This window comes from Lepidochelys kempii, chromosome 11 (genome assembly GCF_965140265.1).
Source record: "Lepidochelys kempii isolate rLepKem1 chromosome 11, rLepKem1.hap2, whole genome shotgun sequence".
NCBI lineage: Eukaryota > Metazoa > Chordata > Testudines > Cheloniidae > Lepidochelys > Lepidochelys kempii.
The window spans coordinates 51,315,709-51,437,604 of NC_133266.1; the positions used below are offsets into that span (position 1 = coordinate 51,315,709).

A 121,896-nucleotide genomic window follows, 5' to 3' on the forward strand; every position below is an offset into this window, starting at 1 on the left:
AGCTGAGCCTGGGACCAGCTAGTTGACCTGTAGCTGAACTTCCTGAGTGGCTGTGAGGTGTTACCAGGACTGCTCTTAAACCCAGACGCATCACTAGGCCAGTGGCTGCTCAATGCCTACAGCCACAACCATGTTTGCTCCTGTGCCTCCCTTGTCCCAGGTCTTTCTCACACTTTGCTCCACCCCCAACTCTGCTTTGCCCTGTCCTGCTCCCTTGTCTGGTTCCTGACTCCAGCTCTGATTCTTGGCTCTGACTCCTGGTTCCTGCCTGCCACTACTCCAACCACTAGACCTGATCACTTATGCCCCAGTTCCTGAACACAGGTGGAACTGAAAGCTGCATCTGGATTTACATGCTTTAAAGAGCTTTTTAAATATCAAGTTTATTCTCCCACTTCAGGATACCTTTGACTTGACTGATAGTTGCTCATACCCAAATATCTCCCTGCAGGGTATCTTGACTCTGTGTCTTACAATGTTATAGGACTGACCTATGGAATTAAGTCTTTCCACAACCTGCAGGGACCCTGCTGATGTGCACTAAAAGTTCCCTAGTGCGTGTTAATGTCATTCTGTTTCAAACAGTATGACGTTAACCATGCACAAGAGAATTTTTAGTGTGTGCCAGCAGGGTCCACAAGGGCCAGTTATTGTGCAATATACTAGTGCACATTAGAATTTAAACCTCTCTAGTGCAGACTAACATGCCGTGGATGTGAGCCCTTAGTGACTACCAGCCCAAACCATGTAGGAGACCATGATTCATTCTCAGATTCTGCTCAATAACAAATAAACATTTTTCTGATCTTGATTTTATAAATCCATGGTGGTTTTTTAATTCATTTACACATTCTTGAAAACATCATGTCTATTGATTGGATTCCTATTTTAATCATAGCATTTATGATTCAGATATTCAAGTATTCTTTGCTAGATATGACCCTTATTTAGCTCCATAAGTCTTTATCTTTGCATTATATGCAGGTTATTCCAGGCATTCATAGTTCAATATTATAGAAAAGATTCCAGGTTCAGATGTAGAATAGGTGACTAACACTAGTCCGTTAGCTTTTTAAATCTGTGTGGTTTCACTCCATCCTCCATAGAAATGTAGGGCTAGAAGGTAATTTAGTCTGGCTCCCCTGTGCTGAGGCAGAAGCAAGTAAGCTTACACCATCCCTCACAGGTGGTTGTCTAACCTGTTCTTAAAAACCTTCAAACATAGGGATTCCACAACCTGTCTTGGAAGACTATTCCAGAGTTCAACTACCCTTAATATTAAAAGGATTTTCCTTGTATCTAATCTAAATCTCCCTTGCTACAGATTAAATTGATTACTTCTAGTCCTACCACCAGTGGACATGGAGAACAATTAATCACAGTCCTCTTTATAATAGCACTTAACTTATTTGGCGACTGATATCAGGTCTCCCCTCAGTGTTCTTTTCTCAAGATTAAGCATGACCAGTTATTTTACCTTTTCCTCATAAAACAGATTTTCTAAACCTTTTATCATTTTTCTTGCTCTCCTCTGGACTCTCCAATTTGCTAAAGTGTGATGCCCACAACTGGACACAGTACTCCAGCTAAGGCCTAACCTGAGCTGAGTAGAGCGGGACAGTTAACTCCCATGTCTTATATATGACCCTCCTGTTAATACCCCCACAGAATTATATTAGCCTTTCTTGCAACTGTATCTTATTTTGACTCATTCCATTTTTAATCCAGTATAACTCCCAGATCCTTCTCAGCAGTAATCTTTATAGTCAGTTATTCTCTATTTTGTATTTGTGCATTTGATTTTTTCCTTCCTAAGTGTACTACTTTGCACTTGTCTTTATTGAATTTCATCTTATCGATTTCAGACCAATTCTCTAATTTGTTAAGGTTGTTTTGAATTCTAAACCTGTCGTCCAAAGTGGGAGCAACTCTTCCCAGTTTGGTGTCATCCACAAATTGTATAGGCATACTCACCACTCTGTTATCCAAATCATTAATGAAAATATTGAATAGCACCAGACCCTTGACTAACACTTATTGGAGCCCCCCTACATATGTGCTCCCCATGGTGATAGTCAAACATTAATAACTACTCTTAGAGTATGGTCTTTCAACCAATGGTGCACCCACTTTATGGTAATTTCATCTAAATTCTGTTTCCCTAGTTTACTTATGAGAATACACTGTGGGATTGTGTAAAAAGCCTTACTAAAATCAAGATATGTCACGTCTACAGCTTTAATCTTATCCATGAGGCAGTAACCCTGTCAAAGAAGGAAATTAGGTTGGTTTGGCATGATTTGTTCTTGACAAATCCATTTTGGCTATTCCTTATAACCCTATTATTCTCTAGGTGCTTACAAATTGATTTTTAATCATTTATTCCAGAATCTTTCCTGATATCAACACTAGGCTGACTGGTCTATAATCCCCCAGGTCCTCTTCATTCTCTTTTTTAAAGATAGGTACTGTTTACCCTTCTCCACTCCTCTGACTCATGACTTGTCCTCCATAAATTCTCCAAGATAATTGCTAACAGTTCTGAGACTGCTTCCTCTACTTCCTTAAGTACCCTAGGATAAATTTTATCCAGCCCTGATGATTTCTAACTTATCTAAACATTTTTAACATCTTTTTTTTGCCTGTGTTCCTTCCAGCTTGTTGTTAATATTGTTGAGTATCTGATCACATTTTACCTTTTTATGAAGACTAAAGCAAATGAGGCATTGAACATCTCTGCCCTCTTACTGTTATTGGTTCTCCTTCCCTGCAAAGTAGAGAACCTACACTTTCCTTCATCTTTCTCTTGCTCCTAGTGCATTTAAAGAACCACTTCTTTATGTCTCTTACTAGGCCTTTCTGATTTTTGTCCCTAAATGCTTCTGCTATTTTTGTTTGTACTTCTCCTTAGCCATTTGCCCATATTTTCATTTTTTGTATCATTTCTTTTGGATTTTCTGGTCATTAAAGAGCTCCAGATGGAGCCATATCAGCATCTTACTATTCTTCCAGTGTTACCTTTGCATCAAGATAGTTGCTGTTCTGTCTTTAATATTATCTCTTGAGAAACTGCCAGATCCCCTGAACTCCTTTTTCCCTTAGATTTTCTTCCCGTGGGGCTTTAACTACGAATTCTCTGAGTCTGTCTGTTTTTGAAGTCCATTTTCCTTATTCTGCTGCTCTCACTCCTTCTTTGAATCATGAAAATCTATCATTTCATCACTTTCACCCAAATTGCCTTCAACCTTCAGCTTCACAACCAATTCCTCCCTGTTAGTCAGAATCAAATCTAAAATGGCTGCTCCCCTCCCCCCAATTACTTCCTTCACCTTCTGAAACAGACAGTTATCCCCAATGCATTCCAATAATGTACTAGACAGTTTGTGCTACCCTGACCTCCCCTGCATATTTTACCTTTCCTTACCTTATCTCAGGTATATGCCTCCTCCCTGCCTCCTTTTGGGTGGTTTGAACCACCAGGAGCACTTAAAGGGTGTGATCTCTGCTTTTGGGAGAACGCAGCTACTGAAGTTGTGAGTGGACTGTATATTGAAGATGCAGAATGTGGAGGAAGCAATCTTGTCTCCTCTCCCACTTTGCCCCCAGCAAAAGTCAATAATTATCCTAGCAATGGAAGAGGGTACCAATGGCTCACTACCTACACTTCCTGTAGTGAACTTGGCCCTATCTCTATTTTTGCATGTTTAGTACATAAACGCTTCAGATAAAATTTCCAAAGTCCTAAGTTACAAGGGATACTAAGTCATTCAGCTGGATTGAAAAGTCCAGCTAAGAAACTACACCATCTGAGAATCTGAGCCTGTATGTTTTTAATAACAGTGTATTCTTGCTAAGTGTTTTCTAAGGCCATGCTGAAACACTCCTCTTCTGTGTGCCACTTGATGTTGACAGTAGACATCCCCCAGTGCCTGTGTAACAAGGAGAAAACACAGTAGCCCGGAAGCAATGATTTAAAGGGTTTACATTAAAATAGACAAACGGGAAGGAAAAGGGAAGGTTAGAAAGCCCCATTGATATAAAAAATGCCTTTTCGCTGGGGTTTCCCCACAAAAATCTCACACTTCTTTTCCTCTGCTTCTATACTGTAGTAGTTTGTCACTCTACCCTTTCCCTGCCTGTTAAGTAGAATGAAATTTCTAGGACTTCCTGGTTCTTCCAGAGCTGGAAATAAGAAAAGAATAGCAGGCTGGATGCTGGTTTTGACAAGTGGATCTACATAGTTTGCAGAACCAACTAACCACACCCTTGTCTTTCTTTTGGCCTGCCTCACCCCTCACTTCATACTGCCGTGGAACACAGGTCCAGAGCATGAGGGAAAGCAGAGTGCCCTGGGAGGCCTCTCAGTCTCGCCACACACACACACACACAGTGCTATAGAGCTGTGGTTGTTCTACTTCGTTTAGAGTCTTGCACATCCGCCAGGTTCAGATGCAAATTTCATGGCTCACCCTTAGCTCTATAATGGATTGAATCGAGAACCAAACACTCCTGAGTTTTGCAGAGGGAGAGTCTAACATTCAGATCCAGGCCTGAATTTTGTTACTCAGGCCCATGACTACTTTTACTTCTCATTTGCTGCATCTTTTATTGCTTTTTAGCAACATAGAGTGAATGTTGAGGAGGTATGGGGGAGTGGTTGGAGCAGCCAAACATAACCATCAAAACTGTGCTCTGCTTTTTTCAACTCTTAACGGTTATCGTGGCTGGAGGATGACAGGTCTACTTGGCTTAATGTAAAAAACATATTTTTATAAAACAGAGAGTTGTGCTTTGGCAACCTGAGTCTCTACAACCAGTAGGACAAAGGAGAGTGAGACAGTAGCATAAACATTCCAGGAGGTTAGCAGACAACCTGTACTGCTCCAGGAAGGGATCATTGCTATGGTGGTGCACATTGGTTGGGAGCCTGATTTGTGATTTAAAGCCAACCTCCCAAGGAAATACTCATGAACAAGGAGGACATGTAAACTCTGAATACTGTACCCAAGAGGTGAATCTCAACTCAGACACAAAGTAGCTCTTGCTGGTTCAGAGTGGGTGCAATAACACCTTTGCTGTTTGTGAGGACATAGTACACATTGCATGTTGTTATATGGAAGACTACCAAGAATCTGTGAAAATGTCTGAATCCCAAAAGCTTCATGAGCTCTGGCAAATATTGAGCTTGAACCAGGAATTAATTCAAGGAAGTCCCACGCTATGCACAAGGTCAGACTAGATTATCACAATGGTCCCTTCTGGCCTTAAAACCTGTGAATAAATGATTCATCCAAACATGCATACCAGAAATGTGTTATGCCTCTGTCACTTTGAAACTTTTTCAACAGGAAAATAAGTCATTTAATGAGGAAGCAGAAACAATACCGTCACCTAGATGACACACAACAAATAGGAAATACTGACAGTGAACAGTTTGCAAACAACTCATCCTCTGAAATGTGTATGGGTAAAGTAGGATAGGTTTACAAATTACCGTGGCTTCTTTTTCTTATTAGGGAAAGTATGACTTTGGCCCTATTCCTCACTTCGTATACGTGGGCATAGCTGAGGATCTGGCCTTATGTTATTTTTTTAGAAGCATTAGCAGTCTTGTTATACTTTTTTTTTTAAAAATGACCTGGGTTTCATTATAGCGAGTACTAAATTATTATTCTCGTGACTCTACATTATGATGTGTTGTTTTATGCCAATGGACAGTGAACTTAGTGGTTTGTATGAACATTGCAGAAGAAAAATTGATTTGTTGTTTAAAACTTTCTATAAAAATCTTTATTGGGCCATTAATCATACTGAAATCTTGTATGTTTGTCTTCCTCATAGCTGAGCATTTACTTAAATACAGCACAAAGGCATGTCTGTGTGAACATTTAGTTCATGGCAAACTGGGATGTAAACACTAACACTCACCTGCCGCACACTAGCTGTCCATGTGGACCCTGCTGATGCACACTAACAGTTCATTAGTATGCTTTAACTTACTCCTGTTTCAAATTGTCAGCAGGGTCTATGCGGATAGTTAGTGCATGGAGGGGTAGATTCGCCCCTCAACTTGCTGCAAACTAAATGTAGACAAACCCTAGATTGACATATTACCCGGATCTCTGCTAATATCATCAAATATTGTAGACTTGTAAGTAAACTTTCCAAGTGGATTTACTGCTTTGTTGATAATACAGGAAGGAGCAGTAAGACTAGAATTTGTTCCTGGATTCAGATTACATAGATGAAGACTAGATACAGAAATATCCTTAATTAGTTGAAGTTCATTTTCTCCTTCCAAAATCTTTTGATTCTGAATCTGAGTTTATTTCAGTGTGTGTGCAGTGATTTTAATATTTTAGTAGTATGTACAAGCATAGGGCAACGCCATCAGTCTCATATCATAATATATCAAGGGAAATGTATGAGTCACTGGAAAAAAAACTTTCTGAGGGCCGAGTGTCAAAGTTTTATGTTCCAAACTTTAATAGACTCTCAGATGAATAAGTCAAACCAGATGTTGGTTAGACACAAACTCCTTTTATTCATCACAGAACCTGAAGAGGGATGTATTTGCATGGACTCTTATATGCACACTCCTATTGGTGTCAAGGGGACTCCATGCACAAGCAAAGATCTAAGGGTGAGCATAAGGCTCCATAGAAGCCATGGGAGCGATGCAGAATTACGGATTCCATCATTTTTCTAGAGAGACAGATTTAAGATGGCTGTTGGCATCCTGTAACTTTACATTAGACTGTTTAATCATTCAGCTGCAGACAGTTCACAATCCCAGCACATGGCAGTGGGCTGGCTAGTTCACTCATTTCTCAGTGCTAGAGACCTGGCCTCAAATCAGATATCAGGTCATGGGTGAAAATGAGTTTATTGGTTTCCATCTGTTTGTAGTCCTCACAGAGTTTAGTGCAGCGCTGCATGATTCCTAGTTTCCTCTTACAAGAGGTCTAGCACTCCAGTAACAGTGTGTGGCTTAGCCAGGCTGAGACAGAGCTGCGCTGGCAGAGCTACATGGGGAAAGTTGCACATCACTTAATCTTTCTATAGTGTATCTGGCATGAAGCAATGCTATTGGGTTCTCATTTTCATGAGCGCTCAATTCACTCATATATTGTACACTTTATAAAAAAGGTACTTCCTACCCAGACTGGATCTTTATTTAGTCCAGTATTTACTATATGAGAAGTAATATGTGCTAGTTATTCCACAATGTCATTATTCCTAAAGTAGATAACTTATATCTTTGTAAATATTTTTGCCTCCTGTTTTCTTATTACTCTCTTCTGTATTGCTCTCTTCATGCCTGATCCTACACTTACACACATAAATGTTTGAAGAGGAGAGGAGCCCATGAAGAGTTTACATTTCTCTTACCCCTTCTTCTTTGGCTCTGTCTGTCATCATTACTGCTTTTCTCTTCAGGTTTTCCCCTCCTTTAAAATCTCTCTTTCTCTCTCAATATGGAGAAGATCTGTTCTGAGGCTAATACTTCCAAAATAAAAGAATAAATATCAGACTTTGCCTGCACTAAGTTACAGCATGGATTCTTTATCCTGGATAAAAGGGTCAGCAGGGGAAGGCAGACTTCAGACAGTCATTCTTCTAAAATGAGAGGAAACAAGGAGGGTGAGGTGATATCTTTTATTGGACCGACTCCTATTGGTGACAGAGACAAACTTTTGAGCTTACACAGAGCTCTTCTTCAGGTGTGGGAAACATATTGAGAGTATCACAGCCTAATACAAAATGGAACAGCTTGTTTAGCTAAAGTAGTTAACGAATATTTCAAGGGACCATTCAAGGTAAAGTGACCCGTTAACACCCCTCCAGTAATAGGGAGGAAATGAAAGTGGGGAGAAAGGCCGCATGGGGTGGTTGTTAGTGGGTTATAGATGGTTAAAATAAGCCATAAATCCAGTGTCTCAATTCAGTCTGATTTTTAGTGTCTATCAGAGTTATTAATTAAAGCTCCCAGGCTCATCTTTTGAAAGTGTTGTACAGCTCAAAAGCTTGTCTCTCTCACCAACAGACGCTGGTCCAACAAAAGACATTCCTCACTCACCTTGTCTCTCTAATATCTTGGGGCTGACACAGCTACAGCCACACTGCATCCTTACAAAATGACCGGCTTCTCCCTTTCATTTTACTGTTAGTGGGCCTGACCCTGAGAGAGGCTAAGCGCCCTCATTTTAACAAATACAAAGTAGCTCTTGAGATCAGACCAAATATTCTTTCCTTCAGCACAGATAGTTCAGCTGCTTAAACTAAGCCTGGGAACAGGTTTTTTTACAGCCCAAGCTGAGAGAACTAGTCAGTTCTTAACACTGAATGCGCAAAGAAAGAGGGAGGTGCTTAATTTTCTGAACTGCATTAGTTTTATTTACTCACGTTGGCATTCTCAAAGCATCTTGAATACTGTGAAATAGACAGGCATACAGATTCTTTGATTGTAAATATCTTTAAATCATTTTATAGGTGTTACCGAATCTATAGCTATATCTTATGTCTGCAAAGCGAGTGAGGACAAAGTTTTTGTAGCGTGGAAATGTAAGGCTTCTTCAAGGAATAGGCCTCTGGATTGATTATAAGTGGGTAGAAGTGAAAATCTGCAAAACCTGCGTTTAACTGAGGGGCTGGGAATTTTTAGTATTTTTTCCAAAAATGTATGGTGGCTGCTTTAAGGTAATTAGCCTGCATATTTTTGCCTATTTTTTATTGTCTTTTCTATAATTTCCTCACTGCATTATATGGATTTTCCACTCATCATCCTTTTGGTTTCAGCTTCTCTCTTAAGTAAATTCACCCTTTGGAGTTTGTTCCAAAAATTTGGGGCACTATTTTCTGTTGACCTGCATAGTTTCCTAAGAATTATCGTATGCTCTGGTTGGTTGATGACAGTAAATATGCCTATGCTTGAGTTCACAGAATTCTTGCAAACATGTAGTGTCTTGTGTGAAGGTTTTTGAAACAGTGCAAAATGTCGTCAGTGTTGGGCTGATATGATTGCCAAGTCTGGATTTCTGTGAAAATTGCAAGGTAGCATTTCACGTATATTTCCAATTTTTAGTTTTGAGCTGGGATCTTTGAGGTCTTGGAAGCCACGCGACATTTATTCCGGTCCCCTAATTGGTTGATCCAATGTGCTCGGGAGTCATTTCCTCAGAGAGTGTCTCTGTTCTCTGTGTGATGTTTGTGAACTGCTCTGGCAAAATAAATAAATAAAAATTCCAGGGATTTGAGCATTGGTGTTTCCCTCACAGACACTATCATGGGTTTCTACAGAATGTCTCCATCTCACATCCCTGGCAGCTGATTCATGCTCCACCAGCACTTCTCACTACTGCAGTGCAGTTAGGAGATCGGCTTCCCCTTTAAGGCCATACTGGAATGGGGTCCCTCCATATTGCTCAAAGACCCAAGTGCTCACTAGGCACTTCACTAGTGAAGCAAGCCTAACATCCACCAAGATTAGTCATCTTCCTCTATCACCATTTGCATCATTCATTGGTCTTCCTGCCCTACCCCTGCAAGAAGACAGAACCAGATCAGAGTACGGGAGAGGGGTGATTACAGGGCCTGTGAAGGGAACGTGATTTATAAAGGGAAAGAAGGTTGAGGAAGCTGAAGACGATTTTGCCAGGTTTGAATATTTCACCCACACCTTAGGAAGTTAATCTAAGCTCAGGTCTTAACCTGCTGCATTTCCTTCCCATTGCAATGAGTTTCATTATGATGGGGCTGGTTTACTCGTATACATACTGTAGCATGGTGAAGGTGGGATTTCCTTTTACTGTATTCACTTAAGCCAGTGGAATCTTTGTGCTCCCCCCCCGCACATGGCCTGCAAGAACAATGAGAGCACAATGTGGATGGGCACAAATTGGCCTTATGTCAGTACATGGAACAAACTCTTAAGGGGGCTTCAGGAATACCTGCTCCAAATTCTTTCTTAAAGTCTTTAAGAAATAACTTGGAGCTGCTGTATCACTGCAAAGCCAAACAAACCCCACAAAAGACTCCCGTGAACCTTGCACCTGCTTTCATTTGGAAAATGCCGGTCCCTACAGCATGCCTTTAAGCACCACTAGCTCTTTGCCTTTTCAATATGTTCCTAGTAAGCAGAAGGCTGGGAGAAAGGATCGATTCCGGGTTCTGCCACTGATTGGCTGTGTTGCCTTAGGCCAGACACTTAAATTTCCCTGAGCCTGTTTTCCCATCTGTAAAATGGGATAGTAGAGCTGTTGAGATTTTGCTCATTCATGTTTGTGAAGCACTTTGAGATCCTAAAGTAGAAGACACCATAGAAAGGCAAAGTATGACCGTTCTGAGAGGTCTGAGCTCTCAGAATTAGTCTTGTTTTTTACAGCATAAAGGACTGAAGATATTACGCAGATTTTTTAATTACATTATTGAATAAAATGGTTTGCTGTTGATGTATTTTTATTTGTTTCCTGACTTTTCAATGGATGGAAGTTGTGTGAAGGGAGTTACAATGGGGGAAAAAAGGTTACAGGCCAATATCTTGTTGGACAACTACCATCTTGATTACTAGAACGTCCCATTTCTAATAAAAAGACTTACAGTTCTGTTTCAACAAGCCCATAATGGGCTCATAGCTTTTCCATCATACATATCATGGTTTTATTCAGTGAAAAAATACAGACTTCTCTGGTTTTGGCCACAGCTTTTTCCCTGGCTCAGCTACTGCAAAGCTGAATGATAATATAGGACACACAACTTCCTGGATACAGCTCCCACAGAACTGCAGCTCACAACTTTGATAACCCTATCCCAATGACTGCAGAGCCAGAATGTATGGAAGGTACCCATACAGATTAAACTGAGTTGATTTAATAGAGTGTGGTCACAGGAAACAGAGCAGTAATATGTACAGAGAGGGGATGGCTCTCAGAAGAGAACATCACTCTTATAGATGACTGATCTTTAAGTGGACTCCTTGCTGGCCTCTGCTAACAGCAATCTGATGTTTACAAAACACATTTCCAATAAACCTTGGAGTATGAGCACAAGAAAGATGACTTGCCTACTGCATTCTAATTTTTTACTCCTACACCCTCATCACTAATCCTTGGTCAGAGCAAACCAGATGTAAATTAATCTTAATGTTTATCCTTTGCCGCAACTTTTTTGCAAAGCTTACAAGTACTTAACCAACTGAGACACATTATTTTATTCCATTAACAAAAAAAAACTTTAAAAAACCATACACCACTTTATGCGTTATCCTTCACTGAGTTACCATATTATTGTACTGGTAGTTGCCCCTTTACTTCTTCCCGCAATGTCCTCCTTACTCTATTATTATCCTCTCAATATAGTTTGTCTAATACAGGCTTGTAAGCTCTTTGAGGCCAGGGTCATGTTCTTTCGTCTGTTTTAGGAGGCGCTTAACAAACATTTTGAGTGCCATGATAGAAAATAAATAATGGTAATGTCAAAGGATACTTTTTACTGCTTAGATTATGTCCTTACATCTTATTGCTTATTGTCTGTAAGAACAACTGTTGCATGGGCTCAGCTAGATTCCTTTCTTGATAAGCCATTTTATATACCAACATATTGCCTGGCAAGGAATTGCATGCATAAGCAAGCAATCCGTTCCCATGGGCCAAGGTATTTTCATCAGACACATTATGTCACAGGCATTTTTTTCTCAAAATGTTTAATCATAGACATTTCATCATGCCAGTGGTTTGATTCATTGTTACAAATACAATTTGGTTTCTTACACAAACTGTACATATTTTAATGAAAACTAGCTAACTACACTCAAGAAAATCTAACTAGAGTGGCACAATGATGGTAGAGTCTCACGTCGATATCAACAAACAAGGATTCAGCAGTATAGTGTCATCAGCAGGCTAGGTGGAAATCCAAAAAGTAGGCTATCGAGACCATGATCTAAAAAAGCACTTAAGCATGTGGGTTGTCCCATCAACTCCAATGGGATAACTCATGTTTAAAGTTAAGCATGTGCTTAATGCTTTTCTGGCTTGAATGGGGAAAAAAAAATACCTTTCTTCTTGCTTTTATAGACTTAAAGACACTATGTAACAAAACTAAATCAAGAAATTATGTAAATACACTTAACTATATTTTAAATAAATATGCATGAACTTTGAAACTATATATGAAAATAATATTCTTACAGAAACTAACCTCAAACAAAATTTACTCAACTATATGTAAATATTTGTAAAAGGATAGGAATAAGAAAAATAGAAAAGGGGTGGTGGAGTATAAGATGTAGGTAAATGTGGGAGGAATAAAAAGAACTTTAGAGTTTTATTTAGATCAGCAGAATTTTCCCAATCACTTATATATTAACAGAACACTGTGATCTCCCATTCAAAAGTGAAGGGCAGGTTTAAATTCATCTGAGAAGTTCTGGTATTGTGGGCTCCTGAAGGGCATAACTATATTACATATATTTTTGAATGTCTTGATTGATTAAACATTGACAGTGTAATTTCTTCTATGCTGAAGCATGCTTTTGACTCTGCTTCACAATTAGGGCCCAAGACTGTAAGGTGCTAAACACCATCACACTCATGGAGCCAGCAACTCTAAAACAAATGAGAACTGAGGGCACTCATGCATCATAAACACCAGGCCCTTACTATTTCTGTATTGGAGAGTAAATTTGAACAACTTTTCACTCCTATGAATTAGTTCCATTGAAGACTTAAAAGTGGAAGTCTGGCAATATGCTGTCCTTCTCTTTCCAGTTTAGCTAGTATGTTTCCTCCACTAAATTACTTTTCCAGGACCTATACATCTTTTATTTACAATCTCAGATGGCAAGGTTCAGAGTTCTGCAATGCATCAGACTCCCACAGCATCATCTTTTTATCTGAGACGTATATAACTGTCTATCTTATTCTTCAGTTTCTATAACAACGAGGCTGGTTTTCTTAATTTATCATGAGTAATCTCGGTTTCAGAGGCTAGCGCACTGGCTCATGTAAACAACTGTGTAGCTTTGTCATTCTTGGGAGAACAAACAATCACAATGCTGATACTCATCATTCTTAGACATTTTATATGTAGGTTTAAAATCCCATGGATAAGCAGACACCTGAGCCTGCTATCCACTCACGTATTTGGAAGCACTTACACTTAGTGAACTTGTTTTCCATTTCCATCTGCCAGATGTAGAATGATGTTGTTATCTATGGCAAAGATGACTGCCTAGTGACCTTTGGGTGTGTTTTTGCAGCCTGTGGTGATCCCACCCTTCCGTAAAACCTGTACTTTAGACTCTGTTGCATCAGCGCTATGCATTGCTGTCAAGGTTCCTTCCCCACTCTGAACTCTAGGGTACAGATGGGGGGATCTGCATGAAAACCTCCTAAGCTTACTTTTACCAGCTTAGGTTAAAACTTCCCCAAGGTACAAATTAATTTTACCCTTTGCCCTTGGATTTCCACTGCCGCCACCAAACTTTATCTGGGTTCCTGAAAAAACAGAGTTTGGACACGTCTTTCCCCCAAAATCCTCCTAACCCTTGCACCCCACTTCCTGGGGAAGGTTTGGTAAAAATCCTCACCAATTTCCATAGGTGACCACAGACCCAAACCCTTGGATCTTAGAACAATGAAAAAGCATTCAGTTTCCTTACAAGAAGACTTTTAATAGAAGTAAAAAAGAATCACCTCTGTAAAATCAGGATGGTGAATACCTTACAGGGTAATTAGATTCAAAACATAGAGAATCCCTCTAGGCAAAACCTTAAGCTACAAAAAAGACACACAGACAGGAATATTCATTCTATTCAGCACAGCTATTTTCTCAGCCATTTAAAGAAATCATAATCTAACACATACCTAGCTAGATTACTTACTAAGTTCTAAGACTCCATTCCTGTTCTGTCCCCGGCAAAAGCATCATACAGACAGACACAGACCCTTTGTTTTTCTCCCTCCTCCCAGCTTTTAAAAGTATCTTGTCTCCTCATTGGTCATTTTGGTCAGGTGCCAGCGAGGTTACCTTTAGCTTCTTAACCCTTTACAGGTGAGAGGATTTTTCCTCTGGCCAGGAGGGATTTTAAAGGGGTTTACCCTTCCCTTTATAGTTATGACAATTGCTATAACACTCCTCTGCAAGTGGAGTGCTGTGGCATATAGTGGAGTCTGGAATGCAGAAGTAGGATGGAATATAGGAGACTGGGATTTGAAATGCCTTTATCCGATCGTGAACTCAGTACTTCAAAGTGGAGGTGCATACCTATTTGACTTGACTACTTAGAACATAGACACAGGACCTAATCCAAAACCCATTAAGTCATCGGGGTCTTTCCACTTTTCAGTGGGCTGATGTCAGTTGAGCTATGCTCATTTACATTAGCTGAGGATCTGGCCCAGAATTAGGTCCCAAGTATAAATTCTGAGGTACAGAGGGAATGACAGGAAGGAACTGCAAAGAAAAGTCAGGAAACTGGAATATGTAGCAGGCAACTCCAGTTACAAGCCCACTGAGCCTCTATTAGCTTCTAAAACTGGCCTTCCTTTTTAGTCCCATAACCCTCTTCAACCCCTCACTGTACTGAAAGCCTCCATGAACAAAACAAGGAAAGGGCAGTTTTAATCCACTGATGGGAATAATAGAAAATGAGCGGGTGCTAACATACTTGTCCTTGATCGTTTGACACTCATAGATCCTCTTGAAAAAAACATTTAAAAAAACATGAAAGGCGGTAAGTATATTAACGCTCAGTGGTGCAGCTCTGGAGCTGTCTGAGCTCCTCTGCCTCTCCTTTCTCAAAATAAATCCAGCAAGATAAGAAACACAAATTAGAAGAGTGGTTGCCCTTAAATTTATTCCAGGTACCCTAGTAATTTCAGTATTTGCAATTATACAACCGCAGTATCTGTAGTATCCAAGATATTTCCAATAAGGACCTTAGTAGGAATAGAAGTAGTAAAAAGGAATTGTACAGATAGAACTTGAACCAATGCCTATTAAAGCTTTGGGTCAAGCCCCAAGTAAAGAAGCCATATCTATTTATCTTAGCTAAAACTGGATATGCTTTTTAAAGCTATCATTCAATTGCCTTCCACATGCTGTAATTCAAAATCTGGAAAGTTTGGTGCATTACAATATATTTTTATATTCCTTTTAGGTTTTTTTCTTTTGAAATAATGTATCTTATAACTGTCAGTTGTCCTCATACTTTATCAGCAAGAACAAACCACAAGTTGTGAGATGATACTATATTTTGTTTTCTAGAATTATTGTTTGATGCCTTGATGTCTTCCGACTCTGTCAGGTGATCCCTTTTCAGACCAATTATTTTTGACCACTGTAACCAAAAGAGCTGACTCTTGCATGAAAAAATATTCTTCTTTTACCAGTATTCTAGTGGTAATTGTCTATAATTACAGGTCATGCTCACTGTCAAGGTTCCTCCCCCACTCTGAACTCTAGGGTACAGATGTGGGGACCTGCATGAAAAACCTCCTAAGCTTATCTTTACCAGCTTAGGTCAAAACTTCCCCAAGGTACAAAATATTACCCCCGTTATCCTTGGAATGGCCGCTACCACCACCAAACTAATACTGGTTACTGGGGAAGAGCTGTTTGGACGCGTCCTTCCCCCCAAAATACTTCCCAAAACCTTGCACCCCACTTCCTGGACAAGGTTTGGTAAAAAGCCTCACCAATTTGCCTAGGTGACTACAGACCCAGACCCTTGGATCTTAAGAACAATGAACAATCCTCCCAACACTTGCACTCCCCCTTTCCTGGGAAATGTTGGATAAAAAGCCTCACCAATTTGCATAGGTGACCACAGACCCAAACCCTTGGATCTGAGAACAATGAAAAAGCATTCAGTGTTTTACAAGAAGACTTTTAATAAAAAATAGAAGTGAATAGAAATAAAGAAATCCCCCCTGTAAAATCAGGATGGTAGATATCTTACAGGGTAATTAGATTCAAAAACATAGAGAACCCCTCTAGGCAAAACCTTAAGTTACAAAAAAGATACACAGACAGAAATAGTTATTCTATTCAGCACAATTCTTTTCTCAGCCATTTAAAGAAATCATAATCTAACACATACCTAGCTAGATTACTTACTAAAACTTCTAAGACTCCATTCCTGTTCTGTCCCTGGCCAAGACGACTACAGACAGACCCTTTGTTCCTCTCCCTCCTCCCAGCTTTTGAAAGTATCTTGTCTCCTCATTGGTCATTTTGGTCAGGTGCCAGCGAGGTTACCTTTAGCTTCTTAACCCTTTACAGGTGAGAGGAGCTTTCCCCTGGCCAGGAGGGATTTCAAAGGGGTTTACCCTTCCCTTTATATTTATGACACGCCCCCCAAATCTCAGCTAGGGTGAAACACTGGCTGGGATTTCTTCCTGGAGCTCTAGGAAAAACAGAGTTAATAAGACACATGCATCTCTAAATATACTACCAAGTACATAAAGACTAACAATATTTTCCACATCTCAAGGACGATTTTAACCAGTTGATTCTGGGAAACTTTCACGGGAGAGTGCATCAGCCACTTTGTTAGAAGCTCCTGAGATGTGTTGGATGTCGAAATCAAAATCTTGGAGAGCTAAACTCCACCGAAGAAGTTTTCTGTTAGTTTCTTTGACGGTGTGAAGCCACTTTAGTGCAGCATGGTCGGTTTGCAGGTGGAAACGCCGTCCCCAAACATATGGGCGTAGCTTTTCCAGAGCGTAGACAATGGCATAACATTCTTTTTCAGTGACTGACCAGTTGCTTTCCCTCTCAGACAGTTTTTTGCTGAGAAACACTACAGGGTGGAATTCTTGATCAGGTCCTTTCTGCATTAAAACTGCTCCCACACCATGCTCGGATGCATCTGTGGTTACTAGGAACGGTTTGTCAAAGTCTGGGGCCCTTAGTACAGGGTCAGACATGAGTGTCGCTTTAAGCTTGTTAAAGGCCTTCTGACACTTTCCGGTCCACTGAACAGCATTTGGCTGTTTCTTTTTGGTTAGGTCTGTCAGTGGGGCAGCGATTTGGCTGTAGTGCGGTACAAATCGTCTGTAATAACCGGCCAAGCCTAAGAAGGATTGAACCTGTTTCTTTGACTTTGGGACAGGCCACTTTTGGATAGCATCCACTTTGGCCTGTAGGGGGCTGATAGTTCCTTGACCCACCTGGTGTCCAAGGTAAGTCACTCTGTTTAGGCCTATTTGACACTTCTTAGCCTTAACAGTTAGTCCTGCCTCCCTTATGCGCTCAAGGACTTTTTGTAGATGTTCCAGGTGGTCTGCCCAGGAATCCGAAAATATGGCCACATCGTCAAGGTAGGCGACTGCATATTCTCCTAATCCCGCTAGGAGACCATCTACAAGTCTTTGGAAAGTGGCGGGTGCATTTCGCAGCCCGAAAGGGAGTACATTAAATTCATACAGCCCGAGATGTGTGATGAAGGCTGACCTTTCCTTGGCAGATTCATCTAGCGGTACCTGCCAGTACCCCTTGGTTAAGTCCAAGGTAGAGATGAACTGGGCCCTTCCCAGTTTCTCTAATAGTTCATCTGTGCGTGGCATGGGATAGTTGTCTGGGCGAGTTACAGCATTTAGCTTACGGTAGTCCACGCAAAAACGTATTTCCCCATCTGGTTTGGGAACTAGAACCACTGGAGATGCCCATGCACTTTCAGAGGGGCGGATTACACCCATCTGTAACATATCCTGGATCTCCCGTTCTATAGCAGTTTTAGCTTGAGGAGACACCCGGTAAGGTTGGACCCTAATTGGGTGAGCATTACCTGTGTCAATGGAGTGGTATGCCCGTTCAGTCAGTCCTGGGGTGGCTGAGAACGTTGGCGCGTAGCTAGTGCACAGCTCCTGGATCTGCTGTCGCTGCATACGCCCAAGGGTCATGGAGAGGTTCACCTCTTCCACACCACCAGCACATTTCCCTTCGTAGTAGACACCTTCAGTCCACTCAGCGTCGTCTCCTCCCTGGGCTGTAAACTGACAAACCTTTAATTCTCTGGAATAAAAGGGCTTTAGAGAATTAATATGATACACCTTAGGCTTTCGGTTGGAGGTGGGGAATGCTATGAGATAATTAACAGCTCCCAGGCGCTCCTGGACCACGAATGGCCCTTCCCACGATGCTTCCATTTTATGGGCCTGGAGCGCCTTTAAGACCATGACCTGGTCTCCTACTTTGAAGGAACGCTCTCTGGCATGTTTATCATACCAGGCTTTTTGCTCTTTTTGAGCATCCTGTAAGTTTTCTCTAGCAAGGGCTAAAGAGGTTCGGAGGGTGTTTTGTAGGTTGGTTACAAAGTCCAGAATGTTAGTTCCTGGAGAAGGTGTAAATCCCTCCCATTGCTGCTTCACCAACTGCAATGGCCCCTTAACCTCACGGCCATATACAAGTTCAAATGGGGAAAACCCTAAACTGGGATGTGGTACAGCTCTGTAGGCAAAGAGCAACTGCTGCAATACTAGGTCCCAATCATTGGAGTGCTCATTTACGAATTTACTTATCATGGCCCCCAAAGTTCCATTAAACTTCTCCACCATGCCATTTGTTTGATGATGGTAAGGAGTGGCAACCAAGTGATTTACCCCATGAGCTTCCCAAAGGTTTTTCATAGTTCCTGCCAGGAAATTAGTCCCTGCATCTGTGAGGATGTCGGAGGGCCAACCTACCCTGGCAAAAATGTCTGCTAGTGCCTGGCACACACTTTTAGCCCTGGTGTTGCTTAGAGCTACTGCTTCCGGCCATCGGGTGGCAAAATCCATGAAAGTCAGTATGTACTGCTTTCCTCTGGGTGTCTTTTTCGGAAAAGGACCCAGAATATCCACAGCTACTCGCTGAAATGGAACTTCAATGATGGGGAGTGGCTGGAGAGGAGCTTTGACCTGGTCTTGGGGTTTTCCCACTCTTTGGCACACCTCACAAGACTGGACATAGGTAGAAACATCCTTGCCCATTCCCTCCCAGTGGAATGACCCCCCCAAACGGTCTTTGGTCCTGTTCACCCCAGCATGGCCACTAGGGTGATCATGGGCTAAGCTCAAGAGCTTGGCCCGGTATTTAGTTGGAACTACCAACTGTCTCTGAGGATGCCAGTCTTCCTGGTGTCCCCCAGAAAGAGTTTCCTTGTATAAAAGTCCTCTTTCTACAACAAACCTGGATCGATTAGAAGAGCTGAGAGGCGGTGGGTTGCTCCGTGCCGCCGTCCAAGCTCTCTGGAGGCTTTCATCTGCTTCCTGTTCGGTCTGGAACTGTTCCCTTGATGCTGGAGACATCAGTTCCTCATGGGATTGTGGACCTAGGCTTGGTCCCTCTGGAAGCGATATAGGGGATGGAGCTGTTTCTGTTGACTGTGAACCGCTCTCCGCTGGTGCACTATGTTGGGATTCAGGCTCCGGCTGAGCCTCTTGTGTAGGGTTATCGGCTGCTGCCAGTTCAGGTTCGGTGGGGCCCTCTGGTGTTGAGGTTGCAAGTACTGGATTCAGTGCTGACACGGGGTCTGGTGTTGGTTGTTCGGCTGGTTCCGGTTCTAGGACTGGTTCCGTCTGGGTCTCTGGGACTGGATCCACTACTGCTGTTGCAGACATTGGCCTGGGGTCCAGGTCCATCACCTCTGACTGGGTCCTGATAGAAGTTTCCGGAACAGAGCTAGGCCTCACGGCTTGTTTAGCCTGGTTGCGGGTGACCATTCCCACCCTCTTGGCCTGCTTCACATGATTGGCCAAGTCTTCCCCCAACAGCATGGGGATGGGATAATCATCATAGACTGCAAAAGTCCACATTCCTGACCAGCCCTTGTACTGGACAGGCAACTTGGCTGTAGGCAAATTGAAAGAGTTGGACTTGAAGGGTTGAATCGTCACTTGGATCTCTGGGTTGATTAAATTGGGGTCCACTAAGGAAGCATGGATAGCTGACACTTGTGCTCCGGTGTCCCTCCACGCGGTGACCTTCTTCCCACCCACACTCACAGTTTCCCTCCGCTCCAAGGGTATCTGGGAGGTATCTGGGCCTGTGGACCTCTGGTGTGATTCCGGTGCAATGAACTGTAATCTGTTGGGGTTCTTGGGGCAGTTGGCCTTTACATGCCCCAGCTCGTTACACTTAAAACATCGTCCAGCTGACGGGTCACTGGGGCGAGGAGGGTTGCTGGAGAACGGGGTGGTGGGACGATAAGGGGTCTGGAGGGTTCTTTGGGAGGTAGGTGGGGCTTTGGGCGGCCCCCGGTAATAGGGTGTGGTCTGGGGTGGTCCCTTCTGGTCTCCGCTCCAACTGCGACCAGTTTTCTTCTTCTCTGCCACCTCCACCCATCTGGCTCCAATCTCTCCTGCCTCAATTACAGTTTTGGGTTTCCCATCTAGGATGTATCTTTCTATTTCCTCAGGAACACCCTCTAAGAATTGTTCCATTTGCATTAGGAAGGGCAAATTTACTGGAGATTCAACACTTGCTCCTGATATCCAGGCATCCCAATGTTTCACAATGTGGTAGGCATGTCGGGTAAATGACATGTCTGGTTTCCACCTTAGGGCTCTGAACCTCCGACGAGACTGCTCGGGTGTTATCCCCATTCTGACTCTCGCCTTGGATTTAAACAGTTCATACTTGTTCATGTGTTCTTTAGGCATTTCAGCTGCCACCTCAGCTAAGGGTCCACTGAGCTGCGGCCTCAGCTCTACCATGTATTGGTCAGTAGAGATGTTGTACCCAAGGCAGGCCCTTTCGAAGTTTTCTAAGAAGGCCTCAGTATCATCACCTGCCTTGTAGGTGGGGAACTTTCTGGGATGGGAAGTGGTACCTGGAGAAGGATTGCTAGGGTTTGTTGGTATATTCTGCTGGGCCTTTATCCTCTCCATCTCCTCCACATGCTTCCTCTCTTTTTCCTTCTCCTCCTCCACATGCTTCCTCTCTTTTTCCCTCTCCTCCTCCACATGCTTCCTTGCCTCCATTTCCCTCTTGTGGGCAGCCTCTTGGTGTTGTTCTGCCTCCCTTGCTTGTTCCTTCTTCAGCTGCATGAGTTCTATCTGTCTTTCATGTTCCCTTTGTTTTTCCTCAGCCTGAAATTTGGCTAATTCCAGCTGTAGTCGAGCCGAGGATTTGGCCATTCTAACCTCTCTGTTTTTAACTAACTTTACACCCGAGGTTTAGAAATAAACAAACAAAACTTGGCTGTAAAATTTTGCTGTGCTGGAATAGAATACCTATTCTCTGATAGTGATTGTCAGCCTACAGAAAAAGACAATTCCCTTGTCTCTGCTCTGGGCCCAAATTAAAGCAAAAACCCTCCAACTACTTGGAAACCTGCTTACCCAGCCCAAAGAAGAAAAAAATTTCTTTTCAAACCTGTGCTCCTTGTAAAACAAAAAAAAAATCAAAATCCTAAAAAAAAACCTGCCACTTTTGTCTCCAGGCAAATGGGTAGAGCACACACCCCCTATTTACTTTTAGGAAGAAAAGAAAAAAAAAAACAAACCTCTGGGTTGGAAGACTGTGAATTTCCCTGCAGGAGTTAAGTACCCTGCCTCCAGGCAAAGAAAACCTGCAATTCACAAGATAATCCCCTTTTGTCTCTGCTTGGCCACAAAGCAGAGAGAAACCAAGCTGCTTTCAGTTTCAAAGCTGCTTCTGGACTTCCTAAAAATTCCTTTTTAAAATCTGTATTTCTAGTTCAAAAAATCTCAACTGGATCTCAAAATGATTTCAGGTTAATCCCACCACTGTGCCACCATGTCAAGGTTCCTCCCCCACTCTGAACTCTAGGGTACAGATGTGGGGACCTGCATGAAAAACCTCCTAAACTTATCTTTACCAGCTTAGGTCAAAACTTCCCCAAGGTACAAAATATTACCCCCGTTATCCTTGGAATGGCCGCTACCACCACCAAACTAATACTGGTTACTGGGGAAGAGCTGTTTGGACGCGTCCTTCCCCCCAAAATACTTCCCAAAACCTTGCACCCCACTTCCTGGACAAGGTTTGGTAAAAAGCCTCACCAATTTGCCTAGGTGACTACAGACCCAGACCCTTGGATCTTAAGAACAATGAACAATCCTCCCAACACTTGCACTCCCCCTTTCCTGGGAAATGTTGGATAAAAAGCCTCACCAATTTGCATAGGTGACCACAGACCCAAACCCTTGGATCTGAGAACAATGAAAAAGCATTCAGTGTTTTACAAGAAGACTTTTAATAAAAAATAGAAGTGAATAGAAATAAAGAAATCCCCCCTGTAAAATCAGGATGGTAGATATCTTACAGGGTAATTAGATTCAAAAACATAGAGAACCCCTCTAGGCAAAACCTTAAGTTACAAAAAAGATACACAGACAGAAATAGTTATTCTATTCAGCACAATTCTTTTCTCAGCCATTTAAAGAAATCATAATCTAACACATACCTAGCTAGATTACTTACTAAAACTTCTAAGACTCCATTCCTGTTCTGTCCCTGGCCAAGACGACTACAGACAGACCCTTTGTTCCTCTCCCTCCTCCCAGCTTATGAAAGTATCTTGTCTCCTCATTGGTCATTTTGGTCAGGTGCCAGCGAGGTTACCTTTAGCTTCTTAACCCTTTACAGGTGAGAGGAGCTTTCCCCTGGCCAGGAGGGATTTCAAAGGGGTTTACCCTTCCCTTTATATTTATGACACTCACCCTCTTTATTAAAGTTCTTAAACTTTTGTACAGTTAATCTGCATGAAAAATACAGGCTTGTTCTTTCTCTTGCAAGGCTAATTGTGTTGAGTTGATCTTCTTGTTCGTTCAAATGAGTTAGAAGGTCTTTTTATGAAAGTCAGAGTGATTGTCATTCCAGCCATGATATGATTTTGATTGATTTTAGTCCTATGCACAGTCTCTGTTGGCAGAATAGAGACCATAAAGAATGACAGTCTCAGTTGTGTTGGGAGAAGAGGAAGGGGAGTTGCTCTGCTGCTACTGGGGTCTCTGCTGCCAGATCACAGCAGGAAGGTTACACTCCTCTCTCTCCCATCGGCGGGATAATACTGCTACGTGACAGACTGCCTAGAAGTGCCAGTGGTGTGACGTATCAGATAAGGGTGACCTATGCCATGTCATGGGAGAAATAGTATTCCATTGTGAAAGGTCCAGTATTAAAATGTAGCAACTTCCCAAACCATGTATCACAAATCACTAGATGATAGAAATAAACTTAGGAGAGCCACCAACGAAGTACAATTTTAATGCAATCAACTAACTTAAAACTACTTATATCCCACACACCACATTCTGACAATCTATAGAGACATGTCACAATATTGCACACTACCTAGTCTTGTTAAATAAGACATAACTTTTAATTTAAACTTTTAAATAAAGTTTAAATTTAATTAAATTAATTAATTAAATAAAGCTTTTAAAGAAAACAAAAAGAAAAGTGTGTGTGTGTGAGCGAGAGAGACACACACACACACAAGGGGAAGGATGTGCATAAAATTTCACCATTTCTTTCACAACACTGTCATTCTTCCCTGTTAAAAATTCTGCTGACTTTAGGGATCAAATTATACCACTTCGCTGGGAAAAGCCATTGAACATTCATATAATGGCAAAATTTCACCCTTTGAATGAGTTTGGCAAAGCATTTGAGAATATAGATTCCCCACACACACACAGACACAGGAAGTTAAAATTAGGGATGGGTTACCCTGAAAAAACCTGGAGTTTGCAAGATCATTCAAAGGTTTGCATGCATATCAGAAGCTTAGTGAAACCATCCCTACCTCTTGAGTTCTCAAAATTGGTATTGAACTCTTATGAGAACAAGCTGTTTCAGAAGATTTTGGAGTCCTTTCATTTCTGTTAGCTGGAAACTGAAAGGTAAAATGACTCATAGTATTCAAACATTTCAGAATCTCAGAAAAGTGTGGCACAGGATTGATCCTCCAAATGGTGTCATTATTTTATCTGAAGTGGTTCATGGAGTCCTGCTGAAAACTGCTACACTACTTCGGAGCATTTCTGTGTAGCCCTTAATGGTCTCAAAGCATACATTTACTTAGTCTGCTAAATAATCCTTTTGTAATTAAATAATTACTTTTCGGTTGTACCACTCGTGTGCTGGATGGAATCAGACCTATCCAGCTACATCATAAGCCCTATCCCCATATTGCTGCTCATGGAAATGGAGTGAAATTTGTCTGCACAGAAACTGATCACAAATGAGTTTTACAATGGTTGTAAAGTGAGCTAAACAACAACACCCAGCAACACAGTGCATGCCAGTGGAACAAGCGGCAGTGAAAGTAGCCCAGGCAAATATGTACAATAGATTCTGATTCATCCAAGAGGGTATGAATGGAAGAAGATCAGTTTGTTGTTTCAGCTGGGTCTGAAGGCCGATTGGGCCCAGAAGGATAGTTCATAATCTTCTTCATTCTGTCTAAATGGAAAGAGCTAATGAGCGTTTGTTGCATTTGCTTTCCCTTCCAATGTCCTGGTGAAATGGTCTGCATCTGAGAATGCAGGAGTGTTCAGAGTTAGAATTCAACAGCTTGACTTTTCCACAGTAGTACATTGCAATGCCAGGATGCCCTTAAACTAATGTAGCTGTGAGGTTCCACCCACGGCTTCTGTCTCCTTAAAAATGCCCTGACGTAGTTAATTCATGAACACACTTTTCCTGTGGGCAGCTGCCAGTTGAGCTGTATATTTTCCCTTTAAACTTTGAACAAGAGTCATTCTTCCTTTCAGTGTCTGACAAGCATTGCACAGGGGACACTAGCTCCTTCTGCTTTGGTTCTCTCTATCTGGCTGTGTGGTTAAAATTGTTTAAATCATTCATGATTAAAATAAGTGGCCTAAATAACTGAGACTGGGAATACTGGATTGAGATCATAGTTACTTTTTTTAGGGGGTGAGGTTCTTGCATAATTAGCTGCTTTCCACTGTATAGTTTCCCTTCTGCCATCCTCAAGCTCTTTTGTCATTGCAACCCTCACTCTGAGGCTTGACTGTACCTCCCCTCAGAGACAATCAGCATTTACCTGAGTATTGTCTGGGCCAGGATTCAGAAGGGATGCAAGGTTCTCCTGCCATCACCTTCCACACCCTGTGCCCTGACTCATGGTGTGCAGCTTTTGCAGTACTGCCTATCCACTAAGTAATACACTTTAGACTACATGATGGAGTAGCTCTCCTTTGAATACCTATGGTGCTGTTTGCTCATTTAATTACTAACTGCTGGACCGTAATGTAACACACTGGACCTTGATGGGTGTATGCAACTGCAGTTTTAACATTCTACATTAACAATAAATAATGAGATGGGATCTGCCATAAAAGATGCATTTACCAAAACCTTGGTGCTTAAACATTTTAATACTTTATAAAGAAATAGTAACTAACAAAAAACAGCAGCCAGGGTAGGTCCAATACTATCCAGTGAAGTTCACTAAGAGTTATACAAAATGTGTATGTAATTAGCTTCTCTGGAATAAAACTGTACGAAAGCTTCAACCAAAAAATCTAGTGCTACCCACACTATCAGGAAATACATTTTCCCTTATGCAGCATCTCAGATGTACAAAGAGTGAATGTGGGCTAAGAGCCACAATCTTTTCAGAATATTTCATAATCCTTTAAATTAATGAAGGGCAACCGTAAGTTAACTACTTCTCTTGTCGGTTGTAACATACTGCAGCTATTTCAGAAAACAGTTACTGTGAACCTTTGAGTCTTGCTTTCTACAACAAAATCTTTTAAAGATGCAGAACATCCAAAGCTTGTGGCAAACAGAATTATGGCATGTTTAATTACAGACTGTTGATGACTTAGTAACCCTTCTCATAGTATTGTAAAACTTGCCACTTTGCTTGTTCAGCTCTTTGTGGCCTGCAAACCTTTGACTTCCAGCTTATGTGTAAACACTCCAATTCAGATTGAGATAGGTGCCAGACAGAGCACATCTGTAGATTTGGCCACGTCATATCTTGAACTGTAGTGGTAGACTTTGTGAATCAGAAGACAAGCAAAGGTTGAAGATATTTCCCTCTCAGAACAACTTCAAAATCCCCTTTTCTTAAATAAAAAGAAGTTTTCCATGGCACTTACAACGTTTCCAGGAAAATTATCCAAAATAAATATAAGCCAAGATTCCAGTTCTCAGAAAACCAAAAAAAACCAAACAAACAAAAAAAAAACCCTCAGACACATTTCCTTTTTGAGGCAGAACATATATGCTAAGCAAGAAACAGTAACTTTACTTCCATATTGTACTGATTTAAATGCTATATTGATGATTGTAAACCAGTGAACTAGCATAAAACTAACTTTTATGAACCAAGCATCGACTTAGAATTGTACGTGATTGGTTAAGATTATCAATGAAAGATAAACTTAATTTCATCTAACTTTAGACCATTCAAACCCAATCTTGAAAGTCATTTAATAAATCATCTTAAGGGAGTGTTTTTGCAGCATGAATCTTCTGCATTTTCTTAAGGCTGTGTTTTTAAAAGCTTGTCAGTTTGCTACATAGAAAGAAAATAAAAATAGATGCTTTAATAGACTAGACCCCATTCTCATACCAATTGTTCTCCACCTGTGGCAATTATAGTGTACTCCAGAGCTAATTATTCCAAATGGAACCATGTAAGTTGGGGGAACCATTTTAGGTCAAATAAGAATGTACTCTTCACTAAAAAGGTGAACCAAACTTTTTAGGAAGATGGAAAAAGTTTGGTTAATGAAAAAAATCAATATCATGTGCCACTGACCCAAAACTGTCTTTTCTTCCAGAACCTCATGTTCTTATCCCTGCAAATAGGGAGGGATTCTCTATCAAGATTGCCAAATGTTATGGTCCACAAACTTCTTTGGGTCACCCTACCCTTAGAAAATACCTATTCTCATGGCTCCAATAACTCCTAAATCAACAATTTATAAGTTGGACTGAAGAAAATGGGTCGTTGTCCAAACAAACACTTCACATGGCTTTCACTTGAAATTGCTACTCTCTGGAGTATAATCACATACTCATGGAAACTGGGGTTGAAAAGGATCTGTTATGTCATCCAGTTCACCCTCTGCCAGTGTCTGATTGTTCTCTACAGTATGTGTTTTAGTATTATGGCCAATCTAGCTTTCAATATCCCAAGAGATGCTACTTGTATCACTTTAGCAATTCCTGTGAACCAGTCCATTTTACATGTGCCTTCTCTTGACTTTGGCTGGTTTGTGAAAACGGGAAAGGATTTGGAAGGGTTCTTTTGAAATTCAAAACACATCCAATATCTTTGGGATAAATCATGACTCAAAAAGGCTGCTACTTGGACTATTTAAACCCTGCAAGTGTTTAACTCTGATTTGAGTGGCCTACATGAACTGGACCTTGCGTGGCTTGGTCTTAGGGCTGGTAATAGAGTAACCCTTTCAGACAAATGTAGAGGGTCTAAGAAATGTATAGACCCCTCCCTTTTCCTATCCGACAATCCCTGCCCCTCTTAACATAACTGTTCATGTATTCAGGGGGTAATAGAGGATGGGGGATGAGGGTAACACTGAGTGACAACATCTTCCCTGATTCAGAAATATTTACACCAAGGTTGATGTTTATCACTTACAAAAGATCCCCAAATTAATGAAATTCTACCCCTGAATTGAACTTGATTTAGAGTATACCCTTTACCAGTCTGATCAAATATTAGGCAATTAAGTCTCCTCGGAAGGGGCCTGAATGTATGTCACCATGATTTCATGCAGTTTCCTATTCTCCCTTCTCTGAGGAACAATCTTCCTGAACAGTAGGACATGGCTGCACTTTCTAGGTTGGATGCACACAGTCAGTCCAAATTGGGAGTCCTCGCTACCCCCTACAGTTTTTATTCAAGGTGTTTCACCACTATGTTACAGAAGATAGTCAACAGAAAGCTAAAGACCTTGCTCACTGATTTCCCTTCCAATGGAGAGGATGCCTCCTCCACCTAGTGAGTACATTGTTCTGGCAATTTGCTTCCTATTTGAGACCTTAAGAATATGGGAGGTTTCAGATATTTCCTATTTGGCCTGTTGCCTATTGATTCCCTATGGATTGCTGGGTAGAGACCGAGACTATCACAGATTGTGCAATGGAGGTTGAAGAGTGAGAAGGCCCTCACATTGAGCTGTGTCCAAAGTTTGTGTGCTTGATCAAATGGAAACAATGTCAGGATTGAATATTAAAAGCCAGGTGTTCCTTTTACTTTTTCAGGGAGTCTGAATGAGGCATGCACCTTCGGAGTGGGATACTGACAGAGAAACTTCTTCTGAAGGAAAGAGGGACTTCCCCATGTGGCTGTACATCATTCAGTGTCATAAAGAATCATTCCTTTCTTGAAGACAGAGCCTTATATAGTGAGGTAGCAGGGTGAGTAGGAAGACGTCAACATTTTGGCATGAGGAGTTCTATGGCCCTGACTCAGTATTACTCTGATGTCAGGAAAAGATAAACATGGCTAACTGTAGAAGAATAGTATGACATTATTTCCACAGTGTATAAAAATACTGTCGATAAAGGGTTCAGTCTCAAGTTTTCAGAGTGGTAATAAGATAAATTTCTTCATTTCTATTACAGCTGATAACATAGAAGATCATGCAAATATCTTTGGAATTTGCTGTTTAAAATATTTTTGTTTTAACATAGCTTATTTAACTCTCTCTGGGCTTGATTCTGGTGAGTGGTATAGCTGGTCAGGAATTTTCTGACAGAACATTTTTTGTCAGAAAATGCTGAGTCAGCAAAGCAAACTTTTTGCGGAATTTTTTTCATTTCGATGAAACTTTGGTTAGGAAAGTTACTGAGGTCCAGGATGGAACTGCTGGTCTCAGAGGGAGAGAGGCACGCATGCCAGAATCGCAAATAGTTCAGAGCACTCACCTTGGAGGTAGGAGACCCACGTTCAGGTCCCTACTGTGCCTGTTTTGGATCAGGCACTGGAAACTGAATCTCCCACCTCCCAGGTGAGTGCCCTGACCAGCTGGCTATATTGGGTGTTCTGGGATGAGTTTCTTTCCCTCTCTTTTTCTATGAAAATATTCTAAAGCTCTTGGTTCATGCCCAATGCCAAATGAAACCAATGCCATAACCTCAACATAGTTTGCAAAACAGAATTTCTGTTTTCTGCTCATCTTACTGAATGGCTTCAACCGCCACTGAACTTCCCTGTCTGTCTGTCTCCCCCACAAATAAGCTGTCCTATCAATATATGATTTATGAAAGAACAAGCTTTTAGTATATACATTTGGAAATCTTTATCTCCTGCATACATTTGTAATATATAGTTATTGGTCATTTAAATATAGAATATAATTACAAATTTAAGGGATTTGCAATAGTAAGCAGTCAGTTTCTTATTTTTTTCCCAGGCTTTTACAAATCATTCTGCTATCTAATCCAATGTCCACAAACCTGTTATGAACACAGACTGATACAAACCAAACATCCAAACCCTAATATCAGCTAACCAGAACGCTAAAGATTCAGATTTCTTTCTACACAAATCTTCTGGACCTAATTCACAGAAACACATCCATATATATCAATTTCCTTTGGACTTTGTAAATTTTACATTGTTTGATTCAGTTAAGTTTGAAATTTTGCTGGGTGAAATGGAACTTTGAAGAGTATCATGTGTGTTCAAAATTCAGGAGATTCAGAAGGTTTTTAGATACAGCAATGAAATGTGGAACAAAATGCAATGGGGGAGGAGACAAAAGACATTCTTCACTTGCTACAAGAAGAAAAGTTTATGGAAATTGCTGGGAAGTGGGAATACAAACTTTTTGATTTGTTGTGTGCCCACAATATTTTTGTAGAATTTTTGTGTTACTCTGATAGGACTTGAACATTTTGTGTGAATGCTGGAGAACACATTTGTAAAGATTCCGTAAGATTTTCTAACCATGGCCTTTAATTTCATTCGTAGAACCTAAGAAAAATAAGCGTGAAGGAGAGCTTTTTAATGGACTGCCCAGCACTTATTAGGACTTTTGGTATTTAGCAGCTTGGAGGGAGGAGATGAATAGATTGGTAGCAAAAACTTGCTGATGTCAAGTTTATTTAGTTTAGTCAAGACTGTGAGGAGCAGCTGGCTAGATAATTTGGCAAAACAATCAATGATCAGTGTTGAGAATGCCAAAATGATGCATTATGGAAAGGAACAATTTAAACTACTCGCACATGCTCATGGGGTATGAATTAGTCATATCCTTTCCAAACAAAGGGATGGACATCTTAGTGGATGGTAGGGCTCTAATAAATATTAGAAAGTAAGTAATTGTTCATCTAAGTGCCTATTTGCATATACCAACACAGATTTTGCATATACAGTGGGTGCACAAACTAAGTTTGCAGGTATAGGCAGCCAATTTAAAAATTGGTCCAGAAATCTCAGCAGATGATAGACTGACATTTTTCTAATTGAAAACTGGCATGGGATATTTCCATTTTACAAGATCAAGGAAATGGTGTGCTATCAGTAGTTTCATATAAAGTAATCAGGGGAAGCCCTGTGCTTGTGGTGTTCGAATAGGAAATGTAAAATAGGAGCATCAACGGTGTAGAAATGAAAAAGAGGGGAAAGCAGTACAGAGATGTGCTGCCTGGATTTTCACAGGATGGAAAGGACAGATGTTGGCAGGGAATAGCCAAGGAGTGCTGCCATCCAATTCTTTCTCAACTGCCTATGGCTCAACAAAGAGCGTTTGTGTGTTTGTTGATTCTCAGCTTCCCACCTTTCTTAGTATACTGTTTTTTTCTTAATTTTTCCCTTTATTTTCTTAGTTATTTTATTGCTTTATTTTCATACAATTGTTTTTAGAAGGGCAGGTCACCCACCACCCATGTGTCTCCTTCTTCAGTCCATGGAATAAACTCTGCCAGACCAGCCATAGGTCTTGTGATGGTCATTTGAGCTGTCTCCACTGCCTCGAAGAAACCCACTTCCTGTCAATGTGTAAGGTCTGTATGGGATTTAAAGGCAGGTCTCAGAAATATAGAGAGCTAGACTGAAGCTTCTTCTAATGGATCATTCACTAGCCCCAGAGGGGCCCTCCGGTACATCGTCCTCTATATCCCATGCCCCTGGGTGGCAGCAGCATCTTCACAGGCTACGACTTCTGAAAAGAAGAAGTGTCTCACCCCTTCTAGAGAGCCTAACAAGAGGAGTAGGTCACCCCTAAATCTCACTCTAAGGAGACCACATGTCCCTCAAGGGATACAGCTGAGGCTCCATTGGAGCACAGTACTGGGCCACCAGTACCACACAAGAAGTAGCAGGTGGACACGTCTTTAAGCTGACAACACAGGGAGGAGCCTACCTTGATACCAACTGACACTTCTTGGCACTGAGATGTGCTCAGGCTTTCTATGTGTGTTATGGTACTTCCTTACACCAAGGCTACAAGGTTATAGAAGATCTTCTACAAGCCTCACTGGTACCACGCTCACCATCTCAGCAACACCAGGCCCTAGTACCAACTGAGTTTTCTGGATACCAGACCTCCCCAGCATTTCTTTCCTCAGAGGACTTGTTTATACTGAAATTTAAACTATGGTCCTCTTCCAGGCCCCTTCCCAGTACCGCTCAAATGGATTGAACTCCAGTCAGATTGAACTCCAGCCTTCAGTACCAGCTACCCTCCTTCAGCCCAGGGGATGATTCTTCTTCAGACTCTGAGGTCTCAGTACAGGGCTCTCTTTTGGCACCTTACCACCACATCCTGCTGAGCCAATATTCTGAAGAAGCTCTTTTGGACCCCACCAGATGCCCTTAGATCCATGAGATATGACTATTCATGGGCACTCTTTCCCTAGTCTCCCCCTCAAAGATCCTCACAACAGAAACTGAACTTCTGGGATGGGGCCTCTCCTCCAAAGAAACACAGCCCAGGACAAGTGGTCTGTGCAAGAGATCACATTCTACATTAAAATTCTGGAGCTGAGAGCAGTTTGTTATGTTTGCCAACACTTCCTTCACAAACACAGCAACTCTATCAGGGAAATGCTGGACAACAGAACAGCAATGTATTATATCAACTGACAGGTCAGAGCAAGATCCCAGTCCTTATGCCCAGAGCCACTAAGGCTGTGGAACTGATGGGGTTCCCATCAGATAGAAATCTTCACTGTCTATTTTCCAGGCCTCCAGAATACAACTTCAGACTCCCTGAGAAGACACTTCCTTCAGGACCATGAATAGGAGCTCAGGGATTCTTTCTTCCACAGCATCTGCCAGACTTATGGCTCTGCAGGAGCAGATCTCTTTGCCTCCCCCAAAAAATGTGAAATGCTGTCTTTTCTGCTCCAAGGGAGGATATGATGTCATCATAATACCATAGCCCTGTACCCTGCTGTATGCTTATCTGCCTTTACATCTAATCCTCAAGACCTTACAGAAACAACATCAGAAAAGAGCAAGTGTTATCCTCATAGCACAATTCTGGCCAAGACAAGTGTAGTAATCGAAACTATTTCACCTCTCTGTGGCAATACCTCTCCAAGTTCCCCTCAGGCAGGATCTCTTGTCACAGATCTCTGAGTCCCTGATCCACCCCAGTCCCTCTTCGCTGAACCTGAGATCACAGTTCCTACATGGTTTTCAAGCATGGAACTGTCCTGTTCAGAGGAGGTCCAGTAAGTTCTCATATCTAGCAGGAAACCTTGTACTCGCAAAACTTACTTCCAAAGTAGACATGCAAGATTTATCCAAGAGTTGGGTCAGAGTACATTTGGTCACTATAGCTGCCTTCAACTCCCTCATCAAAGGATTCTCGGTCTTTGACCATTATAATAAAGCTAGATTCTTCAAGGGTTTATACAATTTATTTTCCCTCATACCGAACCTGGCACCCCCAGTGGGACCTCAGTTTGATTCCTAAGGCCCTGAGGATATTTCCATTTGAACCAATGGCTACCTGTCCTCTAATCCACCCTCCCTTAAGATTTTGTTCCTCATGACTGTCAGCTCAGCTAGACAAATGGGAGAGCTCAGTACTCTCAAGGCTGACCTGCCACATACTACCTTTTATAAAAACAAGGTTAGACTGTGCCCCCATCCCTGCTTCCTCCCAAAGTTCTCTTGGGAAAACCACAATAATCAAGAGATTTGCCTGCCAGTATTTGACCCAAAACCTCATGCCTCTAAAAGGAGACTAGCCTACCTACACTAGGTATCAGAAGAGCCCTCACCTTCTACCTTGACAGGACTAACACCTTCCAGGCCTCTCCTAGGTTATTCGTATCATTTGCTGGGAAGATGAAGGGTCAACCTGTTTCCACTCAAAGACTGTCAAAATGGTCTTCGAGTTGCATCTTAACCTGTTATGAATCTGCTGCAATATAGCTCCCCTCACAGAGTGACAGTACATTTCACTAGAGCTCAGTCCACATCTATAGCTCTACTGAAGGATATTACTTTGACAGAAATCTGTAGGGCTGCAACTTAATCTTCTATTCATACCCTTGCCAAGCATTACAACATCTTAACTGCTTCCAGGCATGATACTACCTTGGGTCATGCAGTCCTCTAAATTGTGTTGGACTTGCCTCCCCAGCATCCACCTCCTTGTTGAGTTACTGCTTGTGAGTTTCCTACAGTGGAGCATCCCAAGGGATATATACTCAGAAAAGAAAGAGCAGTTACTTACCTTACAGCAATATGAGTTCTTTGAGATATTTTGTCCTTGTGTATGCTCCACTTCCTGCCTCCTTCCCCTGAATTGTACAGGATCTACTTTATGGTTGAGAAGGAGCTTTGGTGGTGGTGGATCTGTACTTCCTTATATGTCCCTGTTTGGAGGTATGAGGTGCTGTTCTGCACAGAAATGGTCCCACAGACACTGCTTTGCATTCTCCAGTTGAGAGCACATGGGCATGCATGCATTCTATAGTGGAGCACCAAGAGAGACAAAATATTTCAAAGAGCTCAAGTTATTGTAAGGTAAGTAACCTCTCCTTCTAAAAACCAAATATTTCCTAAATATGTTACTGCTGAATGTCATCCACATATAAATACCACTCTGCTATAAACTATTCTCTCATTCACTTGTGCTCTTTTAAACACATTCTCTAAATCAGGTCAATGAAAATTGCATCTATTTGGCTCTGCCCAGCAATCTGAAAATACAAAATGCAAATATTTAGAGGGAGCGTGTATTCTTTAAATAATATGCAGAAGTTTAGGGAAAGATTGTATCTGACATGTATAAAAAACTTTCTATCAATCCAGTGAAATCCATTCTCTGAGCTGTGCTAGATTTTGCACTTCAGTATCTGATTTAGTTGAACAACTGTTAACAAAAGCTGACTCAGACAATTCTTTATGGACTATGCATATGCAAATACTCAGGAGTGTTAGCTATTCCAACAAGGGTGTGGAATAAATTTATGCTCAAAAATTTTGCTCTGGGTTATTCTGTTTTTGATGATAGAATACAAATAATTTGTGCTGAATCCTTAGATTTTCAGATACATTCTACTCTTGCTTTTGGAAGTTCAGTCACAAATGCAGAAGATATGTGTAACTGGTGACCCGCATTGTTTGGAGGATGGCAGAATACTAATGGATCAGCAGTTTAGCATCTCAAAAGTGTATATTATTTCACTTCTTGTCTGCATGAATGTGCAGTTCCAAAGATATTTGGAATCAAATAGGATCATGTTAGGGTTAGTTACTTTTCTGATCCTAAACATAAATCTAGCTGATTAAGCATTATCACACAGTCAGTTGAGTGGTGAAGACCAGATTGGCTGTACCTGTGCCTTCCCCAGTTATTTACCAGTAGGCAGTGTGATCCAGTGGCGATGGCACTGGACTAGTAATCAGAAGACCTGGATTCTATTTACAGCTTTCTGTGTTCTTGGCAAATATCTTCACTTCTCTGTTTCAGTTTCCCTGTCTATAAAATGTAAATGACGATACTTGCCCCCTTTGTAAAGCATTTTGAGATCTAGAGATGACATGTAATGCTCTGTCTCTTTGAATTCTCACAGTGAGGGATGAAGTGGAGAGGGCTGGGAAAATAACACCACGAAGTAGGTTTATTCACTGTGACAAAAGGCACAAAATCTTATCAGCTTGTGGGAAAAATACAGTCCACTGCAATAACAATACTGCCCTTCTGACTTTCATCATTAGGAAGTGCAATTTCTAAATCTAAAACAGCACTGAAAGCTCTGGGAATGGGAACATGGGAATCTGTTGTGCAAGAAAGCCCAAGATATCTCATAACAGTGGTCAAATCTTCAGCCCTGTCTGTGTGTTACTGTGAGTTGCATAAATTCCAGACAGCTGCACACTGCCCTGATAGATCTTGGGGGAAAGGATGAGCCAGAGCAAGAGGAGAATGCAATAGGAAATGAATGCAGATCTGCACCTATTCCATGACAACGTGTGGAGCTGCTCAAATTGTGGAGAAATGAGGTTCTGCAAATCAGAGAATTTCCCAGCCTCTTGGAATCCCTTTGCAATCCAGGTACTTCTGCCTTCGCCATTAGGACCATCGAGGTAACTTTAGACCTAAAGCTGCAGTAAACAACATAATTTCTCCACTAGGGGGAGAAAGAGACCAAGATCAGGTCTCTAATCTTAAAACAAATATAAATATTGTATGGCGTTAAAGGTGAAAGCACTGAGAGACATCATCCTCTGCTCATTATTGTATATTGGTGGGGGTGGCATGTCCTTCTCCTCCTGGCAGGCACTGGAGTCTGACTGGTCTCAACATTGTGGAGTTGTCTTGTGGAATAATCCTACTGGTCAATTCAGTCTCCCTGGCTGGGAGGCTGGGATTCTGTCTGTTTCCAAGCCCAAAATATGCTAAATTCATTCTTTGTATCAAAGCACATGGCTACCATGCTCTTTAGTGACTACAACAGAAGTTACCAATGCACATCCAAGAACAGCATTTAGCCCTGTATTTTCAATATTCTTTGGTATCGTACACCTAGCAGCATATTCACTGTGGTATCATTTTGTAAGGGGCTTTATTTTCAAATATGGATATCCAGTAATGAAAGTAGATATTTTTCTGAATTTTGCATTTGTATCGGGAATTCTGTATTGAGACGAATAAGTAGAGATATTAATTATTATGACATGAGTTATCAACTGTTAAGAAAAATTGTCAAAACATTTTTCCATAAAAAACAGGGAACATTTTTCATTAAATATTTCCTCATTTTCATGCCAGTTATAATTGTTAGGCACACAGCTAGAAGTTATCTTGTATCTTCAGAATGCAATTGCAAGGATAAACCGATCTCAAATTAGGTAGCCAAAGTTCTTGTTCTAACAAAGAACTCTCTTGTTCACAAGATAGTGTAGATCAAAGCCACTAACAAAAGTAAAACTGTAAGGAAAGAAATATGAGCTAGCTCTGGGGTGCAGAGCGAATACCAAATGGAAGATACTACCCCATCTGGAATCAAATCTTGCCTCATGTGGTTGAATTGAGTTTTGTGGGTTTTAGAGTAGCAGCACTGCAGATTAAGAATCAGGTCCACTGCAGGAGTGGTGTATGGAGGCTTGCACAATACACACATGCCCTGCTTCTTGTTTTGCTATGGGGATGCACACTAAAATGAAAAGAAACCATTAGCCTTGAAATACAGTACAGTACTAGGACATTCTATGAGAATTTCTAATCCTATTTCCTATGCCTTCACCGTGCATTGGTTATATGGTGGATGAGGTTTACATTTTGTGTAGTTGTTTTTGCTGGAACAAAATATGTTTGTGCAGCCAGTGCCACCAGAATGCATGGCAGCACCCTGAGATTTTCTCAGGGCAATAGAAATCAGTCTGTATTGCTGTTGCTGGAAAATAAAACAATGTGACAGACTGGAAATTTATATGTTGTAAATCTATTAAAATTACAGAAATATATTATAGTCTCTTGGCAAGGGTCTTGTCTGGTATAGCTCTATGGAAGGTGCAAAGAAAGAGTTTATAATAAGTGATCTGAAAGGACGATTATAGCTTAAGTGTATCAGAAGTAGAGAGCAGTGTTGCTCCAGGCTCTGCTTTGTGACAGTTTCAATCAAAATTGAAATACTGGGTTGGAAATAGTTTCAGGACGTATGTTCACACAATGTAAGTGAATTTCTAAAATTCAATATACTTCAGTAGACATTGTTGATATTTTGAACATTTTTGATGAAATTGATTTATCATTCACACATATGAAAGTCATGCATTTGGGGTGTTTTTGTAATAGGTGTTTGCTACTGAATGGAGCAGAGTGCCCTCAATTCCCAATAAAATCAGTGAGGAAAGGATGAGACCACAGAGAGCATCTAAAAGAGTAAAATGGAGCTCAGAAATCAAGAATAAGACCTAAACACTGTTGAATGCACCAGGATGATAATGCTCGATAAAAGTCTGGGGGACATTCATACTATGCTGCATTTACAGGCACCCAGATTGGAGTTTTCCCAGGTCACTGAAGCTAACACTCCAACCATGACTGCAATTAACAAGATCAGCATTTGCCAAGAGTTTCCACGTAAAAGTAACAGTTTGGAATCTGGTAATTGTATGGTGTCAGTTGGCAAATGCACCCTTTTTGTGGTGTATGTGGAACTCCTGTGAAAGTGAGGCTTATGGGGTACTACCAGTGCAGAACCAATCCGGAGGAGGTGTACCACTTCATTCTTTTCCTGGATCATGTGGCCTATGGAGACATGTTAGGGTGAGGAGTAAGGACAATTCAGAGTGAAGAGGTTGTGCACCAGCAGAAATGCCCCAGTGTGATGAAGCCCAGAGGGTCTCTTTACTGAGTCTTTCAACCGTACCAATGGCAGCAAGGGTTGCTGGGTTGATGCTGCTATTTGTTCTGGGACAATATGTGTGCCCTGTATCCCCTTTATGATTACAAATGCAATGTGTAAATCTGACACCAAGAAAGAGTTTACATTGCTGGAGAAAATATCATACCTTCCAAGTATTGGTGGCCAGTAAGAGTTAGTTCTGATGATACAATGGCCTGGTCTACACCAGGAAGTTACCTTGGTATAACTACATTGCTCAGGGCTGTGAAAAATCCACACCCTGGGGCAATGCAGTTAAACCAGCCTAATGTCCTGTGTAGACAGTGCTAGGACAATGGAAGAATTTTCCTGTCTACCTAGCTATTGCTTCTTGGCGAGGTGGATTATCTGTGCCAACAGGAGAACCTCTCCCGTCCGCATAGGGAGTGTCTTCACTGAAGACATTTCAAGTGCAGGCAAGCCCAAAGTCAGTAGCTTGATAGCCTCTTGGAGAGTCTGGATGGAGCTGGATTTTCTGTAGAAGAGGACAGAGCTGGAATGGTCTTTCACCTAGTTGGGCAATTTCAGTTGAACTCATTTTAATTAATCTCTCATTTCAATAAATTCAGTCATTTTCTCATATTTACTTCTATCCTTTGAATTAACCTTACTCTGAACAAAACACAGAATAACAATTGTATATTCTTTCTTCTCTCTCTTTCAACTATGAGTCATATCACAATTGATTCAATCTGTAGTCTATTGGTGAAATCAAACAGGAGTATTTAGTGCCTTATTAGTAGAAGTAATGTTAAGTTCCTATAAGCATTCTTGTGGAGTCCACTGAGAACCACTTTAAAAGATTTTAAATTCTCAGAGAACAGAAAAACATTAAACAATACTCTCTTAAAAGCCTGCTTTTAGCCTATGACTTTTTAGTTATAAAACTATATTAAGTAAATTTAGGGCTCATGAAAGGTGTTGGCTTGGTAGCTCTGAAGGCTAAAGTCTCCTAGTTAGGCCTCTTAGGATCAGGTCTGATATCCTTAGATGAGTTACAGCACTGGTAGCAAGTATACAAACTCAACAGATAAAAGAATCGTTTAGTCCCTGTGCCCATTTAATTTCTAGCTGCTCTACTGAGGCAGTACAAGAAAGCCAGTCCTAATGGTGTTTTGGGGGTTCTTTTTTGTTTGCTTTCACGGAATTATTTTACTGTCATGTGGCCATTACTAATTGGGCTGAGGCAACCAATTAATTACTGAACTTTCTTTTTTAGGAATCATATATTTTCCCCTGTCTCCTTTTACCCTCTGTCAAATGACACCCACATAGCCATCACAAGACTGAGAGAGCTAAAGTCTTTACAAGAAGCAACCATTCCACAAACATTCCCATATCCCTTTAATAAGCTTTTTTTTTTAATACTGGGGAAAGTAAATTACACTTCATACAGATTTGTGAGATCCTTTTATAGTGTAAAAATTTGATTCTTTTGGAAAAGCTTTCTTCCCTATGAATGGAATGAAAGTCATAACAGATCCATGGAACTATATGCAAACACATCTGGTTTGTAAGAGAGAGATCAAATAATAGAAAGCATATCTTGTAAAGCAAAGCCAACTCCTCAATTAAAGAGAAAATCATCCCCTTGTAAATATCTTCAGAAACCGTTCGGACTGGTGTTCCAAATTACCCAACTCATCATTGGCTAGCACTGTCAGTGCATGTATGTTCCAAAAACCCCCACCCAACCTACAGATCTCCAATTCCCCAGCATCAGGTACACCCAAAGTTCACTGAAGTCGTTTGGTCTGTGTCTGCAATGTTATGCAGAGAATATTCTGTGGGTGCTCTTTGCTTCACCCATGTACAGGCATTCTGTTGGCTCTGTTTTAAGAGCTGTTGCAGCTGTGTTGGACACCACAGCAAGTTCCCAACATGACTCTCATGAAACATTGCATTTAATCTTATCTACACTAGATTTTATGCAGAAGATGAAGTTTCAGTTATGGGAACCACTGAAGTTATTTGGACCTTACACAGAGTTCTTATGAGCAAGACGACACGTATCAAAAATAAATTTCCCCAATGAATAGTTATAAGTTGAACAGAAAATTGAGAGAGGAGTTGAACAATTTGATTAACTTTGGTCAGCACATTAATTCTCTAAAACTGTTCTTTAAGTGCATCACTACTGCTTGCATAGTAACAAGCTTGTAATATACCCTGTGCATGAATCATAATTGCTAATATTGTAATACATGCACCAAAATAATACTTATGTAGTGTTTTCTATTTTAAGCACTTTAGAAACACTAGGTAATTATTCAAATTGATTAAAATAAATTCAAGAAATAATTGCATGTAGACAAAATGTGTTTTTTCATAGAACCAATCATTGCTCTGGTGTTTTTCTAAACACGTTGAAGAATTTGCAGCTATTGGCACAATCCTGTGACCTTTATTTACAACGCATAGTCCTTATTCACTGAAGTCAATTAGACTTTTCACATAAATGTTGGTGTGTCATTGAACTCTATATTGTAATAAATTGTATAATAATAATTGGAATGTCAGGGAAACTGAAGAAGATTAATATTGGGGTATATGATGGAATGTTAAATAAAAATTGGAATAATTATTTTTTTTATGGCTTTTTGGTGACTACAGAACTTTAATCTGGTGGATTTAAATAGAGAATCTCCATTCTTGAAGCACAGGTCAAAAGAAGGCCAGAATGTTTTCCTTTCATCCTCAAAACTATTTTGACTGCATGACTAGAATGTATCTGTTTATCCTAAATGATAGCAATATATTGGAATAAGTTTTTTCCTCTTGTGTAGGGCCTCATGAAACTGCCACTGAAGTCAAAAGAAAGACCCATATTCCCTTTTGTGGTCATTTGATCAGGCTCATGGCACATAGAGATGTCATGGATACAACCTAACATGAGTGAGGGGTTTCGCAAAGGCAAGATGAGAAGGAGAGGGAGGAATTTTTTATCTGATGTACTTCTTACTTGCAGAAGTGATGAAATGGCTCTCAAAAAGCTTTAAGGTGCTACAGTCTCAAGAAGACAAGTGTAAAATCAAATGCCTTTGCTTTGCTGGTCTCCCACTGGAATTATGAAAATGTTCTTGGAACAACCATTATTTGGAGACTTCTGGGACATTACAGCACAGCTGACTATTATTATTATTTGCTGAGTGTCAACACACTATTTCAGTACTCTGCAGAACTTAGTGTTAGCCAGAAAATGTGTCTTATTTTAGTAAATGGGAAATATCCATAGGTAGATAGTGGTAGTGGATATTTTTCTACTTAAAAACCGAAAAAAAATAATTTAAAAAAATCCAAATGCTGGTATTGGTACATCTATATAAAAAACAGTGGATCTCATGCCAAGAAAACCTGACGCCCAACTCAAGAGGACTAGTTGAGGTGGGACTTAAGACTGGATGATTTCAGTGAGGCTACTCATGTGAATAACTGCTCACCAATGTGTGTTTGGTGGGGTGTCATACTCTGGGCCTTGATTAGTATTGTTTCATATTGTTTGGCTTGTACCCAGTTTGCCCATACTGCTTTTTGGTCAATATGAAATTCACCCCAGTGCAGAGTGCTTGAACATGACTCCATGCACTATTTAACATGCATTGAAACCTTCAACATAGGTCTTCAATAGGGCTTGAGCTGTGCATAGATCCATGTGTACCCCTCTGTACCAGGGTGAATTTCACACCTAAGCCTCCTTCTTTCAGGAGTACCATGCCATTTTGATCTATCAGTGTTGACAGGATGTAATGTATTGTAAATTGTATTTTACAGTTAGTCAAAACATTTTGGATTTTGATTTTTTTAGCTGTAAAATAAGCATAAAATTTTGAAAAATCTTCACTGTTAAAAATTTGTGCCTTATTCTAGTTTGTTTTTCTAGCTTCAGCTTCCTGCCATTGGATTTGTAAACCTTTATCTGAAGAAAATCTCTCTAATATTAGATATCTTCTCTCTATTTAGGTCCCTATAGACCATGATCTAGTTGCCTCTTATATTTCTCTTTGATCAGCCAAATAGAATGAGCTTCGTAAATCTCTATTTTAAGGCATATTTACCAGATCTGTAAGCATTCTTGTAGCTCTTTTTGAACCCTTTTTATGTATGTTTTTCTATGACTTAGTAGTTAAATTACTACTGTGTGTAGTTATTAAATTGACATAGAAAATTAAGTCCCTAGTGAGTAAAAGGATTTGTAACATTAGACATAGATCTGAGTCATCAATTCAGATGTGGAACTGAACCACACAAAGGTAAGGATGGTCTGGATCCAATATCCTGGTTCACATCAGTCTTACAGAACCAAGAATTTTGAATTTGGATCCAAGTTTACCCATAGTTCAATCTAGTAGACTGATCTAGAGCCATATCTAAAAAGGATAAGAAATATACAAAACTATAGTAATTAGTTTATATTTGTTCTGTTACACCATGTTTTCCAGCAGACAAAAATAATAGCTGACTGTATTTCACTGTATTTGCAGAGGGCTGACATTCACTCACCTAAGTTTATCCCAGCTGTGTTGTTCTTATAGCTATAACAAGTCTTGTTTCCAACTCCTTGAAGAGATCTGAATCCTTATGGGATATCAGACACTTCCATAATCTGGAACATTTATATATTTTTCCCAAGAAGAGCCAGACAAATCAGTACAGCGACTAGATGTACTGTTGTTCCGATGAAGAGCCTGTATACAATTTAGAAAGGAAAAAAAGGATCTCTTGTGCATATGGATAATACAAATATCTGAGCCATTTGCTATTACATGCTTAGAAAATTCAATGGAACAGGTGGATGTGCATGTTCTATTGTAGCTAGTTTAAATGAACAAACAAAACTTCACTTGGGTCATGATTATTATGCAATTTACAAACTGGTAATGTAACCCTCAAGCAGTATGATAACACAGTACATTCAGTGTCATTTTAATTCAGCATGGACAACTAGGAAAACTTAAGAGTACATGATTCATGCAAAAAATCAGTTATTCCTTTGAAATGTATCTACCTACCTCCACTACATACGCATTTAATGTCCAACAATTTCCTCAGTGCAACATCACATATTGTCCCTCAGAATATGCTGAAGTGATTCCACTCAGCTACATCAAAAAATTCCAGGTACTTTCATTGCTTGCTTCCACCTACATAACCCTATTTGATGTCGTCAGAGGAGGAGCTTCTGCTTTAAACGAAAATGCATTTCAGAAGCTTGCTCAGGAAATCATGACCCAACACTGTGCATGAGCTTAAGAGATAACAGCAGGCCCATTTGATTATGTTTTTATAAACAAACACAAAAGCTCTTTGTCACTTTCCCAGGTTAACTGTCTGTACCCTGACACAAATACCATATGGATATGAGTGATGATCCTGCTGCGTTGTTTAATGTCAACAGTACTTAAGAACAAATTGTGTTTGTGAATGAGTCCATATATTCCATCCTGTCCACATACACAAAATGAGGCTAACTTCATCGGTTTAAATTAATTGAGTTCCAGCAGAAATGAATTTCATAAAATCAAAGAACCATACAAATGTAGGATTGGAAGGGTCTTCAAGAAATCATCAAGTCCAGCCCCTCTGCTGTGCCAGAACCAAGTAAACCTAGACCATTCCTGACCACTCCTGTTTAAGCTGTTCTTCAAAACTTTTAATGATAGAGATTGCACAACCTCCCTTTGAAGCCTATTCCAGAGTTTAACTACCCTTATATTTAGAAAGATTTTTGTGATCTCTAACCTAAATCTCCTTTGCTGCAGATTAAGCCCATTATTCCTTGTCCTTCCTTCATGGACATGGAGAGCAATTGATCACCATCTTCTTTATAACAGCTCTTATAGTTGAAGACTGTTATCAGGTCCCCCCGATTCATCTTTTCTCAAGCCTAAACATGCCCAGTTTTTTAACCTTTCTTCATAGGTCTGGTTTTCTAAAGCTTTGATCATTTTTGTTGCTTTCCTCTGGACTCTTTCTAACTTGTTCATGTCTTTCCTAAAGCGCAGCACCCAGAATTAGACACAGTACTACAAGTGAGGCTTCACCGGTGTACAGCATACCAGTTACCTCTCATGTCTTACATCCCACAGCGATTTTAGCCTTTTGCACAACTGCATCACGTTGACTCATCTTCAATTTGTGGTACACTATAACGCCCAAATCCTTTTCAGCAGCACTACTGCTTAGCCATTTTCGAGTTGTGCATTTGATTTTTCTTTCCTAGGTGTAATACTTTGCACTTGTCTTTATTACATTTCATTTTGCTGATTTCAGACCAATTCTGCAGTTTGTCAAAGTCATCTTGAATTCAAATCCTCTCCTCCAAAGTCCTGTCCTTGCACGTCCCTCCCCATCTGCTTAGTGTCAGCCACAAATGTTATAAGCATACTCTGCACTCCATGATCCAAGTCATTAATGAAAATATTAAATAGTATCGGACTCAGGACTGACCCCCTGAGGAACCCTACTAAATGCTCCCCCCTTTTGAGGAGCAAATCATTGCTGACTATTCTTTGAATATGGACTTTCAACCAGCTGTTCACCCACTGTATAGTAATTTCATCTAGACCATGAATGAAAGAAAGAAAGAATGAAATTAATTCTGTTCAGACCATTGTTTTAACAATGATAGAGGGATTTCCTCAAGCCTTACCAGCTTTCCACACTAATATCTGCATTAATTTTGGAGTCTCCCAAATCCTAAAATGAAGTTCACTTATATAATAAATTTTCTTTGTGAAGCAAATGTCTCTCAGGATATCTGATTTTGAATGGAATATACATGCTCCAACCTTTGATTCTCCATAAAGCCTTATGTTACGGGGAATAAGAAGGAATTTGAGTTAAAAGGAAACAAATGCAACAGACTCAGGATTTTTTCTGAGATGAAGCTACATCATTGAGGGGCAGGTGTACTGAGGAAACGGGGACTGTTCTGCATTCCTTTCAGGTACTGAAATTAGGGTGAATTCATTGAAAAAGTTTTAATCTTAGGTCAGCAGTATCCATTTTTGGAATACATTGTTTTTCTCACAAAATGTTCCATGTTTCATTACTCCCTAGATCAGTACAAAACTCCAACCATGATGAGAATATGGCAGGATGGTACTATAACAGCACTGAAATTCAGCGGCCGGCATTCAGGGCCCCATTTCATTTAGTGTGACTTGTCCTCCTGAGGATGAAAAGTGCACTTTCTTTAACTTCCGGGACACCTTCATTTTCTGTGGTCTCCCATCATGAAAGAGAGCTACTATTTATTTTCATTATGAAGTTGCAGGGTTGAACTTTACTGAAGCATCAAGTATTCTACATCTTGGCTGAGTCCTAATTGACAGGGAAAAAATGCATTACCACATAGAAAGCCACTGTAACTTCTTTCCCACATCACATACATGCAGTGCAAACACATCCACACTCATTGTGCAGACATCATATAGTCTAGTACACATTTGTGTGGGTGGGTGCAGCATACACATACAAAAGCTCCAGATGTGCTATTTATCTAGTTTAGTTGGCTGTTTCTTCTATAAGGCCAAGAAAAAAATTAATAATTTCTTTTACTGTTAAGGGGATTGGTCTTCCTCTCATATTTCAGAAAGGGGCTGGAAAGTAAAGGAAGCCAAACTTTTTCCTATTTAAGGCCAAAGCAAAGGAATGCCTGTGGCTCAGTTCTGTGCAGGGCCCGGTGCTGAAAGGGCAGGGAACAATTGATGGTGCTATTTTGAATTGATTTTTCTTTCCCCCCATTTTTATTTTTGCACATAGAGTCTCATGTCTAATATTTAGACATGATGAGCTTTGTGCAAAAAGTAACTTGGCTCATTCTTGCAGTGTTTCAACCCTCAATTACTTTGGCACAACAAGATGGTGAGTAATTCAAATTTCTTATGAGTTTATTTTTTATTTTCATCAATTCATCTTAATAGCACATAAGAAAACAGTATTCCCAAGTCTCCCCAGGATACTTTTCCTTCACCCATTCAACATTATGAGATAGATAGATAAAGTTTTTTAGCTGAATACTAGAATATGTAGATTACTAACCAGAAGGTTCCTAAATGTAAGAAACGTTTTGGTTTTCCTGTGTACATTTTTTTCTATTTAAGCTGCAGTTCTTATTCTTTCTGGTGTTCATATTATAGGCTCCGGAAAGTTGTTTTTTTTTGGGGGGGGGGTGTAATGATTTTGTTTTGAATGCTAGCTCTATGTAGTCTGGAAGTTATTTGTCTCACATAATAAGCCTGTGTTTCCAGCTGTTTGCTAGATTGCTCTTCTATACCATACAGTAAGTGCTCCTTTGGCACTGTAGGAATATGCTTTAAAGATTTTAGCCTATAGAAAAAAACCTTAGAAATTGGAACCAAGGTTGCTGAAACCATTTTTGTAAAACTGCACAAGGAAATATCTGTCAGCTTGTTGAGTTTTTATTTTTCACACACAGCAAGTGGGTGAATGCATTCACTCTGCTAAAAGCTTTTCTATCACTCATCTGCAGGCTATTTCAAACTCTTAGAAGATCAATTAACAGCTAACTGATCTTCTCAGGGAGGTGTGCAATGCAACAGATCACTGACACAAAATGAATCTGGAATATAGTGAAAAATTACTCTACACTCAATTTCAACTTAAAGTGATGATAACTATGATAGTTAACAGATGAGTTTCCATGAGAACACTTGATGCTTTGGGGATCTGTACTATTCCCTAGACATTGTCATCATTATGTTTCATATCTTTTTACTCTTAAGGTGTGAAATAATACTTTTGTCTTCTAAATGTGAAAGAGATGTTCATGCATGAAAGAAGCTAATAAAATAGATAATTTGATAAATGACAGCAAATTAATATAAAATGCAGAGCAGGCAAATGCAGCCAATTTTTTTATACACACACCCAGCCCTGGTCAAAAAAAGGAAACTATTAGAAATGATTACTTTAACAAATTGATGGCCAACTTGTCTGTGAAAGCAGAGCTAGAAAGCAACCTGTGCATCAGGGTTTACTATATTTCTAACAGGATGTTTGAGCAATGGAATAATTGGAGCCTAGGATGAATGTTTCTTTTGTGAGCAAATCAGGTACTATAATCTGTAACAAAGAAGTGCCCAAATGAGTTCCAAATGTCAATAAAAAGAATATTTCAAAGCCAGAGGAAATTTATGCAGTGGGGACTCTTCTATGCTTACAGCAACAAAATAAATTAACATGTTTTTTCACTGTAGATAATGGGATCCTTAGCCACCAGCCACCCACAGTGAAAATCACCCTCAGTTTCATCTCCCTTTTCAAGAAAACCCTCCTGCATGTCATCCCCTGACAAGACCCTTCCCCTCACTTTGGTTGTCCCCAGACTTTACTGTGTTACAAAACACATTTGTTCTAGTAATGGTCAATTTTGCACATAGAAAGAAACAGTTATGTCTAAGAAATGTTTGGCACATTCAAAGTGCATGGTATGGCAACATTTCCCTACTGGGCTAGTTTCCATATGGGTTAGAGAGAGATGGTTAGTTTGATGAAGCTGGTAAAACATCAGTCAATCAATTTGTAAATGCAACTGAAATTGAATATCTCTTTTTGGTTTGCTCAGAATATAGAGTACTGTCCCTTCTCTGGAAAGTACTTTTCCACAAGGTTAAAAATCTGTTTACTTGTCTGAAATTGCTCCTATTTCTTCTCCCACCCTGCATCCCAATGGACATACTCAAAAAATGAATAATACAAAGATAATTCAGAGAGTTGACCATTAATATTGTTAATGCATGTACAGTGCATTGATGGGTTTGAGAGCTAATGTTTCCATGTCTGAAAAGAGAATTTCCAGACATGCTGAATTGCTGTCTCAAAAAGAATGTTTATATGGTTTGTATCAAAAGTAAGTCAATATAAAATTTTCCTTGGAAAATCTTGTCAGTAGACAAGCCTTGGCAAAGATATTAAGGAAGCTGCTGAGTATACAGTGTGTTCATAATAGTCAGATGTAGCTCTGGGATATGAGTTTCTTAGTTTTTCTGTAATAACCAGAAAGGGAAGTTTAAACATAGTCTAAGATTGAACCTCTGCTCAGCTCAAGTTATGTATATTATGGAATATGAAATGTTCATTTACTAACACTAATCCAGGCTATAAAATGTCTTGATAATCTAGCTAGAGTTCTTGTGAAAAAAAATATTTCGCTTGAGATGGGCTAAACTTAGATTTTCTGATCTGTGTTAAAAGTTTCATCAGTTTAAGATATCTTCACAAACCTCTTTCATAATGAAGTGCCATCTAGTGACTGGTAGTTCTGCTTCACCTGCAACAAATGAAGATTCAGAGTCAAGAAATGAATACTTAATACTCACATGTGTTACATTATTGAATCAGTGGTTTGGGAGCTATTTAATTATACAAGGCCCAATTCTGCCACCCTTACATTGGGCAACATTTACTGGCCTTTAAATAATAATAATAATAATTAATAATAAATTATCGTTATTATTTATTTTATTATTATGAAACAGAAGTGTTGCATTCTGGCCAACTCTGTCCCAAAGTTACTGTAACTTTGAAAATAATTTGTGCAGCAAATTGTTGGTGTTGACAAATCTGAGACTAAAACCTTACTCCTGTGAAAACAATTCTTCTGGTCAGGTATGTACATGTTCCTGGAAAAGAGTCAAATTATAGAAATAATATTTAAATTACACATCTCTGAAAGAATTTATATACACCCATTTAAAGGTATTTTAAAATATATGGAACATAATAGAAGTTATTCTATCCTAAAAGCCCTGCCTCAAGCCACAAATATTCACCAATATAGGGTTAACAGATAGCAACTGTGAAAAAACGGGATAGGGGGTGGGGGATAATAGACAGCTACATAAGAAAAAGTCCCAAAAAACGGGACATATGGTCACCCTAACCAATATCATAGGTGACTGAAGTTCACTGTAACACACAAACTTTGTTACTAGTACAGAAGTAGCAGGGAGTGAGACTAGTTTTCTCTGTGTTCCTATAGTGAAACCTGTTTTAAGAAAGACTGCTGCAAACATATTGGGTTACACCTATCTGAAGGCTCCTTTACACTGCCAGAGTGGTGTAAAGGGGCTTCTGTGTCTATAAGAATCGGGGCCAAGAACTGAGTACAATTCTGCTTCACTGTTATTAGACCCTGCTTTCATTCCCTTGAGTAGTTCCTTAAAATGACTTTCAAACTGTTACCCAGCCAACACTATTTCCCACCAGCCTTTGCTAGCAATAGATCATCCATACCCACAATGAGTATAAGGAGATTTTGGAGAGCTAGGGCCTGATTGTTCTCTTATTTACACCCTGTAAATTGTGAGTAACTCCACTGGAATGATCAGAACTCCACTGCTGAAAAAGGAGCATGTCAGCAGAATCAGACCCTCTGCATACTTTGCAGCCAATTCTATGCTTCACGCTTATATTAAAGTATAAATGCTGCCTCAACTGTAAAGTATAAATGCTGCCTCAACAGCAGCACACCTCTTTGTTGCGCAGGTGGACATCTCTTAAACCATTCTTTGAGAATGATGTTTGATCTTTCATATTAATACAGTATTCCAAGTGGCAGTTTTTAAAAAGTGGAATGTAGCCACCGTAAATAGGCTGCTGTAATCAATATGTTGTTGCTTCTGCACTAACTCTTCATTCTGAACATCTACATTTGATTGAATAGCTGCAAAAATAGTTTGTCTCTAATTATTTCTACAAAATAGCTCCAGTTTAAGATTATGCTTTTTTTAAACTGGAAAGTGTTAGAGCGGTAATGAAGAAATGGCATGAGTTCAGCAATACATTTGTATGGTTTCTAGAAGAATAGCAACATTTTTAGTGTTTGCCAGCATGCTACCTCTGCATTCATTGTAGATTAATCCATTGAATTAGCTGGTGAAATGGAAACACTTCAGACAGTCAGCAATGTCTTTCTATCACCAACCCAGACATCTCCTCAAGCTTGCCATAGTGAAGATAAAAGCAGGGTTAGACTGAGACATGCCTGGTACCATCAGTGCAGGGCCACGGATAACTATACTGTAGAGATAAACTGATCTATTTGGTGTTCAAATACAAGAGATCAGGTGTCTCGTACCCAAAGAAAATATACTTGGGTTTGTGCCACGTACATCTTATCCATCATTTAGCGAACATGAAGCAGATGAACACCAAAAGATAACAAAAAGGGAAGATAAGAAGGGCAGTAAGAAGCAGGTTTCTTTAGCTGAGCAAGTGAAAGGAAAGGCCAATGGTATGGTTGTAAGAAAAATTATTCCAGTGGTCTTTATTAGACAGCAATAACATGCTGCCATGTGGGACACAATCAATCTGAGCATACTGCAAAGGCCATTACCTACTCTTCGTGTTCTTTTGGATACATTGTCTAAAAAAAGTCTCATAACTTGACTGAGAATTTTCTCAAATTGATCCAGCTCCCAAAACATTGTGGATAAAGAAACTGGCACCCTGATGTAATGCAGAATGGGCCCAGGAGAACATGTGGCAGTGCACATCTGGAACCTGGATGTTTTAGTCTGTGCTTTCTGGCTACCAAATTTTAAACTAACGAATTGTTGAAACTTACGGTTTGAAATTAAAGTTCAGCAATGTGTACCTCTCTGGCAAGACTGTGTTTTGGAAGCGTGATGTGTGACTTTGATTTGGAAAAATCTGAGCCTAAACTAAAGTCGGGGGAATCCAGCCCTTCAACCAAGTGTGCATGATTGTGTTAGAATGTGATTTCTCAACACCATTTAGATCACACAGACATTAGCCTTATGGGAATGAAACCATTTGATTTCTTTCATAATTTTCCATATTTTGTTTTTGAGTTGAGACCAAGGCTAAGCAGACTGATTTTTGAAAGGGCAGTGGAATTGGAAACATCCACTGCTTTATTACAAAGAAGGGAGGAAGCAGAGGTTCAGGGTGTTGTCCAGCGGCAGTGATATTATTGTTAACAGACTCAGTATTTGAGTCAGAGCTATAATACCCACCTTCCTCACAGAGTTACAAATCACAAGCAGATCCTCTGTTCTTTTCCAGTTGTTGTGAAGTTTTGGGTCTTGAATTAGACAAATGTTACCACCTCTTGCCAAATGTTAGTTGTTGCCAGCCTTAAACTTGTTGTTGGTTGTAAACAGTTCACTTGATGGAGGAGAAAAAAGAGCAAGAATTAGCATCCTTTTTTTCCCCTGTGCCATACTGACATGGATATCTTATTCAATCTGGTGCCTGGAATGCTAACATGGGTTCAAAGCTTGTTATGGCTCACTATTTAATCACAGATATAATAAATAACTTGGGACACATCTGTTTTGATAATCTGGAGACGATGATATGCATCATGGTTGGAGGGTGATGAAAGTTGTAACTAGCATTGCTGTTTCACCTACTAACATGTGCTTGTGGACATTTAGTTCTTTCTATCTCTAACTCTGCATTTTGGTTTAACAGCTGTCTATTGAGAGAATGCAGAGGCTCAGGCTGCCACGAGTGGTATTTGATAGCGTGGTGTGTTTCTCAGGCTGGCAGGCAGCATGAACACTGTTGTTCTTGGATGTCGTCTTATGACTGAGCAGTAACCCAGTGACCCTGAGAAGAGCAACAATTGCAGCAGCCACTAAAATGATTGCATGCCCTTCCCAAAAAATCAGCTTGGTATAATGACTCTTCAAAACCTATGGCACTGGAACTAGATCAAAAGCTGTGTGCGTTAGCCATCTCATTTCCAGAGTTCTCTTTTTGTTGTGTTTGATCATGAAACAAAGGGTCTGCTACAGACTGCAAACAAAGAAAAAGAAGAAAATGGGTGACAAGAAGTTCAATGGCAAATGCCTGTTGAGGGACTTGAGGTAACTAGATTAGATTCTGAGGTCGTTGTGGAAAAGCAAAGTGACATAGTAACATAAAATTTGTCACCAGTGATACCTAGAAACTGCAGGTGCACCTTAAAGAAGCTGGAATAACATCAATGTTATTCATCCTGAAGCTTGCCCCATGGTTTCTCCATGGCCCTAACCTCATTGCCATGCAGTATCCTTCGAGTGGTGGCTTAGTAAATTATACATTATAATACTTCAGGTGGCTGAGGCTTCAACCAAGAACCTGGTCCCAGGTGAAAGGATTACTAAACATCATCCACTTCCTGCTTATCCAAAGCCTCTATGAAAGTTTATAAACCTATAATCAGACAAGCATCTCCATGGATACAACATTTAAATGAAAAATATATTTAGTTCTGTAATATTCAAAAGCACTTTAATACTATGTGGCAAAATGTTATCTTTGACAGCTACTATTTCTTATGTAGCACATTAAAAGTGCAGTTAAAGACTAATTTCTGGACTTTCTAGTTTTGATCTTTGGCAGCTACCATAATTAAGTTAACCTAGCTTAGTTTTTTTTTAAAAAATGCATGATTTTTAACCTTATTTTAACCTTAAAATAGTTGCAAGAATACTACATCAATCTATCTCTCGTCCCAGGCATTTGTCATAATAATAATATGTCCTATACAAAACATTCCTGATGATTCAATATGGAGTTGAATTCTATAGTGCATGGAATAAATCTTGAAGTCCTACTGAATAGCTATGCAAATTTTACTCAAGCAAAACTCTCATTGTCCAGTGGGTCTTTTGCTGGAATAAAGAATGAAACATTCTCTAAAGATTTCAGAATTTGTCCCATTCCCCCACCCGCTAACGTTAAGGACAATTATTCTTTGTTTGTATACAGTAGTCAGCATACTCTCTTCCACTGACACAAATGGAAGGGACTTAACATACTTGAAATCCTTCTTAGGGAGTGGGGTGAGATGCTATTTCTCTGTATTTCCTGCTATTTCCAGGGTATACTGTGCCCAGAAATACTTAGGTTGGCTCTTTGTGCAAGAGTTCTGAAGGGTTTTGTAGGCAAGGTTACTGTTAGAGGAGGTTGAACAGGGGACCACAGTTACTCTTCACAACTCCATTCCATGCTTGACGCAGGATTTTCATGCATAATTCTCACTGGAATGAACGCTACTTAAGGTAGCACTAATACCCATGGTATCATCTCTGTATTCTGATACAGAGCAGCCCCACGGTGACAGACCGCACCTCTCTTTCAGGGACCATGCTACTAGAAGGGATGGGAGCAAAGCACATGAGGCTCTGTTTCCCGGGAAACACAGTCAGGGGATCCTCACAGATTTTTCTGGCTGTCCCTTCATGTGGTCCAGGCTCAGAAGTTGCCTTGTTCGGTAGAAGGAGACTCCAGTTTTTAGACACGTTTTTAATGTTTAGGGGTTAATTTTCCTTTGTGTACGTCTCCTTAGTATCATTGGCATCATAAAAGGAATGGAAATAGTTCCCAGAGATGATGCCTTGGTCCGCCTTTCTTGGCTGCTAGATGGTGCATAGAGGGAGACTGCAGCAAGAACACAAGTTAGAGCAATCCTTAGGCTACAGTACATGAGACCAAATATTCGTTTCTCTTTTAGAACAAACAGTGTTTCATAAGAACAGCTATCTTCACTTCATAACTCTTCTCACTTAAAACAAAATCCAACCTCCCCCATGCATTCCTTTTTTTATTTCAGTACTAATCCTGCTGGCTCTAAGTTTCCAGAGCTGGAAACTGTGCCTGTTTCATGTCAGAATGACAATGGAAAACATGATATAACCAGTCAAACAACAATCGTTTGTTAAGTTTAGTTAGGGTAAACTTCAGACACTAGGACGTCTGGCTGTGTTTAGTGAAAATACATCAGAGGAGATTCTTTTCAGATTAGCTAAGAAACCACTTCCATTTTCCATAATTTTTCTCAAGTGCTGTAGTTTTATAAATGAAATATAAGAATGAAACTGAATACGACATGCACTGTAATAATACCTGCACTTTTTACGTACTTTGTTTCACACAAATGTTCTGTGAAAAGATGTTTGCCAGCGGACTGAATCACACACAAGGCATTAAACAACCTAAGAATATTTCTTTAAAGTAATTATGTTTATTTTAAGGTAGAATGTAGCCTCCTACTTTGAAGGCAAGTGTACACTGTGGCTTAGATGATTAGTTATGGCCAAAGGGGCACAACACAACCCACAAAGTGGGATGCAAATGTAGCTTTAAGGCCTGAGCTGTCTGTGTGCATCAAACTGCCAACAGCTCCAAGAGACCAATTTTGCAACTGGAGATCACCAGTCTGGAGGCAGCCCCTGACTGCCTTTCCCCATCAATGTTCCCTACATCAGCAGCTGGAGGATGTTGTAGATGCTACTACTTTGATTCTGTGTTATCAGAGGATTCCCTCTTCCTTGGACTGATATTTCCATGGCCACCTATGCCAGCTTTAGGTCCAGTATCTTCCAGCAGTCCAGTGCAACGTGGTGTCACGGGAGTATGGATGCTTATTTTCAGTAGTAGATATTAAGGACTGAGTTGTGGCTGGAAGCTACATTCCAGGGTAATGCACTATTGGAGCTCCTTCCCAACACTGGTTTTATCTTCCACTCTGGGCCATAACTTGCTCCCACTGAAGTCAAACTCTCGTTGACCAGTGGGTGCATTATCGGGCCCTCTCTTGTGAATATCTCTTGGTTTTCATCCTCTATTTTTTTCTTCCTGATGTTTTCTCTTTGGTAGAGATGTGTGAACAAAATTGCAGCTCTTCTTTCAAAAAACATAACAGAAACAATTGTTCACTTGCACACAGTTAATGAAAAATATAGGAGGGATGCTTCATTGTTACTTTGCAGTTCAGTGTAGCTATTACATTGAACCCCAAAGAAACAATGAACTACACTGTCCATGTTTTCCTTGAACTATATGCATGTGAACACAGCAATTGTGCTCTTTGGAAATCACTCTGATATTAGTGAGAGGCTCTTTTTGACTATTTGTCTATCAGTCTATGTTAGGATATCCTGCTTGGCTCTGTACAGACTCACTGTGATTGCATGCCAGTTGTTTCATGGAAGAATGGTCACCTGAAAGGAAACAAAAAGGCTATTGTAGTGGGAATTACAGATATTGGAGCATAGTAATTTAAAATCAGCTCAGATGTTTGTAAAATCTGTACTCAGTACTCTGAACCTACTGTCCTTTTGGATGCTGCCAGGGTGGTCCTCTGTATAATAGCCCTCTTTTTAGTAAGAATCAAATAATGTATACAGAGAAATTTAAATCCAGCTGCATCTTTTCAGGTTAGATTAGCTGAAGAAAACAAAGTTGCTATAGGCTTGTTTCTATTCAAAATCTCCACTCTTCCAGTTTTCAGACCCAGCCCTTGAATTCACATTTTTCTAACATCCTTAACTGTAGGGGGATTGAGGTCAGCAACAATGCTTATGCACCCTTTAGACGCCAGAACTCACTAGCAATACCAGGCTTTCTGCATTGTACTCTTTTACTAGCATTAGGACAGATATTAGTTAAGAAAAAGGATCTGAAATACTTAGAAGCCATGTAGCAAATTTATAGTTAACAGATGGTCCAAAAATTAGAAATGCCTTTGCCAACTGTAATAAAACAGCTACAATGGTTTGCTTTGTTAACTTTATAATTTTGACATAATAGTGTTGTAACCAAAACAGAGTTTTACAGCTAGTTATTTAATCTTGACTAGAAGAGATTCAAGGGAAAACTCTAGACACTGCCATACATATCCACTAAGAGTCCAAAATATGTATGGAGGCAGGTGAATGAACACAAACTGTTTTACAAATGAGGACAGAATGACACTGTCCTGTTCGTACAGAATCACATCGTTGACTGACCTGTTCCATTTCTGAAGCCTTACAGATACTTGTACTTTATTTGCAGTCACGGATATGATTTCTTTCTATGGACAGTGTGCTGGACCTCTTTTTAATACATCATTTAAATATAAAGTACAAGAGCCAAATTCTCCACTGATTTACGACCCATGTCAATTCATTGAAGTCAATGAAATTGCACAGGGCATTATGTTAGTGCAGACCCCTGCTGCTTTATTCATCTCTGATATACTTCATCAAAGTCAGCGGAGTTACACTACGACTGAATTTGCCTATTGTATCTGAAAACATAAATTGTGTTACCATATGTACTGCACAGCACTGAAACATTTCCCATCTGCTGACATCTCTTGAGAAAAGCATTGAACTAAGCTAGGTTCTTCCAGGCAGATCTTAGAAACAGCCACTAAATAAAATATTTAGCCCTCTCATTTGGTTAGAAAACATAATTTTCCATGCCTCATTTTGGATTTTAATTACTTGATAGAAATTGCTTAGTTATGACCAGCAAAGCTAATCAATAAATAATTGGAAATAATATTTGTTCCGTTTCACAAGTTCAGGTTTAAGCTTTTAAATTGTAATAATTGGAGCCTGTCCTTCAAGCCTCTTAGTGCACCTTGAACGCAGTGGGAGCTGAGGCCCCTTTCCCCAGCCCCCAAGAAAAAAAGGCCTGTTTTAAAATCTTTCCAGTGATTCCTGCTTGTAGACAGGTAAGAAATATCACAAGAACAGACTTCCTTGCAATATTATGGCCTATCCATTTGTGGTCCCTAGGTACAGAGGTACAAGGTAATGAAATACATTTTTAAAGTTACCAGAGCTTTTTGAAATGCCCAAGAACAGGTGGTTTTGAATTTGAGGTTAAGAATTTCTTATGTGGAGACAATAGCATAATATTTCAGTTTCTCTTCCTAACACGGGTAAATGTCTATGAGTTTTTTCCAGTCTCTATGCTCCCACATTACTCTGATTTTGTCACATGACCCTGTGTGACCTTTGGTGTCAGTGACTTTAAGAAGCAGGCTGAAATCACTTGATTTCCAGTCATACAATCATGGATTGGAACAGATTCTCAAACTGATACAAGCTCAAAGCCCTGATGTGACTGCAACTGATTTTATGGATCAGCTTTTGACCTAACATGTAATCAGCCCTGGTACTAGTTAAAAACAAAAATATGCTAATTATAATGATGAACTTGTAGGCTGATGAATAAACAGGGTGTTTTTTATGGTGAGGGGGAGGGGGACACAGGGGGGACATGGAGAAGGAGGAAACATCAAAATATACCAAGCTTCTTTTCACCCTCCTATCCTAAAGATCATTTTAGAGTCCCTCTTATAATACAGATATACAAATTTGAAATCTTAGCATAAAACCCACCCAATACGTGTATTCACTAATTCCTTTCATCAGAATGGCATAGGGAATTCAGAAGAATGGATAACATAATTCTGTGAGCAACCTAGTAAAAAAATGGTTTGCTGTATTTAGCCTATATCAAAATAAGTAGCTTTTTATTAAATAAGTTTTATTGTTTGAAATACTCACTTTATGAATGAAGGCACAGTGTGATCATTTCTTTGTGCTTACCCCATTAAAGGTTCAGAAATGAGTGGAATATTTTGCAATGTGTTCATTCCATGTGTTGAACACCAATTGAAACCAGTGAAACCAGACTGTAAAAATCACAGGCAGAATATAGTCCTTCTTTCAGAATGACACCTAGTCTTGCATACATAGCTAAACGAGCATCAGACATTTTATTAAGAACATCACTTATGAATGTTAAAATGAAAGAATGACTGGATGACATAAAAAGGCTAGATTAAATACAGTGAAGTAGACGCAATTGTTTTAAACCACATTACCACTGAGACAAACGAGATCATTAGTTTACTTAATACAAAGAACAAGATTTATTATTCTTAATCCAAACACAACTGAAAAAGGTAATGAAAGTGCCAATAATCTGAGGATTTGTCTACACTTACTGGGGGAGTGACCCGCAGTGATCGATGCATTGGCAGTCGATTTAGTGGGTCTAGTGAAGACCCGCCAAATCGACCACAGATCACTCTCCCATCGACTCCTGTACTCCACCTGAACAAGAAGCGCAAGGGGAGTCAATGGGAGAGTGTCTCCACTCGACATAGCATAGTGTGGACCCCGCTGTAAGTAGATCGATCTCCCTCCATAGTGTAGACAAGGCCTGAGCATAAGAATGAAGGCATTCTAAATTTTACTGAGCAACAAATTGTAATCTGGTGATTATAACACACATCTTGAGTATCTAACAAACAAAAGAGTAATGATAGCTTAAACTGCAAACATTTGCACTGATTGAAGGCTTGAAAGGGAAAAGAGACAGATGGGGTGGGGATCTCAAAAGGGAGAACGTTAGTTCCATGATATGCAATTCTTTCCACTGAGCAAATAGATGTCCTTTGGTCTCTATTGTGCATTGTCATGGAAGTGGGATGCTGTGTGCATCTTCTCACTGGGATAAGATCCCATCTCAAACTCATGAGGGTATAGCACCATTATTAGCACTATTTTGTACTACTCCCCCTCCTCACTGTGCACCTCTGTTGTGGGGTGAGGGGCTAGGAGAGCAGCTGGCAGGGGATCCATCAGCATAGGGCTAAATAGAACCATTTTGGAAGAGTCCAGAGAGTAACAGGAAGGCACTGGCCCTCCATCCAAATGTCCAGGCTTTGTGTGGGTGTCCTAAGATACCCCTCCCCTTACCCCCTCACCTTCCCCCCCGATCTCAAGACAACTATATGCTTAGAGAAATTAGCCCCTTTCCCACTCCATGTAGTGGCTAACAGCCTCCCTCCTGTTCCAATGGGATTCTCTAAGGAAAGACCACAAGATGAACCTAATTGATTTTCCTAGTCTGTGTGTGGGGTTCTTTTGTATGAGGATGACCTGGACCTAAATCAGCTAATAATGTTCACTAGTAAGCTGACATCAGAACTTATTGCTCTGGAAATCATAACTGTGTTGTAAAAAGAATATTATTCCTTTAGGTGTGGAATAATGGGCAGGCACAGATGGACTCTTTAGTCATCAAGCAGATGTCGTCTTGATGTAATTATCCTTACTACCTGAGAGAAAGGGAAGAGAAATACCAGTTGTAGGCCCAGCCCTGCAGTCCTCTTTCAGGCTACATGCTTGTAGGATCACAATTCATTGATGATAGAATTGCTTATAAATGGCAACTTTATGTATTAGAGGGTTGGGGTTTCCCCCCATATTATACCAGCTAATCATTAATTTAGGACTAGCTTCTGCCACACTTACTCATATTAAGTTGTACCTTACTCTGTGAAAACTCCAATTGAAGCCAATGGGACCACTTACAGAATTAAGATACTGCTCAGTGTTGTGAGGATGGAAAAGTCTGATCCTAAATTAATGAGTAACCGGTACAATACGAAAAACAATGGAAAAATGACTATTTATAACATCAACTTATATCAATTTTCTGAAAATAGCATCTCTTTCCACTCTCAGAAATTGTTCCTCTAATTAACTGTGTGCAATTCCTAGCGCTTCACTATCTAAATGCTTGAAAATGGCCTAATCCTGGACCTCATTGGTAGGAAAAATCTTCCTTGGCCAGCAGGGAGGGGGGAAGAGGGAAAAAGCTGGGAAGCAACCATCCATATTTTCCCCCTTTTCCAATCCCAACCCCCTGTCTCACCTGTTTCTCTGTGCTGGAACAGTGTGTTGCAGGGTAACTCCCACATAACTTCTACTCACAGTGACGTGTTCGGGGATATGTGTTGTCTCCTGTCTGTAGATGGTTTGCAGATCTCCTTCTTACTCTTCCCTACTGGGATGACTCCCCTTAGGACTGCTTAACAGGGTGCATAGCCAATCTATGCAGTGTGCTTAGACTTACTTGCATAGGATTAGGCCCTCAATTCTTTATTCTTCTCACAACAAAAACTGATTTCAGTGAACTCCTATATATGAACTGTCAGAAGGCCTATCTTTACTATTGCAAATGTTAATGTGTATCTGTATGCCACACATCCTACAGAGTTCAAAAACATGCTAACCTCTTAGCCCCTTCCAAAATCCCAGCCTAAGTGGATTGCCCGAAGTAGCACAGACAGTTTGTGGCAGAATCTACGACTCCTAACTCCCAATCCTATGCTTTAAACAATTCCCCTCTATGAAGTACATCCCTACTGTTTATAGCATGTCCGCTTGTATACATGGGAGAATGTGGCTTATCAAAATGGATTAAATTAGTTCTAGAAGATGACCATTTGAGGGCAATTAAAGTTGAGATAATGTCTGTAGGTCTTTTGTTAAAAAAAAATCCCATCGAGTTTAAATATTTCTCTGCTTATTTCTCCATCTCTAGTTATAAGTCCTATGAAACAGAAAGTGTTTCAGACTTCTCCTGTACTTAGCACTTATCTAATTGCACAAAGTTCAAAACAGCTCAAAAATTTTTGGCCCAGCAAGCCAATGAGTTCATTATGAGTGCCCATTTGTTTCCATTACTGATCTTAGCATGGAATGAGCATGTTTGCTTTTCTTATAAACATCATCGTCATAACCGTCCGAGAGTCCATACCATTTGCTACAAGGTAGGCATTTTGGCATTCTGCTTTTTTGTTCAGTAAGTGGAAAGGAATGCTGTTTCAAAAGCTGGGATGGTAAAACTTGTTAATGTTCCCATAAATCTATTCCAGAACATAGAGGAACTACAAAATCTTCCCTCTATATTAAACAACTTCTTTCCTTTCTACTTTATCCACATTTTCAATCAATGTTGTTTGACATTGAGGAAATACCTAATAAATAGAGCATTTTAAAAGAATTATAAAAGCAATGTTAGAATTAGCTACTTTAAGTAGCATGTAGATTAGATTTAGGTTTAGTGTCCCAAAATAGGTGAGAAATAAGAAAACATATATTACAAACACTTAAGGGGAGATTTCAAAAGCATCTGAGGGCCCTGACCCAAAGGCCTTTGAAGTCATTGGAAAGACTCTCCTTGGCTTCAGTGGGGTTTGGATCAGGCCTAAGGAATTTAGGAGCAAATGTCCCATTGAAAGTCAAAGGGTCTTGTACTCCTAAATCCCTTAGGTGCTATTAAAATCTTCCCTCATCCACTTTATGGCCTCAGTCTAACTCCCCTTAAAATAGTAGGAAAGGTTCCTATTGACTTCAGTGAACTTTGGATCAGACCCTAACAGAATAGACTTTTTCAATTTAGTTTCCCCACCCACGATTGAAAGCCCTTATGTAACGTACTGGCTTTTGTGTACATGGATGACTGCCCTCTACAAGTATATCTTCACTGCAAAAAAAAAAAAAAAGTGTGTGTTCTTAACTTGGGTTTACTGACCTACCTTAGCTAACTCGGTTAAATCAGCTGTGATTACATAGCAACTCATCTTTTCACTCAGGTCAGCAGCTTGTGCTAAAGCCTACAGGGGAACCTGGAGTTGAATTGGGATGGATGGAATCACACCAGCTCAGATGTTCTTGGTTTTCTCACCCTCTATTAGCTGGTCTGAAAACAAATTATGAATCCTGCAACTAATGCAGCTACTGGAGATTTCACTTCATCCAAAGAGGAGAAAGTCTGTGGTTTTGGAGAATAAATGTAGATCTTTCCCCCCCTTTCATATATATGTGGTTAGCTGAGGATCAGAGTGTCTGAGTAAACGTAAAGCAAAAAATGACGACATGACAGGCCAGTTCCTGAGGCCATTGAATTCAATAGCAAAATTCCCTAGTCCTCAGAGCAATCAGGATTATATCCCGTGTCACAGCTGTCCTCTCTCCGCAAGAGGATGTCCAGATATGCTTTCCTACTGTAGTTATCTGAACCCATCCATATATCAGCCAGATTGGATCCTTTCAGAGCAACATGAAGTATTTCCTGTCAACACTGCCTGTTCTGCCTCCACCCTGCTGCTAGCCTGGTTAGCAAATAGGAATTTTGGACTCCAGCTCAGAATCAATGTATGAGACAGGATAACACGTTGTGATTTCAGTGCTGGGGGAAAGCCTAGGTACTGCAAGCATAGAAATCTTTAAGATCTGAACACTTAGGAAATGTTGCACAAAAACTCTGAAGGTACATACATTTTACAACAGAAAACTATTTCTATTTTGTAAAATGTCTTGCAGATGTTCAAGGATTTATTATTTATTTACACAATTGCTGGCAAGCCATCATAGTCATTCTCAAAGAACTGAAATTGTTTAAAGCCATTACAACTAGTGCTTTGAGAACTGGGATCAGATTTGATATTGGCTATTTGTTCTTGATACTTTATGAAATCTTAGTCTTTATATATACAAGTAAAAACCAGTAAGAATATCTGGTTAAGACAAATATTTGACTATTTCAGCCACAAGTTTAAAACTAGACGAGTCAGCCTTTTTCATATCCTTATTATTTTTATGTATCGCTTGTGAATGTTTTAGCACAGATCAGCTTTCCAGACTATTCTGGAGCTGTCTTTTAGTCTTTATGTGTAATGGATGATGCATTATGTCATAGCATGCTGACACACAGATCTACATCTGAGTATCCCTGGGGTGTTTTGAACAGGCTAAATCAACCCAGATGTAATTTTCCTCTGGAAAACCTATTTAATACTTTCATTCTGCCAAAAGCCTCAAAGATTTGTTCTGAGGTTCTTTCAGCTTATTTCTTAACTGATTTAATGAAATCCAGAAAGTTAGAAGCAAGTACGAAAGTCATCATAGCCAGATGTCTGTGTGCTCTATTCTTCTTTCTGTTAAATCATGCCATCTACTGTAAAATAAAAGAATGACAATGTTACAAGACTCTTTAGTGAAATCAGGTTTATTTATTACCATTAAATTATTTCAGTCATTTTATAAGACAATTGAAATTCCTTTGATTTTCATTGATACAATTTAATTTCATGGAGAAAAAATGAAAACCATGTTTTACTAATTATGAAAAATTGTGTTTTGGGACAAGGCCCTATTTTGTGGAAGCTGTTGAGCATAGCTGATTTGGAAATGAGAATTTTTCCACCAACAGTGATAGGCTATGCTAACTATGGGCCCTATCCTGCTCTCCACTGGAGCTGTGCCATTAAGTTCAATGGGAACGGGAGCAGGCCTTATAAATTTCTGAGACGAAAGTAGCAACATAATGTTGATGTAATAGGATTTGAGAAAACCTGGAATTGTGAAAATGTGAATCCTTGCACTTAACTTCCTGGAGAATATGAAAGTGATATTCTTGAGCAAGTCATAGAATCATAGAATCATAGAATATCAGGGTTGGAAGGGACCCCAGAAGGTCATCTAGTCCAACCCCCTGCTCAAAGCAGGACCAATTCCCAGTTAAATCATCCCAGCCAGGGCTTTGTCAAGCCTGACCTTAAAAACCTCTAAGGAAGGAGATTCTACCACCTCCCTAAGTAACGCATTCCAGTGTTTCACCACCCTCTTAGTGAAAAAGCTTTTCCTAATATCCAATCTAAACCTCCCCCACTGCAACTTGAGACCATTACTCCTCGTTCTGTCATCTGCTACCATTGAGAACAGTCTAGAGCCATCCTCTTTGGAACCCCCTTTCAGGTAGTTGAAAGCAGCTATCAAATCCCCCCTCATTCTTCTCTTCTGCAGGCTAAACAATCCCAGCTCCCTCAGCCTCTCCTCATAACTCATGTGTTCCAGTCCCCTAATCATTTTTGTTGCCCTTCGCTGGACTCTCTCCAATTTATCCACATCCTTCTTGAAGTGTGGGGCCCAAAACTGGACACAGTACTCCAGATGAGGCCTCACCAATGTCGAATAGAGGGGAATGATCACGTCCCTCGATCTGCTCGCTATGCCCCTGCTTATACATCCCAAAATGCCATTGGCCTTCTTGGCAACAAGGGCACACTGCTGACTCATATCCAGCTTCTCGTCCACTGTCACCCCTAGGTCCTTTTCCGCAGAACTGCTGCCTAGCCATTCAGTCCCTAGTCTGTAGCTGTGCATTGGGTTCTTCCGTCCTAAGTGCAGGACCCTGCACTTATCCTTATTGAACCTCATCAGATTTCTTTTGGCCCAATCCTCCAATTTGTCTAGGTCCTTCTGTATCCTATCCCTCCCCTCCAGCGTATCTACCACTCCTCCCAGTTTAGTATCATCCGCAAATTTTCTGAGAGTGCAATCCACACCATCCTCCAGATCATTTATGAAGATATTGAACAAAACCGGCCCCAGGACCGACCCTTGGGGTACTCCACTTGATACCGGCTGCCAACTAGATATGGAGCCATTGATCACTACCCGTTGAGCCCGACAATCTAGCCAGCTTTCTACCCACCTTGTAGTGCATTCATCCAGCCCATACTTCCTTAACTTGCTGACAAGAATACTGTGGGAGACCGTGTCAAAAGCTTTGCTAAAGTCAAGAAACAATACATCCACTGCTTTCCCTTCATCCACAGAACCAGTAATCTCATCATAAAAGGCGATTAGATTAGTCAGGCATGACCTTCCCTTGGTGAATCCATGCTGGCTGTTCCTGACCACTTTCCTCTCATGCAAGTGCTTCAGGATTGATTCTTTGAGTTAAAGACAAGTGTAGTTAAAGACAAGCAGCAGTTGGTAAAAAGCAGACAAATAGAGGTATTTGGAGCTGAAAATCTCAACCTTAAAAAGGTGAAGTCAACAAAGACATTTTAAAATGCTTAGTTTTATATTTTGTATATATAAATGTGTGTGCATGCATGTATATATGCTCATGCACAAATATGTACACATTTATACACTCACAATGGTGCACATGCACTCATCAGCACAATGTCCTTTAGCTATGGATAATGATATTTTTATTAAACAGTCCTGGGTAAATTATGGTTTGCCCTGGGCAGTGAACTAGAGTAAGAGAAAGGGCCCATTCCCTTCCCATAGCAAGGTGGCATAGGAAGCAGATACTATAGCTACAGAGACAGGAGGTACAAAGATGGGGTGAACAGCTCTGGAAGGGAGTATGCCCCTGCTCTCTATGCCCACCAGGCTATGCTGTGGGGCAAATCTGGCCATCCCTTTTAAAGAGTATAGCAAGATCTGCTCTTCACTCTGCTCTCCCTGGTGCCTGGGGTGGGGAGGGGGAAATTATGCCTCATTTGGGCATTGTTCCTCCAGATAGCACGCGCGTGCATACACACGCATCAGACAGTGACCCACCTGCTTGACCTCAGGAGCACTTAGCAGAGGCAACCCTGAGCCCCTTTGCATGAGTCATTAGTAATAGTGTAGAATGGCTTTCATTACAGAATGCTACTCTTCTTGATTTTAGAATACACATTAACCCTTGCCTAGCGATGAAATGTTGTCAGCCAGTCGTCTTCTGAGAAAGCAATGAGTTCACCATTGCCCACTGGCAAATGTTTTGTTTTTTTCATTAACAACCAATTATGAATGAGCTCATTTATCAAAACATTTCTTATGGAAACATTCAGCAATTATCTAAGAGAATACCAGTTTCCCCCCCCCCCCTCTTGTGGCTGACTGTAATGTCCTGACAGAATTGGCTCCTACAATGTTAGATGTGGGAATCCAGGCAGCCAGTTTAGAAGCTTGGAACAAAAAAACTTCTTTAGCTACATATAATGCTCAAAGGAGCTGTTTAAAACTAAAGCAAAGGAGCCATATTGGATTTCTTCTGTGAGACAAGAGAATTCAAGCAATTGCTTTACTTTTTTGTTTTATTTCAGGGATTTTGCGAGGTAGGGCTCAGGTCGCTTTAAATTCAGTCAACAAAATGCCTAAGTGGGGAGGGCCGGAGGGGGGGGGGAGCTGGTGGTATCTGATGAAGTAGGCACATCTAACAGACAATGGACAGGGCAATGCACAGTAACAGAGGTTGAACCTCCCTGATGCTCAGGCATAGGTTTCACTAGGAAAAGTAAAACTGGGAAGAAAAGGAGCTACTGAGCTGGGAGAGGTGGAGGTAATAACCAGCTCATGAAATGATGTAGCTGTCAGTAAATAACAATGTAAGACTCAATATAATTTAACTTCCACCCTGAAATAACAGATCAAGAATGCCCCTGTCCAGATAGTAGCCCCGGTACCATGTTCATGGTAGCCCAAATAATAATCTGAAAATTTTCACTCCTTCCTAAGCAGAGAAGCATCCCACATGAACATCCTTCCAACTACGGCTTATCATGGTCCAAAGTGGGGGGAGGGTTTCCCTCCCTTAGCCACCTTGTTCCCTTGGTTCATCTGGCATCTCGACTGTTCTTAGCCAAGAAAAGAAGTAATATCTATCACCAGATGAGAACAGTTGATTGGTGTGAAAAGACTGGGAGCTCCTACTCAACCACAAGGAAGCACTCTTCTGCAGGGCACAGGAACACTACTGATGCTCTGATCAGGATCTCACTTGACTTGGAATATTTGCCAGGCACATAAGATACTCAGGTCCTTGATCAATGCTATTATTAGTGCTTAAAGTCCTAATGATAGCAGTAATAAGAGTTTTTGCCTCAATAACCCCATTGCCACTACAAAAAAAATCATGACTTTACCTTTGCCTTAATGTTTATGTTTGATAAATGCTTCCAGTTTGCATCTGTCTTTATCTGTCATCAGTAAAGATCATGACTGCAGGAAGAACTTGCATTGTATCAATGCCGTCACTTAAAAAAATAATATAACTGTGCTGCTTTACTGTGAGCCCAAGGGGATTCAGATGGAAATCTGTAACGTTACTGTTGAATCAAAACCATCTACTCCAGCCTTTGTAGCTTCCTGCAACATCTGACGACTTGTGGACAGTTCTGAAATATATTCTATATAGAGGCAATTCTGTTTGATGCTATTTGCTTGCAACAATGGGATTTGAGACCAAGCTCCTCAGCACTAAGAGCATGAGTTTCTGCACTACTTGAGCTAAAGGATTGAGGTAAATTTTTTAAAAGTCCAATTTTCGGAAGTGACTTGGGCACTAAGAGCCTAAGGCCTATTGACTTTCAGTGAAATTTAGGCTCCTATGAAAAACACAAAGAGCAACTAAGGCAGGGTTCAGGTGGTAGCTCCTTATTCAACCAGCCCAGAAAATTTTGGTTCCTTCCTACAAACCCCATCTTCTGAAGTTAGCAGCACAGCCTGCAAGCGACACTGTGTACCTGAAAAAACAGTGCACTGCTTTGTGTATTAAAGCAGACAAGAGGGAAGCAAGAGGAGAGGAACTTCATAGCTGACAAAGGAGAGAGATCAGGATGGTAGTAAGGGAGGGGAAGGCAGTAAGACATCTGGAGGGGTTAGGGAGAGAAAGAAGAGTTGGTGGAGGACATTGGGGGAAAGGGAGGTGGACAGATGGAGGCAGGAAGACTAGAGGGATAAGAGGGAGTGAAATGGGAAGGGACCAGTCATAGGAGAATGCAGATGAGAAAGAGACCAGGAGTGTCAGTCAATAGAAGGCAAGGAGACTGAGAGGAGAAGCCGTGGGAATGGGGGCGAGAGTGAGAAAGCAGAAGGAATGTAGGGTAGAAAGAAACTCTGGAGATAAGAATAAGAGGGAGGAAGACAGACATCAAGGAAGATGAAGGGAGTTATGGGAGTGGCAAAAATGCACTGGAGGGAAAGAGAAACTCCAGGCGGGAACTGGAGGGAGGAGAGAAAGATCAAGGTGGGTGGGCAGTAATTGAGAACAGAGAGTACACTGGGATGTAAGCCAGGATGGAGAGGTATGGGGGAAAGAGAGAGGGAAGATGGGGTAGGAATAGAAGTTGACATAAACTCTGGCTCAGTCTTTCACTCAATGAGTAGGACCACTGCGACATTTGATGCTATTCTAAGTTGTCCATGTGACATCAGTGATACTTCAAGGGCACACCTATGAAATATATGTTTAAAAATATATCTGGAGTCCTTATCAAATATATTGAGAAAGTAGCATAAGAGAGTGATGAATACTGGTAAAGTTATGTAGACAACACACACTTTTTGTATTGATGAAAATTTAAAATGGCCATGTGGGGTTAGTTTGGATTTATGATAAATGTAGTGCTAAGTAAGTACGGAAAGTTGTTATTGAAAACAGTGGTTCTAAGGCAAAAGCAGACAGGCCTTTGCTGTAACAATACTTGAGGGCAACCATTACAGCAAATAAATAAAATTAAATACCTTACGTCACTGACAGGGATTTCCAGCTCGGTTTTCTATGTTGTTGACAGAATATTATGACTAAAGCTATGTGTATATTTTGTAACGAATAATCTCTCCAGGTACTGCAACTACAGGGATTGTATGAATGCACAGACAGATCATTAACTTATTTTTGTATTTGTGAAATGGCTTAATTTGGAAAGACTGTGAATGACATGAACAAGCAAGAAACTCCATTTTTAAAGCGAAAATGTACCTTGTTTTTTTCCATACACAAACGTTCCTGGATCTAAAGAAAGTTTCACTTATTTGCTACAGTGAAGATGGATATTCATTTTAAAAACTCTCCTGAACCCAACCTGTCAAGTGCGTCCCAGTGTGTGGACTGTATGTCATTTTCAATGTGTGTGGAGAGTAGAGATTTTTTCTTTTTACTGCAGATCTTTGTGTATGCATGTGTGTGCACATGCACTAAAGTGAATAGTTTAACACTTTGGACACATTCTCCTATTTATTGGTGCTGTGGTGCTCTATTGCAGATTATACAATCATTCTGCCCAGGGGACCTGATCCAAAGGCTACTGAAGTCAATAGACTCTGAATGGCTTCAGTTGGTTTTGGATTCGGCCCACAGAGCTTCCACTGATGTCAGTGGGATTATCACCTGCAGATCCAGAGCAGACTTTGCATTTCCCAAAGATGAGCTTTAGGGTGGTTGGAGGAGAGGAGAATTTGGCCCCTTGTCATTAATAAGACATGCTTAAAACAAAACCTCCAGTTTTCATTTTCATTTTCAAAATCCCATTTGAAGTATTATTGAGCACTGGTGGTTGCTACACATCTTACATTTTCTTTCATTCCTTTTCCAGTTTTAGGGGCATGTACACATCTTGGGCAAGTGTATGCTGACAGGGATGTTTGGAAACCAGAACCATGCCAAATCTGTGTGTGTGACTCAGGAGCTGTTCTCTGTGATGACATCATCTGTGATGATCAGGAATTAGACTGTCCCAACCCAGAGATTCCATTTGGAGAGTGTTGCCCTGTTTGTCCACAGCTAACGCCACCTCCTGAAAGAGTAAGTGTAAACCGTTTATTTGAGACATGAATTGTCCTTATTCCAATTTACCCAAATCATTTGTCCATCCGTACAATTATGTACTTTAAGTACTCTTTATTCAGCCTAAAGCCTTTAATATCTGATAACTGTTAAGGATGGGCAAACCACTTTGGATGAAATCAGAACTAACTGAAACCTTCACTAAAACTTAACCAACCCTTTAATAACGTTCAAAAATCCCTTTCCCCCATTACTTTTCATTTTCTTGGATCTCTGTATTTCCTGATCCTAGCAGAGGATTGGAACCAGAAATGATGATAAAGTACAGTGGAAATGTTGTTGTTGCCATATATTCCATCCACTGAAAGCAAGAAGTCCCAGTAACCTCATAAGAAAGTTTTTTTTCACAAGAATTCTTGCTTAATTTTACAAACTCAGAAGGTTCTGATCAGAGGCGACCCATGCCTGCCAATAGTGGGGGGGGGACGTGGCGGAGTGAGGGCAGCCAGCTTCAGCAGTGTTACAAGTATGCTTAGTCTATGTGAGCATGCTCAGTACAAGCCAAACAGCAAATCTGGGGAGGAGGGCCCGACCCTGCCTGCTCCCACTCCCACGAATTCCCTCTAGTTCTGATCAACTTCAGAGAAGGAATGAAATGGTAGGTGCTTATTAGTAATAAAGCAGAACCACAAAATTTGGGCTGTAACTTTCCCAAAGTTCAATGTTGTTAGGATCCAGAGTTCAGGCTCAACACATTCTAACAACGCTTGCCAGATACAAAGCTCAGATCCAGATACTAGATTCAGACTGAAATCTTCACAGCGTGTGGTGATGTTCAGATGCAGGGCTTTGATCCAGGCCCATTTCTCTATCACTCAAATCAAACAAAACTTCAGAATCTTTTGAGTTAACCACCAATAATGTGATGCACAGAAGTTCTGCAAACAACCTACTTTTGACGTAATGCTCAGTTTACATGCATGAAATCAAACACAGCCTAAGTGTTCAAACTAACTAAACTAAGCACTGTTTATAGCACCATGTGCCAGCAATGCCCCTCTCCCATGTACATTGATCAAACTGGACAGTCTCTACGTAAAAGAATAAATGGACACAAATCAGATGTGAAGAATTATAACATTCAAAAACCAGTTGGAGAGCACTTCAATCTCTCTGGTCACTCGATTACAGACCTCAAAGTGGCAATACTTCAACAAAAAAACTTCAAAAACAGACTCCAAGGAGAGACTGCTGAATTGGAATTAATTTGCAAACTGGATACAATTAACTTAGGCTTGAATAGAGACTGGGAGTGGATGGGTCATTACACAAAGTAAAACTATTTTCCCATGTTTATCCCCCACCCCCACCGTTCCTCAGACGTTCTTGTCAACTGCTGGAAATGGCCCTCCTTGATTATCACTACAAAAGTTTCCCCCCCCCACCCCTGCTCTCCTGCTGGTAATAACTCACCTGAAGTGATCACTCTGGTTACAGTGTGTATGGTAACACCTATTGTTTCATGTTCTCTTTGTATATAAATCTCCCCACTGTATTTTCCACTGAATGCATCTGATGAAGTGAGCTGTAGCTCACGAAAGCTTATGCTCAAATAAATTTGTTAGTCTCTAAGGTGCCACAAGTACTCCTTTTCTTTTTGCGTATACAGACTAACATGGCTGCTACTCTGAAACACGTAAATAATGCAGGCCTAATTTGCTACTCACACCAATTTTACATCATTGTACAGTAACTCCATTTTCTTTAGTGCTGCTGTTACTGATTTACTAGTGTAAATGAGAGGTCAGTCAGGCCCTACCTATTTAACTTATCATTAACCAATATTTAGAAGACAACATTATTTAAAAGCAGAAACAACAACAATTTAATCGGCTTGGGTTGATAAATTTAATAGTTTTGCAGGTTTTTATTACAATAAGTAATAATTGTATAGGAACTCATCCTAAATTTCTGGCTCAAGAAAAACTCCTGCTGAATGCAATATTTTCTGGGTAGCAATTAAAGGAATAGGCCCTTAAATTAGTAAAATTAATTAATTATGGAGGGTTGTGCATACATAACATTTGGATGTTCATTTTAGATTAGCGTCCCAAGGCAAGCGGAGAAAGAAAGCAGACAAAGATTATTTTAATATATAGGGATATATTATGACCTGGCTTACAACCTTATAACTCCATGAAAGCAAGTGGGTTTTCACAAGGGTGTGAATGAGGACAGAAAGTGTCTTATGCAGACATTTCATTGAACTTTATCATGAGATTTCCTCTGATTCCAAGTTTGGACTGTCTTAAAATGACTAAAGAATGGCTGGCTCCAGCAATTACACAGCTTTCTATTTCTCACCATGAGTTCGTCTTTGGCTCCACTGGTGGAAGCTTGTGGTTTTTGTGCTGAAGCTCCTAGGTTTGGGCCCTACTTGATTAGCTCTGTGGCTTCAGACCATAAGGGAGATGTAGGAGGCTCCCATCAACCCCCCTTCTGCACTATACATGAGTCATAAGGCTACTGTGGGTCAGGATTGGACATAATGAAACTTCACTCTGTAAAGTCTAAGATTCAGATCAATATCCACTGCTACAGTTAGAAATAGCACTAACAAAGAGTCCTATAATCAGCATCTGAGGATGTTAAGGGTCACTGATAATTATGTGTTGAAAATCAAATAAATACTTTTTTTCTGGGAAATGAAGCTGAAAAGATTTGTCTCAATTACTGATATGTGAATGTAATGGATTGGAAGGGAAACACGAAATATATTCCCAATGCATCTCCATCGTGAAAGCACATAGGGTGAAATCCTGGCCCCACTGCAGTCAATGGCAAAGCTCCCATTGACGTCAATAGGTCAGGCTTTCACCCACAGCACCTGTGTCAAGAATAGCCACTGCATGTCACACTATTGATGCTCTGTGATGATGCAATTTAATTTGGCAGGAGAAACATAGTTTTAAATGTTGATGTGGAAATGACCAATTTAGTTTAGAACAGCTATGTTTCCATTGTTGTTTAAATGGTTTTTCCTACCTGTTAAATATGCTGCACTTTATCTATACTTCTTGGTTTGATTCCTTTGTATGTTTTATTGTTTTGTTTTTCTAGCCTACTAGTCCTCCCAATGGTGTTGTCCGAGGCCCCAAGGGAGACCCGGTAAGTGATATCAGATTCTTCAAATAAATTTAAAATCACAAAGGGCCAAATCCTGCAAAGTGCTGTGTGTCTTATGCAAGCTGGTGAGAAACCTCAACTCACATTGATGTCTTTGTCATGGAGGATTGGGCCCTAAGATTATTGGACTCTGTTGGCCAAAATCTGCTCATAATGTAAATTCAGGATAATGCCATTAGCTTCAGTGGAGTTACTCTGGATTTATACCAGTAAAACAGAGAGGAGAAAGGAAAATTTGGCCCAAGGTGCATATAAATTTGTAATCTTTTTAAGAGAGTTTCTGCACAGTAGAAAGAATTCTTCTGTGTTTCATTAACAGTGTTCCTTTTTATACTGAGCTGTCGATCTATTTTTGAATATTTGTAGCATGTACAAGCCAGTCACTACAATCAGGCTCAACAGGCAAAAACGTTTTTCCTTGTATGTATTTTTGTACTTCCTCTTCTCTTTCTACTTATTTGAACTGTAAACTGTATTTATATTTAATAGAAAAAAAATCTCTTTTACAATGGACACTATCATCTATTCATGTACCCATCCATATGGGAGCAGATCTTACATCTGTTAACTTCAGCATGGGCAGGATTTGGTCCGTAGTGCACCGGATAGCAACATATTGAAAGACAAATACAAATATGAACTCTTGTGTATTTTAAACTTTCTAGGGTTCTCCTGGAACTCCTGGCAGACCTGGAACACCTGGCTCCCCTGGACAACCAGGCAGTCCCGGCTCTCCTGGCCAGCCTGGAGTCTGTCAGTCATGTCCCTCTATAAATGGAGGAGTAAGTCATAATTATTACATTTAGCTCTGAAGATGTTGCTTATAAGCTCTAAGATGAAACTGTCACCCACCCTACATGTGGGGTGAAATATATTTATTCCACTGTGCACCCTACCTGTGTCATGGGTCTCTGTGCAGCAGGAAGGCTAGCCTGAGTAGTGCTGATACTTCTGTTCTGACATGGATGGGCTCTACAGATGGGTAGGGAGTGGAAAAATCTTGATTCTTCTTCCTACCCTCAAAACACCAGCCAGCACAGATGAGCGGGCACTGTTAGCCCAAAACAGATTAACTATGGTCTACACAGATCAGAAGATCCCACCCCCTCCCACATCTATCATCGAGTGATTTATTAAGATGGAGGCAGAATAAGATGTAACACACAGATATTTATTATGCCACTAGTCAATAAACTAGACAAGGACCCCTTTCAGACAATAAACAACATAAGCAAGACACACTTGGTTGTTAACAGTTACCAGAGCATGAAGCTTAGAGTCCTTAAACCCCCTTAACCTATGGATGTAAAACAGAGGAAAACCACAATGGGTATTATAATACCATATCCTGAAGACAGGGACACAATGACAAAAACTCAGGATACTGACAGGGAGAGTAGTTAAAATCAGGTGCACTGTACACCAAACAGGAACTCAAGAACTGGGTATTCTTCTCCCTCTGGACAGGTCCTCCAGGCAGGTCTTCTCCCTCTTGGGAAGATCTTCTCCCTCAGATAGGTCTTCAGTGCTTGCCCGCGCGGTCTCTGCTTGACCTCATAGTCCAGTGCAAGTATGTGCTCACTAATGGTGGGTAGCAGTTGAGTGCAAGTATGTTAATAGAGACCAAGAATCCAAAGTCCTGTGAGTTCTGGTCCCTCTGGGACCCCTGGCAGCTAGCTGAACTGTGTGGGACACTGGCTGCCACTCAGATGGACAGCCCTGAGTGACAGGCGTGCCACTCACTAAATAACCTGCTGTTGCTAGGCAGATTATGGCTGCCACTCTAACTGCCCTGACCTTTTCCTGCCTTAATTTGAAAAAGGCTGAAAGGGCACTAAATCCTCTGAGGAGAAGGGTATCCAAGGTGAAGACTTAGCTGTCCTTTTACAAATCCAAGATGGACATTACATAAAACAGGTCAGAAACAGATTTTACCTAACATTTCCCCTCCTTGAAGATGTTACTGATTTACAAATAACTGTCTTCACACCTGTATCACTCAAGCGACAGGTACTCTGGAGAATCTAGACTTGTTAGCCATCTTTCAAAGCTTTAACTTTACCCATCCTATCACCATGAAAACAAGGATAAGGGTAAGACCTTGAATAAAATAATCAAAATAACCACAAAAGGATGCAGCATAATGTGCCAGGCCTGGGACAACTCTGTGGAAGTGGCAAACAGAGTTTCCCGCCAATGGGCAAAACTTAAACTTTTTACCTCTCTTTTTAATCTGTGCAGTGGAGTGATGAACTGATATCAGTAAACTCTTGCCCTCCTTTTCCAGGTCTTTTACTAAGGCTTCTAATTCTGGATGCTGTATTAATTGCTGTAGTACATCGATGTTGATCCCTATGTTCGTAGGATCAACGTGTCTATACAGCTGATAGTGATGGTTTGCACATTTAACTTCTCAGATGTAAGCATAACATCGCGTCCTTGTACAACAAGTGCAAAACATAGATAGAGATTCACATTTGGATAATTTTCAACAGGGTAAAAGAAGTTCACAAGGAACTTCCTACAAAAACTTCTTAGCACAAACAATTAATGTTGATCACAACGACCTGAGACTGGCTGCCTCAGCGGGGTCCCAGATTATAATGACACTTGCCCTGATTGCTATTAAGGCAGATATGGGGTCCTTGATAGACCTCTGTGGAACATATGTACCCATGTTCCTCCTCCCAGACGCATGCATCTAGATTGACAGAGTGATATACCTCTTGCTCTCTGAGTGCCCACTTAGGGATATCTGTGGGTGTCATTATGGTATTATTAACTATTATTCCCAAGGGGATCAGGGGATATACCTAATTAGTGCTGGCATTAGCAATAGTTAAGAAGTGAGCCATGATTTCTCTTGAGTCTGGATTATAAACGAAATCCACCTTCCTTTGACCTCTATGGAAAAGTCTCCTATTGACTTCAGTGGCGGTTGGACTAGGTCAATAGAGGTGTGGTTTCAAGAGGAAACTTGGGAGAAGCTCAAAAGGAGTGACCCATGCTCTGTTAAGATGTTACCTGATAACTTGTCTGGGGATAAGAGAAGAGAGGATGGAAAAGGGCAGTTGGTTCCTCACATCAGGCAGATCTACAGTACAGTACAGGGTCAGCTGTATAGGCAGCTAAAGTAATCCTGACCACCAGGCTAGGCGCAAAGGAAGATGCTATATGGGCTTCCATTTGGGATGACTTTTGAAACATGGAGAATTGTAAGTGTTAGAACATTGCGAAACAGCTTACATACATGAGTTATTTCCCATACAGTGTGTCATATGAAGTTTGTATGTTGCCTGATTTGATTTATAATGGACTCTCTTGTTTTGATCTCTCTGTTGCAGAATTTTTCTCCTCAGTATGACTCCTATGATACCAAGGCTGGTGGTGGTGGACCCATATATCCACATGCTATTGTAAGATAGTAACCTTTTCTCTTTCCCTTTTTTAAGAGCACCTTTTCCTTTTGTAGATTGTATCTTTGATATTTATGCCTTTCCCATTGAACAAATAAGGTTCATACCTCTTTCCTTATTTTCATCTCTTCTCCTTTCTATATTCTCCTCACCTTTGTTCCCTGCCTCTTCCATTTTCTACCTCTCATTATGTTTCCACTAACTGCTTTTCTTTCCTCCACCCTGAATGCTTTTATCTGTCCCTTCCCCTTCTTCTTTCCGACAGCATTCAAGACCATTCATGCTCAATGTAATCCTCTATCCCAGTTTATATTTCCACAGTTCAAATATTCAAATATTGCCCTATGGCAAACCAATATATTCCTTTCATTTTCTTCCTTTCATCCCAGATGCAGCCAGAGCATCCGACTGTGATCTTTGCTACCCACAGCACTTCAGCCTATGCACTCAGGATGCTGAATCTGCCCATTAGACCTGGCACAAACTTTTCAATTTTTTTTAATTAGATCAAAGACACATTGGATGAAACAATCATATTCATGAGTTATTTCCTCCATAAAGTTCATCTAGAAAACATATCTGCTTAATTTTCTCTGTATGTACTAGGTTTGTAAGGTCATTCATCACAGCTAACATGGAGCATTCTTACAAGAGTGATATTCCATTGATAGATACAAGTGCCTTCTGACAGTGTCATGGAATACTGTGCAATCTCTAATGGACATTGTGAACTATTATCTGAAATTGGTTGCTGCTTCATTGGCTACAATCATTATTTCCTAGTCTACATAACAAGGATTGTATGTCACATGCTGTACCATACGAAAGCAGCACCAAACAAACATGTTATTTCTCTGTGTTCCATCAGATCATCGTATTGAATGAATGGTAGACTTCTTTTTACTGAACTGCAGTTCATTATTTTCTCAGTTTTGTTTTCTCTCATTTGTTTCTACCTCACTCATTCGTTCATTCATTCATTTTCAGTTCCTTACAGATTTTACTCACAGCTTGTCATATTGTATCATCTACATTCTGCTGCTTGGCTTCCTAACATGAGAACACAGATAACAGAGATACATTTCAGTTCAACAAACATGGTTGCTACACTGTGTTTTGGCATTTATATTAAAGATACTTAGATTTCTTATATATGGTTCAATGGACACGGGGCATGTTTTTAACATGATTGAATAGCCTACATCCTTTGCTGTCTGTTTTTGCCATACTGTGTCCTGTCAAATTGTTTTACACTGCATCATAGAATAAACTGATGTGATGTGAATAATAGACACATCTAAATTTGCTATTCTGTGATGTATTATAAATCTCAACAACATTTGATTTTTGTTTTACTAAATTCTTGCTGTTAATTCAGGTAAATACCTAATCCAAATAGTTGGAATGGCTAATGGACTTATCTTCAGCGCAAATATATTTTCCTTATAGGGGGTTAACCATGACTGGTATTTCATTATCCACACATCTCTCCACCATTGTTATTACAATGTCTTTTCACTGCATGTAAAGACACTGTTGGTCTTTTAACTTTACATGTCAATTTCTCCTCATTGGCTTTCATTTCTCTTACATAATAACTGTTCACTTACTGTTTCTCTGAACCAACCATAATTTACAGCTAAACAATTCCCATTTATTCACAGTTTGGAGACACTGCTAACAAGCAAATGCCATTCTTAACTATGGATTTATTTCCTCAGTGTGTACTTTGAAAAATAACATGTTTTGTTCAGTTTGTAGCCATGCATGGACGCAGCACCAATCCAATTTCCTTTCATGTTAAATTGGTTCTAATAATCACACATATGATGATACAAGCAAGTAGACTGACACAGTTCTAAGCCATTAGGTATACTTTCTGATTGAGACACAAATTCTACTGTGATTTTCTTTATCAAATCTGGACAAATATGTCAAATAGTATTTATAGTGGTTGGATTAATCTACTGTAGTGAAAATGAAATTGATATGAAATATATTCTCTGTGTTGTAAATCATGGAATATTACCTGTTCTGGGAAATATATTATCTATGCTGTAAGTCATGGAACATATTTCCTCTGCTGTGGAATGTATTATCTATTCTGTATGTCATGGAATATTTTCCCTCTGCTATATAATATAGAATCCATGCTGTAAATGAATCCCTACCAAGTATCAGAAATATAAAATTAAACAGTTAGAAGTCCGAAGAGGTGTACAGGGGAGAAACCTTTTCACAGCATGAAGGTTATGTTGCCGAAGCACATCCTGCCCTAATGGATTGTACATGTGCATGTAATACCAAGCATACAGAGAGAAGAAATTAGCATCTAACAAATGCTGATTTTACTCTCAAATTAGTTATAGAAATCCAAAAGTGGCACAGGTAGAATAACCTGTGGGTTTACTGGCACCATTTGGCTCCACCATACTGGGGCCTGGGTTAAGGCGCCATCTTGGACATAACTGTGTCCAGAGTAATAGAACTCATTTGCGTTGAGGAGATGAGGTGCTTGGGTCCATTAAGGAAGCTGATACTCTTTTACCCTAGGAATATTCCTTGCAGCAGATTTATGAAATGTCCTTGGTATTTGCCCTACAGCAAGTGGTTTATCCTTCATTTTAGCTGGACAAAAGGCAATATGGCAACATCCTTTGGCGGTTTAAATGTCTAGAGGAAAGAAATATTAACCTGGAGTAAAAGGGTGAAATCAGAAGGACCCCCTTCTGGGTCAGTTTAGTCAGAGCCTGTATTGTATGACTGCAGTATGCCACTGCAAAACACCAAACAAATTTGATTTAAGTCTTTCCTGGAGAGATTGTAAATGGTGGAGATTATGAGCCACAATCAAAACACACTGCATAGCCATACAGTAAAAGTACATTCTCTTTCTGCTGGATTTCTCTAAGATACTAAGGTTAAAATTTGTTACAGTCCTCTCATTGCTGATAGAAAATTTTCCACCATCTTTACTCTATTTCATTGCAGACTTCTGCTCTACAGCAATAGGCATCCATACTGAACTGTCTTTTCTGTCTATGGTTATGATCCTAATAAGGATTATAAATAGATTTTGATGTAATGACTATTTTTATATATACATTTTAGGGTGGTTTAGGAGCCCCCGGCCCACCTGGCCTGCCTGGCCCAGCTGGTCAACCAGGCCCACCCGTAAGTAAAATTCAGCCTTGCTATGTACCTCTTGCCCCCTGAAATATACAGCCCCTATTCTCTCTCCTTGAATTTGGGTACGTTTTCAACCAACAAATCTAGATGCTGAGAATTTTATGAATATGTTGTGTTCTTTTATTGGTCTGTAATATCTCAGGAACAAATGATTCAATACCAGATTCTGCCCTTACTTAGACCCCAGGCATTCCCACTGAAATCAATGGAATTATAGGGCATGTAAATCATCATAGACTATGATCCTTAAAGATGCCTACATTCCAATTTTACTTATGGTCCACTGATAATGCTCCAGCCTCTTAATTCATACATACATTTAACAGCCCTAGTCATCTAAAGTGAATCTGGAAATTCCAGTGCATGTCCAGCCATATGCTATGGGCTTTGGATTTTTTAATATGAATCTCCATTTAGTGGAGTAGTTTCAATCCATATTGCACAGGGGCTTATTTCAATTGATTATTTGATCCTGTCAGTTTGTTTCCCTCTGGTTGTTCAGTAATTGTTCTGGGTGAATTATTTATTATCATTATGAGAGTACTGCAATATGTAGCAACTTCCTGGAGAAAAAAATAGTGATTTCTCAGCTGTGTTCTTCTACATATTAGGGTACTCATGGATACCAAGGTTCCCCTGGTGAGCCTGGACAACCTGGCCCTTCTGTAAGTATCACTCTACATTACTATTTGCTTAAAAATCATGCTCTTGCAGGCTTTCCATAGGCATATGCCCACCTTGCCTGAGTAAGGATGTTAGGATTGATCCCTTAAGAAATGAATTCGTAGAAGGAATATAGTCTATGCAACCTTTTAAAAAAAGAAACAAGTCACACCAGACTTTTCAATAGAATGGTAATAATCCATATGAATACATGTGAGAAAAAATTACTTCACTTTGGGTCTGATCCAAACCCCATTGAAGTCAAGTGTAATCCTTCCATTGACTTCAATGGGCTTTGGATCAGGCCTTATGAAAGGAAGACCCACAGAGAAGCAATTTTTTCTGTACATATTCACTATGGACCAAATTCAGTTCCATGGTGCACTAACCATTAGGGATGAGCAGTATTTGATGCAAATACTGCTCACAAAAATAGAGATAATTTTGGAAACCCTTATAACAATTAAACCCATTGCAAATTCTCCTTTTCATTGCTGATCAAATTCCTCTCCTATTTGGCTGAGATTTATCCATTGGTTCACACATTCAGATACGAATCTCTCATTTCACTCCTGTGGGCTCACCAAAGTGACTGGAACTTTATTAAACAATCTATGACATTTAGCTGGTTACTGCTTTTCATAAGCCTACCACAAATAGTAACAGGAAGAACATATCTGTGATGCATTTAACATTTATGGAATAATTTAAACCCACGTCAGCTGAATACTAGATAGGACAAAAACCTAGGCAGAATTGAACAGAGGTATAAAAATAGTGATTGCGTAAATGGTGATTTTGGTAAATCCTGTTGATTTCAATGGAACTATGCCAATATACACCTAAGGATCTGGCCCAATAATACTTTTAATCCCCAAAACTGAAAGTCTCCCTGTTCCACTGAGAGTGGGCATTAAGCAGTAAACTACGTGAGGGTTTAGGGATGGAATTAACCCTGCTATCTATGGGTTGCCTGTGTACCTGCAATGCATTCCCTCCTTGGCCACTGTTCCAACTCATGGGCATCAGGTTTCTGATTCCTGGATCTACATAGTCACAAATTATGGCCTTTCTAGTCCAATTGTGCCCTGCTTTCAAACCCTTCTGCAGCTATGATTTGGAGACATATAGAGGTCCACTCTGTGGAGTGCAGTTAGTCAAATGCCCCCTTACCCACCACTGTCATGAGATGCAGCGTGCCTTGGGCCAGACCTCCCCACTGGGTGGATTTAACCCTGAATGACTGCCCAGTGTATTTACCAAAGCTCTGTATTGCAGCTGTGCAAATATTTTGTGACATTTTAATACAACTGTTATTTGTGCATGATGGAAGTAAATTCATCTTTATTTTGTTTTCAGGGACCTCCAGGACCCCCAGGATTAGTAGGCCCAGCTGGTTCCTCAGGAAAAGATGTAAGTTCAATATTACTGTATATAATGGAGGAGGATCAAAATTACTGTGTGGTGTTATTAAAGCAGTGTCCCTTGGTACTTTGTTTAAGTATCTTTCAGGCTATCACATGTAATCCCTTGATTTGTGGATTTCATAATATGTCTGTAAAAATTTGCTCTCTGTTAAAACTTGGTATGAAATGTCTCCGTTCCAGAGGAGTTGTGACAATCTCCAGCCCCTTATGAAACATATCACAAATAATATGTAGACACAATTAGTGAGGTCAGAACTAAGTGGCTGACTTGGCAGTTGCTCTGAATTTCTTTGCATTGGCCAGTTTTAGTTGTAAACCATAGTTTAGTTTACCATTTGTGTGTTAACAACTTAGAGCAGGGACCGGCAACCTTCGGCACGTGGCCCGCCGAGCGGTTTGTTTACCTGCCACGTCCTTAGGTTCAGCCGATCGTGGCTCCCACTGGCCGCAGTTCGCCGCTCCAGGCCAATGGGGGCTGTGGGAAGCAGTGGCCAGCACATCCCTCGGCCCGCGCCGCTTCCCACAGCCCCCATTGGCCTGGAGCAGCAAACCGTGGCCAGTGGAAACCACAATCGGCTGAATCTGTGGACTCGGCAGGTAGACAAACCAGCCCGGCCCACCAGGGGGCTTACTCTGGTAGGCCAGGGGCCAAAGGTTGCCAATCCCTGGCTTAGGGTGTCTGTGCTTCTATTGTAGTTCCAAGCTTTTATGTTTGTTTGGGTGGGTTGATCATTTCCCCTGAGTGTGCTACGGAGATGAATTGATTTTTTTTTCTAGATCCCAATATACAGTCCTTCATATTTGTCACCTGTATTTTATGCAAAGATCTTACAAACTTGACACCTAGCACTGAACTCATTAAGGGCCTGATCGAAAGCCCAGTGCAGTCAATGGATGACTCCCATTAAGTTTAATGGGGTTTGGATCAGGCCATAAATCAGGCAGTGATAGGATAGAGCCTACTTTTGATATGTGCCTGAAATCTTGTTCTGAGCCACATTAACTTTGAATCTTTGGGAAATGGGTTCTATGGTCATGAACGACCAAGTTTTGGCTCACAAAACAAAATAGACTATTTTGCATGGCTATCATACAGAGAGACACAATCAGTCAATAAAACTCTTTGTCCCTTTTGACTGTTTCTCCATGTGTGGTAAATATCAGAGGCATCACAAGGCTTCTGTGATGCCATCATTTCTACCAAGAATAGCATGGCTAACTCTGGAACTTACTCCATGATAAGAATGGATCATGAGCTGTGACGATGGGCTTCTAATGTAAAGACAAAATTGTGCTATGAGACAGATTTCACCCTGGTATAAACTGATGTGACCCCCTCCACCCATTCATGTAAATGAGAGTTGCATCAGTTTATTCCAAGGTGTGTTTAGTCCTGTATTACTAGTTCTTTGCCAAAAACTGAAGTAACAACAGAGCAAAACCATTTATTCTGTCCATAGGGAGAACCTGGAAGACCAGGCAGACCTGGAGAGCGTGGATTACCTGGACCTGCGGTAAGAAAGAGCCCCCAAGAAAGCTCTTCTGAATGAAAAACCAACTTGTTGATTTTGCATTTTGTTAACTATACCACCAGACTGACTATGCTACTTAATATGTCTTCGTTTCTGTGCTTCATTACTCCACCGTATTTGTAATTTACATATTCTTCTATGTTTATATGTTTAGGGCCACAAAGGACCCCCTGGTATGCCTGGATTCAATGGAATGAAAGGTCACAGAGTAAGTATTATTGTAAGGTTATTTTTGAGTGAATTACTCTAACTGAATCATTATGTAACAGGCGCAAGCACTCCCGTTTGCAGAATTTTTGGAAAGTTCAGATCTGAACTCCACAACTGGCTCTTCTGTCAGTAATGGGCCTTTTGAAAATCTAAAACCCTGGCCACGAACACCCTATACTTTGGGAAAGTTCTGATCTGGATTCAAAATGTGTCCCTTTGTCCCATCTCTGCTTTTCTCTGCTTATTTTGATTTACCAATAATACTGACAAAAATAAATTACCTGGATGTATTCTTAACTACGAGCCAAATTTTGATCCCTGTATTTACATTGTTGAGAAGTTACCCAAATGAGCAGTCCTATGGAAATAAATGCGATTACTTGTGGCACTAAATACTCATCTGTCTAACAAGGAGTTCATAGTCTATTTCTAAGCATGCACTGATCATCTTTTGCATGTTTATGTTCCTGAAACATTTTACAACTGGATTTGTTAAAACTATTTTGATTTTCTGTTGTATTACTGTTTGAACCAATATAAGCCATCTTCCTACAATGTAAGATGTGTCAGCTTTTCAGGTTAAAAAAAAAAAAGGATGCACTTGAAGTTCAATAGTGATCAAGGATTATCATGTTTTCAAGAGTAGAAATGAAATGTACGTTATTTTTGGTTCCCTTAGGGCTTTGATGGAAGAGATGGTGCCAAAGGCGACAGTGGTGCTCCTGGTCTGAAGGTAAAGTGATTTTGTTGCAGCCTCTAGAAAGTATGTAATTTTACTCTGAATCAATAACAAAACTGTATTTTGTGTATTTGCTTCTGTAAAACCACTTACGCTTCTTAAGTCCTGGCTGATCATGTCCATATAAATAATCAATTACTCTAGGGGAGTTTGTTGTCTGCAATTGCAGCACATCTCATATGATTTTATAACAGTAACGGAGAAAAGATGGAGATTCCCATGTCTGAATAGTATGTTCAACTCCATTACTTTAAAAAGATGCTTTACTGATACACTTCAGACCCAGTTCACCTCTGTGTTACTCCAGCTTAATGCCAGAGTAACTCAATTGATTTTAATGGAATTACAGCCATGTAGAACTGAAGTAACACAATGATGGATCAGGCCCCAACCCTTTTTGTTTTAATATTTTGTGCCTGAGGTTGTCGAGATGTCTCAATCCCCATTGACTTCAGTAGAAGTTGAAGAAGCTGAATACCTCATAGAAGGTGTTTAGCATCTCAGAGGATTGGGACCTTGCTTGTTACTGTGTGTCATCCCTACAAGAGATCACTAATGAAATCTGGTAATAAAGATTAATGCTGTCAAAACATGATATTCTCTTTATATAACAGGGTGAAAATGGTCTTCCTGGAGAAAATGGATCACCTGGGCCAATGGTAATTTTTTTTCATTATCATTTAATTGGAAGTTACAGTAACTGATACTTTTTCTGCTTAGTATTTCTTACTATGTTCCGCTCTCTTCTGACTTTATTTCTTAAGAGCTTGATTCTGCCACCCTTCACACACACTGAGTACTGCTTACCCATGCAGACAGCCCCACTGAAACATTTCGAAGCAAAATTGTTTTTCTTCTTGTTGTTTGTTACATGGTGTCTTTGGAAATCCATTTCCCAAATTAATAATCGTATGTTCTTTAGGGTCCAAGAGGTCCAGCTGGTGAAAGGGGGAGACCAGGATCTCCTGGTTCTGCTGTAAGTAATTGGAACAAAACTACAGGATTGCTATTATTTCTGTTGCACAACCCAACAGGTGTACAGCATGCTTTTTAGACACACAAAATAAAAGCTCCCTGACTCACAGAGCTTACAATCTAAGTGAGATGTAGTACATCAAATAGTGTATAGGAGGATATGGCAGAATATATAGTTTCCGCAAAATCATCATGAAAATTTACCAGCCAAAGATCAATGGTTGTAGTAAAGGGCATACAGATTTGTTACATGCCACGTGTCCTTAATGAGTCCTTCTTTATATTGTATGCTAATATATTATACTTTGAGGGTATAAGTTCAGCCAACAGGGTGGGCAGGATGGAGTAGAGGTCAGCATTACAAGACTAACTAAACAAAGTGACTGCTGTAGAGAAGAGTGAGACTGTGGTGTCCCAGCTTGGCTTACAAGGGGAGGTCGTAATTAACACTAGCTAATGCAAACAAGTCTCAACCTAAAATATAACAGAACAGGGACTGTTTATGCTAGTACTCAATGTACTGAGCAATGAAGATGTCTGATACATCTACAGCAGAGGTAACAGGCCTTAAATCATTGTTAGTTCTCTTGTGCCACATTTTATCCTTTCTCTGTGGTTGTAAGCTATAGTCATTCAAGAATGCATGACATCTATTGCTGTCTTATTTACAGGTCACACGCATTATGTTTTGCTTTATTAAGCATGATTGCTATGCATTAAAGAATTTCTGGTGTCTAATAACATATTTCCTTGTCTACCACTATCGTATCATTACAGCAAAGTGCATGTACAATCGATAGGCCCCTTTTGGATATTATTATTATTACTACTGCTACTACTATTGTTATTTAATATAGTATGCCACCATACCTGAGGAATTGTGTGTACCTTAATAAAATATATAGGAATGCATGAACACACAGAAACATGGTTTGAAAGTCAAAATCATTGTCCAATATCAAAGTGCTTGGCTTTTTAGCCCCAAAGAGAATGTTTGGTATGTGATTATGTTGTATTCTTTTGGTAGGGTGCCCGTGGTAATGATGGTACTCCAGGAACATCTGGACAACCTGTAAGAAACTTAACTATTGTTTTCCCTTAACTATTGTATTGCTTAACTATTTTTCTCTTGCCCATGTGCTTGATGTCCTACAACGCCACCCACTAATTGGACATGGTTTGCCTTATGAACTGGTGTCTTATGCAATTATACTTTTCAAGAACTTTATGCTTATTATGATTGAAAGATAAAACCTTTATTTTTGATGAAGAATAAAAAGAAAATAAGAGAAATCATGATCCTGTAAATAAAAAGGATGTGTATGTATATCCAAGCTTTTCTCTAATTATTTACTGACAAAGATAATGGAAACTCTTTATATGGGCCAGATTTGGAATGATTTCATCATATAAGTCACCCTAGCGCTAGACCATGATGTCAAGCTGTCTAGACTAGCTCACGAGCAAGAGTGCCAACCTCAGGGCAGACTGTCAAGGAACAGGGCATAAACCCCAAACTGATGTATGTTCTATAATTAGATTTCATCAACCAAGTAACAAGTGTGAACTCCGGTCTATCTTGCCTTTGTGGTAATTGACCCTTACCCCAAAAATCACAACAATATTCAGGTTACTCCCAGTCCCAAAGGACCAGTCATTTACTCCAGGTCAGTTGTACCTCAGATCTCAAACCAAAAACAATGCTTGTAGCCAGTCCTATAATACTAACTAAAGAGTTATTAACTCAGAAAAATAAATGAGATGGTTATTTACAAGGTTAAAGCAGGTAAACAGACACACACAAATGAGATACAGTCTTAGATTTCAAAAGGTAATCGTAGCTACTATAATATGCAAGCTCTATATGTCCTTTAGCGCTAGCACAAGCCAAGCAGTTGGGGATCCCTTGCTTATGCTTAGAAACATTGCCCTCTCCAAATTCCAAACAGCATCCTGATATAGTTCCTTCTTGTCAGGCATTTTTATTCTCTTCCCCCAGAGTTCAGGCTGATGGGATGAGTTCACACGCAAGCCCCTCCTTCATGAATGTGGGGGAGAGCAATCAACAAAGTCTTTGTCCTTTGATGCTTCACACTGGCTCATTTGGTCTCAATAGGCCATATAAACCATGGGGTAGCCCAACTTTTTTATTTTTCCAACTACGTAGAAATTGTAATAGTAGCAACCATATTCTCCTCTTTTCCCTCTCACATGCTTTCATTCAAGTGATCTGTTAAAATAGTTTGTGTAATATCATCTCGATAATCATACTTTTCAAATTGAAATTATTCAGGTACAAAAACATCCACATCTGATTGAAAATGTACATTGAATAAGGGTAACTAAAGTATAGGTGTGATATTTTAAAACCACCCAAATTTCATCTTCTAGAGTATGACTCATATTTCTTGATATTTTGCCAGATGTTTTTTTTCATGACAGAAAAAAACTCTCTCGGGTTTATTTTCAAATTAAGATTCATTCCATATGACCTTCACCTCTTGTAATAATAACTTTGCCTTCTTTATTTAAGGGTCCCCCTGGCCCTCCAGGAACTGCAGGATTTCCAGGCTCTCCAGGTTCTAAGGTACCTATTTGAAGATCTATTTTACCATATGACATATGTCTACATATATACCTCAGAGATACTGGTGTGTATTTTTCACTAGATGGTTCCTCACTTTCTGGCTGCTGTCACATTTCTTGGAGGTCTATAGCTGATGTATTTTCATACACAGAATTAGGCAAATCATGTTCACTTCACTCTCACAGGCACTCCCATTGCAACCAATGCATGTGAATGCAGTGAGGATTTGGCCCAAGGCCTGTAACATCTCTCACTTCTGCATATGTTTTGGAAGTTTCTCCAAGATACTTTCATGCTGACCTCTAGACACATTTACAATACAAGTAATACAATCATCCAGCAGTACTACTAATTTTGTGTGTCAGCCATTCTAATGTGAAGCCCACACCTGTGCACATCACTGTCCTTGCAACTGTTGATTTCTTTATCCTTCTCCTTTTTTAGCCCTTCTTCTCTGGAGACTCTCTCTGCTCCTCCATGTTAAATATACAAATGATGTGCTCTTTTTTATTCTTTTCTTATGTTAAAAGGACTAAATTGCAGTCTTGTTCCTCTAAGGAATACTGTAAGGTGCAGGATGGGGCTTTGGCAACTAGGTAAAGGTACTCTGATGCATTCTACCTGCACAGGAACGAGGCAGACACAATGCCTTATAGTGCATGAGAGGCAATGTGCTTTCTATCACTCTTTCGAACTGCATGAGACAATATGCAGTACGTCAGCAAGTGCTGCCCAGCACATATTGCCAAGTTCTAGCTGGCTGTGTTCCCTTAGATCAGTTACCTGCCCACTTTGCTCAGGATAGGCTAGTGTCAGCATTCTGCCTGGGTCAGGCAAAGGTGCACTGGCTGAGGAAGAGGTAATGAGGCTAAAATGTTAATATTATGCATTGGGAGCAATACTAGAGGGAGTTCAATTTGCTCTCATACCATCTTCTTCATAGGGTGAAGCTGGTGCTCCTGGTTCCCCAGGCTCTGATGGTACCCCTGGACAAAGAGGAGAACCTGGTCCACAAGGTCATGCTGGTGCAGCTGGTTCTCCTGTAAGTAACAAACATCACATAAGTCCTCGGAAATATTGTGCTGGTTATACAAACATATTGTTATGATTACTGCCATACAAATTGATGATTGCAAAGTGCTATGGAATTTTTGGATTTAAGGACACTGTGTTAGCATTGATTAATCATTTCTTCTTTCCAGGGCAATCCTGGAAGAGATGGAAACCCAGGTGGTAAAGGTGAAACGGTAAGTATCCCACCAAATTGTCATTTTTTGCAATGTTATTGGTCGGGGTTACAGTTTTGATTACACAGCATTCAGTAATGCCATGCTTTATTCATATTAGTGTCCTTCAATCCCACACAGGGCCCTGCTGGTATTCCTGGTGCTCCTGGGTTGAGTGGAGCCCGTGGCCCTCCTGGTCCCGCAGGTACCAATGGAATTCCCGGACAAAGAGGCCCGTCAGTGAGTTACCAACATTCTTTTCATTACTAAGATAAAACAAGGGGATAAATTCCCCATCACCTGCAACCCCCAGTAGGGTTGCACAGGTGTACAGGAAGTCCTCAGACTTATGACACAATTCATTCCACAAAATTGTGTTGTAAGTCGAAATGTAAGTCGAAAACACTTTTGCCATCGGAATCAATGGTAGGATTGAGGATTAAGGGGGGATTGGTTCCTGAACCAAGGCTTGATATACTATTTTCACCACAATAACCCAGTTTTTTGTACTAAATGAATTATAGATGACTAATGTTGCAACATCAATGTATTTACTGTACACTGTATTTTGTAAACATCATTCAAATAAACATATACACTCACACATGCTGCTCAGGATGCTGGCAACACAAGCTCAGAAAGCCAAGGAGAATGGCACACATGCTGAGACTCAGCCAATCACGGTTCAAGATTTCTGATTGGCTGAGCCTGGAGCCAGGAGCCAATCAAAAACAAGTGGCAACCCTACCCAGCAACAACCTACCCTGATGCCTCTAAGCCAATCAGAAGTGACCCCTTCCAGCTCCTACCAGTATAATGCAAACAGGAAGTGATTTCAAGCAAACTTTATGCAAATTGAGTGTCCTAAGGTCAAAACAAGCATCGTAGGGGTGAAATGGGCAGTCAATAGAAAAGCGTCATAAGTGGCATCCAACTTAACTCAGGCATCATAAGTCTGAGGACTCCCTGTACGTGACAGAAGAATATGGCTTCTGGAGTTCTGTTAGGAGCCTTCAGCCATTTCCTATATATTTGAACTTGCCTAGTCAATTCTACTGTTACGAATTACACCTGGTAGGACACGCATACAACTGCTGTGAATTATACCTTGTAGGACACGCACACAAATGCTACGAATTACACCTGGTAGGACAGGCACACAAATGCTGCGAATTATACCTGATAGGACAGGCACACCAATGCTACGAATTACACCTGATAGGACACGCACAGTTCGAATCTAGGCTGAGGCACAGAAACAAAGTCCACAACTGCAGAGTTCCCAAAAAACACTAAGTTTATTATGCTCGAGCGTGGTGCCCCCCTGCTAGCCAGGGGGGGACCACGAATATAGATTATACAAAGGTTATATACTTTTTAGCAAAGCATGTTGCCCTCGTTCATCGGAAACCTTAGCCAATAAACAAACCCTTGTCTTATCTACCACCTATCCCTGCTTGGTGCATTCCTCGTGCTATACCAGTATGTTTAATTACACAGCATGGTCCTAAAGCCATGCATCGGTAACTTTTATTATCAGAATGGGAGGCCTCACATCAAGGCCAAGAGACAGGGAGTTAGAGACTGACAAAAACCAGATACTGGGAGTCAAGGCAGGCTGGAGACAAGGAGGAGGATTTTCACAGGGATTCAGTATCTAAGGATCACTCCTCCTGGTGTATGATGTGCTGGCATTTAAACAATGGTGGGCCCCAAACCAAAATGAAGTCACATGTGCTAACTTTTCCTTAACACTACCATCCCTTTGCAATTGTCTATTATAATTATCCAACCAACAAAACAGAAAAGCACAGCAAAGCAAAAACTTTGGTAACAGTATAATATTGCAAAGCCATAGTAAAATTACAGATTTTTGTCCATCATAACTATTCCAAGTGTTGAACCTTATTGACATCTCAACATATCTCAATTGACATACAGTAATTATATCTTTGGGTGGTAGGAGGATGTATCTGGATGGCCACTCAGATTTAAACTCACACCATTCATCCATTTCTAATTGTTACATATAAAAATTTTCATCTTTTTTATTTCTAAATTTCCTTGGGCCTGCCCCTATGAAATCTACTCATAGTGTGTAAAATGCTTATTATTGTATTAACATTGAAATTAACATGCTGTGTCCTGACAGAATTACTCCATAATTCCTCAAACCTTATTAATGCAAATTCCCATTGGCATCCAGCAAAACTGACATCAAACTTCCAGTGATTCAAAACCAGAATGAAACCTAGGGTTTGACCCAATGGAAGCACTCACCTGAGTAAGGGTTACAGGATCATCTCTTTTACAGAGAGGATGTGTAACAAGCTCAAGTAGGAGTCTTCCACTTCTGTTTGACTCCTGTAAGCAGATAAACCATAAAAATGAGCTGACAATTTAAATGCTGAGAGATATATTTCTTCTTATTATTGTTATCTAACAAACCTACCGAAATATTCTGTTATGTAGAAGCATTAATGGAAGTGTGTTCTGTTTAGGGTGAACCTGGTAAGAACGGTGCAAAAGGAGAGCCAGGCTTACGAGGAGAGCGTGTAAGTGATTTTCTAAATATTCTAATTTCTTTAATGCATCATCATGTTTTACAAGCTTATTAATAACAGTCCTTACCCCAGGCAAAACTTCCATTGAACTCAGTGAGAGTTTTGCCTCTGCACAATATGTTTTCACTTGTTCCTGCTTTGTCACTAGGGTGAAAATGGTATTCCAGGTGCTGCTGGTCCTCCTGGCGAAGAAGGCAAAAAGGGTGCTAATGGTGAGCCAGGCACAAATGGTTTACCTGGAACACCAGGAGAAAGGGTAAGTCACTCCAAGTTACCACACTGGGTAGTTAAATCATATGTCACATACCATGTACCAAAACTTGGGATTCAAACTTTGAATCCAAATAGATATTGAACCAAACTTCCAGATGTGAACATCCCACATACTGGAAAACTTCAGATCCAAATCCTAATCTAGATCTGCTCTGCATGGCTTGGGTCTTTCTTTACTTTAAAATACATTAAAGTTATTCTTCTTTTCATAGTTAGAGGGTTATTAATCTTGAAAAAACTGGTGTTTCTACACAAGATTTTGAACCGAATAAGAACAGAAAAGTATAGTGTAATATGTATTAAAGATGCCAAATACAATCCCGCTACAATTTGTAGAATGACAATGAAATTGAATTCCTGCAGATCAAATGAACATGACAAAGTTTCAACTCTTGAAAGTGAAATTAAGATTGATTCATCCATATTCAGGATAATTAGCTGATTCTTCTACCAACAGTCTTTTAACAATTAGATGCTACTGGTTTGTATAGAGTTTTATCATGGAATAATTATTGAAATAAATTGTTCCAGCATCATCAACAATGACAGCCTGCTGCTCATTTTAATTTCCTGTTCCCACCTAAAACAAATTAGAATTGAGATTGATTCAATTTTATATTCACTAACTTTGGAAAGTATTTTGGAAAGTTGTGAGGAAATCAGAGATGCACAGTGAACAAAATATGAGGAGGTTGAATGCATGAGTGAACTGCAAATGGAAAGTTGTCTTAAAACAATGCAGATAATATTAACTAATGTCATCAAAACATTGCAACCAAGAGGCCTTCTTAAAGAATGATAGAGAAGGAAAATCATTTTTCAAGGCTGAAATGTGTTAATTTTTTAACATGAATTTAAGGAAATCCTAAAGAATAGGGCCTATACCAATGCCCATTGAAGTCACTTATAGGACTCCCTTTGACTTCAGTGGACGTTGGATTAGACCCAAAGTGCACTGTGCATACAGAAAAAGGATCTTGAATCTGTACAGCCAGGATGGAATGTCATCTCCATGTATCTCCTTCACTGAATATCACTAAAATGTGAGTAAAAGTGGTTGGTTAAGAAACATCAAAGTATGTTATTACAACATTTAAAAATATTTGGATCTATTTGTGTGAACAGAACTTTGCACATGATCTTTCAAGAAACCAGCAGATGTTTTTGATCGTCTCTGCTACATAGGTAGACTTTGCATGATATTTGATCCACAGGAATAAAATGTCTGCTCTCTTGCTTGCAGGGTACCCCAGGTTCCCGTGGCATACCTGGTAGTAATGGACTTCCTGGAGAAAAGGTACATGCTTCCCCAATTTTATGAAATCCATTATAATAATGATCATTTAAATAGCTTTATTTACTTATTGTGAATGTCCAATGTCCTTTTTAAAAATATTAAGGGTCCTGCTGGTGAACGTGGTGGTCCAGGCATTGCAGGTCCAAGAGGAGCTCCGGGAGAACCTGGACGCGATGGTGGCCCTGGTCTTCCAGGAATGAGAGTAAGAGAGAATGTTCTTTTAATGTGCTATTAAGATAATTTGATGATGATCTTTATTACAGGTGACTGAGCTGGTTTGATTCAGCAACCAGAGCCAAATTTCCAATGGGATATCAAACCTTTTTGAGATTTTCAATCCGTGTCGATATCTATTTTATGTATTTAATTAATTATATTTACACCCTGTGCACCCTGTGCACTTTGTGGTTGTGGTCAAAAATGGAACTAGAAGTGCAAAAAATACTTTAAGGACACTCCTTCTTATGGCATTTCCAACCCAGGCGTTCAAGCTCAAGAGAATTAAACAATCTGAATAAATTTTGGATAAGTATTCAGATTTCTGGGTACTTAGCTAAACCCCTGAACCTTTGACTGTTTGCCACCATATCTGAATTTCAATTAGCTCAAAATCCTTTCAGTACATTTTGGTGATTTTCAAAGCAATGAGTTAAATCCTTTCCTGAGTGCATTAGGGAGTGTCTGAAGTTGAGTTGTAGTAACCTCCAAAGCTGCCCTCGTGCCCTTCCACAGAAGTGTATTTGGTCAGTGGACCATATAATACCAAATCAACCAGCACTGACCTGCCCCACTCCCACAACATTTCTCTACAGTTGGGAGCAGGAAGACTATATGAAGCTGCACTCCATAGGATGCAGGAGGTACCAAACTGTTCAAGTTACAGCTTGGCTCTTATAGTTTTTGACCCTATATAAAGTTCCATTGGATAATTTTATATTTAATCTAATTTTATATAAAATATAAAATTTGAACATTATTTTTTTCGGTTATGAAGCATTTAGTAAATGTGCTGTTTGGTCTTTGGCATAGAATATTTGATGCCCATAGACTCAATCAGAGAGAAGTTATAAGGCATTAGGCATAAAAAGCAGAAAAGTAAAATGTGCTCTACTGAGAATTAGTGGGTACTGGTGACTAATATTTGTAAGTTCAAAGGTCAGCAACCACTGATTTTTCCATACAGGCTTATGAGTTATTACATTTTACAATAAAATAGTTTTTATTGGAAATCAATGTGATTTTCAGACATACAATGTGATATACATCATATATTTGGTAAATTGAAGAGCAAAACCAAAATTACTAAGAACGTGCTATTAAATGTAGTTGTATGTAAACAATAGGGACTTAATGAAAATGCTTTCATTGCATACTTTAATTTTAGAGAATAATGATTGCTTTTTGGTGCCTAAAGCAACTTCATTCCCTCTATCGAATATCTCCGAATGGGCTGAATCCCTATTAAATTAATTATTGAGCAGCTTGTCCCTTGTAAATCCAATGGATTTCTTTAGTGAGCCTGAAATGGTTTTGTAAAACTAACTGTAAATAATGGTGTCTGTATAGAATGTAATCTAACAACATTAGCTTTTTCACTAAAAATTAACATATTTTTTCTTCAAATGAAGGGTTTGACAGGAAGTCCAGGAAGCCCAGGACATGATGGCAAACCCGGCCCTCCAGTACGTACATTGCACAAATATTATATGATAATACTGTCACTGGGCTTGCCTTTGATCTCACTTATCACCATTATCACTCCATTGGAGTCCTGGTGTAAAATGTAGGGGAGATCAGAAACAAGTTCATTAGTTGTATTCTGTGTTAATTTTACAGTGACCGACTATTCCATATGTTTTTCATTGTAACGGCACTGTCCAAACTTTGTTATTTAACATCACTATAAACACTGACTCCTCTTCCACAGGAGTTTACATGTAATTTAAAAAAAATCATAAAAGTGTATTTCAAATGAAAAGTTAGCCAAAAATAACATAGTCTTTGCTCACCTTTTAGCTCTTCCATTTGATTTTTTTTAAACATTTCTCTATTGTTCACATAATCATTTGTTTCTTCTAATTGTCGCTATCTCTCTCCTGCATCAGGGTAATCAGGGAGAATCTGGCCGACCTGGTCCTCCAGGCCAATCAGGTCCACGAGGTCAACCAGGTGTGATGGGTTTCCCAGGTCCTAAGGGTAATGAGGTTAGTGTAATTCCTTGACTTAAAAAACATATACTTAATGGGCCAGGTCCTCTGCAGTTGTAGATCAGTTTAGTTCCATTGATTTTGATGGTGCTACATTGATCTAATTCTGCAGATGATCTGGCCCTATACCTATGAAACTCTCATTTTAACTAGAGTTTGAATTAGAAACATGTATTTTAAATATGTCTGGTCTTTCCCTTTTTAAAGGGTGCGCCAGGTAAGAATGGAGAAAGAGGTGCCCCTGGACCCCCTGGCACACAGGTCAGTTTCATTTATCAGCTTCTCTTTAGTAATAATTCACAATGTCCTCTGTGATTTTAATCCTTTTAAAAATTGCACTGATCCATAATCAGTCTCATTTTGTGATTTGATAGGGTCTTCCTGGAAAGAGTGGTGATATCGGCATCCAAGGTCCTCCAGGAGTCGCTGTAAGTGCAATGTCCAGCATCTCAAAAAAGAAAAGTCTTGGAACAGCTGATACATTTTCTGTAAAAAACACATGTTAATATTTCCCAAATACTTTTCAACTGCTTAGTGTTAGTGGTCTGCAAAGGGAGTGTGAACCTTGAGAGAGAACATTTTCTTCTCTGATGGAGAGAGAAATTTCCCATTAGTTATAAAGACAGAAACACCTGGTGGACTAACTTGTCTTTGTTTGTTTGTTAATAAGTACTCAGTTTGTTAAAGATAACTAAGACAGAAGTTCTGTTCATATAAACTGAAGTGAATGGAGCTGTGCCAGTTTAAACCAATTTAAGGATTATTGGAGAAATTTACAATTTCCTTTGGCAGTTTACCAGTGTTAAAGTTAGGTAACCTGGGTGCTGTATTAGGCATGTCTACGAAGGTAGTCTTTCTGCTGGAATTTTAGCTGATGGTAAGAGAGGAAAGATGGAAAGAATCTTTGCATGAGCTCCCAGAGGTACTGGCCTCAAGAATTCACAATACCTCTTTGAATGCAGCAAGATGAGCATGGATGAGTATGACAAGATGGCATCCCCCTTTAGAAGTGGGACACTGCCGTGCTTCCTTGTCTACCTGCTCCTTCTGTGGAAGCTAGCAGAGCTAGCCTAGAGCAGAAATTTCATTTAGGGGAGCACAAGGAGTGCCATTATGTGATCTCTTCTTCCATTCCACAATGACTTACTCATACAGTTGAGTCCCTTGTGTATTGGAAAAACATCCATAAAGCAACTTGTGAATGTCTTGGGAAGTTTTAATATTTTTGATTTTTTTATAAAACTTTCACAGTAGGCTTAATGTTGCAGACCTTATTATTGTAAAAAAAAAAAACCAAAACAAAACCTTTGACTTTAATAGTTTTATGAGAATATAGTCAGCAAGATCAGAAGGGTCTGATAGTCACATGACAAAAGCTCAATGGTGCTAATGGTTCACTTTTATGCTTTCATTTTTGTCTAATTTTGTGACTTAGAATGTATGTGGCATTTTAACTACAATATGAATATGTTAAGAATTCTTTTATGTGTAAGAATGATGTTGATGAATTTTGTGTTGCCTTTTTGTGTCCTTCCAGGGTCCTCCTGGTGAAAAAGGAGAGGCGGGATCTCCAGGTCCATCTGGCTTCCAGGTGCTGTTCGTTTCTTTTATTGCTTCCAATGCAATTTTTTAAAACAGGCTAACAAATAAAGAAGACCTTAAATATATCAATTAGGGCTTGTTTTCTCATGTTTTGAAGTGAGAAAGGTCAACCAAGATCTTCATGTAAGTTAGCTGATCAATATCTGGCAAGCCTGACTGACTCCATGAAGAATGGTGATGGATCAGTGGGTTATCTATATCTGAATATCTGGCTTTCCAGTTACACCTTCCTCATTTGCAAAATATTAGATACAATTACAAAATTATTTTCACTGAATTATTTCTGTGTCACATTTTCTCTGACTTTGGAGAATGCACAATTTAGGTTGGAAAACTTAAATTACAATAGATAGCTCTCAGGACAGTTGTTCGTATTCTGCTTTTCTCTAAATCACCATGCAATATCAATCATATACAGATATTTCTATCTAGGTATATATAAAATATTTATTTATGAAGTGGTGTCTTTAATTTAAACAGGGATTACCCGGTACTGCAGGCCCACCTGGAGAGAGTGGAAAGCCTGGAGAACCAGTAAGTTGTCCTTTCTTCTTTTGGAAATCAAGAAATCAAAATACAAATATAAGAACAGCAATTCCTTTCAGGTCCCCTTTTCAGATGCAAAACATCTTAAAAATAGAGGAATCTGTGTTTTTGTGTCCTGGGAAGCCGTGATCCATCACAGGGTCTTTGTGCCACAGCACTGAAGGCATTATCGAGGGTGGGTGGGTTGGACGGGTGAAGCCAGAAGGATGGGGATTTGGTCAGTGTATCCATTATAGCGTATCTATTGGCCAACCCCCTATCAGAGTACAAAGGCGGTGGAGCAGACACTGTGGCTACTGAAATCATGATGAAATCTGTCATACTGTGTGGGCACATGTGGGCTAACAGTGCTGATCCGATTGCCTCATCTCCCTTTTCTGCCCCAGATATACCACCTGAAAACACACCCTATGACAGCACTCTTAAACCTGAGAAGGCCACTATATTTTGACATCCATCTCTGGAATTACCATCCTCTTGAAAATGGTATTTCCAAGAATTAGATCATAACAGGAGCCAAACTGGGGTAGTTTGTATGATCACTATTAGGGGTAAAATTTGAAGGATGCCAAGCACCATTTTTTGAGATAGGTTTACTGTGTAAAATGTAAAGTATATGGGTTAATAATATTTCTTGCATTGTAAACAGGGACAAAGAGGTGAAAATGGAGCCCCTGGACTCCCAGGTACTAAGGTAAGCATTGCAACAATATTTTTATGATTAAATATGTGAAGGAGAGAAGGTAAATAAACGCAGAACCATCGTACAGGCCTTGGGAACAAAGAACTAACGCATTTTTCTTTATGGCAGGGTGAAAATGGTCTCCCAGGTGAACGTGGTCCACAAGGTGCTCAAGGTTCCCCTGGAACAAGAGGTGGAACAGGTCCTCCTGGCCCAGAAGGTGGCAAGGTACATACTTTATGCTCAACCCTTCACTGTGTTACATGAATCATTCAGGTGCACATTCAAATTTCATCTATATTTCCCCAATACACTTGTAGGGTCCTGCTGGTGCACCTGGCCCCCCCGGTGGTACAGGGCCACCTGGTTTGCAAGGAATGCCGGGAGAGAGAGGAGGTAACGGAAGTCCTGGACCCAAAGGAGAGAAGGTAACTACTCCTTTTTTCCTATTAATTTTGTGAAAATACCATTTTAGCTTCAGACAAAGCAGCAGATTTGTCATATATTCACTTTTGGCCTAATTTCAAAGGTGCTGAGTACTACTGACTTCAGTGAGAGCTAAAGGTACACAGCATCTATGCAAATCGGGACATATATTTTCAAGAGACTACACTATGTGAAAATGCTGAGAGATTCTCGGATGGTGTAAATCGGCATAGCTCCACTGAAGCCAATGAAGTGATACCAATTCGCACCAAAGGAGGATCTGGCCCATTTTTTCTACTCCTGTGTGGTTGAATCCATTTTGAGTATTACAACTGATTTCCATGTCTGACTGTGTATTCTTAGGCAGAATGTTATACTGAATGCCAGATTTGCATTACCACAGTTAGAAAATCCAGTTATCGCGATACCCTTGTGACATTTTCCTCAGTAATTTTCTAAATCCCTTTTGATTCATGTTTGACAGGGAGAGCCCGGTGGCAGAGGTGGTGATGGCTTCCCTGGTAAAGATGGACCAAGGGTGAGTATAACCTCTCATACTGTGTGAACATTCTTATTACATGTGACTCAGCTTCAACAGCTGTTGAAGAGTCATTTACAATGCAAGTAAAGTTCTAATGAATGACCATCATTGTGACAGGAACAGCAAACCTCATCATGTCCAGGGGAACTGATTTTGTTAGTGCAGGTTTATATTTGTAAAAAAATTAGGTTTAATCCTTGTTTCTCATAACTTACATTTTTGATCATGCAGGACGCTGATATAGTATAAAATAGAATCTTGATTACTTGAAGCTTACAGATAAATAAGGTTCAGTTACTTGGGAAAAACATCCAGATGAAAGTAGCTGCTGGTTTCTCCAAAGTTAACTGGCTGAAGAGGACAAGACTGAGGTGTGGGGGAGAGGAGTATATAAAGGCTTCCATGAAGAATACTTCTACAGCATTTTATATATAGTAACTAGATGAAATATGCAACTTCATACAACACATGAAATAAACCAGGCATGGTGCATCAACATGATGAGTCACAATAAATATAAAAAACTAGTTTATGGGAAAGTTATGATTGCCAAGGTATGTTAGATTTTCATTGTCGTTAATGTAGTCATTTGATAGTTTCTTCCTTACTCTGTGCCTCATCATATGCTCACTGAACTAAGTTTCTAACCTCCCACTGACTTCAGTGGTGTAGAACCTAGCCCTCTGCCAATAATAGAGGATAAAAATGGATCAGGTACTATGGAATCATGAGAAATTTGGTAAATTGTCTGGAGGTAAAGCTAGGTGAATGGATAAATTCCAGTAAATACCAATGGAATTACTCCCATTGACTTCAATGAACATTGGGAAAACAAAGTCAAGATGTCTACGCAATCCATCGAAGTGTCAATGTAACAAAGAAGTAGATTGTCTGCTATTAAAATAACTAAAAAGCCATATATATACTGAGCGTGAGATGCAAGTTTTATTGATCACAATACATGAAAATAATACTCCTATACTAAATACATTATTTTCTAATTTTGTAGGGATCTGCAGGTCCCATTGGGCCCCCAGGTCCAGCTGGCCCACATGGAGATAAGGTAGTTCATAACCTTGTGTTGAAATGAGGGTTGTGTATATATGTCTGAGATTTCCTCCTTAGATGGAGGAATAATTCTTAAACATACATCTTTCCATTCTTTCAGGGAGAACCTGGTTCAGCTGGACCCCCTGGTCCTACAGGTGCCCGTGGTGGTCCTGTAAGTGATCGTCCTTTTTGTTCAGTCATAACTCTACTGTAGATTCTATTACCTGGGTGAGATTCAGCTCTACAGTTAAGTGATGTCTTCAAGAACAGATGGGGCCTGATTTCAAAAGGTGCTGAGCACCTGCATCTCCTACTGACTTCAGTGAGATTTGTTCTGGCTCAGAACTTCTGAAAATCAGACCACTTATTGTTAAAGCTATGAAAGATATCAGAGAAGTGGGAGAAAATCTGAGATGCACAGTTTCTTGGTATTTTCATCTCTGGTTGAAAATATCACTAAATAAATAAATAAAATTAAATCCTAAAAGTTTTGAACTATTAGTTTGTTTAATGGTCTAATTTTGTATGTTTTCTATTTTAATAATTAAGTAAACTTTTCAAAATTCACTTATTTCATGGTGTTCATTTTCATATTGATAAAATGGGCCAGATTTTGATCTCAGTTACACCAGGGTGTAACTGGAATAACTCCACTGAGGACTTACACGGATGTAACTGAGAACAGGATTTGGCACAAGGCTAATAATTATCAAGAGTGACATAATTAAACAGTTTGAAAGTATAAAGTTCAGTAACCACATTTAAATTTTATTTCAAGTAGGGACATGATAGAGTAACATGAACCATGTTCACCAAAGAGTTCTCACACATGAGATGTGAAGAATATTTTTCTCATTCTTACATCTAGCATATGTTTCTTTTCTGCAGGGTGATCGAGGTGAACAGGGCCCCCCTGGGCCTGCTGGCTTCCCTGGAGCCCCCGTGAGTATAAATACCAAACAAACTTGATACTCAATTTTTATTTTTAATTCATGTTAGTAATAACTGACCATATTCATGTCCATCTTAGAATGATTTACCAAGCACAGCATGGCAAACTATAACTCTATATTCCACTTCTATATTTAATATGTATTTTAATTATTTCCCTTTGTTTACTTACTCAGCCATACTTCAAGATTCCCATCCCCTTCCCTACCGAATTCTCTTTAGTGAGATTTAGAGCAAGAGACACCTATCAATACAGTCTGCAACCAGAGCTGAGTTTCTAAATTGTGTGTCAGCTCCTTAGACAAGAGTATCTGGGTCTTGGTTCTGATCTCACATTGGATTTATATTATCCATTGCCTTCAATGGATTTATAACTTATAGCCATGTATTCTTAGTTAACAAGTGGATACATCCAAGGAAATTCAACTACCTTCTGTCTCATAGCCCTTTTAACAAAACAGAATTTATAAGAATTTATTTGAATACAGGGACAAAATGGGGAACCTGGTGGAAAAGGAGAGAGAGGCCCTGGTGGTGAAAGAGGTGAGCCTGGTCCCGCAGGAGCTGCAGGTCCTCAAGGAGGCCCTGGTGCACCAGTAAGTATTAAGTATTCATTGTTACCCAAATTCAACTTCAAATTTCTTTCAGTTATGATATTAGTTTGAGCTGTTTGAAATGCATAATGCATTGACACATCTTAGAATCTTATCTGTTGTTGACGGTTTTTCATATCAGATTACAACGTTCTTTTCATTCACTGTAGGGTCCAGCTGGTTCCCAAGGAGCAAAAGGAGAGCGTGGTGCTCCAGGCAGCCCTGTGAGTGTTAACCTTTTCTGTCAGTCTATCACTGGTAGACAACACTGCTGATTATTACTGGGGCAACAACTCCAGCACGATCTGCAGCAAGCACAGTGCATTGGTGGTCTTGGATTGGCTTTGGCATAACAAACTTCTCCTGCACAGGAGTAGGCTGGAGTAACTAAGCCAAACCATCTATGGCCTACTCCAGGTCACCTGCGATTTTGATCTGAAAGACCACCTTGGCAATTTTTCTTAGACCCTGAGATATAGCTGAGATCTTCCAGCGTCAAAAGTTAACATTGGGACTGTATGTTTAGTTATCATGGAAATTTATTCAGCCCTTGTACAAAATGGCTAAATATCACCCAGCCTTGCTCTGTTCTTTGCCTTAAGCCTTTGCCATGATTTTGAAACCACAGCAGAGATGTATTGTGTTAGGAAACTCAGGTACCAATCAAACTTCTGATATTCCCTCATCCTTTTTCTTTCCTGTTTTGTTGCCAATGTTTTAAAATTGACTACTACCCTTACTTATGCATTTCAGGGTTCATCTGGTTTCCCAGGTGCCAGAGGCATGCCTGGTCCTCCTGGTAATAATGTAAGTGTATACTTACCTTGCTGTTATATCTAACTCATATCACTATTACAGTACATTGGCATAAATAATACACAAGTATATTGAAAGTAAAGTTTCTTCTTTGTCTTAACTTCACAAAAATGGGCTTATCCCCATCTCACTTTGCTTTGGATGGCAATTCTTTCATTTATTGTCCTGATAGTCATTGTGCTTGCTCCTCCAAAACCTACTGAACTCAGTGAGGTCTCTCCATTACCTCCAGTAGAATTTGGGTTATTTATTTATCTATCTGTTTATGGTGGTCATAAATGTCCTATTCTCTCTCTTGCTCTTTATGATGCAAGAAATGTACAGTTTAGGATCTTGACTTGTAGTGTTTTCTTCTCACCCAAAGCCTCCTTTCTTTCTATCAGTGATTTTAAATTGTGTTCCATAGATCACAGTTGATCGTTTAGGCCCTTTTTGGCTGCCTGCAGAATGAAACAATTTTAGAACCAAGCAGTTAGAGGGAGGGGTATTTGGAAAGAAGATGGTCCATAGGAGCATCATTCCCTTGTGGAGGTGACCCACAATATGAAGATCAGATAACTGAAAATCTACACTATCCCATTATAATCACTATTTCCTGCATATTACACTTTCCCAAATTTTTGTAGACCATCTCTGTCCCAAGAAAAGCTATTCTATATTACACTTGTTCACACCATATGCGCCTTCTTACACCATAAATACTGGACTATGACTTTGGACTCTTTTTTTTTAAACAAACTGAAAAATGGACGTGGCAAAAGTTGGATAAATCAACTAAATTCCATTAAAAATTAGCATTTACCCACAGTTACCATACAGTCTTAAGTGAGAAATGACATAAGAAAAGTTCCTGCTTCCTGTCACACCGTGAGATTTTTCTTAACAGATTCTTATGTCTTTTCAATATTCCATAGTCACAGACAGATCCAAATCAAAGTTCTGCTTCACAGTTAGAAAATCATGACCATGAGAAGAATATGTATATATAATCTACCCCCAGTAAATACTGGATAATAAAGTTCACATTTTTTGGCCTCATCTAAAGTCCTGTGAAGTCCACAGAAGTCTTTCCATTGGCTTCAGTGGGTTTTGGATCTGACCTTTTATTGAAAAGATCTCATTGCATATATGTTCCATCTCTTTGATACCAGGCACCCCACACCAGGGCTATGATACAGTGACAGCGAGAGTCTGTTCCGGGTGGGAGATTCCAGAAATCAACCAGTACCATCAATATGTAGGAATCCCTCTGGCAGAGCCCTGGTATAAAAATATGCAGTTCCACTTCCACCCAAGACTTAAAATATCAAGAGGGAAAAAAATCTAGATTTAGGTGAGGGGATAGGCTTTTATATAAAATCAGGCCAGCCTTTCCAAATGTGGGTGCCTAAAGTTAGGCATCCAAGTCTGCATTTAGACACCAAAACAAGTGATGTATTTTGCATAGGTTCTGAACTCTCACAGCTCCCACTTACTTTAATGGAAATGGTCTGTGTTAAATTGATCATGATGAAGTAGTATATAGTGTTGTCTCATCTAGTATATCCAATATTGTATCTGAGTCTTCTCTCTTTAAAATTCATGTATAGGGCAATCCAGGGCCACCTGGTAATGTTGGAGCTCCTGGAAAGGATGGTGGTCCTGGTCCGGCAGGTAGCACTGGTCCGGCTGGTAGCCCTGGAGGTGCTGGTCCTAAAGGTGAGCCTGGCCAACCAGGTGAAAAAGGTTCACCAGGTTCAAGAGGAGAAATGGTAAGTAAATTATTTCACAGTGTTCATTAAACCTGTGAATAGAAATTTAATAAGTATGTCATCAAAAGAAGATAATGATTCAAAGTCATGTTTCAACTGAGTACCTAACACTTATTTATTTGAAATATTTTTGACAGGGTTCACCAGGTAGTCCAGGCCCCTCAGGTATAGTTGGTCAACGTGGTATTGTGGGACCGCCAGGCCTTGCTGGCAGACCAGGTGCTCCTGGCATGCCTGGCCCAAAGGTAAATGGAGGTTTATTGATATAATTTACCCTCAAAGATAATGCAGCTGACATTATGCAGTAGATATCTAATAGAGTTTCAGCCTTTCACAGAATTACAGAAATGTAGAGCTGGAAGACCTTGAGATGTTTTCAACTCCAACCCCCTGTTCTGAGGCAGGACCAAGTGAAACTAGACCATCCCTGACAAGTGTTTATCTAATTTGTTCTTAAAAAACCTCCAGTGATGCGGATTCCACAATAATCCTTGGAAGCCTATTTCAGAGCTTAACTACCCTTATAGTTAGAAAGTTTTTTCTAATATCTAACCTACATCTCCCTTGCTACAGATTAAGCCCATTACTTTTTGTCCTACCCCCGCTGGACATAGAGAACATTGATCACAGTCTTCTTTATAACAGCCCTTAACATATTTGAAGACTGCTGTGAGGTCACCCTTCAGTCTTCTTTTCTCAAAACTAAAGATTCCAGGTTTTTTAAACCTTTCTTCATAGGTCAAGTTTTCTAAACCTTTTATTATTTTTGTGACTCTTTTCTGGACTCTCCCCAATTTGTCCACATCTCTCCTAATGAGTGGGCCCCCAGAATTAGACACAGTTTAATGACAATCCTGAATTCCACATGTAATGAATGTGACAAAATTTCTTGATAATAGGCCAAATCCTGAAGTCCTTACTTGGTTTGTACTTAGGCAAATTCTGACTGATGGCAAAGCTAAGTGAAAATTAAGTAGGGACTTCTGGGTTTGCTCCAGTAGTTAGAGAATGGGCACGAACTATAAAGTTACTATCCAGACTAAACTTTCCCTGTATTGAGTGGTACTTGAATCTGGAGTTATCTTTGGTCTCTACTACTAATATTCTTGGATTGTTCTGAGGATTATCTAAAAGTATATGAACATCCTCACACAACTGAAAAACAGAATAATTCACTAGTAAATCTTCATAAAATGTATCAAAATTCTGACACATCATGTCTCCAGTTGTACCACACTTCTCTGTTCTCTTTAACTCATTATTCAGTGGAAAGGCCCATGCAATTCATGAGTAGTTCTTCAGTGTTAATGCCACTCATTACCAGCTATTCATTTGCTAAATTTTCATTATGTACCTTGCTCAAAAAAATATAAGACAAACAGAACATCACGTTCATCCCACATCTGTTGGGCCAGATTCTGTTCTTATTTATTCCATAGTAATCAGTGGAGTGGCACTGGATTTTCACCATTGTAGCTCTACTGAAGTTAACCCACTCCTTCCTGGTCAGTGTTTTTGCACAGGATGCTGCACTTGATTGGGGAGGGGAGGAGAGGGAGAGAGAGAGAGAGAGAGAGAGAGACCAAGAACTGAATAATTTGATGACATTACAAAAAATCAATATGTAATGAACCCATTTCATTTTTCTATGCAGGGTGAAGATGGTAAACCAGGCAGCAATGGTAACCCAGGAGAACGTGGCGCTCCAGGTCTACAAGGTCCTCCTGGTCTAAGTGGCTCATCTGGAGAATCTGGCAGAGATGTAAGCAGATATTTCAGATTTTCATGCTAGACTGTGAATTATACACAGGCCTGTCTAAGGGGGAACTACAGTGGATTTAGAATCCCACCCTGAAAAGCCTGGTGCATAGGGGAACTGGCCCAACACCATTCTCATTTAAAAGGATGCAGCCAGTTCCCCCTAGTCCAGCCTACCCTCTCTGTAGGCCATGGTCCTATCCTAACTGGTGTCGACCAAAGGAACACTCCCTTCACTGTTACAAGTGCAGGGGCTGCAGCTGTGACAGATCCTTATAAGGGCTACACAAGGGGGCAATATGCATCTCCTGGCATGCTGTCTTCCTGAAAATCTGCAGAAGGGCTGCCTACAACCTGGTCCTTTCTGTGAGGGCTGTATTTAAATCATTTCTGTCTCCCTTCTTCTTTTGAGGAGCATTATCCTGATTAAGTCTAAAACATGTTGGCTATGCCGTAATGCTGCGAATATTTAAACTTTTACCTCTCCGTGTTTTTCAGGGTAACCCTGGATCAGATGGCTTGCCAGGTCGTGATGGATCCCCAGGACCCAAGGTAGGAGGCATTAAGTATCTATGGCATGTATAGATTGCCAATCCCTGAGGTATCTAGGTACTGATCTGTACTGCACCTGCTGTCTCTACGGCATCAGTGAGGTGTTGGTTACATATGCACTATGTTGTAATAAATAGATGTGTTTCTGATACTGGCTGTTGTGAATGTCTCTGCAGGGCGATCGTGGTGAAAATGGTGGCCCGGGTTTACCTGGTGCCTCTGGTCATCCTGGGCCCCCAGGGAACGTTGGTCCAGCTGGAAAAACAGGTGAAAGAGGACATCCGGTGAGTGCAAACACGACAGAAAGCACCTACTGTCCATTTTGAATTGTTTTACCAGATGCAATCTGTTTTATACACTAACAGAGAGCACAGGAGTATGGAAGAGTCAAACTGTGTGTGTCTGTCTGTCTGTCTGCAGCAGTGAAAGGCTCTGGCTGGGGAGAGGCAGCAGGGAAAGTCTTTCACTGTGGTGGGGAAAGGTTCCAGCAGCAGATACTACACTGCTAAAAATATCAGTGTAGACACAGAGAGGCACTGCTTGGACAAATGGAGAGCCATATAGGGAATATACCCCAGGCATCAGGGGTCTAGGGCACTCTATTCACTTAAGCAGTGCCTCACTGTCTACACTTCTGTTTATACCTGGGCATGCCGTGTACTCTACATGCTGCCATAAGTGTGAACCTTCCTAAATCATAAATAGCTATGCACAGTTTAAGCTCAAACCCATAGAGTACTTTTTGATGCCACATAGTCAATAAGCCAACCAGACTGTCTCTCTTTACAAACTATGCTTTGCCTGTACAGCACTAGTAATATTATAATAGCTGAGGGAGTTGTGCACTTTGGAAAAGCCCAACCTCTCACCAAATGTTGGGTCTAATCCTATAGGACACGAAGTGCCTCCCGACAGGAGCCAAATTCACTTGCACATGAGGCCTGGTCTAATGTATCAAAGGGATTGTTTAAGTGGAGCTGGCTATCAAGTAGATTTTGTAGTCTTTGTTACCAAATAATATAAGAAACTTATCAACAGAAAGCTAAGCTCAATTACTAAGTTTGTGGACTTTCTCCCTAGTTTCTGACCAGCTCTAGTATCTGCACGTACTGTCTCTCTAGAGAAAAGAGTATGGCAATTGCATTTGATCATGAATATCTCTCATTCCTTTTTTGTCCCTAGGGTCCTTCTGGTCCCGTTGGCCCTGCTGGTCCTTCTGGTGCTCGTGGTGCTCCAGTAAGTCCCCCTTTAAAGCACTTGGACTATCAGTTCTGCCATTTTCTGGTTTTGACAATTTCTCCTACTTATTTTTATATCCATTTTTATTACTAATCTATTTTTAAAGGGTGCCCAAGGTCCTCGTGGTGACAAAGGTGAAACTGGTGAGCGTGGCAGCAATGGCATTAAGGGTCATAGAGGATTTCCTGGTAACCCAGGTTCCCCTGGTCCCCCTGTAAGTATTATGTTGAAATTTTATACTAAGGCTATAATTCTTCTTTCAATTACAGTGATTCAATGCCAGGTAACAGAGAAAAAGAATTCAGCATTATGTAATTTACTAAAGCATCTGTGTATTTTAAACATTAAAGGCAATCAGTAGTCTTGATCCCGATGTTACACCAAGGGGGGACAACGATGAATAAAGATCTCAATGGATTCATTAGGTTCCTAAGACACAAAACTGGGTTTGAGAAAACCACTTTGAATGAGGCTTCTGGTTTTGTTTAGGGTAAATAATATTCATGTTTATGGTCTGTGACTTTGTCAGAATCCTAGTGTTTTTCTCTTGAGATTTTCAAAGGTGCCTGAGGGATTTGGCTGCCCAGTTTTGGCTAGAAATTAATGGCAACTGAATATCCAAATCCTTAATTTGGCTTTGAAATATACTACCCTTAGAGTCTGACGACTGGATTTTTTGTTGCCCTGCAACTTGTGCAGTCATTTACACCAGGCAAAGTGAGTGTGAAATGCTATCAGATCAGAACTCTAGTGTTTTACATACACTGTGCACTCATTTTGTTTAGCTATTAATGACTACACAAGGCACAGAGCAACAAATAATCCAACCCTAGGTACATATAATTGTCTTCACAGTCATATAATTCTGCATGAAGAAGATTTGTATTTAAAGGAATTTTAACTGTAAAGCTTCCACTGACTCTAAAGAGAATCTACAGACCAAATCCCATGCAATTCTCTAAAAACGAATGGGTTATGTAATGTCATAGCAATGCCACAACTGTAATGGCATTGCATGTAAAATCTAAATGAGTAGAGGCCATGATTAAAAAGCCATTAACCAAAATTTACCATACTGTGGCATCTGATCTGCGGCTCACTACTCTCATGGACAGAGTAAAATCTTGACAGAATTCCATTAACTTACATTTTTCAGTAGGAAGCTATTAGCCCTATTTATTCCTTGGCAATTCATCAATAAGTAAATGGTCATTTACTCTTAATTTATTTAAAATAATTGATGTTTGCAGAATCCTTAAAAGAAATCCTGCAAATACCATAGTCAGCGCTGCAGTGATAGTTTTGTGTATTCCAATAGAATTAGGGCTTTAGCCAGAGCCCACAGAAGTCAATGGGAAGACTCCCATTGGGCACTGGATGAGACCTTATACTTTTCTGTTTAGAGAATGACCAGGTTTTATTTGTCATATCTGAGCTTGAAAAATCTTTTTTCAATTATTTGCTTTACATAAAAAAATCTTTGAAGTTATCTATTAAAATGATTACACAAGAAACATCACAAAGATTCCTGCTGCATCCAGTAGGTTAGAGAATATTTATGACCTATCTTCTTTTAACAGGGTCCTCTGGGTCCACAAGGTGCAAATGGAAGTCCAGGAGCTATGGGAGCGAGAGTAAGTAACATTTCCTGATTAAGCAAATCCAACTGTGTTAGAACAAATGTTTTGAACTAAAAATATGGCAACTGTCAAATGGCAAGAGCTAAAGAACCAGGAAGCACATGCTAATTCATAAGAATGAAGTGCTTTAAAATACTTTTTAATATTTGAAATAATGCATAAATAACATATGCGATCTTTTATATTTAACCGTGTTTGTCATTGTTCTAGGGTCCCCCTGGCCCAGCTGGTCCTCCCGGAAAGGATGGTACGAGTGGTTACCCCGGTCCCATAGGTCCTCCAGGCCCTCGTGGTAATCGAGGTGAAAGTGGGTCTGCGGTAAGTGGACAGCAAGCACAACTTTCATTAAATGAACAACTCCTTTTTATTGATCGATCTATCATTAAAAAGATGAACCTTTCTAACACTGTGCATGCTGGAATGACAGCTAATGTAGAATGTATCTACCCACTGAGCACCAGGGGCTTGATCCAAGTCCACTGAATTCAATGGAGACATTTAATTCATTAGGCTTTGGCTCAGGCCCCAGATAAGCACCAACATTTCCCATTTAATATGGGAGAGCAAAATCTCCTCTTCTCTTTAAAGCCTTGACAACTCTGCGGGCTAGTGTGAAGTAGAGGCAGGACTACAGCCTACTTTCCCCATCTGGGGAGGCTAGCACTCTCAGTTTAGTTCATTACCTTTGTTCCTTAGCCATATTGTGGCTGCTCTGCATGCATGAGTACAAGGGCTCCCAGCATCTTCTTCATCTCTACAACTCAACTTGAACAAGGTGGCCCACAATTTGACACTGAATTAGGAAGAGGATGGGTTAAACTGGTCCCAGAGTGGCTAACAGTAGAGCTGAGTGAAAACAAAGCAATAAAGGTTTTTCTGTAACTAGCACTGTCCTTAGCTTTATATTTATGGTCCATATAGTACTTGTATGGACTTGGGTCTGAGCCTGCAATCCTTAATCAACATTATGTTCTTTATTTCCTAGGGTTCACCTGGCCACCCAGGTCCCGCGGGTCCCCCTGGACCTCCTGGGGCTCCTGGTCCATGCTGTGGGGGAGGTGATGGCATTGGTGGTTTAACTGGTGAAAAAGGACCATCATACTACTACGGAGACCAGCCATCTGAAAACAAGGTCAATATGAACGACATCTTATCTTCAATGAAATCAATTAACAGCCAAATTGAAAACATCGTTAGCCCTGATGGCTCCCGGAAGAACCCAGCTCGTAACTGCAGAGACCTGAAATTCTGCCATCCTGAACTCAACAGCGGTATGTTAGATTTTTTTTTCAATATTGGTAATACCACCTGGATCTTGAATTGTTCTGTTTGCAGTGTGACTGTACTCTGAAAAACTAATATGAACCATTTGCATTGTCATGGCTGGGCTTCTCATATGTCAATAAAAGACTGTTTTCTAACGGCAAGCACCACAAAGTAAAGCTGAAATCTGAAAGTCCATTTTGGTTCTCTTTTTTGTACATCATCATTAGTAACCGAGGGCCTGATCCAAAGCACAGTGATATCACTGGAAAGATTCCTATTGGTTTCAGTGGAATTTGCTCAGACCCAAAGTCACAGCAGGGCAAATCAGGCCCTGAGTGAGAACTGTGCAACCATATTTTCTTTAGAATATACCCTTGGTTTCACCCATGAAACTTTGTTGCTCCTCTACAAGTGTCAGAATTTTCTTTTTTTTATTTTAGTAGAAGACTTGCAGTTTAATTGAATTTTGGGGGTGGGAGCGGGGAAAGTGGGAAAGCCTCATTGAAATAGATTTATTATTAATACTTTCCTGATAAAATAACATGGTGTTTTACACCAAAATATGAACCCTGCATGCAATGCTTCTCTTTATATCTGAAAAGTTGTTTTGTAATAGGTTTATCAAATTGAATCAAAACTTTATTTTTTAATTTATTGTCCATTAAAAAACCAAATAAGTAACAAATGGTGTAAAAGCAGTAACATAAAATCTAATTACAAAAAGATTACACTTAATCAAAAGTTTTAGAGGTGCTGTAATCTTTATCATGATCTGTTTTCCATGAAATCCAAACACACAAAAATAAGCATTCTTCAAAATGCAGAAATCTGCTGAAAAATAATTGTCGTCATCAACTTACAGCATACCATTCCAAGAGCACAAAGTATGGTAAATGTATCTTCTGTTATAATAACTTAAATACAAACTCATGGAGAAATGAAACTACTGACATTTGAATGCTGACTTTAAAATCAAATTCATCATCAGCATATAAAGAGAGCAACCCCACTGTCGTCGGTGGAGTCTTAGGCCAATAACAAGTTTGCCCCCAAATGATTTGGGCCCTGATAGAACAAAGTACTTAGTATAAGTAAAAAGAACAGGAGGACTTGTGGCACCTTAGAGACTAACAAATTTATTAGAGCATAAGTACACCTTCTCTGTATGTATATATATATATATATATATATCTTCTTACTATATGTTCCATTCTATGCATCCGATGAAGTGAGCTGTAGCCCACGAAAGCTTATGCTCTAATAAATTTGTTAGTCTCTAAGGTGCCACAAGTACTCCTGTTCTTTTTGCGGATACAGACTAACATAGCTGCTACTTGTATAAGTGTGATTTTTAAGTAGGTCCATTGGCTTCAATAAGACTTCTCAGATGTTTAAAGTTAAATATCTGCTTAAGTCCTTTGCTGGCTGCGGACCATATGTAACACAATTTAAAGAAAGCTAGAATTTCTCTGACAAGTCATTTTAGAGCATTTGAATGAGATCATACATGGTCTCTTTGTGCCATCTTAATTCTTCTCCTGGCTTGTCTTCAGTCAAAACTTTCATACCTCTTACTCAATGCAAGCATTTGAGACAGACATACGCTTTAGAACATATGGGTAAAATAATCAAATTCCTCTCCTGATTTTCTGCTATTTTATGTCCCTCTAGGAGAGTACTGGATTGATCCTAACCAAGGTTGCAAGATGGATGCAATAAAAGCATACTGTAATATGGAAACTGGTGAGACATGCATCAATGCTAATCCCAGCAGTGTGCCACGTAAAAACTGGTGGACCAGTTCAGGAGCTGAAAAGAAACACATCTGGTTTGGAGAGTCTATGAATGGTGGCTTCCAGGTAAGAAATATTAGATCTTCTCAATTAATAACCTAGGCAGCAATTCTTATATTTCATTCACATCACTGATAAGTAATACCATGGAATTAATTTAATCTAGTAAATATATCAGCAGTTAAAAAAAAAGATTGTTTTGTGTGTTGTACCACAGTTCAGCTATGGAGATCCAGAGCTTCCAGAAGATGTTTCAGATGTGCAGATGGCATTCCTTAGATTGCTCTCTAGCCGCGCCTCTCAGAATATCACTTATCACTGCAAGAACAGCATTGCTTACATGGATCAGGCCAGTGGAAATGTTAAGAAAGCTCTGAAACTGATGAGTTCCACTGAGAGCGAGTTCAAGGCTGAAGGAAACAGCAAATTCACATACGCCGTTCTGGAAGATGGCTGTACTGTAAGTACACAGAATTTTTGTAAGATAGCACCACATATAGGGCTAGATGGGATCCTAGCCGTGCAGGGACACTGGAAAGAGCAAAGACTCACTCAGCCGTTGCAAGGGCTAGACACAGTTGCAGCTGTGATGCTCAGAAAATACACTCCAGAAGCTTGAGTGAGGTCGGACAGGGAATAGGTGGAATCAGTGCTGGTGCACCGGTTTAAGTGGAGCCAACTGCGGGTATATCATACGCTTTGCCAGCAAACCAAGGAGCAGGCACTGGCAGGCATTATGCCACTTCCCGGGACCGTGCCCTCTGCACTGGCCCTTGCTACAGGCTACATGCTAAAAACAGCTTTGAAATCAACAGCTCTGTTTGTGGAGTAAGATGCTATTTGAAACTGTGCTTTACAAAGGTCTTCTTTTAGATGCCCCCTTTTCTTTCTCCTTTCATCCAAGTCATGGTGCTGAAATTCTGATTCCACCCCAAACCTAATTCTATTCAATCCAAAATGGAGTTTTTGTTGAACCAGGAATTGAATATGAAGGGCTAGATTGTCCCAACCATGCAAAAATTCACCTGGGAGAAAAAGCTATGCACTAAGACAGAGGTAGCCTATAGATAATTTCATCTCCCTTTGAGGTAGGTGCTTTGGCCTATGTTTCCAGGTAGCACTGTTCCATGACCATATATAGCTGGAGGGTACTGATGCCATGAAGTCTACTCATTGATGGGTTCACTTGAGGCAGGACTGACATCATCCAAGATAAAGCCACAACTGAGGGGACTCCCCCTACTCTTTGGCAGTATGCTCAGCGCTGGCAGGTACCAGAAACAGGCAGGGAACCATCTGATAGCAACATGCAGGCAGCTAGTCTAAGCCTGTTGTAACAGCAAGTGATGAATGGCAGTTATGATCAAGAATGCCAGTTGATGTGAATAACAGCAGTCTGTCTAGACAGCAGAAACTAATGCACAACAGCTTCCATAATTGCTGGTTGCTGCTGCAGTGATCTGAGGTCTCAATGGCACAAAAGATACACATGCACATCACAGAAAGTGCAACTTAAAGTAGTATGAGCCTGGTTTACACTGCAACCTCTTGCTGCTGTTTTTTTGCATGCACGAGACAAATGCGAAGTGCAGCTTATTTTTTCCTGTTTCCCTTTCCTGTGCTCACTGCACAAGGAGGGGGAAGCATTTCTCAATGCAAGGCTGGAGCATGCATGCAAAAAAACGCATGGTGTCTGTGTAGCCTAGAGCGTGTGCCAGAGATTTGTTCAGGGAGCTGTAACCATCTGATGCTTGCCCCCTGCCTAGCCCAGCCTTCGAACACTAATTAAGAGCTCTTCTAAACATATGCCTTTCCAAGAAGATAATGATTAGGGAAATGAAGTACTTTGAATGGGGCAGGGGATGGAACATCGGTGTGAGGAACAAGAGGTGTGAAATTAAGTAAAATAACCCCCCTGTAGAACTATACTGGATTTCTCTAAACTGATTTTCTCTTCAATTTCTGCAGAAGCACACTGGAGAATGGGGTAAAACAGTCTTTGAATACAGAACACGGAAGACAATGAGGTTGCCTGTGGTGGATATTGCTCCCATGGATATTGGTGGTCCTGATCAGGAATTTGGTGTGGACATTGGCCCAGTCTGTTTCTTATAAAATCAAGGATATCGCTTTTTCTAAAACCCCAGCAAGCAAATCCACACTCTCCTTTTGTTTTAACCTTGTCAACTGGTACAGGTGCTCAACTGTATCCCAGTTATTTATTTACAAATTTTCTGGAGGAAACAAAGGTAATTTGACAAAGGGTGAATTGTTTTTAATTACACAAAATACAATAAAAATGCTTTTTGCTTTTTTTAACCAAATTCCATCTTCAAAACATGTCTCCGTGGTGCTATAATAAAACTTCAACACTCAACAAAACAATACTGTCTTCTATTAGTTGAATGAAAGCCAATTTACACAGCACTGATTGCTCCCAGCATCAAAGTTTACCCTAAGACGCAGTCCGTAAAGCTAGAAAGACTTCCCCGTTTCAACTACCTCAACATGGACAGAAACTGGGATGAGTTTGATGAGTTACAGCAAAAAAAACCAAACAGCCAAATCAAAATACATTGGAACCATTGGTTAATTCAAAGGAATTATTAGGTATACAATTGTATTTTTCTTTACTGATTAGTTTGAACACCCTAATGTTACAATCCAACAATAAAATTATGGTATTCTGTTTTCAAGGGTGCTTCTATACTTTCCTGTCATTGCTGGTCAAGACCACTAAAATTAGGGAAGTGTAAAAGACTAATGTGATGGTGCTAATGTATTTTTCACTTCTAAATCTGCAAGACAGGTTTATTGACTTCCATTAAAGGATTAAAAACAATTGTAAATGTCTCCTGTCAGAGATTAGGATTGGCCTACTATTTCTGAGGTCATTCCCTTCTCACTCTGTAAAAGTCAAAGATGCAGAATTGTGAGCTTCTTTCATCACATTAACACATTTGTAGTGTTGAAGGTTAACCATCTTTGTAAGCTTTTATATTGTTGTTGGTCTTTACCTTACAGAGACACACAATAAATATCTTAATAAAACTCCTCATTTTTCCACTTCACTACTCTTATCCTTTCCTCCCAACTTTACTAACAGGGAAGCAAAGTTATAACAGAGTCCAGAAAAAGGACTGAGTGATCTTTCCTCAAGCAAAATGGCAGGATTTCACCCAGAGAGTTTACAATTTAGTACTAAGAAATGCTACCTGCTGCACTAAAGTATTTTTTTACTTAGAAACTTAAAGTTAAAACTACCTGTGATCAGCTTTTTGGACTATCATTCCAGTACTGAAAACCTGTCACACATGACCGACAGAAATGTCTGGTACTTTGGAAAATGTTCATGTCACAAATCCTTTGGAAGCTGCACTGAAACTTGTAAATTCTGTGCAGTTGAAATTCATGCTGAGGGCCAGCATAATGCCTTTACTGCAGATACATGGAATATAAGCAGGGGACAGGCTTTATAGTGGTCAATACTGAATTTTACCCAGGTAGAAATGGAAGGGTTAGGAAATGAGTGCAGAAAGCAACTGTAGAGGTGGTAATGTACATGAGTGACAGTAAAATTTTGACTATCACACAGCATAGTACAGATAACAATGATGCTCATTTGAATAGCGCACAAGCCAGCAAAATGACTGTCATAATCTGACACATCTATATATTTTGTGCTATTGAAGAGAACTTCTGTCTAGAAATCTGGACGAAACAACATTGATGTTGCACATTATATTCCTTTTGTCTACTCTTAACTATTCATATTAATATGACAAAAGAAAAGGAGTACTTGTGGCACCTTAGAGACTAACACAAGTACTCCTTTTCTTTTTGCAAATACAGACTAACACGGCTGTTACTCTGAAACCTATTAATATGATAGTTACCATTCCTTTTAACATCAAAAATAAATGGTCTGATAGACTGTGACTTGGATTAGGTGCCTGTGCAAGGGAATAAGAACACCTTCCATGCCTCTACGTGTGTGTGGGAATAAGTGCGGCTACTCACCAGCTTTATTGCTTCCCTGGAGCAGGTGATGGCGGGGGATCCACCTTCCCCAAGGCAGACCAACTGAGTGGGTGCATCCGAACAGGATGGATAGTAATATGGCTTCTGGTATAGGTCAGCAGTAAGTTACTAGCCATCACTAGTAAAAGAGAACGCAAAGGAGGAAATGGGACATATAAGTAGGTCTCTGCATCACAGTAGTGCCTGGTGCACTTCCCTTTCCTCAGGGCTGCGCCTAAAGGGTGGGATTTTCTAAAGTGATGAGCATTAGCCTAACATAGCACCATTAATTTCAATGGCCACAGAACTGAGGCAATGCGGGGTGCTTTTGAAAATCCTGCTTTATAGGGTACTTTTAACATTTTCTGCAACTATTAAACCACTTATAAGGGAACCAACTTCTGCTCTGTGAAATTCCTTCAGTGGGTTGCACTGGCATAACTGATGGCTGTACTTGGACTATTACTGTTAAAAATGGTTGGTTAACATAAAAAATGTATTTGGCATACTCATTTGTCCCTATGAAACTACAAGTGACCAATTCCATTCAAAAAGGAAGACGATTTTGAATTAAAACAATTAGACTACCAAATAGGATAGCTTTGAAGGTGTGTAATTCATAGTTTTTAAAAGTGTAACCTTTTTTGAATGAGTAACCCCTGCATATATTGTTCTCTACTCAAATCATTTCAGTTTCTAGCAGTACCTGTCACCCTATATAGCAAACAATAATTGGCACATCAGAACAGAAGGAAAAAGCAAAAATAGTAGTACCTGTGAGTAATAGCAAATATAGGTCATCTCAGGAAAGCTGGACTGATTTTTGTCATTTGTGAAACATTTAGTTACATTTATTATACTATTGGAGTAGCACAAAAACACTAGTGTGCAAACCTAGTAGCCTTAGCCTATAGGGAAGGAATATGTTTTTGGAGCCTTAATCTCAGAGCTGGAATCTTGTGAACCTGGCTGGCAAGAATGGTGTCAGTATGCCCTTGGCCTTTGTCATCACTACAGTCTGCTTGCTGCGCCTATATTCACTCCTAGTATGGTGCTAAGAAGATAGAACCAGGTCCGGCCAGCTAGAAGAATTAAGTAGTACAGTCACAGTGAATCAAAATATAAACTAGGGGACTGGTTCCTTGCCAGGGCAGAACCTGTGTTTTTGGAACTGAAGATGTATGGACCCTGTGCATGGGGGAAGCCTCGTACAGTGTAGTGGCAGGCCACCAGGGGCTTTTCTTACAGCCACAGCGTCCTGGGTGATGATGGGTGGAGGGGGGAGCAGGGCAGCAAGTAGCCCCTCCTCCCATGGGGCTGCCAGCAGGGGTTGGTCCCTGACCCTTTCTAGTGCCACAAACATTGTAGGAGCAGGCGCCAGTGAGAGTCAGTTCTCCACCTTCATGGGGTGGTGGGGATTAGGCTTTGCGCTTCAGCCCTGGAGTGGTGGGCAGCAGGCTCTGGCCATGCAGTGGTGGATTTCAGCCCCTGAGCTCATTCTCTCTGGTCCCCCATCACCCCTGCTCCCTGCTGCCTCCTCCATCCCCCAGCCATGCAGCAGGGCCCCAGAATGCAGTCCTGGACTCACCTTGCCATTGCCCTGACCGCCGCGACCTCTTCCAGCCCCCACCCCCATCCCCCAGAACATGGCCCTCCTTACAGACCTGCCCATCCACGTTTTAATTTGCCCTCCAGCTTGCTCAGGATGAGTAAGTCTGCTGTGGGAAGTGATATTAACAATCACTTTTCACTAGCTAGCAAATTAAAAAAAAAATCAACCAAAAAAGGCAAAACACACAAAGCACTTTATTTGTATTTCTTTTCTGTTTAGGTCCACTAAAGATTAGAGACATCTATACATTATTTTTATTGACTCGGCAAAAAAACCCCGCCATAAATAAATTACAATGATCTGGTCATATATATGTGCATATTTATTTGTTTTTCCAAAAATTAATTAAGTATTTTAGGAAAAATTGTCAGAACGGCCACCAGCAAGAGTTGGTAGCTGCACTCTGAGGCCACCAAAAAATTTGTTGTGAGAACTCTTGCTTATGCAATCCACCTCATAGTCCCTAACATGCGGCGGGGGAGGAGGGAGGAGGCATGTAGGAAACAGGCTCCATATATGTCCCTTGATACTAGCTGCTAGGCCCAGCCCACTGGAAGCACTTGGAAGGATACATGACACCAAAAAAAGAAAAAAAGAAGACTTACAGAACCACTAGATTTCAGGCAGCATTGAGGCTGAACGAATAATTGGCAACAAATACGTGTTGGTGTGAACTGAAAATCTGGTTTGTGTGAACATGGACTGAAAATTCCAAAATAATTTCTCTCCTGAACCAAAGCATTTTGTGTTGATAGTGTCAAAACATTAAATATAAACTACTAAGGTATTTACACAATTGGAGCTGACACTTTTAGTAATATACAAATAGGACCATAAAGAATTTTGTGGGAAATTGAAACTCGTATCATGAGCACTTAAGGTAAAGTAGCCAGCCATTGACGAGCGTGTTAAGGAATCATAATGCAAAAACAAGTGTATACGTTAAGGGGAAGATTAGATAAAGGGCAACATTTAAACAGCTTATCTACCGAATTCATCTTGTACTTTCTGTTAAGAAGTAGATATTTTAGGACTAGATTCACAACGGGACTTAGGCACCACTGGCAGTCATAAAACCCCCCACTGAGCGATCAGCCAATGCTGTTGGCATCGGGTGTGTCTACACTTCAAGCTGGAGAGGTAAATTGCAGCTAGAAGAGCCACACCCCCCACAAGCTCTGATTGAGTAGGAGCAGCTAGAGGTGCTAGCCACCTCAAGGACGTACCTGTCCAAGACCCTAGGCCCACATTTGAGGCAGCTAACTCCACTCGTGCTGCTATGGCTGCACCCTATTCTTAGCACACTCGCCCTATCAAAGCTAGCATGGGTATGTCTCCTCGAGCTGGAATTTACACCTCCAGGTCTAATGCTGACATACCCTACATTTCCACCGTTCAAGGCCCGAGGCACCTAAATTTCAGTGGCTGGGCTTGTGCGCAGCCACCTAAGTTCTGACATCACCCAGAATCTTGGCACCTAAGTCACACCTAAGCCCCTGCGGGAATCACAAACTAGGCATTCTCTGCCTCTCTTGTCTTCAGGGCCTGATCCAGCAGGCATGCTCTGAGCACCCCTAAACCCACACAAAAACAGGAGGTGGTGGTGGTGAGGCCGCCATCGCCACCAACACCGTCTGCTGCCGCCAGCTTTTGTGAATCCCATTCTTAGGTACCCAACTCTCCCGAGGCACCGTATAGGGAGCCCAGGCACCGAACAAAGGGTTTGGAAGTCCACTAAAAGTTAAGCGCAGCAATGTTGAGTATTGCAACACCAGATTAAGTCCCTTTGTGAATCTAGCCCTTAGAGTCAATATTTTGCCTGAGTAAGGAAGGACTAAATGATCAAGCCCTTTGAACTTGAAAAGGGAAGATGGAATCAAAAGACAGAGTTTAAATTCTTTTAGACACCATAATAGAGGCTAATTTAAATGTAGACCCCAAATTAAAAAACATAGTAAGAGAACCAAAAAAGTGCCACCGTAACTAAACAACAAAGTAAAAGACACAGTGAGAGGCAAAAAGGCATCCTTCAAAAGTGGACGTTAAATCCTATTGAGGCAAATAGAAAGGCGCATGAACTCTGGCAAGTGAAGTGTAAAAATACAGTTAGGAAGGCCAAAAAAGAATCTGAAGAACAGCTAGCCAAAGACTCAGAAAGTAACAGCAAGAAAAATTTTAAGTACATCAGAAGCAGGAAACCTGCTAAACAACCAGTAGGGCCACTGGATGATGGAGATGTGCAGTGGCAGTCAAAAAAGCTAACAGGATGTTGGGAATCATTAGGAAAGGAATAGATAGTAAGACAGAAAATATCATCTTGTCTCTATATAAATCTACGGTAGGCCCACATCTTGATTACTGTGTGCAGGTCCGGTTGCCCAATTTCAAAAAAGATATATCGGAATTGGAAAAGGTTCAGAAAAGGGCAACAAAATGATCAGGGGTATGGAACAGCTTCCATATGAGGAGAGATTAATAAGACTGGGACTTTTCAGCTTGGAAAAGAGATGACTCAATGGGGGAGCAGTGGTTCTCAAAACCGGTCCATCGCTTGTTCAGGGAAAGCGACGTGGGCCTAGGGATGTGCTGGCCGCCCTTCCGCAGATTCGGCCAGTGAGAGCCGCGATTGACCAAACCTGTGGACGCAGCAGGTAAACAAATCAGTCCGGCGCGCCAGGGGCGTTCCCTGAACAAGCAGCGGACCGGCTTTGAGAACCACTGCTCTATCATATCCCCCACATTTAGTCATCTCTTTTCCAAGCTGAAAAGTCCCAGTCTTATTAATCTCTCCTCATATGGAAGCTATTCCATGTGCTGGCCGCCCTTCCCGCAGCCCCCATTGGCCTGGAGCGGCGAACCACGGCCAGTGGGAGCCACGATCAGCTGAGCCTGCAGACGCAGCAGGTAAACAAACCAGCCCGGCCCGCCAGGGGCTTTCCCTGAACAAGCGGCGGACTGGCTTTGAGAACCACTGTGATAGAGGTCTCTAAAATCATCACTGGTGTAGAGAAAGTAAATAAGGAAGTGTTATTTACTCCTCATAATACATGAACTAGGGGTCACCAAATGAAATTAATAGGCAGCAAGTTCAAAACAAACAAAAGGACATATTTCTTTACACAATGTACAGTCAACCTGTGGAACTCCTTGCCAAAGTATGTTGTGAAGGTCGAGACAATAATAGCGTTCAAACTAGATAAATTCATGGAGGATAGGTCCATCAAAGGCTATTAGCCAAGCTGGGTAGGGATAGTGTCCCTAGTGTCTGTTTGCCAGAAGCTGGGAACGGGCAACAGGGATGGATCACTTGATGATTACCTGATCTGTTCATTCCCTCTGAAGCTCCTGGCATTGGCCACTGTTGAAAGACAGGAGACTGGGCTAGATGGATCATTGGCTGAGCCAGTATGGCCATTTTTATGTAGAATATTTTACTCTTCTCTAGTAAGCACAACTGCAATAAGGCAAGAAAGGGCCTTTTATCCTCAGATTATCTTGGCCTTTCTTTTCTTACATGTTTAAGTACATTTCAGTGCTTATGAAAGGAATGTGATAAAGAGAAGTAGAGTATGCAATCTTCTACCCCTCAATGGCAGTGCAAATCAGGTGTCATTAACATTCCTCAACTGTGACCTAGTCAATGGTGAGAGCAGGTTGTCTCATTACTCATTCAGGTCTCAACTACTAGCTCTTTACAGACCAGTTCTCATAGCTGGGTTTTTGCCAAGTAACATGAAGCTCAATGACACGTGCTGCTATCCCTTTGTTGGGGACACTGGGGCATGGCCACTAGGTAACTCGAGGGGATGGAAGCCCACGAGTGTCGATGAAGCCCCCTCGCACTAGGCCCAGGTGTCCTTACCGCCCCCCCCGCCCCCGGCCTGGAGGCACTCGTAGCAGCTCTGCGTACTAGGCCCAAGTGTCCTTGCCCCCCCCCCCACCTGGAGGCACACACAGCAGTTATGCTGAGAATCTGCAACACTATACTGCAGAGGCAGACTGCCTGAAACTAAGCAAGGCCAAACAGGGCAGATATGGAAGAACAATGCTGAATAAAGCAGCTTTATGTATAGTTTAACAAATGATACAGAGAACCAGGGAACTAGCTGGGAACTGGATTGGCTGGCTATATGGATACTTAGGGCAGCTTGCTACTGGATAAGTATGCTGGGGAAAAGGATGTATAAAAGCCTGTGTAACTTCCTGCTCTCTGTACAGGATTTGAGATTCAAATCTCCCTGTACCTTTTTGAAGCGTCAAATAAACTTTTTTGCTTCCCCACCCCGTTGTGATTATTGGGTGTAGCACACCGGGTAGCGAACCAACTCAAGCTGTTGTTCAGCCTCTCGACACTGGGTGCCGGCAACACCCTCCATCTGCCATTCAATTGTAAAGAGTCCTTGGAACTTCTCCTCTCACAACAGGGAGCCCCCCCCACACACACACACACAAAGAAGGACCCAACTAAAATGGTCAAGGTTTTCACCAGGCAATTTGTCATTTTTAATAATTTTGAAATAATTTATATAACGTCATTATTGCACAGGAAATTATCAACGCCACATTTTCCCTCCCCAGAAGATCTATTAAAGGCTAGTGAGGGTTTGTCATTTACTGGACTGTGGTGCGACAAGTGTGGACAGGCCAGTCTCAGTCCTGGTTTGATAGAACAGTTGATCCATAGGGAACAAAGACATCTAAGGTTCATAACTTGGCTAATTATTCATAATTTGAGAGAGCCTCGTGTTTAATATATGCCAGCGCCACTCTCTAC

At 40.2% G+C, this 121,896-nt stretch overlaps 1 protein-coding gene across 1 annotated transcript; it reads left to right on the top strand.

Moving 5' to 3' along the window:
• Nucleotides 1-45,472: 45,472 nt before the first annotated feature.
• On the top strand, nucleotides 45,473-114,541 carry COL3A1 (collagen type III alpha 1 chain). The gene is made up of 51 exons (XM_073306132.1): nucleotides 45,473-45,687; nucleotides 68,603-68,811; nucleotides 71,914-71,961; nucleotides 72,645-72,761; nucleotides 75,324-75,395; nucleotides 78,507-78,569; nucleotides 79,196-79,249; nucleotides 80,607-80,660; nucleotides 82,135-82,188; nucleotides 82,361-82,414; nucleotides 83,096-83,149; nucleotides 83,770-83,814; nucleotides 84,078-84,131; nucleotides 85,158-85,202; nucleotides 86,664-86,717; nucleotides 87,661-87,759; nucleotides 87,920-87,964; nucleotides 88,085-88,183; nucleotides 90,445-90,498; nucleotides 90,656-90,763; nucleotides 92,024-92,077; nucleotides 92,181-92,279; nucleotides 93,706-93,759; nucleotides 94,183-94,281; nucleotides 94,492-94,545; nucleotides 94,659-94,712; nucleotides 95,822-95,875; nucleotides 96,367-96,420; nucleotides 97,082-97,126; nucleotides 97,244-97,342; nucleotides 97,435-97,542; nucleotides 98,025-98,078; nucleotides 99,091-99,144; nucleotides 99,250-99,303; nucleotides 100,020-100,073; nucleotides 100,571-100,678; nucleotides 100,846-100,899; nucleotides 101,429-101,482; nucleotides 103,081-103,242; nucleotides 103,380-103,487; nucleotides 104,897-105,004; nucleotides 105,499-105,552; nucleotides 105,729-105,836; nucleotides 106,735-106,788; nucleotides 106,898-107,005; nucleotides 108,372-108,425; nucleotides 108,642-108,749; nucleotides 109,417-109,702; nucleotides 111,369-111,556; nucleotides 111,708-111,950; nucleotides 113,459-114,541. Exons 1-51 carry the CDS (start codon nucleotides 45,609-45,611, stop codon nucleotides 113,603-113,605), a joined length of 4,395 nt encoding a protein of 1,464 aa, XP_073162233.1. The 5' UTR covers nucleotides 45,473-45,608; the 3' UTR covers nucleotides 113,606-114,541.
• The last annotated feature ends 7,355 nt before the right edge of the window (nucleotides 114,542-121,896 follow it).

Bases quoted from the DNA above. Each gene is read 5' to 3' on its own strand.
- COL3A1 (XM_073306132.1), top strand. From the start codon at position 45,609: ATGATGAGCTTTGTGCAAAAAGTAACTTGGCTCATTCTTGCAGTGTTT. The intron at 87,760-87,919 runs GTAAGTAACAAA...TCTTCTTTCCAG, and splicing joins CTGGTGCAGCTGGTTCTCCT to GGCAATCCTGGAAGAGATGG. The intron at 93,760-94,182 runs GTACGTACATTG...CTCCTGCATCAG, and splicing joins ATGGCAAACCCGGCCCTCCA to GGTAATCAGGGAGAATCTGG.